We start from the raw sequence: 144179 nt of genomic DNA on the forward strand, positions 1-144179 counted from the left end.
CTCTCCACAGGCACCCCTCCTCTCCACAGGCACCCCTTCTTTCCTCACCATGGCATGCAAGCCACCTCTAGGGACGCAAGTGCTTTCTACTGGAAAAGTTACAGCCTGGTCTAGAAACTTTATGGTGTTCATATTTTTTAATCCAAATAAAAAATCCGTTAATGGACTATTTCAGTTTAATATACAGTAATACACTGTAGACGTAGTTAGCATCTCCCTCCACTAACTTTAATAGGGATTCATATCAATGTTGTGATAACTGGAGACAAAAAACTATTAGGGACTCTTAATATCCACGAGCAAGTATCAATTAAATACTCAAGTACAATGTCTTGGCCATATGAAGTCAAAGTATATTTGAAAAAGAGGTAATGAAAACAATAACTGTGGATCTCAGTATTAGAGACAATCTTTTTCCTGGCTTAGGGCTTCCCTGTACAAACTTGGTATAGAAATTTTGGTTTCTGGTAACAATGTGGCAAAGCACTACATAGAGTGCCCCTTGTATCTATTTTGCTTATGTTATGTTAGCTTTAATTATAGTAAGTAAAAGAGCCATTCCAACAGTTTACTCTAGTTTTAATTACACACTGTACCATTGTATCTTAATTACAACTAAGACCAGTATTTCTTCACAGTAGGACACTGATTACTAGGAGGTTGAGTTTTTCATACTAAACAGCAATCGCACAGCAGGTGAGCATTGCGCAAGAGGACAAATAGCAGCACCTGCTATCTAGGCAAACCAACTGAGCACTTACTTAGTTGTCATAGTTCCTGTAAACGCAAGGCCATGGGTGGTTTCATGGAGGTCTTCGCAATTCATAGCATAGTTACTTCAGAAAAGACATTGAAATTTGAATTACTGACTTACTTAACTGGCAACTATCCATTTAGGTTAGGCAAAGGCACGGTAACATGTTGCGTAGGATGTTGTATTGATTTTTTAAATAACTGTGGGATTTACTGTAACTCATGAAAACTCCAGTTTTTCTATGTTATAAAACACCATTAAAAGTAATTGCACCCATTAGTAATTAGAATGCACTGTAAGATTGTGAAAACAAAGAACTATGATTGCACTTCCAATAAAGTGTCTCTTAAATACAGCACCGCTGTTGCTAATCAACTGTATTTTAATATTAAAATAAACTGTTTTAACAGCAGCATTAGCTTTAGTTTACTTAAGCTACAGGCTACATTTATTTAAATGCAGTCTCCATGGCAACAAAGGCCCATTTAATTCTGTAATGTCATTGCTACCGAGTGGCACCTTTTACTCCCGAGAACGCTGACACTGCCCTGGAGCACACTAGGATGCTGCACACCTAAATGCCTTGTTAGTCAGCGCAAGAGTCAGAGTTTGGCACAATTGGACTGTGAATAGACGTGAGAAGGAATCTTTGATTCATGTGAAAAAGAAAACACTCACACTGGCAGATGCAGCACTAAAAGCAGCACGGACACCTCAGCTCACACTGGACAACAAGGGGAAGGAGGCTCCTGGAGAGGACACGGACACCGAGGACACACGTTATCAGAACTGTCCGGCCCAACTGCTACAATGAAGAGAACTTTTCACTTTTTTAAGAAAGAGGAAAGCCATCTAGAGATTAAGGAGTAAGCTTTTGATTTGAACGGTCAACGTAGTCCTGCCAACTCCAGCATGAGGCTGTCAACCCATTCATTCCATTGTGTTTTCTCCTGCTCTTTGTCACTACAAAAGGGATAAACACAAAAGAAATTCCCTGTAAGGTTAAAATCGACACTGCAGCTACCGTCTGTGGGAACTCCTTTGCAGTCAATCCTAGCATCAGTGGTTTATAACTGAGTTCAGATTAAGTGCGTCAAAGTCTCTATAAAGCGTATGCCGCCTAGGAGAGCCCCGTACTGTGATTCACCCGGAGAGCAAATGTGTGCATTTCATACTAAATGTACTTGCCCGAGCCAGTCACTTGAGGTCTGAGGGGTTTGACTGGCAGCATCTGACCCGTCCCCTCTGCTGACTGCCTCATCATGACTGTCACCAGCTTGAGACAACTCTTCCCTGGCCAGAATAGTCTCTTCCAGAGGATTTCCTTCCATCTGGGTCGTCCCACCTTCACGGGCACCAGCGTCTCTGGACACTGAGTCTTCCGGTGGCAGCAGTCCCGCGTCCCTCACACCTTCTGACCCATCCCTGACCCTGGGAAGCTGAGGCTCAGCATTAGCTTCTGTGGCTGCTGCCGGAGGGATCAGGGCAATACTCTGAGGGTTCATGTCATGAAACCAAGCCATAATATTGCCAAGAAGATTGTCACTGGCACTGGGGTCCTGGCCCGCTGAGTCAAGGTCACTGGAAGAGGGACAGAAATCACTTCGTGTCTCACTGAGGGGGTGAGAACTCAAACTGTCAGTTGAAAACGGGTCACTGTCTGCTCCTAGTCTCATGAGGCTGTCCCCAAGCTCCAGTAGCTCAGAGCTGCTCAGCGTACCGCGAGGACTGTCTGTGCTCCTGGGTACAGAGTCCAGCCGCGAAGGTAAAGAAGTGCCTATGGCTCCCAGGGATGCTTCATTACTAAGGAAGTCTCTGGTTTCTTCGTCGATGGCCAGCCCGGACTCTTGCAGTGACAGCTGTATGGCAAGAAGTATATTGGGGTCATCTTCATCCAAGGAGCTCAGAGCCTGAGGCAACAGAGAGTAAGGCCACTTGAAAATATGACTAAAGGACACATTTACCAGCCTTCCTTTAGCAGATAATACTATTTCTACTTCTACAAGTTACCTGACATATTTAAATCTTACCATTTTCTCCTTGCTTTTACTAGGGAAAATATACCTAACATAAACCTGAAATTCAAAACCCTTTTTGTACCCATCGTTGAAATAAAACCTCTACTACAGAAGGAAGAACAGGAAACCAGTAAGAGGAAGCCCAGGAATCCACTGAACAGAGGAGTAGCAAAGGCAGGCACCAGGCTGCCAGCAGGCCTACCTGAAGAGAGTCCTGGTTTGCAGAGCGACTGGCAGGGCTGTAGTCACGCAGGGAAGAGCTGTGCAACACACTCATAGACGCAGAGCTTACCACGGACGCGCCAGGCCTGCGGCTGCTGCCACCCTCCGGTGTATCTGTGTGAAAGCAAGTGGCACCACACAATTCCGTTTGTTGTCGCCATACACCTACAAACTAGTAGGCTTTCCTTCAGTTCTTGTGAAAACTCAGCCTCACGGTCACACCCGCCTCCTCGCCTGCATTTTCAGCAGGTCTGTGTGGTGGCAAGCAATAACAACACCTAGTGTCACCATCATCTCCATCTGCTTGCAGGCTCTACAGCTTCATTAATGCAGGCTCTACTGTCCATTCCTTTTTCCTAGGTCACTATAAATTTCAGTGTTTCTGTCTTCAGATATCATAAAATTAAAGAGTCTGGAACTACATTAGCCTCAAGAATCAATCTATAGTCCAAATAATATTATAGTCTAGGTGTGTTTAATGAAAAATTTAACATTTACAAGTCAAAGAATTAAAATAATTCTGTTTTTAAGAATGCTTCAGGGAGAGCTGGGTGGTGGTGGCACACACCTTTAAACCCAGCACTTAGGAGGTAGAGGCTGGAAGACCTCTGTGAGCTCAAGGTCAGCCTGGTCTACAGAGCTTTGTCCCAGGAAAGAAAGGAAGGAAGGAAGGAAGAAAGAAAGAAAGAAAGAAAGAAAGAAAGAAAGAAAGGAAGGAAGGAGAAAGCAAGCTTTAGGTCCTAATCCCTCGAGGCACTAGAATCTTTTATTCATTGCTTTCTCCCCTGAAGGACGCAGAGGAAAGAGCTCCAGCCTGACCTCACAGTCTGAGTGCACAGAGAGCTTTACGGGCACCGTCTACCTTGACACTCACTTTAATCTAAGGGAACTGAAGACCGAGCTGCTCAGTGCCTTGACTGAGTTAGACAGCAGAGATGGCTGCAGTAAACATAGGGCATTCCTACTTCAGCTATTCACGCCCTAGTTTTCTTTATCCTGTGACAGTAGAGACATCTCCACGGCTATGGTGAACCCAAATTACAAACACTGACAACAGCCAGTTTAAAACATAATTTAAGAGACTAAGAGACCAGATGATACCCACAGCCCCAGGAGCTCACCAAAGGTGCTTTCACTTGGTTCTTCCGGGTCTGTAGGGTTACTGAGCAGGCTGTGCACGTCTCCTCGACGGCGCTGCTGTCTGTGCCTCCTCCGATACTGAAATTCAGCATATTCCTGCATAAACCAAAGGTTATAAAATACAGGAGAGCATGCAAATCGTAAAAAAAATGCAAATAAAACAAAAACCACACTTTTCTCAGGAGAAAAAAATGTGTGATTTTATGCTCATATATAAAATCATTTGCTTTAGAAAAGGAAACTTCAAATTTAGCCAAGCCAAGGAAATAAAAAAAAGGCGGAAAGCAAAATGCAAAATTTCTAGTTGCCATAGGTATTTCTACTAGGAATACTTGCAAGCTCCAGAGCTAGATGTAGCTGCTATTTCAAGGGCTGTATTATCTAAAATTACAATTGATGGTGTTAGGCTTGGTGGGTGTGGGTTAGTTTTTAAAGAAGTATGGGTAGGGAGAAAGAGAAGGGGGGAACAGTGGCAGAAACAATGGCAGAAAACCCAGATGACGGAGACACCGTTCAGTGCCTGCCAGACAACTGAGCTGTCGTTGTGACTACTACCTCTGCATCAACTCAGAAGTCACAAGACTAGCTGAAAAGAAGTATGCTACATGCTGGCTTTCAAATGCATTGCTGAGTTCCCCTTTCTCATTAGCCACGTCCAGCCTTAAGGCAACAAAGGGAGTATTTACTACTTAGCATTTGGAAGAAGACAGACTAAAACGTGTGCCCACATATCTGCAGTAACAGTTTATAGTAGATTTGTTACTACCAAAGGCTATAGTCTGAGAATGTCTGCTAGAGATTTCAGCAGGGAAGTGAGAGTCAAAGGGCCCAGGTGTGTGGCAGCAGCCTTCTGAGATCACTGTTGAGTCTCCAGGGCCAACCGTGAAGATCCTCAGGCTTAGGGTTATCCTGGTTACTTTAGGGTATTCGATGTGCTTACGCTGAAAGTACTAGGAGCCTAAGAAATACATATTATAAAACTCTTATACTTTATTCATCTCACTAAATCTATCTATCTTATCTATCTTTATCAATCCAATCTTGTCTGTCTGTCTATCCATCCTAACCTATCTGTGTGGCTGGAAACTGAACCCAGCGACTTGGGCCTGCTAAGCAAACACTCTACCACTGAGCTATATTCCTCGCCCATTCTTAAATGTATCTAAACTCCATCCGTGTATGTTAGACAGCTGATGTGTGAAGTGGCCTCACGGATCATTCAGGCTCTCTAACATTTTCCCTGAGCTGGGGCACCATTTCCTTTTTTCTGGAGATCTATGCACACACACTTGCAATTTGAGAAAGGTAACTTGTTCTATTTCTAACTATTTTCACAGAAAACCTTGAGTGGGCAGGGGTAGGAGGGTGGTGGTGGTGGTGCGCGCCTTTAATCCCAGCACTTAGGAAGTAGAAGCAGGCAGATGTCTGTGAGTTCAAGGCCAGCCTGGTCTGCAGAGTGATTCCAGGATGGCCAACACTACATAGAGCACCGCTGTCTCAAAAAACAAAACAAAAACCCAAAACAACAACAACAACAACAACAACAACAACAAAAACCCTGAGTGGCATTCTGACATGATGCAACAATTTCAGAATAATTTTTTTTTTATAAAAAAAAGTCTGGAAATTGCCAAGGAATTCTCAGATTTTTCAAATGAGCATATGAAAAGACAGGGTGCTTCAAATGGCGTGAGAATATTAAGGTCAAGGAAAGATGAAGAAAACAACACAAAACCAAACCTGTGAGGTTCACAGGGGAATGCTGAGAGGCATTTTCTGTTCTAAGATTATGTTCTTTGCATTAGGTCTATTGTTTTCAAAGCAACATGAAACAAATTTTATGGCTGTCACAGATTCAGCCAATCAATTTAAGGAGATTATGACAAAATTAACTTCAGTGAAAAAAATGTAAACTCAACCTTAAAATTTACGGAGTTTGGTAACATGTAACATCATGTCATTTCCTATACTCTATACTAAGGCAAGGAGCTAATTTAAAAATATTTAATGTTGGTGTTACTTGATACGGTAAATCATACAGATTTGAAAAGCTTCAATTTATACTAATTTGCCCAACACTTTAAAAAGCAAATTATTTTTGTCAAATATCTGTTTTGAAGCAAGAGCCTTACTAGGTCACCCTAACTGGCCCTAACTTTGCTGTGTAGCCCAGGCTGACCCATATGATGAGCCCTTGGCTGTGCTTTCCTAGTGCTGTAGCACTGGTGTGTGTTACTCGGCACACAACTATACAAGTAACAAGCCCAAAGACTTAAGGGCTCCTAAGGTCCCCGTCAAAATCAGAAATTCCAAGATCTCTGTGCAGGCACTGTGGCGCATGCCTTTAATTCCAGCACTTGGGAGGTAGAGGCAGGCAGATCTCTGTAAGCTGGAGCCCAACCTGGTCTACAGAGTGAGTTCCAGGACAGCCAGGGCTGCACAGAGAAACCCTGTCTAGAAACCCCCAGTCCCCCACACAAAATAAAGCTTATCAATAAAAACCAAGCAGAGTCTGGGAGCCTCAAAGGTAGAAGAAGGCAAGAAAACATTTCTGCAGACACCATTCCTGCAATGCTTTCCATGTTGGCAAATGATGACAAGTAATTCACCTCAGATTGTGACAGTAACCTCAAGAAACTGTTCGTTTAGATTTTTAGTATGTTTAGACTAAAAAAAATTAAAACTATACATTTCTAATAAGTTGAACTTATATCTCTATTAACAAACTAGAAGACATGTTCTACAGATTTATGCTGTAAATTTGACTAGATTCTATTTAGTAGTCAATAGCAGTGAAAGGGGAACGAATCCGCTGTTAGACTCAAATATAATAGAGAGCTGAACATGGCATCTCTGCTACAGAGGAAAGAGAAGGGTTTAGGAAAGACGTGGGTGCAAAGGCAAGCAAGGGCTGCATGAAGAAAAAAACACAAACATAACCCAAACCAGGAAAATGATTACCTCAGGTGACGCAAATCCTAAATATTCCCAATCCCAGGTTCCACCGGCAAAGCTGCAAAGAAAGTACACATACTGTTTGATTCACTGTCAGTATTCCAAGTGTACACTCAGACCCTTACCCTGTGACTGTTACTTTTAATGCTTTTCTGCTTATAACCTGCCAAACCAATGCAGATTCAGCTATTAAAATATAATTACTTCCATTATCTTTTCAAATTCTAAGTTACTTTATATTTGTGAAAAATGATGGAGAAATTAAAAATAGCCATGTTGTATAAAAGTATTCTGACTGCTTTCATTTTAATTTCATAAGTATAAGAAATACCCATAAGTATTTATATGAAAAAAAGGACAAATGACTTTCTAGTGTTAAAATTGTAAGAAAAATGTTTCAATTTATTGTGGCAGAAGCAGTAGAAGTATGATGTGAAATAAAATAACCAAACCAACTTCTCTTTGAGGGATGAATTCAGATCACTTAAGTAGCCTTACAAATAGCAGATTACTCAGTCAAGTGGTGGTGGTACATCCCTTTAATCCAAGCACTTGGCAGGCAGAGGCAGGCAGATCTCTGTGAGTTCTAAGACAGCCTGGTGAACAAAGTGAGCCCAGGACAGCCAGGATTATACAGAGAAACCCTATCTTGAAAAACCAAACCAACCAAACAAACAACCCCCCCCCAAAATGAACAAAACAAAACCAAATAGCAGATTTCTCATTTCCTTATAATTTCCTAACACAGAAATACAAATATGAATATGGCAACCTGGCAATGTCTCCAAATTCTATTCCTTAACATGTTTACTATCCTTCCCAAGTCACTATATACATTAAATTTGAAATGACACATCAGAATACTCTGGATTATGAATTTTGGTACGTGAAATTAGCTTAGTCTAATTTAGTCTGGAAAGCTGCACACTGACAGACAAGCAAAATAATTCTGAAAAAAATGTACTAGGAGAAAATATCATCAAAAAGAATTTAACATATTTTTATCAGCTATATATATTGTAACTGTAAGTAACTTCCAAGAATATAAATGATAGATGGATAAAAACAAAAACCAAAAACTAAAAAAAAAAAAAAAAACAAAAAAAAAACAAACAAACCCCAAAAACCAAAAACATTCTGGCATTGGGGTTTCTGTAGCGCACAGATTTTACCTGCGCCTGGGAGCATCTGGAGAGTCTGCAGGAGCCACACCACGAGCTACAGATGCCAGGAACTCTTGCCTTTTCTGCTGTACAAGGCACGCTGCCCTAATGATCTTGTGGCGAGGTGTACGAAGATAAGGCCTATTGACTTTTTGGGCAAGGTCTTCAGTGACCATTTCTAGGTCTGTCTAGAGAGAAAGAGAAGCAAGAGGTACAAGCTGAATGGGATAGTAAATAGATACAAAGCACATCTGGTGTCTCAGGCAAGTTCTTTTGAAGTAATTTTCTACTTAACATGTTTCTTATTTTGTATGTTTTTTTAGGTTATGAAAGGATACTTTAAGTCATCATAAATGCAAGATAGCACTCGTTTGACAGACACTTAAAACAACGTAGTGGGTACAAATCAAGAAGTGGAGTAAGTCACATTTGGAAGGAATTTGTTTTTGTCTGTTTTGAAACCAAACCAAACCAAACCACCAACCAAAACCTAGTACAGTACACTCAGGGCATTACACAAGCTAGTGCACAGCTGCTGTAGTGGATAAATGCTGAAGGAATCTAACACAAAGCAAGACTATCATGGCCTTGAAAGAAATGCAGAATACAAATCACTAGAGGGCAGATTAAAAGTATAAAATGAAAGTCACCAGAGGAGAAAATTGTGGTGGCTTCTAACTAGAGGGCGACCCAGTGAGGCTAGGGAGGTTAATTACTGGCTTTGCAGTTTGTGTTTTAAATCTGTAACTTTAAAATAAAACAGCAAAAATTAACTTTCTACTCAAGTATGCAATGTAGTTTTTTCCATTTCTAAAGATAAAAATCTCCATTTTTATATGACAAGAAATAGGGCACCTTCTACCTTGACAAGTTTGAAATACACTAATGCTATAGAAATGTTGCACAGCTTGGAATGCATTTAAAGTCACACTGACACATTTACACACAGATATTTTAGTTCATTAAAGGTAATATTTCCTTTATTTAAAGCCATTTTAAAATAAAAACAAAACTGTTTTACAACTCACACTTAAAAAAAGTAAATCAAAACAATTTTAAATGGCATCTTACTTGCATTAGTTCAAAAATTTCTTTCTTTGTGCTTTTAGGTTCTAAGAAAAATCCATACGGATAAGAACACTTGAGGATGCGTCGAGTCTTTAGGAGAACGCGCACAGCATCTTCGATGAAAGTGGTGTCTGGACAGCCTCCTTCAGCTACAAAGCAATTCAGTACAGTAAATGTTCTGTGAATACACATTCAGACTAAGCTAAAAATCTAGATAAACACTCATCCATGAAAGGCCCAGGCCTGCAGCCCAGGAGCCATGGATATACATATTTTCCTGGAGCCTGTTCTTATAACATGACCAGACACGGTACAGCTCTAGGTCACCCAAAGGTACATGCTGTGTAAAAGTGGTCAGATTATACCTAACAGAAACTTTGCTGATGAAGTTGTTTACTTAAAAAAAATCTGATTATAATTACTCCTCTGCCAAAGCAATTTTGTAAGGAAAAGATACTAACTGCTGAGGAACAACTGGCTAACTAAAGCTAAAAGCTGTCAGGGAGAAAAAGAATGGGGAAGAGTAAGTGGGAGACTTAGTAACACTAAGATAGCATAACATTCTATTTTAAACTATAAATAAAAGGAAATTATATAAATACAAGGAAATAAAAGCTGTAGAATCTCAATGGAAGTATTGATGAACATCAAATTCAGCATACCGTTAGGAACATCCTACATACATATGCAAGTACAAACTGACATGGAATACCCTAATATATTTGCATGTAGTAAGTATGTCTCTGGGTAGTGACTGTACTAGGATATAAAAAGCAAAGGGAGATGAACACTCCTTGCCTTTCACTATAACTCACGTGAGACATGTAAAAAGCAGCTTGCTTCACATTAATTTTTAGCTTTGCTATGCTGCTTGGAACATCTAATAGCAAAAGCAATAATTTTGCACTTACTGGATGTTTACTGTGTCAGACACAGTTCTAAACATGGGAAACACACATTTGTGAGACTTTTCTTCCAGTCTCACTGTGGATGTTTCCAGAGTTTGTATTAGTACAGTAGAGCCATATAACTCTAAAGGCCACAGACTAAAAATTAACATGAACACCAGGCCAGCCGTGGCACTTGCCTCTACCTTAATTTGTGTAACTATTTTTACTGTCTTATTACAAAACTATTTTCACAAAAAGAAGTTTGAATGAAAATTATTTTATGAACTGAGACAAGTGAAACAGATCACAGTTTTATGTTTGAAATGTGCCTTTAATATATAAATTATGGGTTTTTCAAAAACAAGCCTATCAGAACTCAAGCCCTGTAGCAGATGTGGATACTGGGTCCTAATGATGACCATTTGCAGTTAGGAATTATTTAACCTCTAACTTTCAATTTGGAACTCACAACTAGGCCCGCTGAAGGCTTTGCTTTTTGAGCTCAATTCTTGCCAAGCTGTATCTGATGTCTGAAGCAGCTCTGGATATGCCTTGCTCCTCTTGGAAGCCTTTAGGACCCATTTGCTTTGCCAACACTAGAGCACCAATGGTGGCACAGAAGCAGCGAAACTCCAGTGTGGTTTTGTCAGGTAACAGCACAGGCTGCATGAGCAGAACCTGGCAGGTGCTCATCACATGCTCGAATGCACTCAGGGCTTGAGAGAGTTCAGGCAGTGCCAGAAGCTGCTCATGGATCTACTGTCCTTTAGGGGCCTGACCATCTACCACGGATTTGGCTTAGCAAATGCATGCACGCGTGTGTGCACACATACTATATATATGAAAGAGTGGGGGGGGGGGGAGAGAGACAGAGAGAGAGAGACAGAGACAGAGAGAGAGAGAGAGAGAGAGAGAGAGAGAGAGAGAGAGAGAGAGACAGAGACAAAGACAGACAGAGACAGAGAGACAGAAAGAGAGAGAACTTACTTTCTTTGAGAGCTCTACTCAATTGTTCCATCTTTTCTTTGGCTGTTTTAAGAAGGCGTTGTTCTAACTAAAGGAACAGAAAGAAATAATTTAAATAATCTTTATTTATTCCTTTTTTTGAATGGTGTCACTGTGTAGTACTGGCTGTCCTGGAACTCACTATGCAGACCAGGCTGGCCTTGAACACAGAGATCCACCTGCACCCAGGCTCTTTATTTATTCTTAAGAGTATTTTAGCTCATTTGTAATGATTTGGGACATACCTGATAACTATGCTCATGGTTTTTATATCTTGTATAATAGTGCATAAATCTGTCAAGTTCCTGAAACCGTTTATGTTTCTTCTCAGCCTAGGAAACAAAAGTACATAAATGACATTATTAAGTTTGGTTTCAGAGGGATTAATATTTTATTAATAATGGGTAGCAATGCATGCAGATGTTTTTTATTGTTTTGTTCCTAGAATATTACGAGCAATATATTTTAAGGCATCTGTTTGTATTCTCTATGATAAAACAATAGATACTTGGCTGCACATCTTCAATGTTTGATTGTATAGCTTACTGCTTTATGCTTTAGATAGATTTGTATCCCTTCAAAATTTACATCAAAACCCTAACCCAAAATACAACTTGTATTTGGAGACAGGACCTATGAAGAGGTGATGGGTTAGGTGAGGCCATTATTATAGATCTATCTTTATGGAAACAGACACCACAGATCTCTTACTCTGTTTTCCAGCCATCATGATGACAGAGACCAGGAAGTGGGGCCCTGTTGAAGGCCAATGAGTACTCTCACCAAGAAACAGTCAGTGTAACTTTTCTCAGACTTCATAGTCACCACAATGGAGAAAGACAACTTTCTGTTGTTTAAGCTATCTAGGCTAGGAGACTGGAGAGATGGCTCAGAGGTTAGGACACTGGCTGCTCTTCCAGAAGACTCACAACCAGCTTTAACTCTAACTCCAGTTCCAGGAGCCAATGCCCTGATCACAGACATGATGCATGTACATGCTGCATAGACATACATGCAGGCAAAACACCCATCTAAGTTAGGGTAGATCAGCAAGAAAAGACGCTCAGCGGTTAAGAGCACTGCCTGTTTTTTCAGGCCCCAGGTCCAGGTTCAGTTTCCAGTACCCTAATGACAGCTCCCACCTGTCTATAACTCCAGTTCTAAGCGATCTAACAGGATCTTCTGGTCTCTGTGAACACCAGGCAGGCATGTGCATGGTGCTAGACATATATCCAGGCAGAAAACTCACACACACAAAATTTAAAAAAAAAAAAAAGAAAGAAAGAAAGAAAGAAAAAAAAAGAAACATTCGTTCCTTGAGCCTGACTGGGGGAAAAAAAAAAGATACACGTACACTATAATATAATACTGTTTTGCTGATATTATGTTTAAAAAAAGGTTTCACATCTTCACAAAGGCAGGCTGGAATTGGATTTTTCATATCTTCAGCAAAATAAAAAAGGAAATAGTTAAAAGAAAAAAAAGCTCCTCATGTACAGATTTATTTGTTTAAAGGACACTCTAACGTGTATTCAGTGTAAGGCCTTATCACGATGAAGACAGGAGAGGAGGCATGCAAACCCCCACATGAGCTAGACAAGGACACGCTTAGGCAGGGCTACCTCCACAGTCATCTCCTTGGACTGCTCCTCTACGTGCTGAATGACTTCATAGCGGGTACATCTGTAGTAACCTCCAGTAGAAGAACTATGCTTTTTCCATTCTTCCAGGCAAATCCAGCAGAAGTCATACTTGCACTTTAAAAAGGAAACACATATGCAGTTATCTCCATCTATTAATTAAAATGCATGCATTTAAGTAGATCATAATTAGAAGATGACAAAAGCACAATATGAAAATTCATGTTTTGATGCTTCCAGGTTCAGTGTCAGAAAGATCTTCCCATTCCAAAGTCTACAGTTGTCTGGGTCATTTATTTATTTTTAACACTTATATCTTGGGTATATATTCTCTTGTATGAACTCAATCATAATACCACATACTGAATACATCATGTTTCTCCACTGGTTATGTCCTGCCATTACCACACAGTAAATCCCTACGCATGCACCTGCTTCCAAGGCTTGCCTTCTATTCTGTTTCATACTCTGTATTCTCACGCCAGTACCATAGTATTTCAACTACTGATGCTTCTCAGTGTATTATTTTACAAGGCTATTCCCCCGTACTGTTCTTTTTCAAAGTTTTCTTTTTTCTTTTTTTTTTTTTATTAATTTATTCTTGTTACATCTCAATGTTTCAAAGTTTTCTTAATTAAGCTTGCTTTGATTGGCGTGGCGTTGGTGGTGTAGTGGTGAACATAGAAGCTTGCTTTGATTTACCATATGAACATCTGAATTAAATGTACACAGATGTAGAAAGACGACCTGCTGGCATTTTTGTTTGCATTTTTAAAGAAGTTACATTTCTACTTGTTTGTCATCTTTATTTTGCCTTAGAGATTTAAAAACATTTCCAGCAAAAACCTTGCATATTTCTAAAGTTTATTTCTAGATTCAGAAGGTCTGTGTATTCCATCTAGATGTTGCAGGAGATATGAAGATTCTTATTTTCTGCAAGTTAATTTTGCATTTTGCTACTGAGCTGAATTTACATCACTAGTAGTAGGTTTTCAGTTGATCTGTATAGATTTTCTAGGTATGTAATCATGCCATCTATAAAAGTGATAGTTCTGTTTTCTTTTTGAGACAGGGTCTTGCTACATAGCTTAGGCTAGCCTTGCATTAATAACCCTTCTGCCTTAGCATGCGGCATGCTGGGATTACAGCATGTGCCACTACATGAAGCTTTAAAGTACAGTCCTTTTATTATCATCTTTTTAGGTTTTACGTGTCTCATTTCTTGTTCCTGATCACATCTAGTTTCTATATGAACTATTCTGATTCTCTAATTATCTCCTCTTTTATTATATATTTGAAATCCTGCTTTATTATGTTAACTTAGTGGTTTATCTTCAAAAAACCTAAAATTTCTTGCTACATTGGTCATTACTATTTAAAAATTATTTTGTCTTAAAAACGTTTTTCTGGTGTTCTTTATTTATTTTTAATTTGAGCCACATTCTTAATTTATTGTTTATTTTATACTTTTTAAATGAATTAGACCCTACATATTTCTGCATGGTTCTAGGTGTAGCACTCAGGCTCTGAGAAAGTAGTATTTTCATTTCCCATAAATTCTTAGATTTCTTTCCTGAGGTATTTGAAAGACTAAACTTGTCTATGGCTTTTTAATAACTTCATAACTAATTTCTAATTTATTCTCTATGACCTAGAATATTATTTGTACTAATTTTTATTTTCTTTGATTATAACAATCATATTTAAAATTATTGATTATAACAGCCAACACTTAAAGATCATTACTGTTTTTCTCTTATGATCAATGGTCTACAGGAGAGGGTCACTGTTGCATGGACACTTAAAAGATGACACAGTTAACATTTTCAGGAAATAAAATCACATCTGCCATAGTAATTACGATACTTCTATATAATTTCTATTTACCATTTTTTTTGGTCTCCTTGTAGTCATGGAGTTAACTGAATTAAATTCTTTGCATTTATTTATCACTTAACATGCACTTATTCAATAAGCAGTGAATTTGTTTCAAAGCTCTATGCAACTTTTTTTTTCCTGGTTGATAAAAGTAAACGTTGTGCCTGCTTTGATACAAATACTCTGTGATATGCTTTATTGATTTCTCAGATTAATGGCAAAATTTGAGAAATCAACTAGACATTAGCAATGATGGTAGAAAAATATAATATAGAACCTTAATACTTTACGTGTTAATAATCTTTATTTTTGGTTTTAACACTAGTTTTCCATAGTATCAGACAAAGGACAATTTTGTAAGTAAATTAAAATATTTAAGAATGAAAGATTTATGTCCCAAGTGAGGTAATGCAGACACAGAAAGACAAGCATGGTATGTACTCATTTATAAGAGGACATTAGCGGCTAAGTAAAGGATTACCACACTATAACCACAGACCCAGAAAGGCTAAATAACAAAGAGCACTTGGGGTGGGGCACATGGGTCTCCCTGGGAAGGGAAAATAGATTTGTGGATGAACTGGGGACAGGCAGGAATGGGAACAGGAGAACGGAGAATGGAGGAGAGTATGGGTGAGAAAACAGGAATGGGGGCGGGCAATGAGGAAACCTAGTGCAGTGGAAGCTCCCTGCAACTGAGGGTCACCATAGTAAGGACACCTAGTAATGAAGGATACTGAACTAGAGCTAGTCACCTTCTACAGCCAGGCAAAGCTTCCAGTAGTGGAACTGGGACACCAACCTAGTCACAAAACCCTTTCCTACAATCTGTCATAGCTGTAGAATGTGCTAGGGCAATGGTGGCACAGAACCTGTGGGAGTGGACAACCAATGGATAGTCTAACTTGAGGGAGGCAGCCCATGCCTGACACTACCTGGATAGACAGGACCCGGAAGCTGGATAGCTCAGAGACCTGGGGTAGAGCCAAACAGGGCCGCCCCCGCCCCACAAATCAATGAAGTTGTTCCTAGTGATATTTGGCTATACTCATAGATCAGTGGCTAGCCCAATGGTCATCAGTGAGACTTTCTTTGGCAGCTGATGAGTGCTAAGACCCACAGCCAAACATTAGGTAGAGAGAGAGAGCTCAAATGGGAGATTTCCACTGGGCCCTTCCCTTCAGAGCTTGGAAGAGGAGAAGGAAGGACTGGAGGAACTGTAGGGGTTGAGGAAACCAGAAGAACATGGCCCACTGAACCAACTCAGCAAGGTTCACAGGGGCTCACAGAGACTGAGGTGGGTCTGCGCCAGGTCCTCTGCATGCATTCTGTAGTTATTTAGCTAGGGGTGTTTGTGGGATTTCTAACAGTGGGCTGGGGGTGTCTCTGAGTCTTTTGCCTGCTCTTGGGACCCTTTCCCTCCTACTGGGTTGCTTCATCCAGCACTGATGAGGGTTTGTGCCACTCTCATTGAATCTTGTTATGCCATGTTTGGTTGCTATCCCTGGGAGGCCTGCTCTTTTCTGAACTGACACAGAGGAGCAGTGGATATGGGGGGAGGGAAGGTATGGGATGGTGACTGGAAGGAGTGGAGGGAGGGAGGCTGTGGTTGGGATGTACTGTATGAGAGAATAATACATTTACAAAAGATTTACTTTATTTATTTAAGTGTGTGTATGTGTCTGTGTTAGTATATGCACATATATGTGTGCTTGGGTACACATCCCTGAATAAGTGCAAGGTTCTGTGCAGGTGAAGAAGCCAGAAGATGTTGGATTCCTTGGAGCTGGAATTACAGGCATTTGCAGGATGCCTGGCTTGTTCCATGGGTGCTGGGCTCTGAAGTCCAGTCCTCATTACTGCACAGCAAACACTTAATTTCTGATCCATCTTTCTGTTCCCCTAAGACTGAATACTAGACCTCAAGAAGCATTGGATGGTGGCAGGTGACTAACAGCAGCTGGCCAGCAGCCCCCTTGGCCACTAGACATGTCAGGGTGTTGCTGGGGTCTCAGGAGAGGGAGCTGGTGACCCTCCAGCTGAAAGCCTTCAGCTCTTTCTTCTCCCATCAGAGGCCAAAGCTCTCAGGGACTCAGAAGTCCAAGCAGGGACAACAGGAGGCGCCTGGAGTCAAACAAGGATGCTCAGTGCCTCTAGAGAAGAAGATGCCGTAGCTGCCTGGGCCTCCTGAGTGCCCCTGTCAAACCACGGAGGAACGAGAGGACAGCTGCCCGGGCCTCCTGAGTGCCCCTGCAAACCATGGAGGAACGAGAGGACAGCTGCCCGGGCCTCCTGAGTGCCCCTTCAAACCACGGAGGAACGAGAGGACAAAAGGGATGGGGAGGATGGGTGGGGTGTGATACAGCACTCTAGTTGAAAATTAAACATTTTCTAAAGGGAAATGAAAAAAGTGTTGTTTTTTTTTTTTTTTAAATAAATTAGTTATCAGAAGAACAAACATGTCATTCTTTTAAAATGTTTAACACTGGATTTCTGACAATGCAAACTGTCTATTAAATCATAATCTACATTGAAGGATCAGCAGCCTAGGCAGGTTATGAAGTTGTTTGTGCTACAGCATGGATTCAACTTTTCATGATATGTTGTTTTATTTAATAAAACATAACTGAAAAACACTCTACTGTGTGCACTGAGGTTATTGTCTAGGTAAGTTTTCTATGTCAAAATAAGAATACTACCTTTTAGATGGGCATAGTGGTACACACCTGTAATCCCAGCACTTGGGGAGGCAGAGGCAAGTGGATCACTGTGAGTTTGAGGCCAGCCTGGTCTACAAATCGAGTTCAGCCAAGGGTACAGAGATAAACCCTGGCTCAAAAAACCATAAAAAACAAACAAACAAACAAACAACAACAAAAACCAAACTACTATCTTTCCATTTTTCTTTCTTTTTGGAGGCAGGGTCTCGTTGTGCAGCTCTAACTAGTCAGTCTAGAGCTAGTGTAGACCTGTCTCAGCCTCAGAGTGCTGGGATTACAGCCATGCACTACCACAGCCAACTTAGTTTATATTATCAATTTGAACAACCCAAATAGTATACTGAATAAGGTTCTTACATTTACAGATCTTGTAAATAAACATTTGTCTTAAATCCCAGAGAATTGCAAGCAAAACCTGTTTAAGTTAGTACCCTTTTACTATCAGTCTGACTGATTGATGAAAATGTTTTCCAGTGATCCATATTTATCAAGTAGTCACTACTATGCCATGAAGGACGGAAAGGCGATACTGATGGCTACCTCAACAGCCAGTTGCTACTGTGTACGTTTAGGAGTCTACACCACCGTTTCTAAGAACAAAACAAATAGGCACTTGGAGAGGAGACCATAATTAGAAAAAAAATTGTCCAGTTCTTAGCTGAACTAATAAGCACTTTGAGTAACTTTCTCAAAAAACAATAGTAGGTTTTTTCCTTCTCCTACTTAGGGAATCACTGCGCTTCAAGAAACCTGTATCTTTAATTTTACTGTAACATACACGTGTAAGATAATTCTGTAACTTCCATTCTTTTGCAAGTTATAATATACTGATCACTGGCATTGCCTTAAGGTGAAAAAAAAAATCAAGTAAATCTTAGAGCAAAGTTAACATTTTATTAGTCTTAGCTATTTCAATTTCTTTCACATTCTAAATGAGAAAAATTACATTATCCTAATATTTTAAAATATCACTTAAAATACACGGTCCTTTTGATAAAGAGAAAAATGAGAGCATTTCTATAGTATTAAAGCAAAACACTGAAACAGAGGCATGAATGAATAAAATGTTAACTTAAATCTAAGATTTTTTGAAAAATATGATAGCTTCTTTTTCTACAATGAAATTGGGAGAGCACAGACTTCCTTTCAGTCCCATAAAGGTTTCAGCCAAGTGGATCTCTGTAGGCATTTTAAGTTCTCAATGTAGTAATGATCCAAATTACTTATTAGTTGATATTAGCAGAATACGATCTTGTTCTGTAGTATAAAATAAACCGAGGTGCTAACTACGAAGCACGCACACACGCCTGCATCTTACCTTGGCACACTGCATGTGATTGCAGCCCTCATTCTTCTGTATTGGAGACTTACAGTTCGCACAAGGCTTGGAGTTGGTTAACAGCCACAGACAATTGGCAGCATCCTCATAGGCTTCGCTGACTCCAACAACTTTGAGGTATTGAACACAGACATCAGAACACATGATTTGAGACACAATTCCAGGTGAGAGAGAACTAGACTTTTCTTTTCAGGCTGTTTCTCCATTGTAATCATGTATTTATATTTCCTATTAGCGTCTATTGAAAACTGCTTCATCTTCAATAGTATACAAGGAGTTCTGTTCCAAAATTTTTAGAAAACCCACTTGAAAAGAAATGTCTCTGTAAATCTATACAAATAAGCTGGGGAAGAACCAAAGTGATTCGTTTTGTTTTTAAAAGAGTATGCACTTTGTTTAAAGTGACTACTACAATTCAAAAAAATCATGGAAAGAATGATTACCTTACAATAGTGGTTTTCAACTTGGCGGTCAAATGACCCTTTCATGGGGGTCGCCTAAGACCATCAGAAAAACGTATTTTGAATGGCCTTAGGAACTGGGACACTCACTGCTGCTCTACCTGTCTCCAGGTGGGTCTGCCCACAGGTAGGCATGCCACATACAAGTGCCCAGAACTGTATTAAAAGGTCACAGCATTAGGAAGGTTAAAGACCACTGTATTAGACTATAAATTTCTTTCTACTGTAATTTTTTTTAGGCCTTTATATTTATGTTTTGCCAGCATGTATGTACCTCCCTGGAGCCTGCAGATGTCAGAAAAGAGGGTTGCAACCCTTGGAACTGGAGTTGCAGGTGTTGTGAGTTACCTTGTGAGTTTGAGAACCAAATCCAGAACCTCTGCAGAAGCAAAAAGTGTTCCTAACCACTGACCCATCTCTCCAGCCCCTAAACTATAATTTCTTAAAACAGATTAGTTGCAAACAAAGTTAAAAGGAATTCTCAGTAGAAAGCATTAACACCACTATCTGTTCTGAGACAGCATACGATGCACAGTCCAGACACTCAGCCTCCAGTGCTGCAATTCATCTTCTTCTTTTAAAATCTATGGTTATTTCAGATAAACAGATGCAGTGGAATATGCCTACAACTACGCATCACCTCTCCAGATCTGTTCCTCTTTATTTACCCTTGCTGTGAGCCATCTAGAGAGTTCAGTCTCAGTCTCTGAGGAGGACTGGCTTCAGTTCCCTCTGGCTAGCTCACTCTAGCACATCACTAATTCCACGCTTGCTCTTTGTTTCCTCTCTATCCCCACGTTTTTGTTGTTTTAGTGAAGGCCCTCCATATGTCTTGCCTAGATGACCCTTCTTCCCTGTTCCTTCTCCCTTCTACTCTCAATAATACTGCCTACACAGTGGTCTTTTGAAAAAATTATGCTTAAGATCTTTCATTTGCTTCCCTCTGACAGAGAGCTACAAGATAAAACCAAATCACTTTAGTAAGCAGTGTGAAGGCCTTCATGACCTGACTCATTCCTTAACTTGGCAAGCTTCTCCTAGGTTAGGGATGTGTGGCTCAGTACTTGTCCCATAACAACTTTATAAGTTTCTTCTTAAATTCAATTTACTGTTATAATTTGAGATCTGTAATCTTAAGAAATGCCATAGTTTTTAAAGAGTCTAATTTTAACTGCCCCCTAGCAATTTGAAAAGTAAAATTTTAATTTTGTTTTTCCTGTAAAAACGACAGGAATCTTTAGGTTTTGTTTTCTTTTCTTCCTCTAACTGCACTGGGAAGTCTTACTTCTTCTGCAGTGAAAATGAGGTCAGGAAAGTCACTTAAGAATTATTCTAAGTGGCCCACCCAAGTCAAGGCTCTGATTGCATGCGCTTTCTAAAAGAAGGTATAGTAAGGTTTCAGCTGTACTGTCCAAAGCAAGGGAGAAACCAGACTGTTTTTTAAAAGGAACATTTACCCAATCCTCAGGTATAATAAAGAAAGGAGGACAGAGGTTGGAGGTGACTGGCCTGTAGGAAGTGGCTCTGTATGTGAACCAGAGGGGTGGGGTATTAGGAGTAGCTTCCATGGAACCTAACAGCAGACAGGGGCTAGCTGTCTTGCTGTCCTGACCCTGAAAGCTATCTATATATGTTTGTATCCACAACACTGCAGCCCCTGTTTTTGGCTGTAAAAATACTGGCTTTTAATTCTCATAGCAAAAAGAAGCAACAGCAGTAGTGAGGTGACTGGGCCATGTCAGTTTCTACATAGGAAAAAATGGCTGGTGGGGAGAAGACATCTGAGAATGTGAGCAGGAACTCAGTATAGCAGTGTGGTCGAGCTGTGGATGCAATGCTGTAAAGCCTAAACATATTTAAAACACCTCATTCTTGTTGAAAAGAAGGGGCCTTTCTTCTCTTTTCAACATCAACATTATTTTTAGTTTAGAGGCTCTAGCATATTCTTATGATCCGTATTGTTCATTGTTATAATAAAGAAAGCACAAAGCCACTGAAACAAAGCTGCTGTGTGATGCACAACATAACGCTGTTCTTCTGCTCTTGGAGAGAAGGCTCGCTTCTAACTGCATTCTAGGAGGTTATACAATGGCAATGACACTTAGGAATGGACCAACTGCTACCACGATGAAACCTCTGGGGAAATGCATTCACACTCAGGGCTCTGAATCTGCTCTCTGCACATCCACGTCTTTGAACTCATCCTTCTGAACACTTGTGATGCATTCCTGTTCAGGGAGTCTTCTTACCCATGCTGACTTTCAAACGCTTCCACTCAGCGCAGTTACATGTCTAATACAGCTTGATCTTGTTTTCTTAAGAATTTGATGTGTGCACATCTCATGGTAAGAAATATAAGCTTCATTTAATAGTGTCAGAGCATAGCAGAACCTAAGCTGGTTTAGTTAACCCAAAATGTATACAGCTGGTGCACACATACATGCACATCTCTCCATATGCACTTGCATACAGACTAAGGCACATACACATACTTGAAAGCTGATCCCTCCCAACTCCCTGGAAACAGGGCTTCTCTGTGCAGCCTTGGCTTTCTTGGACTGGCTTTGTAGACCAGGGCAGTCTCAAACTGACCACACTCCCCCTGCCTCTGCCTCCCTGAGTGCTGGGATTATAGGCATGCACTACCATGCCTGGCTTGGAAGCTGCTTTTAAAGACTGGCTTTTAATTAATCGTTTGAATTCTGTTCTATCATCAGTCATTTAGAGAATATATAAGTGGTCTGCTAAATTTTAAATTTACCATTTTATTATAGACAATATATACCCACTTCTTGCTCTGATTAAATTCAACAGAATCAATTTAGTACTTTAAAAGACTAATTGGGAGCCGGGCGTGGTGGCGCATGCCTTTAATCCCAGCACTTGGGAGGCAGAGGCAGGCGGATCGCTGTGAGAGGCCAGCCTGGTCTACAAATTGAGTCCAGGACAGACAAGGCTACACAGAGAAACCCTGTCTCAAACAAACAAACAAACAAACAAACAAACAAACAAAAGTCTAATTGGGGCTGGAGAGATGGCTCAGTGGGTAAGAGCACTGCCTACTCTTCCAAAGGACCTGGGTTCAATTCCCAGCACTCACATAGCAGCTCACAACTGTCTGTAACTCTATGATTTGACACTCTCACACCAATGCACATAAATTAAAGTTAAATTAAATGTAAAAAAAAAAAAAAAAAAGACCAATCAATTGTTTATATAGAATCCTCTGAACTGATTTTTAGTATATTTCTAACACTTTCTCCTCACTCATTTGATTGTTTCACTTCTTTTGAATTTCACCACTAAAGGACTAGAAAATTGGGTCCAAGGTGGCGGGAGAGGGGGAACCTCATGAACTTATAAATTTGGTAAAAAAAAATGCTTATGAGAGCTGAGTGTGGTGATGTGCCTGAACCTCAGCTACTTAGGCTGAGGCAGGAAGAGCATCAGCGTCAAGTCAGCCGGGATAAGTTGGCAAAAAATTGTCTTTAAAATGCTTATGTGGGGGCTGGAGGGATGGCTGCACTTCCAGAGGTCCTGAGTTCAATTCCCAGCAACCACATGGTGGCTCACAACCATCTATAATGGGGTTTGGTGCCCTCTTCTGTCATACATATAAATAGAACACTCATATAAATAAATACATATTTTAAAAAATGCTTATGTGAATGTTCTTATGTTTCTTGGTTTGCGATGAAAAGTACTTGCTATACAAAGCCCTATGTAAACTTATAATGACATTTCCTTACTTTTCTTCTTCAGGATATCATTTTTACACATTTAGTGACTGAGTTCTCCTTTAGTATTAGAATTGCTCGCTATCGTACACTTTAAGCCTCAACTTCATAGGTTTGTGTAGAGTGGTCTGCAAGTGACCCTTGAATGTGGCACAAGTGTAGTGAGCCAACTCCTGGGCTTCTCTTGGAACCTGGGACTTTCAGTGCCACCTTGGCGTTGGTTCTTCTCTGTTAGGTAATCCCAGGTGAAAAATTTTTCCATCTTTCTGAATCAGAATCTTGTTGGACAACTCAAAGGTAAAATTTATCATGTACCCCACTTGCAAATCTCACATTTTCTTGTTCCTCTTACCACAGGACCCTGATCATGTGTCAGGGTATTCATATTTTCCAAGCTCACCAGTGCCCTCTTCTCAAGCCAGGGATCTTACCTCTCCTTCCACAGTAGAAACTTATCTGCGGGCCTGGAGTAATTGACCCAGCTTTAATATGGTAAGGGGCCGTGTTGTGCTGTCCTAACTGAAACACAGACTCTGGAGGAAGGCAATTCAGGAGGAAGATGAAATGTACAAGGTTCTAGGAACTCCTGAACGTTACAAGATTCCCAAGGCCCTGTCCTCGAGGTTATATTAGAGTAAAAACTATTGGGGAGAAGACTCTCCAGGCAGCTGAGCTGTCTCCAAGCTACTCAGGAACTCCAGGAACATAGCTTTTAAGTCATCATAAGCTGGAGCAAACTTTCTCATATATACCCACATATATATGTATGTATGTATGTGTATGTGTGTGTGTGTGTATATATTATTTGCCTTTAGCCCTCCATGCTCCTGTAAGTAACCCCCTCCCCAAACCAAACCAAACCAAAACTAAAACACTGGTTCACTAAGCTAGACTGGGTGGAAATGTTTCTTTGGTCTGTCACAGATGCCCTCTCTGGGCTGAATAGACATCTGTTTATATCTTCCCAGGAAACATTATACAACAAGTAATACCAATTACAAATCCCCAAATAGTAACTAATCAAGAAAGCAGAAGAGTTGTATGACAAAAACTTGAAGACATTGAAGAAAGACATAGAAGATATCAGAAGAAGATCTCCCATGCTCCTGTATCAGTAGGATTAATACAGTAAAAATGGCCATTCTACCAAAAGCATCGACAGAGTCAATGCAACCTCCCATTAAAATTCCAATGCAATTCTTCACAGATCTTGAAAGGACAATTTTCAGCTTCATATGAAGTACATATACACACAAAACCCAGGACAGCTAAAACAATCCTGAATAACAAGAGAACTCCTGGAGGTATCCCCATTTCTAATCTCAAGTTGCACCACAGAGCTATAATAATAGTAATAATAATAACAATAACAATAATAATAGCACAGTATTGGCCCCCAAACAGATATGTTGATCAATGGAATTGAATTTAAAGACCCAGACATAAAACCACATACCTATGGACACCTGATTTTGACAAAGAAGGTAAAAATACATTCTGGGAAAAGGATAGCACATCACCAAACAATACTGGTTAAACTATGTGAGTGAAGGTCAGAAAGCTAAATGAGCTGGTTACACAATGGATTACATGGCATTTCCTGGGACGGAGCCTATTTGCATTTAATAAAGAAGACAAAGTAACAATAGTATCCACCCAGGTACAGTGTGATGAACCCACGCACTTACGGGGCAATCACTTACAGGAGCATAGGTGACAAAGCATAGGTGCAAAGGCAGCTGTGTCACCTGAAAGGCCCGGCAGGCATGGGTGATGACTCAAGAAAGCTGCATCCCAACTTCCATTGCACAAGGAACATGCAACATTCCCTCCAAGTTTGCTGTGGTGGTCTCAATCAGCAATGTTTCCTTCATGGCACTGTTTTGGGAGGCTTAGCTAGTGGGGCCTTGCTAGAGGAAGTTGTCACTGGGGCAGGCTTTGAGACCTTAAGGCCTTGTCCTATTCCCAGTTCATTCTCTTTGCTTCATGCGTTGACAGGATGCAAACTGAGCTTGGTGCTCCAGCTGCCATGTCTGGTGGTGCTAGCTGACATGATATGCCATTATGCACATTTAGCTCTCTGGAACCCTAAGCACAAATAAACTTTTCATTCTCTTGCTTGCTCAAGGTGCTTTATCACAGCAATAGAAAGCAACTAAAATATTTAAAAATACTTTCCCAATACTTTCTTTACATATCAAACCACATATTTAGTCCATCTGCTCTTTTAGAATAAATACTATGCTAGACTAATTACATCTTGTAGCATAGCAATCTGCTAGGCAACTAGGAAGCATGCTAGATTTAAAACAACGACACTGAATTTTCTTTAAACTCTCTTGTCCACTTAAGCCTACTTGAATCACTCATCTTGGTAAGCCTTCACAGCCTCTCCTGAGGATGCAGTAGTCTCAGATAGGATGCTCTCAACTCCTACCATGTCACCTACACCACGGCTTGAGCAGCCTAAGTAAGCATCTCACAGTCATCAGTCTACTAACCCTCCTTTCAGTATGGTTGCTGGGAACTGAACTCAGGACTTTTGGAAGAGCAAGCAGTGCCCTTAACCTGAGCCATCTCTCCAGCTCTAAATTTTATATTCTAACACAAACAGTACTTAAATAAGGAAGACCTCACTTAAAATAAACAACCCACTAACTTTTCTACCAAGCTTGAGGCAAATAATTCTAGAATTCCACTGGACATCTCCAACCATTTATCCTCCAACTACCACACATTATCAAGGGACATTCTTTTTCTTTTATCTGAACTTGCTAATTCTGACTAATGGTATAATGATCTATCTTATGACATAAATTTAAAACCTCAACTTGTCACCCACTGGTTTATCTGCCCTTCAGGATACTCTTTTACAGTTATTAGCTCTTCTGATAAAAATATTAATAAATATATGTCTCCACTTAAACAATGCTTATTCTATTAAGAAGTAAGTGACATTCCAACTTAACAAGCAACACGAACTTCAGGAATCTACAATATCAATGGCATTGGGAAATTCTCCCCCATACACAAGTCCAAAGGTCTCAGGGCTGCCAGTCTATTTCTGCAAGTGACACTTCTGATGCAAGCATACATGCCTACACCTTTGCCTCTGCAGAGAAGCCCACACTCAATTCATAGTTCATTACCTTCAGGAAGACCCTGTGATGCTCTTTCTCCCTTCAATCCCAGTTAGTTGTTCTCATGTTTACTTACCTGTATGTTATCATATGCTACGTAATAATATGATAGCTTCTCCTAGACTCTGCCCTCCCTACAGGCTGATGTCATATTTACTAAATACTTTGCTCTGTGAAGTATAGGTTCACCAAGTGAATTCTTGATCCTGATTTGCAACACCTCAAACTAACTCCGTTTTCTGAAACATGTAAGAAGACCCTCACTATATCTTGGCTTACATAATTTTCAAAGAAAATATATTTATTTGTTAAATATGGGAATTGCTATTGGAAAGAATATAAAAAAGGAATCCTTCAGAAATTCAAATCTATTCTATCACTTGACATATGCCCTATGTCACACTCAATCCAAGTGTCATGTTATCTGTAAAATGGGATTGCTAACATCACTTCATATCCTTTTATGACAGAGCAGAGATAATGTATTTATACAAGTCTCAGTATCTGAATCAACTAAGCAGAGCTCACAGAGATGGAAGTGGCAAGCATGGGGCTTGCATGGGTCTGCGCCAGGTGCCCTGCATGCACACTGTGGTTGTGTAGCTTAGGTGTTTTGAGAGTGGGTGTCTCTGACTCTTTTCCTCCTACTGGTTTGCCCTCTCCTGCCTTGACACAAAGGCTTTTGTCCTGTCTTACTGTACTTGTGTGTTGTGTCAGGCTTTCTCTTGGAGGCCTGCTCGTTTCTGACAGGAAATGGGGGGAAGAAGGAAGGTGAGGCGGGGAGGCTGCGCGGAGAGGACGAGGGGAAACTGTGGTCGGCATGTACTGTATGACAGAATCTATTTTCATAAAAAAGAAAAAAAATGGAAAAAAAGGAAACCTCAATGTTTAAATAGATAAAACTGCATAGTAGCAAGAAATTAATTTCTTCTATTCATCATTGCAAGTCTTAGGGAAATAAGCTTTTTCTTACTACAGACCATAAATTTTGTCCTGTAAAGTAGGGTTCCTCATGGGAGGGTTAAACACGACCCTTAGTTGCACCGGAGGCAATTTGTTACAAGAGAAGAGATCCCTGGGATTTTGCTCTGTCTTTTGTCACCTCCAAAGGGATCTAAGTGAGAGGCCATGCTAAACATGAGGTCTGGCATTAGTAAAATTAAAAATTCCTCTTAAATGAAGATATGAGGAATATGCCTATCTTTTGAATGTCTATAGGAAATATGCAGCCCAGCTATATAAAATTTCCACTTACGTTCTTCTGGCTTCATTTCAGTTATTTTTTGTAGCCAATTTTTCCATGTTTGGCAGTCACAAGGCTCGTGGGCTTCACCAAGGCACTCCCTAAGAAAAGAACCCAGAAAAGCCATTGAAAATTATTCCTCGTCTCTATCTGGATGAAAAACATGGATGGTAAATATGCATCCAGTTTTAAAATTGAAAAAACTAAGGTACAAATGAGATATGAAGCATTTCAAAAGAGAATTTGAAAATGAGAGTCCAAAGCTAGACAACTTCAGTCCAATTTTTAAAAACCAGAATGGTTATACATTTTTAAAGTTCCATTTAAATTATCTAGCATAACTTAAGTTTGCAGATTTGGGAGCTACAAAACCCCTTTATTAACTGGTTTTTGGCCTTATTCAGACTCCTACTTCTTGCTACTTGAGGTATGTTCTTTGTTAGCAGCACTGCCATTGTCTTAGAGGCTTGTCGGAGCTGGAGAACAGGTCTGACAAGATGTGCAGACTGCCATGTGACCCTCCTTTATTTTATAGTCTGAGAAGCACTCTTGTAAATAACTGTTCTGGTTTGATCTACCTGTGTCCACTCACTGCAGCCTGCAATGCTGAGGTTACAGACCCAGCAAGCACTTTTTTATATTTATTTCCAAATTCTCTGGTAACTGCCAGTTCAGTCAACCAAAAGTTACTTTTACAGAATTTCAGAAATTAGATATAAGTAACTGAAAACATCAACTTACCATTTGTAACTCAATTAGGTATATTTTCTTTCTATGACTATATTAGAATCCTAAACCATTTATAAAATTACACATTTTGATTCACCATGGTGCTATACTGTGTACTAGAAAGTGTCATAAGGGAGAGAAACTACAAATTTGGACATATTAGAGCCACCGCTACCATCTTCTTAGATAAAGATCTTATTTGTAATGGTTAAGTTTGTTTTGTTGATAAATAAGAGATAATATTTCACTATATTAAAAATGTGCTGGCACTGATTTTACTTCATACTTCATAATTAATAACAAAAACTGAAATAACAAGTATTGGTGAGAACTTAAAAAACTGGAACCTTTAGGCACTACTGAGATGTAGAAATGCTAATGCTGATGTCTGGAGAACCACATGGTGGTTCTCTATAAAGTGAAGCAGAGTTATCATCGGACTCAGTACTATTTCAGTCAGGAACTGTGTTATTATTTGCTTCTCCACTGTGACAAAGCACCACCATGACAGAAGTACCTTAGGGATGGTTAGGCCTAACTCCAGCTCATGGTTTAAGCAGGGAATGCATCCTCTTGGAAGGGAAGGCATGGTGGCTGGATCTTGCCTGTTACACAGCAGCAGCTCACTCCCCAAGCTAGGGCTCACTTCTCAGAGGCTCTACAATACTCCTAAGCTAGGGCTCAGGCTCTCACTAAGGCTCACTTCTCAGAGGCTCTACAACACTCCCAAGCTAGGACCTACTTCTCAGAGGCTCTACAACACTCCCAAGCTAGGACCCACTTCTCAGAGGTTCTACAGTGCGTCAGCTTAGGACCAAGCGCTCTGACAAATGACTTCCATGCTGTTAAGGGAAATAAGCCAGATTTAAGAAGAAAGATAAAAACTGCAGGACTTCACTGCTACTAAATGTAGAGTAGGTTAATTCACAGAGAACGAAACACAGCAACAATTATCAGTGGTTGCTGGGGAGAGGAAGAGGAAGAACAGCTGTTTCAAGGTCACAGAGTCTCTGGAGATCTTGAAAAAGTTTTGAAAAAGGTAAGAGGTGAGGCTGGGCATGGTAGTGACACCTTTAATGCCAACATTCAGGAGGCAGAGGGAGAGGCAGGAGGATCTCTGAGACTTTAAGGCCAGCCTGCTCTACAGAATGAGTTCCAACACAGCCAGGGCTACAGAGAAACCCTGTCTCATAAACCACCCAACCACCCACCCACCAATCAGGTGAGATGTGGTAGTGGTACTTAGTAGCAATTTGATACCCAAAAACCTTTGGTTGCATAAAAACAGAAGTGCATGTGTTATATGGTCTTGAGGTGCAGACATAGATCTGTGATCAGTGCAAACTTTTACAGACTTTCACCTCTGTTAGCACAAAGAAGTACATGCTATAGCCATGGATAAAAGCAGTGTTCCTAATTGGTGTTTGAGAATTCATGTGGGAATGCAGAATCTACACTTCACACCATTCATTAAAAAAAAAAAAAAGCCTTGTTAATTATATCTCAAAGAAGCAAGAAAAAAAAAAAATCCTAGGATGCAGAAAAAAAAAAAAAAAAGGTTATACATTTGTAGCAACAGAAAGAAATGAGTGGAATCCATAAATATGTTAGTTTCTTTAAGTTTTCTTCCCCACTCCTGGAGATTAAACAGCATATTCACTGTCATATCTTAGAAGAATTAATAATAGTATTTTGGTCCTGTTGTCAGAATATGTCCTGAGAGGAAAAAGAAAGCCATGGAGGAAAAACTCAATGCTTTCAAATAGAATCTAGAAAAATAAAACATTTCTTCCAAAGGCTATAACTGTTTATCAATGTGCAGGGCTCTAAGGCTGTAGCATTAGACAGTGACAGAAGCTCTTTCTTTCCAGACTCTCACAGGACACAGGCTTGCGGCTGCTTCAGGCACCAGCCCAGCCAGCAGGACTGTGATAACAGCTTGGAGGTTTCCTGTGAGTACTGAGAGTGGGTGTAAGCGGAGTCACTTGTAGAAAGCTACAACAAGGGCTGCAACACAAAGTAAAAAGTGAGCCACAGTTGCTATTTAATGCTGTCATGCGCACAGAGCATCAGAGAAGAGGTTTGGACTTCAAAGGATTATAAAAATGGCTTCTAGATGGAGTAGCTGGGTGGTAATCTAGGTTGCCTAAGTAGTGCTGCTGGTATTATAAATTACGTGCTTTACGACTTTTTTCTTCTTCTGAGATGTAGTTTTGTTGTATAACTGGCTGGCTTCAAACCTGTGATCCCTATGTCTCAGTCTCCTAAGTTTACAAGGAGGCACTACCCCATCTTGCTCCCCCGAAAAGTTTTAATTGGTGACTGCTGTCTGCTATCTATTGAAACTGTATCTCAAGATGTCCACAGAATACGGTGCAGATGAGAATCTTGGCTAGAGATGTCAATGGGATTGATCTACCCATGGAAGTGTACAGGTAAGAGGCTATAAAGAAAAATGTGCTTGTTTATCAAGCCTTCACTCTTGGATGCTAACATAAGATCAGCAAAACAACAAGCGGCCCTTTCTCGAAGATGTGACAATATGTACAACTCTTGGTAGGAAAAAGGCTCTGAAAAAGGAAAAACCAAAAACTCTCTCAAGAAGTTAGAAGTTTCAGTTATGTTATTACAGAACCCTACTAATCACCTATGCTGACTGAATTTAGGAAGAATCATCATTTTTATAATTATTTGCTTTTGCTAGAGTTATTTAGGCAATGTCCTAAATAACTGCACGCAGGCCAGAGCTTGCCACTGGGTACCTTCTGCTATCAGTGTCCACTTTATTCCTCTGAGGCAGGCTCTCTTACTAAAGCATGAGCAGTGCTAGGTCACAGGCACACAGCACCACCGTTGGCTTCCATTTGGTGTTGGGTACCTGACACAGGTCCTCATGCTTGTGAAGCAAACGCTTTGCCCAGGGAGCCATCTCTCCAGTCCGGACTTATTTTCATATCAACTGTTTGATATTGGTGTTACCTACCCCATCTTACATTCAGAGTGGTTCAGCATTCTGTCAAAAGTCATAAAACTGGCAAGTGCTTAAAGTTTGGCTCTGGAACTCTTGCTGGTGAGAAGGCTTCTGTTTCCCTGTTGCACTCTAATGCCCAGTAAGCCATCTGTTCCAGGAGTCCATTTTTAACCCAAGCTTCCCGCTGCTGCCATTAGGAAGACTGAAAAGGTATAAATTACTTAAGTCAGTGAGTCTCAACCTCTGGGCTGAAAACCCTTTCACAGGGGTCACTTACGACCATCGGAAAACATACTTCTGAGGGTCTTAGGGACTGAGACACTGCTCCTCTATCTGTCTCTAAGCGGGTCTGCGCACATGCAGACACACCCACATACGAGTGCCCTGAAGTGTGTGTGTGAAAAGGCCACAGCACTAGGAAGGCTGAGAACTGCTGTAATCGACGATGCTTATTTATCACTGAAGCACATCATGAGGTGCTGGCAGTGGTAAGGCTTGCTTGCATGCAGGCTCTGTGACTCCTAGAATACTAATATGTACTTTACTGAAATGCAATAAGTTGAACTGAAAAGAGTAATTAAATATTTTAGCAATGATTGAGATTCACTAAATTAAAAAAAAAATCTGTTTTTCTGGGTTGTAAAGACCTGGGAAATGTTGCTAGTCACCATGACTCTGACACAGTCGGAGATTGTGAATTGGGAAAACCCATTCTTTCCATAGGTGGAGCTGCTAACGTACAAGAGAATTATATGTCATTATTTTATCCCTCCAAAAGGATGGCTTTAGTTTATTCAGAGGACTTTTAAAGATTCTTCTTGACTATGATGTCTCTAGAGAAAGATGACTCATAAACTATTCCTTACTGTAATTAAGGTTCATGATCCTAAGGATGATAGCACATGTGTGCAATCTCAGTAAATAAATATCCATTGCCACACAATTAGGTTAAAAATCCTACCACATTATTATTTAGAATATCTTCCCAGTAATATTTAATCTTTGTTTTGTTGGGACTGTGCATTGAGCCTAGGATCGCCTGCATAGTAGGTAAATGATCTACCGCTCAGCTACATGCCCCAGCCCTTCCCAGGAAACTTGAGCAAATTACTCTAAGGTGCATTTAACTGTATATTGACTTACAGGATAACTTTCCAAGTTAAGTGTCCAGATTTCAGTGCAAAACCTGTGATGTGGAGCAAGACAAGAGAATTGCATGCACACGATGTAAAAGTTCTGGTCTTGATAGATGTGGATGGTGGTGGTCAAGAAATACCTCTGGCAATGAATCTTTCAATGTCTCATCTAAGATAAGACAGACGCTGTGCTAGTTCAGAGGGCAGAGAAGCTACAGAGTGTCACATTCCATCTAATACAACAAAACAGAGGGGGCCAGTCACTGGTTAAATCAAAGTCCTTCCAATTTTGGATGCCACCTGGAGGCAATTTCACTCAGGTCACAAAAACTCTAACTATAGGGGTTAAGGGGAGAAAGCATTCTAGGTTCAACCATCCTGTGGATTTGATTTGTTTTTGTAATCATTGTAGGGTTCAATAGGTAAAGTGCTTGCTGGCGGGCCTGAGGACCTGAGTTCAGATCCCTAGCACTCTTGTGAAAGGCAGGCGAGAGGCACAACTGTGATGCCAGTGCTGGGAGGCAGAGTCAGGATATGGATTTGCTGGCCACTCTAAACAAAGGAGAGCGCCTGGCTCAGTGGGCGATCCTGTCTCAAAAATCAAGGTAGAGGACGGAGAGCTGGTGACGAAGAGTGCTCTCACTGTTCTTCACAGAATCGTTCTCTCTCACACAGCTTCCTTTCACAAGAGATTTTTGTTTCTTGGTGAAATAAGATTAGAGCATCAGATCTGTGATCCTTTCTACACATAATTTCTGATTTAGTCAAAACATTTATCCCAGATGACTAAGAAGCAAAAGAGTTGTATATTAATACCTATAGTGCCAGGGTAGACTAATAAAGAAATTCAGAAAACTATGTAGCAATCATATAGTTGAGTGGATATCAATGAAAGACAACTAGATTAAATAACCTAAAATTTGAATTTGTCCTTCATAAAATCTAATTTCATTTCATTCACGCCACTGAGTTTTCTTCCCCTTAGGCCTATGTTTAGAAAATGATAATTAAATTGGTGAAGTTCTCTGCTGTCCTCCTGCATAAAAGAAAGAGCAACTGATTGCCAAATACGACTTAAGTCCATGTGGTGTTTCACAGATTACAGACTGGGATGCAATTCAAAACAGAGCCTAAGATCTTGGCCTATTAGCTCCTGGGGATCTTGGTCATTACCAGCCTGATATTTTTGGGCAACAGGATGAGTAAACTGGTACATTTATCCAAATGTTGACATATTTACCTTTAGAGCTGCACTTGTGCGTATGTGCGTGTGCATGGCTTTAGAGTATGGCCTCCCCTCAAACAAGCATACTGCATGGAGCATAGAAAGAGAATGTGAAAAAATACAAGGAAGTAAAGTTCAACCTGCATGGGGAAACCTAGTAAAACCGACCACAGAAATTACAGGGCGTTGGGTAATACTAATCAGAGGCTCTTTTTTTCCTTCAAAACTATCTTTCTGATCTCAGAATATGTAAGTTTTTCTAGGCATTTAAATACTTTGTTTTCCTTCTTTGTAGTGTTTCCAACTAATCCTTTAAAGTCCTATATCTTCCAACCAGGCTTCCTCAACTGAAATAGAAGACTCAGACACTGATTTATTTGACATGTTTTCTGAATTTCCCAGGAATGGTATAAGACTGGCACTGTTCTAGAAGCACAGGAGAGATATGATAGGTGACTTTGTGGACCAGAGATTTTTCTCAAGAAACTGCATAGTGACTTAGAAGAGAAAAAAATCTTTCACTACTTAATATTCATACTTTTCAGCGAATTAGTTGATATCCATCCAAATCCCATTTATCCATGAAAAATAATGCTCATGTGCATTTATGAGCTCATTTTTAATGCTGAAGTTCCATTCTCATCTTTTGTATTAGTGAGGCAGTCAGTAGCATGGTGAATAATAAAAAATGTGAAAGTGTGAAGTTAGAAATTTTTCTTTTAAATGGTTTTGAAATTTACCTTTAAGGGATATGACTAGAACTTCTTGCTGAGATTTTTTTTTTTTTTTTTTTTTTTTTGTATTTTATTTTTTCAGTTGGATTTAGCCAGAAAAGTTGTAATATGGTATTGTTTTCTTAATTACTATATCCAAACTCTGGAAAGCAAACTTTTCTATAGAGGGTGAAACAGTCAATATTTTAACTAAGTGTGTATCAATGGTCTTTATGGTAACACCTCAATTTTGTGCTCATAATTCTGAAACATATACAAATAATACAAATAAACTTGCATGGAAGGGCACAACTGTGTCCCAATAAAATTTCATTCTTAAAACTAGGTCTACATAGTAATTTGCTGACCTCTGATCTCCAACATAGTGTTTTCTGTAGTAACAGCAGGAAATAGACATGGGGTAGAGATGGTTTAACTGTGCCTTTTTACTATTAGTAGCCTATGATTAGATCAACGTAGAAGAAGAGAGTCTTAATCTTAAAATTTTAAGCATATTTAAGGCCATTGGTGAAGGCGCATGATGCCAATCTGACAACCTGTATTTGATCCCTGGAACTCAGAAAGTGCAGGGAAAGAACTGCCTCCTGCGAGCCGCCCTTTCACCTCACATGTGCACCATATATACACTATGTGTATGTCCACACACATACACAATACACACATACAAATAAATTAACCTTAAAAAACTAATTAAATAAAACTACTAATTAAATCTACTCTGAGTAAATGAGAATGCTGATTACTGATAAACATAAGACCAAGTGAGCACTTCCCAATGCTAATCGATCACCAGTTCAACCTTATTTAGCACTTGGGAGGCACTAGAAACTAAGTAAAGCACAGCTATATAAAGCCAGCAGTCACAAGTTCTTAACAAGGACCACGCTTTGTGCTCACCTGAGAACTCGTTTGGGGAGAACCTAAAACCCATACACGTTCAAGTCCAGGATGAAAGTCTGGAAAAGACTGTTTAGTAACCCTAAGCCCCGCTGGCTGAGAATGGCTGCCAAAGGCTGTTTATGAAGACATGTGAAACCACGAACACTTCCTAATCCACAGGAAGCAATCCTGTTACAGAACAAGAAAACAGGCTCTGGAATCAACAGAGGGCTTCCAGTTCCATTTCTGCCATTTCCTAGCTGTACAATACTAAGAAATGTCTCTGAGAATGAGTTTCCTTATGGATAATATGGATACAACAACATGCAATTCAGAGCATTGGGAGAATAATTCAATTACAAAATGTAATCACATTAAAAAGACTCAGCATGATGGAAACATAATTCCCACAACACTCACAAGCTGTTTATTACACATTCCTAAATTACTAAAAATAATATCAAGTACACTGCAACGTAGACACCTGACTTAAAGTTCAAAGTCTTTTTAAAAACTGCCAGCAAGTATTGACCCTGAGCCCAGCCTGCCTTATACTAACCAGCAGAAGAGGTGTCCTTTGCCGCAGTCCACAGCAGGGGCTCTTAGCAAGGGGAAGCTGAGTGTGTCAGAACCAGATGGATTTGACCCCTGTTTTGTTAGTCTGACCGCTCTTTCACAGCCTGCAGTAGGACACCATTTAATGGCAGGATTATTTTCAACAAAGGCCTGTTTAAAAATCATAGTAAGAAAGAAAACAAACAAACAAGACAATTTTAGATGCAAATTCTAAAACAGAGTGTATATCCACAGTTACTAAAAGCACGTAAAAGAATGAAATCAAACACAAGATTTCAGCTTTAAAAAAATACTAAAAATAGGACTGGAAAGTACTGTAAATATTTCAGAAGTGAAAATGTGGCAATTATCTTAGTAATAGAATGATTTTCAAAACTCTTTTTCTTTAATCTAAAAAGAAGGTAAGTGATAACAAAGTAAAAATGAAATCATCTGCATAAAAAATGTCAAACTTAAAAATGGTTTGTTACCTTTATGATTAAATGTAATTTCTAAATGTCATCTTGATAATATAAAAAAATCAGTATTGTAATACTTTCTACATTAGAGAAGGAGGACCTATTTTTTTAAGATTATACAATAGTAGAAAAAAATTTATGCAAAGCAATTGAAATAAAAGTTCTGAGTTATAGACACCAAAGTTTTTTTTTGCATGTTTATTAACTTGTAAATGACAACAGAGGATAGAATAAGTAAAAAATAATTTATTGTATTAAACTATTATTTGGAATAAAAACCATTAATTTCTAAGTTAAAATTTTATTTCTAAATATTCCTCTCAGGAATATAAAATATGGTTGGGGAAAGAGTAGGTACTATATACTTTGAAAGTTATTTTCATCCATCAGTTATAAAAAGGTACAAGCAAATTAATAGAGAGTATCAATAGGGCTTTTAGGAAGTGGCTAGCTTTCATTTTTCCTTTTATATTTATAGAATGCTATTTTGGTTCAAAGTTTTAACTAACACCACCTTTTCTATAGGCAAAAGAGAACATTATTTTGTTTATTAAAATTACACATAGGCTTAATAAACTAATGCCATACCTTAATATCAAACTGCAGGTATCGTTTGTCCATCTCCTTAGAAACGACACTTTCTATGACATCTACAGGCACAAGTTGGAAGCATTCATATGCAGGGCAGAAAATGTTATGGGCTTCACCTTCTTGAATTTTCAGATTTAAAAACCTATTAAAATATCAATTGATAGAAAAAAGGGGAGGATGTAAGTTATTTGTACATTGTAAGCATTTGTTTTTCTTCTTGGAGAATTTTCTAACACCAAGAGCTACATAGTGAGATGGTACATGCTTAGCATGCATGCACCAGTACCTGGGTTATTCTGCAGCTCTCACACTCCCCTAGAAGCTGCACATGGTGTTATAACTGATATTTAAATATCATCTATGTACAAGCAAGAAACAAACTGTTAAAGTCTGGATTTTAATGGATGTTTTTTAAAGACAAGGTGTTACATATCCTAGGAAGGCCTTGAACTTGCTATATAAGTGAGAATGTCCTTAAACTTCTGGTTCTCTTGCCTCATTTGGAAGGAACAAACTGCTTTTCAAAAAGCCAGAATAAAGCATAAATGTATAAATAAAGTATATGTGTTACTGGGATTGCAGGCATGTGCCAGTAGGCCAGGTTTATATGATGCTAAGGTTGAAATTCATGCCAGCTAGCCAAGCATTCTACTGAGATACATTCTTAGCTGTGGGTTATATTTAGCCGTTCTAGAGAGGGGGGGGAAAAAAAAAAAGGAAAGCAGGCAACTACATTACGATTGCCTGGTATCATGATCAACAACTTTGATTTTTCTATTATTTTCTTCCTTTAGTACTACCTATTAATTTCACAGAGCTTAGGAAGAGGGAAATAAAAAAACAAGGGAGACTTATAAAGACTGCATTAGACATAAGCTTAAGCCTTACTATTAGGAAAAATGTCTTTGTGTAGGTGGGAAGAATAACTTCCTTTTCTTTAAGTTGTTGACACAGATGCCTTAAAGCATCTGGCGACAACGATAATGCAGAGGAGACGGGAACAGTGAAATAGATGGAGGGTTTTCAAACTTTATACGGCCTTGTAAAAACTATTCTTTATTAAAATTCAAGTTTTATTTTTCTATACGCTGCTAAATGAGTGTTTTGAAAAGCTTTTTAGGTTTACTTACTGTGTGTGGCGTGGAGCACGCACACCACAGTGTGTATGTAAGGACCAGAGGACAAATTATGGTAGTTATTCCTCTCCTGCTATAATGTGGGTTTGGGGATCAAACTGAGGTCACTAGACTTAGAGGACAAATGCCACTGTTGCTAAGCCATCGACCCCCTAGCCAGACTACTATTAATTTTGGAAGATTAAAAAAAAAAAATCAATATATCAACTACCCAGCTTGTTTTACTGGTGTCTGGTTTGGAGAACTGTCACGGGGCAGGTGAAGAATGCTAAGTAGCTGGGACAATATCAAGGAAAACAGTAAGAATAGAATTTAAATCTTACCAAGACCCTTTTCTGGGTAGTCTCTGCTGAGAATGTGAACAGGTCCTGTGATCCTAGTTCTGTGTGGAAGCTCATTAAAGGCCAGAAAATTCCAGTAATTCCTAGGCAGGGTCAGTTTTCATATAGGAACCAAGTCCAACAACCACAAATGGTGTAGCCTATGTAATTCTTCCTTAAACAATATAGTCAACACTTTGAAAATAAATATCTGAAGAAGATTTTCTGCTCTAGATTTAAGTCAAAGATCGTTTTAGTGTGTGAGTTTGGCCTTTGTGAACTAGTTTACTTGTATTAGTTACACCGACTTGATCCTATTAGACTTAAAAGTATAGTCTATGTGTAAAATATAAAAGAAAACTAGGTATACTTATTTATTCTGACTTTCTGAAAAGCAGTTTGTTCCTTCCAAATGAAATCTTGTTTCACACTGTAGCAGGAAACAAAAGTACAACAAATTAAACTAGTATATAGATCAGTAGGTCTTACATATATTTAGGGGTAAGGAAAGGCTGAGGAGGATGACAGAGAGGCAGAAAGAGACATGCAGGAGAGAGTCAAGGAGAAAGAATAATTTTTAATGCATTTGTGCATATTTGTGTTTGTGTGTGCAGGTACACATAAGTGTGTGTGTGTGTGTGTGTGTGTGTAGGCCAGACAACCTCAGGTGTTATCCTAGAAACACTATCATTCACTCCTTTGAGATAGAGTCTCTTACTGTATTGAACTAGAGTGCTAGTTCTTAGAAAAGAGGCTGGACTGGCTGGCCAAGGAGCACCACGGTTCAGCCTTTTTTGCCTCTAACACTGGGACTGTAAGTGCATGCTGTTATGCCTGATACTTCTCTGTGGGTTCCAGGGAGTGAGCTTGATGCTTGGGCAAGCATTTTCCCACTAAGCTATCTCTCGACCCCAGTGAGTAAATCTGGGAAGCTAGCAGAGATACACATTGCTTTGATTGTAGTGGTAGTTTTAAGGAGTAAATATATGTCTCAGTTTGTGACCTAGTTATTTTAAGTATACAAACTGACACATGCCAATTTTACCACAGCAAAACAGTAAAGCAAAGCAAAACAAACGGCAAGTGCAGAAACTGCCAGGTCTTTACTCTCTCACTCATGTAATGCTCCCCAGATCCTACACTTGGTACCCAAGTATTCCATGGAAAAATAGTATCAAAAATTTTCTTAAACACTGATGACATATTTTGCTTAAATCGTCAAACAAAAGTCTTGTAAGTCCCCAGAGACAGTAAGACAGAGACAGTACTGCTCAGCTATACTGATCTGCATTTGTTTCAAAAACTCTCTCAAAAAGTACAGATAAAAGGTTAACATATAATGAGAATGTATAAATCTAAGAAATATAATAAAAGAGGAAACTAGAAAAAAAACCTAAATAAAATGTCCACTGTTACATACACCCAATCTCTAGGACAGACATGTAACTTCAGATTAACAGAAAAATATTTCAAATATTTTCATTCTTACAGATTTTTCAAGGCTATTTGCTTACTTTAAAAAATACAGAGAGCCGGGCGTGGTGGCGCACGCCTTTAATCCCAGCACTCGGGAGGCAGAGGCAGGCGGATCGCTGTGAGTTCGAGGCCAGCCTGGTCTACAAAGTGAGTCCAGGATGGCCAAGGCTACACAGAGAAACCCTGTCTCGAAAAACCAAAAAAAAAAAAAAAAAAAAAAAAGAAAAGAAAAAGAAATACAGAGACCACAAATACTGAAACTTCTTGAGATATAAGATAGAAATAGATTCTTGGTAGTTATGTGCACACCTAAAATTTATATTATATGTAATATAAATGAACATACTAATGTAATTGTTTAGCTCTATTTTCCTGGATGGCCAAGAGGAAAAACAAAAATATACTTGGTTTGTGTGTGTGTGTGTGTGTGTGTGTGTGTGTGTGTGTGTGTGTGTGTGTGTGTTAAAACAGTTACATTTTAGTGTAACTCAGAAACCATTATTTTAAATAACCCATAGTATTTAACACTGAAAGCAAACAGTTTCATTTCCAAATCAAAAGTGCTCCATGTAGTAAGAGATGAATAAGCTGCTCATGTACTCACGACTCCCAGCAGCCTCTACAGAAGTCATGTCCACAGGGCGTGTCCACTGGGTCTTCAAATACAGAAATACTGCACATACAGATGTCACACTGGAGATGCACAAGAAAAGTGACTTAACAGGGCCATCTTTGAAGAGAAGCAACACACTCATTTTATTCAACAGTTTAATGGCAAAAGTACTGCAGTAATTATAAGTCTTTAAAAAATGTTTCAAAGCTACAAGGTCTGTGAAGAGCGCCTAGCTTGGGCTGAGTAATAAATATGACTGCCTTTTTCTATCTGCCATCTCACTAAGCTTACTTATCAATAAGCACTGTGCATGAGGAAAGGGAAATTTTGGGCTGGGGATGTGGCTCAGTGGCACAGTGCTTTCCTAGCAGGATTCAGCACCTGAGTTCAAGTGCTAGTACTCCCAATCTCACCTCCTCCACCCACCCCCAAAAGTAGCAAAGGAAAGTTTTTCAAGCAAGAAAATCAGATACAAAACTATGGTATCTTCTAACATAATTTAAAGAAGCAAATTTTGTTACAAATGTAAATTACAGAAATAAAATTTTGCTTTCCTAAATGGTTCCTACATAAGACAAAGGGAAATTTTCTTGTTTTTTTCTTTTTCAATACAGAGTTTCTCTGTGCAGTCTTGGCTACCCTAGACTCACTTTGTAGACCAGGCTGGCCTTGAACTCACAGTGATCCACCCTGCCTCTGCCTCCCAAGTGCTGGGATTAAAGGCGTGCACCACCACACCCGGCCCATAGGGAAGTTTTCTTATTCATTACACATTCTGAGAGGCTAAACCATTCAAGCTGCATCATAATCTCCTACAGAGCATACCAGTGGTGTGCTATTTAATCTCACACAAGGGCAGTACTGCTGCTCCCTGTTAAAGGAGAAGCATTTATTAAGGAGATGCACTGAATAAACTCAGAAGCTTCGCTAGAACAAACACATGATCTTTTAAATAAACTGTAAATGCTTTAAAATATTAAAATTCAGCAAATTATTTTAAAATTGTATTTTAGGTTAAGCATGTATACTATATACTAAGTTTAAGTAGCTCAGTATGCTGTATTTAAATACACTGAATACTTTTAGGTGAAAGTACATGGCTTTTCCAAACTGTTTTGAACTGAGAAAATATTTTGCTCTTCAACCTTTAATTCAGAGATCACAAAAGCATTCTAGAGTAGTAAGAATTTACCAAAGCCTGAAAATAATTGACTCTTCAAAGCAAGGTACAAGACTTAGTTACAGTTTTATAGCCAGCCACTCCATGGGACAGTGACACATAGTTTAGAGGTTGAAAGACTAAAGTCATAGCTACGGGAAGTACATTTCAGTCATACCAAAGTGGTCTCTAAATCCCCAGGAGACAGACTGATTTCATCTGGAGAGGTAACAGAAGAGCGCGTGGTCCTTGGAGTCCTTGGGGAAGGAAGCGTGTCCCAGGCATTGTACCCACTTGGTGGTGGAGTTGGCATCTGTATACCTGACCGCTGGCAGCAGCTCTCAGGGTTGGACATCCAAGCTTCAAGTAATTTCTCCCGGTCCCAATCTTTAGGAAAAACAGAACAGATATCTATCAAAACCCAGAAACTATGTTTTGAAATCTACTAAAAATAGAAACAGGATAACGAAAAAGATACATGTTGCCCAAGTTAAAAATCATAGAATTTATATATAATAGTAAACTACAAAGGCATGTCTAGGTGGACTGAAGTTAGTAATATTTTAAAAAGAAATTTAAATTCCTGTTATAAATATCAATGTCTAAAAATGTTTTCAGAATTCCCAGTAATTTCTATTAATATTTTAAGTAGATGTCTCACATCATTTAGAATGTATTAATTTGTGGGTGGGGCGAGTAGAGGTTTAATTAAGCTACTTTTCTCATTTATTTATTAGACTTATTTATTTATTATTTATAGTGTATTCTGTCAGCATGCGTGCCTGTATGCCAGATAAGGGCACTAGATCTCATTATAGATGGTTGTGAATCACCATGTGGTTGCTGGGAATTGAACTCAGGACCTTTAGAAGAAGAGACAATGCTCTTAACCTCTAAGCCATCTCTACAACCTCACTTTTCTCTCTTTTTTGTTTTGTTTTTTGAGACAGGGGTTCTCTGTGTAGCCTTGGCTGCCCTGGACTCACTTTGTAGTCCAGGCTGGTCTCAAACTCACAGCGATCTGCCTGCCTCTGTCTCCCTGAGTACTGGGATTATGGGTAAGCGCCACTGAGCAAGGCCCATTTTTCTCTTTTAACACACACCAAACACCTCCACACACCACACCATACACACACACACACACATAATTTTTTAAAGTTCTACTAGAAACCCTGTAGAAAGTATTGAACGTTGTACTGTAAGGCCACGGCCTTTTCTCTACCATTCTGCTTCTGATTCCCATTTCTTAAGTCCACCGTATCAGAAAACATTGTGTATAATTTCTGTCATTTTCTTAGTGTATCCAGAATCTTACATACAATTATCTCCCTTTTCTTCTTTGTTTTATAAAATTTAAAAAGTTACCTCCTTTTTTAAATGCTTTCCAAGCACTCTGATTTACATTTCAGAAAAAGAGAAAATGTTCCGACACGCTGTATCAGTAGTGGTTCATTACATCCTATAATCACAGATAATAGTGCTGGTGCACATTCAGCGCAAGTTAAATGCACTACAACATTGATCAGGAACATCCAGTCTCCTTGGCAAAGAGAACACTCTAAGCCAAGCTAAACTGACACTCGTGAAACTACTGATTGTATCCTAACGGCAAAGTCAATGAAGTATTAGAAAACACACAGGATGACATAGACCTCAGGACCAACCACTCATCTTACTGTTGCAATAGGAAAGCAGTTCAGCATTATACAAGGTGACTTAGTATTAGAAAACACACAGGATGACATAGACCTCAAGACCAACCACTCATCTTACTGTTGCAATGGGAAAGCAGTCCAGCGTTATACAAGGTGACTTAGTATTAGAAAACACACAGGATGACATAGACCTCAGGACCAACCCCTCATCTTACTGTTGCAATGGGAAAGCAGTCCAGCGTTATACAAGGTGACTTATGACACAACTTTCAAAGAGTACAACGAGTATTGGTATTTCTTTTTAAGACTGAAAAAGTACAGCACATTGAAAAGTGATTCTTGACTTTTTAAAGAGAGGTTAAAAGCAGACTGTTAGCAGAGTGAACAAACAGCTTGAGAACAAGAGAAAATCTTTAGTAGAAATACACTGCTAAAATCAAGCATCACTCTATTCACCAACTGCCAGTCAATAAATAACACTTATGAGGTAAACACAGTTTTCAAAACTAACAAAAGCTCCACAATATTGTGTTCAACATTTTTTTGCGTGTTCAACATCTTTAGTCACTGGGATTTCGTCTATTCAGAGTGATGAGAGACTCTGGTAACAAGGATTGGAAAGTCAGAAGCCCTTATTCATTGATTGTTGGGTCATTAACTGGTATAGCCACTATGCAAATGAGTATGTAGATTTCTCCAAAACTGGAAATAAAATTACCACATACAACACAGTTGTACCACTTCTGAGCATATACCCAAAGGATTCTATACCATATCATAGAGATACTTGCACATTTATGCTTATTGCTACTCTAGTCACAAAAGCAAGGAGATGGAATCAGAAAACATACAAATGAACAAATGGAAAAATAATAAAAATATAGCACATTCACATATCAAAATTTTATTCATTAATAAAGAAAAATGAAATTATAAAATTTTCAGGAAAATAGATGTCTAGAAATTATCATATTGAAGTAACCCAGACTTAGAAAGACAAATGCTGCATGTTCTCTCATATGTGGGTCCTAACCTTTAACTTATATATATGGGTGTAGATATGGACATGCATGAAATAGAAAGGGGGTGGGATGGGGAAAGGCTTTAAGGGAGCATGGGAGGGCATTAGAAAACAGTGACATGAAAGAGAAATGGGGCCTATTGGGGCTAGAAGGGTTATGGGTGGCAGGAGAGTGAGTGAGGAGAGTGAAGGAGGAGGATCAACAAAATGGAATTATGAATGAAAATGTCATCATAAAACTTCTTACTCTGTATGCCAACAACAACAACAAAACAACAACAAAAACAACACCAACACCAACATAAGAAATCCACATATGTGTGCTCAACTGAAGCAGTTGAAAAGGCAATGAAGCAGAGAGGGATAAAGTTTTCAGTAAAGGACAAAATCTCCATGCAAAAATTATGATTTTAACCCATATCTTGTAAAAATGAACTAAAATTTTATCATAAAACTAGACCTGGGGATGTAGCTTAGTGGTAATGTAGCATACACAGGGCCCAAGGATTACCACCAGTAGCACCAAAAAAGTTGAAAACACAAAGAAGCACAGTATAACTCAGGCATGGTGGTACACAACTGTGATCCCAGGACTGGGGTGGCTGAGGCAGGAAGATTGCTGCAAGTTCCAGACCGGCCTAGATAACACAGCAAGGTCTTATCACAAACCAACCAACCAACAAGCCAGTCCACCAATCAAATTCCTCAAAATTCAGGATAAAATCTTTATAACTTTAGGTTAAACAACGACTTTACTAGGTATAACTGCCAACAGCATGATTTATAACATAAATAAAACGGTATTTACTTTTATAAAAAGTTTGGGGTCTGGAGAGTGGTTAAAAGCACTGGCAGCTCTTCCAGAGGACCTGGGGTCAATTCCCAGCACCCACATGGCAGTTCACAACTGTCTGCAGCGCCAGTTTTAAGGAATCCAATATCCTCACATAGATATATGTGCATGCAAAACACCAATGCATATAAAGTAAAAATAAATAAAATTTTAAAGTTTTGTTATCAAGAGAAAGATACTTCTTTTAGTCTAGAAAGCAAATCTGGTTCAAACCAACAGTTGGCAAATCTAAAATAGGAGAGGCATTCCCAGGACTACAGTTTCCATCTACTCATTGATATATTGCTTTTAAAAATAATTTCCTCTCTAAATTAAGCCCTATACAGTTTTCCCATTTGGTTTTCTCCAAGACCACCGTTTGCAACTCAAAAAAGCACAAACTGATGTCTGTTTTTTTTTGTTTTTTGTTTTTTTGTTTTTTAACTTAATCCAAGAAAACGGTAAGCATCACTAACAATGAGTGTCACACAATATAATTAAACCAGATCAAGGGTGTGTGTGTGTGTGTGTGTGTGTGTGTGTGTGTGTGTGTGTGTGTGTGTGTGTGTGTGTGTGTGTGTGTGTGTGTGTGTGTGTGTGTGTCGCGCGCGCGCGTGCTTTACTATGATACAAATGGTATGACCACCTTCCTTGTAAATCACAAGGTATCCAAAACACATGCTTGAATAGCATAAGCTGAGTTTAGCGCCTGGTAAAAGGGGAGCAGCTTCCACCAGACGAGGTGTACAAACGGCAGCCATAGATGTTGGATCAAACATAAATCTTAACTCTCTGAAGACACTAAAGAGTACAACAAAGAGCAGGCAGAAAGTGGAAAGCACTGATACTTCCCAACTGAAAACACACCTCCCGTCTGTCTGTACAGCATTTCAAGGCATTACTTTAAAAGGCAAAAAGGGACACATAATTCACAGCAGAGTAATATTTATATAATTGGGAAATTACATATACTAGTATTCAGTGATAATGAAAGGTTTATATAACATATTAATTAACAACACTATTAAAAATAGTTGCATATTAATTTACTATTTTTGAGAACAATGGTGTTTTCCTGTGTTGGGTTTCTTTTTTTCCTTTTTTTTATTATTAATTTCTTCATGTTACATCTCAGTTGTTAGCCCAGTTGTTAGCCCACTCCTCCCTCGCTCCCGCTTCCCCCCCATTCCCCTCCCCAATGGCTGTGACTGAGGGGGACCTCCTTCCCCTGTATATGCTCATAGGGTATCGAGTCTCTTCTTGGTGACCTATTATCCTTCCTCTGAGTGCCACCAGGCATCTCCATCCAAGGGACATGGTCAAATATGGGGCACCAGAGTTTGTGTGAAAGTCAGCTCTCCTTCTCCACTTAACGGTGGAGAATGTCCTGTCCATCAGCTAGTCTGGGTAGGGGTTCGAAGTTTACTGCCTATATTTTCCTTGACTGGTGTCATAGTTTGAGGAGGACCCTAGGGCCCAGTGTTGGGTTTCTTTTTCACAGAAATAACATTACTTTTAGAATCACATAAAACATTACTACAAAGGAAAAGAGAATAAGCCATCAAATTTGTTTTATTCTGAAATAACAACTGTAAAAAAGTTAATATATTTCTATATTATTTTTCCTTCTATGAGTTTATTTAACTTGCTATTTAAAAAGTATATTGCCAAAGACCACTTTTGTGTTAGTTAAGTGTCTACAATTATAGTCTGTCAGGGCACGGTATCTGGAATATGTTTCCTGTTCAGTTCCTCAAAATTATTTCATTGCTGCCCTCCAAAGTGTTAGCAATGGTGCACAGTGTGAAGTTCACCTTAGAAACCAGGCCATGTGAAGATCAAATTCCAGATGCATTACTTATTTAACTGCATGAAGCTCAACAAAAATCTAGAAAAATTATAAGCACTTCAACTCAGTCCTTTCAACTCTGTTTGCTGAGCACTTAGTAGAAGCCTATGAAATCAAGAGAAGGCAGCAATGGAACTACTGACTACCACCAACTCTTAAAACGTTCTCTTTAGACTAAAGTAGCCATACATTATACATTGTATAAAGGTAAATACCATCTTCCACATTTATAGTACAACCACATAATTTCTTGGATGTAGACATTAAAAGTGGTAAACTGCAACAACTTAAAAAATATTTAGGATATAGCAGGGAAATTGTAACAAAAATGATCCTCATTTAAAAATACATTAAATATTATCAAACTGTGAAGCATGTAAAATAATTTTCTTGAACACTGTGACTTCTTTAAATAGTTCCATTATGCCTTTTTTCTGTTGTTTTGTTTTGTTTTTGGAGGCAGGGTTTCTCTGTGTGCCTCTGGCTGTCTTGGAATTCACCCTGTAGACTAGGCTGGCCTCCAACTCTCAGAGATCCCCCTGCCTCTGCCTCCCAAGTGCTGGGATTAAAGGCAAGAGACACCACTGTCCAGAAATTTTATTTTATTCCTTTCTTCGAGTTTTTCAAGACAGGGTTTCTCTGTGTAGCCTTGGCTGTCCTGGACTCGCTTTGTAGACCAGGCTGGCCTTGAACTCACAGCTATCCACTTGCCTCTGCCTCCCAAATGCTGGGATTAAAGGTGTGTGCCACCACTGCCCAGCCTATTTTTGTTTTTTTCAAGACAGGGTTTCTGTGTGTAGCCTTGGCTGTCCTGGAACTCACTCTATACACCAGGCTGGCCTTGAACTCACAGAGATCCACCTGCCTCTGCCTCCTGAGTGCTGGGGTTAAGGGTGTGTGCCACCACTGGCCAGCTCCATTATGTCATTTTAAAATAAAGGAAACTATTATGGCATAGTCACAGGTTAAATATGCCAAGTTTAGTCTTACCTACTACAAATATTTCTCAGTACTACTATCTGCTTTGATTTTATCTTATTAGTCATTTAGCAAACATTTACTGAATGTCTTTTAAGTCAGGTAGTGAAGTTATACAATGGTAGGAAAGACCACCAACCATCCTTCTCTGTGTAGAACTTACAGTACAGATCAACAAGCATACATACAAAAATATCACCACTGTTAAGAGCATCATGAAGAAGAGGCCGACACTCCTTGTCATAGATGAAGACAAGACGGCCCCTGGGAAACAGCAAGGAGTGCATGTCTAAAGGATGAATGGGAGCTGACCAGGTGAAAGGGGAGAAAAGGGCACTGTGGGTAGAGGGAACACAATGTTCAGAGGTCTAGTAGGAGGAGGAAAGGTGACACTGTCATGATATTAGAAAGTCAACACAGCTGGAGCACAGAGACCAGGGAGAAGCACTGTAAGATAAGAGTAAAGACCTGGCCAGGGCTTGGCCACACAGGACATTTCAAAAACATTTTTATCTTCAGTTTAGCAATGATAGAAAATCAAAGTAGAGCTGGCTGGGTGGAGTCGGAAGGACAAAAATTTGGACAGGTTGTGAGTGAAGGAAGAAGTAGACTGGAAGAAGGGCTACCACGTGTTGTAAATGGAGGCAGTGGTGGCCCAGGCAGCGTGGGACTAGCATGACAGGAGGGAATTTACAGCTGGGTAAGAAGAAGGGCCGAGGGAGAAGAAACATAGCTTATGTCCTGCGTTTGTGCCCTGACCACCCAGTTGTTGTCTGCTGCTTTCATCTATAGAAAATAGGGCATACCAGGGAACAAAGTACACTTGGAAGAGTAGAATTTTAACGTTAACATGAAGAACTTAAGGTGGTTTTAATATGTTTTGGAAGGACTTTCACAAAGGTATTATAGGTAAAATGCAGAGCTGAGATTAAAGGTGTGTTACAGACGGAAATGCTACACAGGTGAAAGCCTTGGGTGAAGAAAGCCTATGCTGTACCGAGAAGATAATGAACTGCCAAAGCATTTATTCTAAGAAGAAGCAAGTTGGTACTATATTCTTTTAGAAGTTTTATTTTTCAATAGGCTCCACTGAATCTCATAATTTCGGGAATTTAGAACACTTGTTGCTCTTGCAGAGGACACTGGTTTGATTCCCAGCACCTACATGGTGGCTCACAACTACCAGTAACGACAGTTCTAGGAGACCCAGCCCCCTTTTCTGACCTGCACAGCACCAGCCAGCATGTAGTACACATACACACATGCAAGTAAAACATTCATACACATAAAAATCAATGTAAATGTTTTTAACCACAGAAGTTGCTTTTATTACTACAAAAAGTCCAAAAGGACGTCTTTAAGATTTAAACACTATTCAGTAAACATCACAGAACATTTATTACTTCCGCTTCCTTCAGGCTAACTTTATTACCTTAGGTCTAATCTGACAACAGACAGCATAACCTATATTCCTATGAAAAGCTGAGTGTCAGCACTAGTGTGATCTTCCAGAGCATGAGGTTACAGTTCTGAAGCAGAGCTTTAGTTACCGTGACAGAGTAGCGGGTAGCTCTGTGCAATGTCCTACACTCTCATACAACTCTCTCGGTAAGCCCTAGTTCACTTTCGAATGTCAGGAACATTACCTAAACAATACAAGAGAGATGCCCATCAGAAACCCTGTATCCTGCACTTAATTCTTTAATAGGATAAATACGAAACAGGTGCTTCAGCAAGTTATCAGAACCATGCATGGTGCAATGTGCCAGGACTGGACTTGGGAAGATACAGCAAGACTGTGATCTGGAGGCCAGCCTGGCTATGCTGCTTTTCTTTTTTTTAAAGCCTGTGTATAGTACTATATCATACATATGTAATTCTAAGTGCATGCACACCAAGAACTGAAAAAAAAAATCCTATACATACATAGTGGTGATAAAGTTCAGTTTAAAAATTACCAACTACTAGTATTCTTACAAAACATCCAACATCAGTATGCTATCGTGAAGTAAAGCAACATTACTTGTACACTAGTTTTGTCGCAGTGTAAAGGCTGGTCTGCTATGGATATGGGTGCTAACTGATGAGGGCCGAGTGTAGCATACAGCTCCAACAGACTGGACAAGAGACTGATCCATATCCTGGGCCTGGGAATGATAGCACAAAAAAGATGAGTGGAGGCCGAGATATTTAGGAGAAATGACGGGAACTGGCCAGGCATAGCACTGATGAGGAGTGAAGGATGACACTCAAGTTTCTGCCAGGGTAACTAGATGAGGCTGATGCCCACCTTCAGTGAGGAGGTCAAATGAGGGCACTGATACGTTACACAGAAACTGAAAACTAAATATTTAGAAATACAGTTTAGAAAACTTGGGTACAGTCAGACTACAGGTATGAGGCTATTATGACTCAGGTCATTTAAACCAGTGGCTTCATAGTAGTCCACTTAGTAGACTTGTTTTAATGTACTTCTAAGCTAGACCCACATCTTAGGACTTGACTCTCTCAGCTAGCCCCGGGCTCTGTGTTGGACTTCCTAGGCCACTCATTCTATGGCAAATTTAGGAGTCGATACCTATCTGACTACTGTGGTTCAGAAGGGAAACCAGCCAGCAGCAGAACCATGCAAACACTAGCACTGAGGACGTGATTCTGCAGGTTTACCCAACAAGTGTGCAATAGTGCTCCTTAATCCATGGTGAAATACAGAGTTCTGAATTTCATTATGACCAAAAGGTGACACAAACATTTTGGAAAGTAATGTTCTATGCTGGTGTTCAAAATAAAGACTTCTTGTTAAAAACAGACTAGAGTTTCGAAATAACTGGAACAGAACAGATATTTCCCATATGTTTTAAAATGTATTTTTGTTAACATTCAGTACTTAGCTTTCTTTTTAAAAATTATTTTAAAGTCAGGAAGTGGCAGTTCTTTACAGGCAGACAAAATAGCAATATCAACTATGCAATGACAGTGAAACCTGGCATGTAACAAATTCTAAAGTAACAGTCTATGCGAAGAATCCCAGGAATTAAGAACACATTTGGGGAAATTTTTTCAGTTGGTTGTATGTTTCAGAAGGAAAAGTAGAGCCAGGTATAGTGGTGCATGCCTTTAATCCAAGTACTCTGGGAGGCAGAGCGAGGCGGATCTCTGTAAGTTCGAGGCCAGCCTGTTGTACAAATCAAGTTCAGGACAGCTAAGGTTACACAGAGAAACCTTGTTTAAAAAAAAAACAAAAACAAAAAATGAGACACACACACACACACACACACACACACACATACAGTGAATAAACAGAAAACAAACAAAAAATGAGACATACACACACACACACACACACACAGTGAATAAACAGAAAACAAACAAAAAATGAGACATACACACACACACACAGTGAATAAACAGAAAACAAACAAAAAACTCTTGTAAGAGACAGCATATTCTCGAACTTTAACTTCCTCTTGTACATTTCATGGTGAGAAACAACTCTTGGATAAATATAATTGGTAATAACACAATTTAATTGAGTCACTATAATTTGATACTTGAATAACTTCAGCAAAAATTACTCAGTAGCTCAACCTAAAAAAAAAGAAAGACATTTCTACTTTCTTCTTTACTTTACGGCCACTTCATGCATGAAATGTAAGGAGTTAGAGGGTGATGTGGCATCACACAGTTCTCCTTACCGTGAGCTCGAAGCAGCGCTTCAGCAGTAAACAGAGGGGCCTGCAGCATGTCTGCTGTCTCCACAATCAGCATGTCTTTTAACCTACGAAGATCCTGGGGCCTGAGTCCTTCATATGGCTTTGGAAAGAAGAAAAACAAAGGTAAATTGGCTACTATATTTCTAAGGAAATAAGTATGGCTACCACTTATCATTCCAGCTTGATCAGGTGTGGAGGGACCTCCTGGCCCCACTACCGTGGTGAAAGGCTCCCCTCGCCCTCGCCCTCGCCCTCGGCCACTTTAAACCAGAAAGCGGCTGCAGGGGTGCATTTGCTCTACCATTCTCAAAACCAGAGTGCTGGGACGGCAAGACCACTGTACTCTACAGCACTACAATTCTGGACAATATATAACAAGCTACGGAAATAAGGCATAACCACTACACAATAGTCACTATTACAACTCTCGTGTACTTTTAGCTAGTCTGCTCTCGATGTGAGTCAGATGGTGTGAGCGCATGTATGCTCACTTAGGCACAGTTTCAGTAACCGAAGAACTGAGTGGTGACCAACTTCTAATACTAGACATGGAACTAAAGATCACATTTAAAAAGAACCAGAACCTCCCAAGTAATGTAGTAGGGAAACCACCCTGAACTCTGAAAGCACTGTGTGTGTCCTGTGCGGCGCCTCTCAGCTATCAGAGAGCTCTGGGGATATAACGAAGCTCAACCAATGTAGCTGCTTTACAAGCATTTTACAATTTGAAACTGTTTCTAGTTCTTGACTTTTAAAAAATATTGTGACAACCATTTCATCAATTTTTATAGAATGCATGAGTAGGACTGTTCACAAAGGTGAGGTCTGAGTTGACAGAATTCACTGCCTGACCTCCTACAAGTTTTCTGGCAGTCACTTAAAAGATAATGAATATGCTAATGACAGACAGACAGAACTCAACCACATAAAAATCCACCAGAATTTAATAAAAAGTCTTATTTTAAGCATATGGAAAAATCTGACAATCCGTAAATGCAAAGTTATAAAACACGAACATTCAAATAGAAACAAAGTTTTAATCTATTAACGTACACACTGTTAGAAAAACAAGATAACACTTAATGTTGTAAGATTTTAGAAAGTGAGTCTTCAAATTCACTAGGTGAAAATAAAAATCTACATATAATGTAACAATTTGGCACAGGCTTCCCTTCGGAACATTCACCTTATAACCCACTGTAAGAATCTACTCCAACATAAACAGAACCAGTCATCTGTAGTGTTGCTTGGAAAAGGGAGCAAATGCAAATAGCCCAAAATGTTATATTATACTTACATGTCACAACACTCATCATTTATTTAAAATTGTTTTCCTGAGCTTGTAAAAATTCAGAAGTCTTAATAAAAACTTCTGTTGAAAATAAAATATGTAATATCATTACAACTTAAGAATATACAAAGGGCAAAATAAGGTGATCCTGTAAAATGCTGAGGATTATTTAAAGGCAGTATAACTTTAAAAATAAAAATCATGCTTGGAGTGGTGTTGTGGCTCTCAGGAGGCAGAAGCAGGTGGATCTCTGTGAGTTTGAGGTCAGCCTGGTCAACAAAGTGAGTCCAGAATATCCAGGGCTATTACACAGAGAAGTCCTGTCTTGAAAAAACAAAAACAAATAAACAAATACTAAAATTAGAAAATAAAAATCACTAGGATGTTAAGGAGAGACTAACAGTGGCAGTGTGCATGGATCTGGACCCAGGGGGGCTTGCACAAACTGATACACCAACCAAGGAAACTGCAAGCGGAGGACCTAGACTCCCTGCTCAGATGTAGCTGATAGACAGCTCATTTTCCACATTCACATGGGGGAGGAGAACGGGGGTGGGGTGGGGTGGGAACCTGCCTCTGACCGTAACTCTGGTGACCTTGATTTGATCACTGCCCGCTGGTGGCGGCCTTTCAGGCATACAGAGGACAGGGAAGCAGGCTATCCTGATGAGACAGGATAGGCAAAGGTCAGATGGTGGGGGGAAGAGCCCCCCCATCAGAGGTCTAAGGGAGGGAAATAGGGCAGAAGAGCGAGGGAGGGTGGGAATGAGTGAGGGGGATAACAATTGAGATGTAATGTGAATAAATTATAATAAAAAATTATGAAAAAAACCCTGAGGAGCAACCTATACTAAACACATTTTCTAACGCATGCCATAAGCATCCTGCTTCATCTGTGTATATTCCTGCCATAGCTGGCCACATACTGTGATCACATGAAATTAACTACAAAGAAATGGAAAATTAACCCAGGGTTCCAAATAGAGATTTCACTAAAGAACAGTGTAATTTAATCCTAATTATCATTACAGAAATGTCCGAAGCTTATTATTAAGCAAATTATAAAACACACTTTTCCCCTGCAAAGCACAATGAATCCCTTCATAGTGAAATCTGCAGCATTTGTAACAGAAGCTACATACAATCTGTCACACAGCTTCTTCATGCTCAAACTCAGTCACGCCTTTCTAGGGAGGGCCCCCTGCCGCAGCAAAGGACTACCTCTCGGTATCCCCAACGGTGGCAACTGTGTATTTCCTGCAACTATTTCCTAAAAGCTCCTTTTCAAATTATTCTACCTCCTTCATGTTAAACCACCTAAGTAGAGAGGAAGCCCTGAATTTAATCACAGCAGTGCAAATAAATGATTAATAAAAATATACTTTCTTCCAATCCTGACAACAATCAAAGAGTGGATTTCAGATATTTAAGGGCCAATACAAAGTGGCCTATATACATTAAGCTTTTAAATGCCTGCAGTTTTACACTGAACGTGGGTGACAATGGAAAAGTTCTTGAAGGACAGCGGCACATAGCCCTCATGAGCACATAACACATTTCTGTGAAATTCTGCCACAAGGCCGTAATTAGGTCGTGTACAACATTTCAACATATTGCTCCATCTCACATGCATATAAACTCTCGCTACTGTGGCAGAAACTAAAAGGAAGGTGCCTGTCTCTTTCCTGTGGCAAACATAAACTGTTACTATTTCCAGATTACAAGACAGCAATAACCTTCAAAAAAAGAGTCAAAATTGATACAAAAAAAGGAAACTAAATTAAAAAGAAGCTGTTGATAAAAGCACCTCTTTTGTAATCCATGCATATTACTGCTATGAAAGAATGAACGACAGAAGAAATGAGCAACAGCCTAATAGGGAAACTACTATTTTTATAACAGGTAAAACAAATGATAGTTATCTTCAAAAACTATTTCAGAAAGACTATATAAAGGAATAATGAAAAGTCTTTTTCTATCATTTATTCCGGGACTGAAACTAGCCAACCACCCTAGCTACAGTTGAACATGTTCACTGTAGAAGAGATTTCTCAGCCAGGTGAAGCATGTGTGGATAGGCCTTATGACCTGTTTGATAACACCGATCCAAGGAGAGAATATGTCTTCTGAACTACACGCACACACACACGCACACACACACACGCACACACACACACGCACGCACGCACGCACACGCACTCAAGACAAATTCAAGACATGAAAGAAAAAAGGAGAGAAAGGATGGATCCTATTCCCTTTTAATTCCAACTTATTAGCTGACCCCTTGGGTTAGCTTGGGAAAGAAAAGAGAAAAACTTACCACAGAAAAAGTTACCAGCTTCTTTTCTCACTTAGTTGTTCTTGCGTAGGTATCAACACCTAGGGTATGTTATACTTTTACCTGCTCTTACTAGGCACATCCTTTAATTCTGCTAGTCAGATTACATGGCTAAAATAATGTCCAGCATGTGGGTTGTTAGCCAGGTGAAGGACCTCTGACCTTTCCCAGTATACTGGCATTTTCTCTTCACTTACTCAGAAGTAGGAAGTCATACAACCTTTTATAATGCATATTTTACAGAGGCTTAGTCACCACCAATTTTTTTTAAGTTAAAAAAAAAAATCAGTGAGCAGGACATGGTAGTGTATGCCTGTAATCCCAGGCAGATCTGAGTTCAAGGACAGTCTGGTCTACAAAGGGAGTTTACAACAGCCAAGGCTACACAGAGATACTCTGTCTCAAAGTCTGTCCTTTACACACACACACACACACACACACACACATGTACTATTACAAATATATATTTATATATGTAATTGTTTATGTACTTATTTATGATAAGTATTCTATGGTAATTATGTACTCATTTAATTTTTACATTTTTATATTTTTCCTCTGTTAGAATATAACCATCAGGAGAGCAGGCAGCCTATCTTTATTCCTCACTGACACCTCAACCCATCTAAAATACTGCCTGCCAAAGCTATTAAAAACAAGGAAATCCCGAAAACTGTGGACAAGTGGGTGGAACTAGAAATGATCATACTGAGTGAGTTAACCCAGAAGCAGAAAGACTCACATGGTATATACTCACTTATAACTGATCACTAGCCCAAAAGGCATGTCCCATGAAAGTCTTCACTTACCAGGAGATTGGGATAGATGTCAGGACATCCTACTGGGACTCTAGGTAAGAGGAATATGGGGGAATGGGGAAATAGAAGGATCCCGAGGGTCCATGACACCTACAAGAAGAACATTGTGACGGGTGGATCAGGGCCCAGGGGGTTCTACTCAAACTACTGCACTATCCAAGGACAATACAAGTAGTAAACATCAAACCCCTACTCTGATCTACCCAATGGACAGGACATTCTCCACAGTTATGTGGAGAGCGGGGACCGACTCTGACATGAATTCTGGTACCCCATATTTGACCACCTCCCCTTGGTGGGAAGCCATGGTGGCACTCAAAGAAAGAATAAGCAGGCTACCAAGATGAGACTTGATAGCCTATGACCATATAGTGGGGGAGGAGATCCCCCTCAGTCATAGACCTAGGGGAGGGGAACAGGGTGAAAGCGGGAGGGAGGGAGGAACAGGAAGATACAAGTGATGGGATAACAGTTGAGATGTATTCTGAATAAATTAATAAAAAAAAAAACCCAAAGTAGACATTTTGTTGGATGATGAGATTAAGAAGTAATTAAAAAACAGTAAAAATTATGACTCTCAAATTATCCAATCCATTTAAAATTTTGTTCTTATAATAGCACTAATGCAACTTGTACTAAATTAAGATGTGTCAAAATTTACAGAACATGTCATATATTATCTGTACCATAAAATGAAGAGGAACCTTAGCTCAAATATAAAGGTTAAAAGTATCTAAATCAGTTATGTTCACCAACAAGAAAACAGTCCAAATACATAAATTATATGTCCCAACTTTGGAAAATACTCACAATAAATTGTTAGTTGAAAAAAAAAATTACAGCCAGGTGCAGTGGCACACACCTTTAATCCCAGCACCTAGGGGGCAGTGGCATGCAGGTCTCTGTATCCTCTGTAAAAATATTATTTTATTCATCTTAAAGGTGAACCTTATTCTTCTACTATTTCAAATCCAAGGACCTTCTGTCTCCTGTTTGCCTATCTTAATTTAATTCCCAAAGGATGCTCAAATATGTTCATACCAGTTTTATTCATAATAGCCAGAAACTGGAAACCTAGATGCCCCTCAAGCAAAGAATGGATGAAGAAAATATACACAATGGAGTTTTGCTCTGTTGTTGAAAAAAACATGGTATCATTAAATTTACTTGTAAACAGATGTAACTAGAAAAAAAAAAAAAATCATCCTGAGTGAGGTAACCCAGTAACCCAGACCCAGAAAGACAAACATAGTATGCACTCACTATAAGTGGATATTAGCTGTTAGGTAAAGGATAAGCACACTACAGTCCAGGCTCAGAGATGCTAAGTAAGAAGGAGGGCCCTAGGGAGAACATATGGGTCTCCGTGGGAAGGGGAAATAGACTAGTTTTGTGGACCGACTTGGGGTGGTTGGGGAGGGGGGTTGAAGGGAGAGAGTAGAGGTTGAGAAGATTGATATTAAGGGTCATTTAGGAGTAATGTGGAAATCTCCCTGAAGTCTTTTATTGAGGGTGACCTTAGTGAGGATTACTAGTAATAGAGGATACAGAGCCAGCCAGTCATCTTCTGAACTTCCTGGCAAGGCTTCCAGCAGTGGGACTAGGACACCAACCTGGCCCAAAACTGTGACCTACAACCTTCCTGCCTGCAAATATGCTAGGGCAATGGTGGCTTAGAGGTTGTGAGGGTGGCCAACTAGTGACTGGTCTAAGTTGAGACCCATGCCATAAGAGGGAATCCATGCCTGACACTGCCTAGATGGCCACGAACTAAAAGCTAGATAGCTCAGAGGCCTAGGGTAGAACCAAAACTATCTGGCAGAAAAAGTCAATGAAGTGTTTCCTTCCTAGTGATAATCTGCTACTCGCATAGCTTGGTGCCTAGTCCAGTTGCTATTAGAGAGACTTTATCCAGCCAATGATGGGAGCAGATGCAGAGACCACAGCCAAACATTAGCTCAGTAGAGCTCAGGGAATTCTGCAAAGGGGGGAGGAGGAAGGATCGTAGGAGCTGTGGGAGCCAGAGGTGTTGAGGACACCAGGAAAACAAGGCCCACAGAAGCAACTAAGCAAGCTTCACAAGGGCTCAGAGACTGAAGTGGTAATCAGAGCCTGCATGGGTCTGTGCTAGGTCATCTGCATATATGTTAGGGCTGTTTAGTTTTTTTGTGGGACTCCTAATAGTAAGACTGGGGGTGTCTCTGACTCTTTTGCTTGCTCTGGGGACCCTTTTCTTCTTCCTGGGCTGCCTCCTCCAGCCTTAGTAAGAGATGATGTACCTGGTCTTAGTGTAAAGTACGATGCTGAGTTCAGTCAATATCCTGGGAGGCTTGTTCTTTTCTGAAGGGAAAAGAGGAGCAGTGCATTATGGGGGAAGGGGATGAGTGGAGGATATACGGCAAGGAATGGAGGGAGTGGAAATGAAGGTTGGTATATACTATATCAAAGCAGAATGCATAAAAAAGACAAAATAAGCCGGGCGTGGTGGTGCACACCTTTAATCCCAGCACTCGGGAGGCAGAGGCAAGCGGATTGCTTTGAGTTCAAGGCCAGCCTGGTCTATAAAGTGAGTCTAGGACAGCCAAGGCTACACAGAGAAACCCTGTCTCGAAAAACAATACAAAACAAACAAAAGAAAATAATTTCAGAATTTCATAAAAATAGAAAATAATGATGGTAAAGAAAATTACCTGTAACCACATGTATCATTTTGGTAATTTTTTTATCTTTATCATTTATGAAACCTTTCTCTAAAAAATTAGTATCTAATGTTCTGTGACTTTTTTTCACCTCAACATAATAGCTCACTATAGTTACACTAATTCACTTATATATCAACCTGCTAATAATTTCTATTAATTCCTTTATCTTATAATATATTATGGTCCCTCCACTAAGTTCTATTACTTTTTAGGAATTAAATTAAGATGGTACCATGAGAGAAAAAAACCTAAATCTGTTTCTTTTGGAAAAGAATAAGCCTCCCAGAGTTATCACTTTCCATTACACCACACTAACTTTACTTATGGAATACTACTGAAATGTCTTCTCACAAATGATTGTATTATTAAAATACTGGTTACTGTTTGACTCAAAATCATGGACTGTCAAAAGAAGGTAACAGGAGACAGAAGGTCCTTGGGTTTGAAATAGTAGAAGAATAAGGTTCACCTCTCTTCATCGTGACAACTTATTCAAATAATTTCTGATTCCTGTGTGGATTCAAAACCATGTGAAAGGGTGAGCAAATGTTTTAGGACGTAAGCAAGAAAAGCCATCTATGAAATAATCTAACTAAACAAAGAAAGATAGTTAAAAAATGAAAATATTAATTTGAAGAACTCAGTTCTTTTGGCCATTGTGGGAAGTACAAAAGTTCAGAAAATTTTGCGAATTCAGGAGAAAAATAAAATAAGTACATGATATGCATACAAGCCAATAGTTAAAGATATTCCTGTTAGAATGAAGTTAACACTAGACATCGTAGAACCAGGTTTATTTAGAGAGGAAAATATTTATGGCATAATTTATTTAAGAGTTTATCAATGGCTTCCTACTTCCTGCAAGCAGTGTTAGGCACAGTAATACTTTGTTGAAAACAGCAGATATAGTTATAGCCTTAATCTAACAGAGAAACATAATAAAAGAAAAAACAAAACAATTATAGCATGTGGTAAGTCTTATGTGAAACAAATGATGGGAATGAAGTTTCAGAAGAATGGGAAGAATGGGAAGAATGGGCTTGAAATCTACAACACAGCAGATTAAATATACTCAGCATTGTGGAGCAAGTATTGGGCAACTTCAAGTTTATTAACATAAACATGATAGGGGGTTGGGGCTGTAGCACAAAGGTAGCATACATGCCTAGCATGCAAGGAGGCCCTGGGATCAACTGCCAGCACCAAAATGAATGTGTTTGATGAGGCCGATAGCTGTGTTAACTGACTTGATTCAATCATTCCACAATGTGTATGGGTTAAAACATCATATTGTGTGTCATTAATGCATATAGTTTTGGTGTGGAACATTAACTGTTAGGGCTAAGTAGCAGGCACTTAAGGCAACAATGGGAAGAGATGTGGAACTCTATAGTCTCCCTCTGGTCTCTTGATTTCTGTTAAAACTGTGATCTTTGATTTTGTGCATTCTTTACTATTTGTCATGGGGTCCTTGCCAGAACTTGTTTGGATTTTCACCCTCTGATACTATGAGCTAAGTAAGTAAATAAAAAAAAAAAAAAAAAAAATATATATATATATATATATATATGAACAGATTCAGCCTGCCTGAAGTGTTTTTCTATAGTAAAACAAAAGGGCTAAGAGAGTTGCTAAATGGCTGAAATAATATATAATTTGAGATTTTAAAAAGACACTTTGTCTCCTGTGTACAAAGCAGATTCTGAAGTAACTGGAATGGAGGGAAGGAGACCAGTGAAGAGCTATGACCACGGCTGGTTGTGGTTTAGAGGGTAGGAGTACAAACTGGGATGAGCAGATTCAGGTACTGTTTTTGAAGGTTTGCATGTCATGTACAATGATTAAGGAGATTTGAAGAATCAAGAATGCTGCCAGGTTTACGCTTGAGTCACTTGTAGATCAAAGGAATGTTTACTGAAGCAAGAAAAGCAAGAAAATGTCTGAAGCCAACGGAGGTGTTTTTTCAGGAAGGCAGTAGGCAAGGGTTGAAAGTATTGTGAGGCCTTCAAGAAAGGAAAACGGGAAATTGAGTAATACGTGGTTCTATCCTATGAGAGGTTGGCCTAACACGGGGAAGGAAGGGGGAACACAAAAGTACAGACTATTCTGCTTTTTTCCTGTAAAGATCAGAGACATGACATTACAGCAAAAGGGCACAGGGACGGTGAGCAGTCAGGGTAGGGCTTTCTAGCTGTCACATTTTCCTTTTGTTCTGTGTTTTAGGTGGGAGTTATCAAGGCTTTTGTGTTGTCAAGGACAACCTATGATAGAGAATCGAGCCATGACAGGGTTAAACGTCAACATGTTTATTCACATGTTAGTAACATATAAAGATGCTAGAGGAAAGACTCAACATTCAGATTTTCTAGATGGATTTTTATGCTCACTGCTATAGATTAAGTATTGCTGAGGCTATTTAGCCTACTGTCAAGATGACCACGCACATCGAGTTTAAAGAAAAACAACTTAAGCAAACAAATCAACCTTACCTCTCGTTTGTCTAATGCAGCATACTCTGCTTCTATTTCTGCAGCATCTGGGTCCTGAGAGAACACCATCTGAGACTCCAGACTGAGGGCTAGGTCTTTGTGGTGTTGCTTTTCCGCACAATCGCAAGGAGTATCTTTATTTTCATTTTCAGCAAACAAGTCTCCTCCATGTTTTACTAAAAGCTAAAAAAAAATTTTTTTTAAACAGCTACAGATTTGATAAGTTATTTCATGCTATAAGAAATTAAATGTATAGCTTGTATAACAAAAATGTAACAGCAGAAATGTATTTTAATGTAAAAGTAAAGAGTAATTTAAAATTTTAATTAAAACGTAGATGTATTTAAATGATAGGAGGCATTAGGTAGCAATGACTTTATTTTTAGAGTTTGGAATTCTTGTTTTACTAATAATGAGTTTCTTTGGCTAAAGAAAGTAAATCTTTAACTTTAAAAACAAATTCTTAAGTATTTTGTCAATTCCCCATACCCCAAGTTGTTTTGCTTTGGCATGACAGAAAGTTTAGTTTAGAAAAGGTAGTTTTAAAACTTAAGCCAGCACCTGGGAGGCAGAGGCAGGCATATATCAGAGTTCGAGGCCAGCCTCTACAAAGTAAGTCCAGGATAGCCACGGCTCTGTTACATACACAGAGAAACAGTCTCAAAACAAAACAAAAAACAAAAACAAAACACAAACACACAAAAACAAAAATCAAACTTCTCATCCAAAGCACTGCAAATATTGTTCTGTTTACTCTCATTAGCTAAGCAAGAAGAACCAGGACTGGCTATTTTATTCGTGTGGTTTTAGTGTCTCTCACACACCTGTTGACACATAAAATGATCTCAACACATCTATTCTCCTACTCTGCATTTTTCAGTTCACAATGTCAGAAGAAAAGGAGTAACCCGAAATATTCAAGACAGAGTCCATCCTTCCCTTTGGATTCACTGGCACATCATTTAACTAATCTAAAGACTCGGTTTACAATGGTCTATCCGTAAATAAGATAGTTTTGTTAATTTTGGTTAAAGATGTGATAAGTCAAGAAGGTGGTATACAACTACCCTCCCAGGATTAAGGAGGCGCAAACAGGAGGATCAAGTTCAAGCTCAGCCTGAACAACATGGGACCTTCAAAAGACCAAAGGCCACACCAAACTGTCCTGGCTGGTTATATATCAACTTGACACGAGCTAGAGTCATCAGAGAGGAAGGAGTCTCAGCTGAGAAAATGTCTCCATAAGATCCAGCTGTAAGCAAGTTGGTAGGGCATTTACTTAATTAGTGGGTTGTGACAGCTCTGGACTAGTGGCTCTGGGTTCTATAAGAAAGTAGGCAGAGCAAGCCAGTAAGCTGGTCCATGGCCTCTGCATCAGCTCCTGCCTCCTGGCTCTTGCCCTGCTTGAGTTCCTGCCCTGACTTCTCTCAGGGATGGACTGTTGCCTACAAGTTTGAGCTGAAATAAATGCTTTCTTCCAAGTTGCTTTTGGTCATGGTCTTTCTCACTCTTTCTTCCACCACTACCACTGACAGTCATGTTGTTTAATTATAGCCATAGTGACCCTAAAAAGGACACAAACCAAACCAAAAAGATGTAATATAAAATACTTTCTAAAGCCTCTTCTAGTTCTGTGATTACCATTTTGCCATCTTTGACCTATATGACCATGCTCTCTCCAATTTCATTCTGATTTTCTATTGAATCCTAGCACTGGGAATTCCTGTTCTCCTTCTAGTTACTTTCTTAATGGCATACCTATTATCTCACAAATAATTTTAGATAATTATTATTTATGAAATTCCAAACTTTCCTGTTTAAGGAAGTTTTGAAAAACACAAAGGCAAAGAGTTACAGCATTTGGTATAAGAGAGCAACCAAAATGATTTTTAAAAATGACCAAGCCTGGGGCACCCCAAATTTAGGAGGTAGAAATAGGCAAACCAAGTAGAAGTTCATCCTTAGCAACATAGAATCAAGCCTGCGCTGCGTGAACGCATGTCTCAAACAACAGCAGCAACAATAACAACAGCAACAGCAACAACAAAGGAAGGAGATGAAGAGCCCTATGCTGCTAGTGAGTGGAGTTACTGTGGTGCAGTGAGGGGGAAAGGGAGAGGAAGAGAAGTGAGAAATGAGAAAGAGCACATGTGACTAACCCAAGGTAAGCAGGCTTTGCAGAGAATGGCAGCATCAACAGAAGACACCAGATACTTGTGCTGGTAGAGAAGTGGCTGAGCCCAGCTTCAGAAACACTGAATTTGAGACTGCCACAGTACTAGCCAGGAAGCCAACACAGAAGCAGCAGAGCATGAGAACCTCCAAAGGAGTCCGGCAAGGCATCAGAGTCAAAGACACAAATGCAATTCTGTAAAAAGCTTTTAATACCTTGTTCTAAAAACAACTTTATAAGTAAGAGGTTTTAATTTTCTTGCTAAGCATAGTGTTGAGAGAGAGAGAGAGAGAGAGAGAGAGAGAGAGAGAGAGAGAGAGTGAGAGAGAGTGTGTGTGTGTGTGTGTGTGTGTGTGTGTGTGTAAGCAGTTACGGAACACAGATTAGGAAGGAGTACTGATATAAACATTTCCTTCCTTCCTTCCTTTCTTTCTTTCTTTCTTTTCTGTGCTTCAAATGAGAAGCCATAGCTGGGTATGGTGATGCTCACCTTTAACCCCAGCACTCAGGCGACAGGTGGATCTCTGCGATTTCAAAGTCAGCTTGGTCTACAAACTGAGTTCCAGGACAGTCAGAATTATATAATAGAGAGACTTTTGTCTCAAAAGCAAGCAAGCAAAAAACAAAACAAAACAAAAACCAAACAAACAAAAACCCAGAAACTACAAGGGAACATCAAATTATTAAGTACACAGAAGAAACTGACAAATAATAACTTTCTAAATTCTATCCTTTTTAAGATTTATTTTACTTATGATTATTTTGCCTGCACACATGCATATGCACCATGTGAGTGCCACGCCTGAAGTTCAGAAGACGGCATTGGATACCAATAGTTGTGAGCCACCATGTGGGTGCTGGGTCCTTGGCAAGAGCAACAGGTGCTCATAAGCAATGAGCCAGCAGCAGACAACTCACTAAATTCCACTCTTAAATAAGCATACTGTTGTTGTCCTTTAAATGTGAAATATGCTCCCCAAAGACTCATGTGTTTGAACTGTTGGTTTCCAACTAACAGTAGTGTTCTGGAAGGCTGTGGAACCTTTAGGGAGTAGCCTTTCACTGCAGGAAATGGGTCCCTGGAATAGGCTGTAAGGCTTCCTAATTTTATGTGTGTATTGTTTTGTTTTAAAGAAAAAAAGAAGAAGATTAAGAAAGAACTGGCAAAAATCAGGGGAACAGGCTATTGAGCTTTGAAATTTTAAAGCCTGGTCCTACTGTCTGCTTTCTGCCTCCTAGTCTTCCCAGGGTTCAGGAGTCCCAGCGGTACCCTGTCCTCCTTAGTTAGGGCCACTCATCCTCTGATGCCTTTCTGGCTATGATTAACTACAACCATTAACTATGAGTCAAAAAATTTCCTTCCTAAGTTGCTTTTGTGAGTGGAGTACCTGTTTGTCAAAGCAAAGAAAACTAATACATATAAAGAAAAGAACTAAAACTAACAACTGGAGAAGAAATGCTCCCATAAATATGAATCCCTAAAAGTTAAAAGAAAAAAAAAAGCTGGATTTACTGGGGGCGCAGGCCGGAAGAAAGAATGATCTCAAGTTTAAAGATTCCGCAGAGAAAATGGGATGTATTTTACAACAAGCATTAGTTAATAGAACATTAGTGGCTAAGGGCTCCTTTGAGATAACTTTTAGATTTATCCCAAGCACCTAGAAAACTATCACGAAATGTCTCATAGGCAGCAGCAGGAGCAGCATGAGACATCTCTGCTCCTTCCATCATTAAATGGTCTCATAGTTTTGTGAAAAATAATAAATCTGGTGGTATTTATCCACTCAACTTGTACCATTTTAAGATACCTAGTACCACTGAGCACTAAGAATATTTAAAAATTATAAAAATATTTATCCCTATTATTCCTATAATAAAAAACTTAAGCAATAATGTGGAGAAGTTTAAATTACCCAAGAGAGTAAATTTTACAAGATACATAATATTCTCGGAGCTTCAGTTACATGGTGGGCTACATATTGCAACATACTTGTTTTAAGCACTTTAGTAGGAAAAGACAACAGGCCCCTGTTGAGAAGTTAATATATGCTTCCCTGGGAAACATTTCTAGCTTAATAATAAGCATGACAAAAATCACAAAGGGCCTAAAGCTGAGCAAGAGTACACCTAAGACACTGGTCATAAACTTCAAGTGGTAAAATGCTATATTGAAATTTGTCAATAAATGATGAAATAAATGTGAGGTGTTCATAAGGCTCCATTTTTACAATTACAGTTAATCAATGAGCTCTTGTCAATACAGAAAATGAGAGCAGTCACCAACTAGAGTGGCTCATGCAGTGTGGTATGTTGATAGATTAAGCAGTGTAAACAGGAACACACACACACTCTCCCCCCCCCAATACTATATAATATACACGTCTGTGAACAACAACAGAAAGACACTGGTTAAATTAGCACCCCAGTTTTTGAACAGTTTAATATACACAGCATTGTAAGGACACTTAATGATTGGCCACCAAAAAGCATTGCTTACTGAATTTAAACTGCAGAAATTAAAATATTATTGGTACTATCAAGAGCAAGCTATTTCTAGCCTAACACACTTAAAAACCATATAGTTCTACACATGTGAGTCACCACAGCAGATTCTTCCCTAGATGGTGAGCACAGAACAATACTCAGAAAAGCTTGTATAAAAAGTATCAGGGATTCTGTTGACATGCCTCCCCTCCAAATCCTGGGGCATCTTTTTACCACGTTGAGTTAATGTTAGGAAGCACTGCTTGGAAAACAGATCCAAGTTAACCATGGCAATTCACTAATAGTGGGCAAGGAAACAAAAGGACAAAGTTTCTAAAAGACTGATTAACAAGTAACAAACAGCAGTAAATAGAAAACAAGATCACAGAGTTCAAGAAGTAACAAAAATTGATCTGTAGCTAATGAAATTATATGACTACAATCTTTAAAAATATGTTCACAAATTTGATGTTAGCTTAAAAGTATGACTAAAGAAACATTAAATATTGAATCTCTGATATATATTTGCAATTTTATTATCATTGTTACTTATAAAATAAAGTACAAAAATTTAAGAATAAAGACTGATCCAATCTATAATAAATACATCTGCTCATACTTAAATACACCTATACAAATGAAATTCTAAGACATGAATGCTGGTAGCTGAGAAAATACGTACTGTTGTAAGAACAGTAGTGATGATACAATAAATACCCTATATGATACTATAAGTAACTATAAGTTACTATAAGGTGAGTGTCCAGGCCCCGCCTCCAGACTGTTCTCACTGCCACGCCCAGCCCCTTGAGGCAAGTGAGTAGCTAGGTCCTGTCCCCCAGAAAATCCTCTCAAAAAAAAAAAAAAAAAAAAAAAAAAAAAAAAAGTCACAGAATACCACCAATCCCTGAGCTTGCCCCAAGATCAGGCTACAAAACCCCACCAATCCCAGACCACCCTAGAAAGCTCCACCCCACAGGAAACTTTATATAAAGCCTGCCTCCTGCTCAGTTCTTTGCTGCTTCTCTCCTGAGCAGAGGCAGCCACCATCTGTGTCTTTCCCAATAAATCTTGTGTGAGATTTGTTGTGTGGTGTGACTTTGTGGTATTCCTTGGCTTCCAACTGCCAGGATATCTTTCTTCTCACAGCTGTAACACTTATAGTTACATCTTTTAAGAAATCAAAGGTTAAGTGAGTAGTTTTTACCTAAGCTTGTAAGATATTTATAAATTAAAAAAAAAAAAAAAAAAAAAAAACCTAAAATGTAGGTAACACAGATTCAACAGGAAAAAAAAAAAAAAAGACATTTTAAAGACAAGTTTTTGGAGGGATTTTGTTTGTTTTTCTGCTTTATCAAGATAGGGTTGCTCTGTGTACCTTAGCTGTCCTGGACTTGTTTCTAGACCAGGCTGGCCTCAAACTCACAAAGATCCTCCTCCTGTCTCTGCCTCCCAGAATCTGGGATTACAGGGGTGCGCCACCAAGCCCCGCTACAGTATGATGTCTTGATATATGTGTTTAGCATAGAATGATTACATCAAGCTAGTTTATATACCCACCGACTCACATATACGCCTTTTGTGTGTGTGTTTGGTGAGAATACTTAAAACCTTAGTCTGAAAGGTAACACAGGTTTTAAGAAGGAGTATTAACAAATGTAACGATTAACAGTTTCCTATTTAGTAAACAAATCAAGTGAAAATACTGTATCAATAGACTGGACTTGTCATTTTTCCCCACATCCAAGATATGTAAGTTTTATAAGTTGGCTATTAAAATTTTCAGGTCTGGGTGGTGGTGGCGCATGCCTTTAATTCCAGCACTCGGGAGGCAGAGGCCGGCGGATCTCTGTGAGTTTGAAGCCAGCCTGGTCTACAGAGTGAATTCCAGGACAGCCAAGGCTACGCAGAGAAACCCTGTCTCAACCCCCCTACCTCCCCACGCCCCTGCTAACAAAAATTTTTTTCAGGAAAAAAAAACCCCTATTATTCTCAGTATGACAGTACTTAGCTGACTGTTATCTTAAGAGAGGTTAACAATTACTCTTATTGATCTTGATTACATTATATTCCAAAAGGTTGGAAACCCGAACTTTAGTAACTTTACTTACAAAGGGATTTGGTTCTTTAGAAAGAATAAGAGGTAAGAATTGCTAAATATAGAGCAAACACTGATTACCACATATCATCAACACAAACATTTTCCAGCACAGAATATTGAGAAGAGGGCAAGTTTTACCTCCACACAGGCTTTCATCCCTGAGGCTGCAGCATAGTGAAGCGGTGTGTTCTTTTTGTTATCAACAGCATCAATAGCTGCTCTCTCGTATTCACCCTGGTCAAGTTTTGCTCCTTTCCATCGTAAGATCATCTGCAGACAATCTGCCCTTCTGAAATCATCTTCCACAGGGCGTGCTAAGCGAGGATGAAGGGTTCCTTCAGCTATCATGATTTGAGGTCCCATACACAACAAATGCATAGATGTTTCATTGTGCACATTCCGTTTATTTGGGTTTCCATCTCTACCAAAAAGAAAAGTCCTAAAATGGAAAGGAAGGATAAAAACAACGTTTTCCTACCCAAAAATACAGAGAAAATAACATTTTTAAGGGTAAGAGCTATTTCAAAGCTAAAAGTCCAATTTCTATTGAAGTTTTTGAATAACTAATTCATTCAATTAAGAAAACCGAGAGCCAGCAAAATGGTTTAGAAGGTAAAGCGCTTGCCTCACAAGCCTGACAATCTGAGTCTCACTCATTGAATGCCTGTGGAAGGACAGACTGACTCTTCTATGTTGTCCTCTGACCTCCACCATGGGCTGTGACACTCGTATGAATGCACTCATGTGCATGAACCACACATACACAAGAAAAATGAACCTTAGTGTCTATAAAATATAAAATATTTGAGAATATAGAAAGAAAAAGAAAACAAAAAAGAAGGGAGAAAAAAGGAGGGAGTAGAGGCTGTTACAATGCAAAAGAGTACTTAAAAATTAATAGAAATAAAAAAATTAATAATGGAAAAGCCATGCATGACATGACATTATGAGACAAAAAGCCTCCAAAGACACTGCTGAGTTTATTTTCTGTTGGCCATATATTGCTGGACATGCAGCCTGCTCTTGAGAGTAGTTTGTTGGGCTGGAGAGATGACTCAGCAGTTAAGAGCACTAGCTGCTCTTCCAGAGGTCCTGAGTTCAGTTCCCAGCAACTACATGGTAGCTCACACCATATATAATGAGATCTGATGCCCTCTTCTGGCCTGTAGGTGTACATGCAGATAAAGCACTCATACATAAAATAAATAAATGCAAATTAAAAAAAGAAATAAGTCCACAAAAGAAAGGAAAAGGAAAAAGAAAAAAGAAAAAAAAAAAAAAAGAGTAGTTTGTTTCCCCAATAAGATTCTCTTGAGGGAAACATTTAGTTATCAATTGAAGGTTGCTTTTGGGTGAGGAATGGGGGCCTGTGTCCACTCCTTTAGCTCGAGAACCTCCAGGTTAATTTTCAAAGGATTCGAGGATTCGATCTGTCTTAACATATTTTGGTTTGAGTGTAGTATATGAACAAAATCTAGACTGTATATAGATTAGGAAAGTAAGAAATATTTTAAATTGTGCTTTTCTTGTCTCTCTTTTCTTTTTTTTTTTTTTGTTTTTTTTTTTTTTGTTTTGTTTTTTTGAGACATGGTTTCTCTGTGTAGCCTTCACTGTCCTGGCCTCGCTTTGTAGATCAGGCTGGCCTTGAACTCACAGCAATCCACCTGCCTCTGCCTCCCATAGTGCTGGGATTAAAGGTGTGGGCTAGCCTGCCCGGCTTAAATTACCTTTTCAAATAGTGATAGAACATCAAAAAAAATCTAGCAAGTGGTAGGTTATTAAAGATTACTTTAAAACTGTATAAATAAACTTTTTGAAGTGTTAATTAAAAATCTAATAGTTTAAGTAACATTTAGAAATTTTTAATCAGTGCAGAATTTGAAAGGATCATATACCAAAATGAAATATATTGATTCACAAAGTTACAGAGACCCTCTAAATGTTGTCATCTTTTATTATATAATAAGTTACATTGCTTTTTATCACTACCAATTTTATTAGAAAGTAAGAACTGGGAAGTTGTCAAGTTGAATATAAAGAAGGAGTCTTTCAAAATTTTAGCATTCATTTGAAAGATCAAATTTTATCATTAGCATCAAAAACTAGGAGTTGTTTTGCTTGAAAGATTTAATTAATTTTTGAAAATAGCCGAGGGCCTCAGCTCTCACTCACCATTTGAAAATAGAGCTGTATTGCAGTGGGTATCCCTTAATGAAGAAATTGCAGCTGACAAAAGCGCTGAAAATAAGTGCCAACACAGTGCTCATCCTTAACTGGGATATGGGAAATTGCAGAAGAGGGGTGGAACGAATGCAAGACCAGAGGACAAGGAGACATGCAGCAAAAAGGTGTTTTCTGACAGGACATAGCAACTGCTGCACTCACTCACTCCTTAACTCATTAAAGCTGTGGTGATCTGCACTTGATTTGGACAAGACTGGGTCAGTCAGTATTTTATCATGAACGGGAGAAGAGCCATGAGGCCCCTTTCCTCCCAGAGGGTCTGTTGGCAGTTAATGGTTCAAAGGAGGCATTGTAGACAGTGTAGGATACACTTAAGGGGTGAGCAGGAACAATGACCACAAGGGGCACTGTGTCTATTCTTTAGTTTAGGCATCTTCTGTATTATTTCTCAAGACTCTGTAACAAATGGCTTTTCTTGAGCAGGTTTTTCTTGACCACTTGATTAATTAATGCATTTGGACTCTTAGGTGGAGGGACACTGATGTGTCACTTTATTTTTCCTTTTTAAACAGAAAGCCTCCAGCTAGCTGATCATTTTATGTTTAGATAGTTATCTATTAATGACATTCTAGGAAGTTCAAAATGTCATACCAGAGCCAAGATATGACTCACATCTCAATTCCAGTAATCAGAGTCCTGAAGTTTCAGTTTAAGTTTTATAAGTTTCTGGTAATGAGGAAGGGATCATCCCTAGGGTATTACTGATAGTCTTTACTTTCACTTCTAATGCTATATATCTTTGAATCACTCTTAATCTCCTTAACCACACTGCTCTGCAATGGTCACGTTGGCTACTGTTCACTCTGACCCTGTAATCTTTCCTCTGTAATCTAATCTATATTCTACATTACATTCTGCATAGAAATATAGTCAAAGCAACAAGTATGCATGTACTATCTTCACTATTAGAACTCAGAATAGGTCATATAACACAGACATGTGTCAGTATTAGGTATTTTCAAAGATCACAAGTATTTTATTTTCACTGCTTACTTACGATGGGTTTAAAGTAGCACTTACCCTAATATTCTATTCATTCCATGTCTAGCAGCATAGTGTAATGGAGTGTTGTGCTGATAGGGCTCTCCATAGGATATATTTGGATCAAGGGATTCTTTTAGCTGGGGATTATTTTCATATATTTGGCAAGCCAGGTTTTCATCACCATTGATGAGTGCTTTGCGGAATTTGGTGGTTGTATTTCCCATGTTTTGTTTCAGTTTCTGATAGGCAGTGGCACTTTCTTCCTTCCTTCAGCCACTTCTTGAACACTTCTACCACATGCTCACATTCTAATGAAAGAGAAGTTATCAAATTAGACTGTAACACAGTAAGTACAAAACAGCATCCTAAAGAGTCAATTATAAATGTCAATAATGTCTGGGAAACAGATGAAGGTAGTAAACAATATTACATGCTGCCAAACTTACTGTATTTTTAATGTTGCTCAAATTAACTTCTTCTCAAAATTTAACATTCTCCCAAAGACTATAAGGTTGTACAGCTGAGCTTTGCCTAGAAAAGTAGTCTATATATATAAGCTTTTTTCTTCACATGAGCAGGAATCACTACACTGAGTTTTATGGCTGAATACAATTACAGTCCACCATGGCTAACCTTGGCTGTCAACCTGATGACATCAAGAATCAAGTAACACTCCAAGTAGCTGAGCACACCTGTGGGGAACGTTTTTGAGTGGATCATTGAAAGTGAGCAGACCTAGACCTAGACTACACCTTCTGGCAGCAGCCTACATAACAGCACATGGAAGAAGGAAGCTCATGCTTTTTGCCTGTTCATCTTCACTCTTGCTGGCAAGTCCATCTGTCCTGTTACTGAGGCATTCTTCTGCCGTTATTAAAATCTACTTCTTCAGAATTTAGATGGGAGACCAGCAGCTCTCTACGAATACACCAGAGCCTCTAGCATCAGACTGGAACTACTGAGACACCCACAGGATCACTGGCTGAACAATTAATAGATTCTTGACCTTCTAGAAGGCCAAAAGACAAACCATTGTTGGGCTACTAGGACTACAGCCTATAAGCCACTCTAATGAATCCTCCCTTCTCTCATTCTGTTCCTTTTGAAAATTTCAACTAAAACCCAGCCCAATTAATTATAAGTAGGTATTACTAAGTCAATTTGTGGGTCAAACACACACCCACACACTCAGAGACCAACAAAAAAAGGCGGGGGGAATTTGTCAATTAAGAATTGCAAGTTGGGCTGGAGAGATGGCTCAGTGGTTAAGAGCACTGTCTGCTCTTCCAGATGGTCCTGAGTTCAATTACCAGCAACCACATGGTGGCTCACAACTATCTGTAATGAAATCTGATGCATTACATCTTCTGGCCTGCAGGTATACAAGCAGATAGGACACTGATACACTAAATAAATAAATCTTTTTAAAAAATGAATTGCAGGTCTCCAGTTACAGTTTAGGACAAGTGAAATAGTCCAGGAAATATACTTATAAAAAAGGACTAAAAATATAAATGCATATATAACTGTACTGCTTACTGATACTCAGATAATTACAACAAACTAATACAGCTGGTCAGACAGAAGAAATGGAAATAATGATTACCCTACCTTTTAAAGTCATTAAATTTTTTTCCTATAAAGGATTCAAAGCAAGACTGAAAACATGCTTATGCACACTACGTGTGGGAAGAAGTAATGATAACCATCGAATGGGCAATGTAAAGTGGGAAGAAAAAAGCAAAGAAATAAAAAATAGATCTGAAATGTGAAATGTTATTTTTGCTAATACTACTTTTTAAACATGTTTTTTACCCCTGAAAATGTCAAGTTCCCATCTGTATGGTAAGGAAAATGACTATTTCTCAGACACAGGAATAGAGATTATAAGAGACAGTTTATGTAAAATATCTACAACAGACCTTGTTTAAAGTGTTCAATGCTAGAATGCTCTACTCTACAAAGTAATCTTTCTGCATCTATTGTTAAATTACTGTTGCTGTGATGTGATGGTCCCTCAAAAGACCCATTTGGGTCCTCAGTGAATTACAACATTGGGGAACATGAGTCTAAAGAGAAGACTGAAACAACCCTAGTCCCTCCTTTCTTCACTCTTTTTGCTTCCCTGCGATCTTGAGGTAAAGAAAATTTCTCTACTACAAGCTCTCACCACACTACTGTGTGCTACCATAATGCCTTGATACTTTGGGGCCTGAAACTCTGAAACTGAGAAAAAAGTAACCCCTTCCTCCTTTTTTTCTCATGTATCTCATCACAGCAGGAGAACTACAATGATGAACATTAGCAACAAAGCAAACAGCATAAACGTGAGCAGAGAAGAAACCAAAGAGCCCTGTGAGTATGCTGTGCACGGCTTTTAGACGCTAGCACTGAAGAACAGGTGGTAAAACTGAGAACAGGTTGGGACAGATAAGGAATTCACAGTTTAATCTAAGTGGACAGATAACTGAAAGCTTTTGTACAGGGCAGGGATATAACTATTTTATTTCTTAGGGAATGTATAAGAGTATAGAAGGTAGAAATGTAAATACAAAGGATATGTATATTACCCCTTTCATTCAATGACAGGTTGGCTACCTAAGCATAACTTTAAACATTACTTGAAATAATATTCATGCTGTACAATAATTTTTTTCAGGACAGTAACTACTTTAAAACGAATACAACTTGAAGGATTTAAAAATATCCTTAAAGTTTCTTACAGAATAGTGGTTCTCAAATGTGGCTATATATCCTAGTATCCTGGAGAACTTAAAAGAATCCTACTGGATAAATTAAACCACAGAAGGAGTGTCCAGGAACTGTACTTTTGGTATACCTAGGTTGTACCTAAACACTGATATCTAAAGTTCCTAGGGTGATTTCAATATGCAGACATCACTGTTTTAAAAGCTCCTTCCAACTAACTATCAGGGTAAAACATCGGCCAAAGGAAGTATGTGCTTACTATAGAAGTACATTTTCTGGTTCACCATTATGCTCAATGAGGCCACAAATTAGGTGCTCACTGATGCTCCTGTTTCTGGTTTTTAAAGTTTTAAATATACAAATATGTATATAGTGATTGTAAAAACATTAGCAAAATGTTCTGAAGAAATAATTTACATCAAAGATATAAAGAAAAAACTAACAAGGCACTGGAATCTTGGGGGCATTTTAAATAGTTACAAGATAACTTTTAAAAAAAAAAATCAATAATACTTTTAATGTGCATTAAATATTACTGTTACTCATGATGAAAGGCATAATGGCATCAAAAAGCTTTTTTGTGGCTTTGTTATTTTCAGGACTGCTTCATTTTTAAAATCTGATCAATAAGCCTGCAAGTGTGCACGTCACTTAAAAGCTTTAGTTCATGCCACTCAGATTATCTTTAGAAGTCTTGATGAGAACCTTGCAAGCCATGTCCTTGTGCTTTTTCACAGGCACAGCTGCTATTTTCTGAAGCAACCTGTTCATTCTTTGTTTGAATCAAAACCTTTAAGTAATATTTTCTATATACCATGTAATATTACATAAATGTGTAAATAGGATTTATAGTCATTTCATGATGCTATTATAAACGGTACTTTATACAATCAGGGGCTGGGAATGGCTCCGTTGGTAACACAACTGTTGAGCAAGGATCTCTAGCACTCATGTAAAAGTTGGACATGGACATGGCCTATATGCAACCCTAGCATTCAGGGAGGCAGAGGCAAAATCTTGGGGCACACTGGCTAGCAAGCCAAGTTGAATTTACGATCTCCAGTGCAGTGAGATTGTATCTCAAAAACCAAAGAGGAGAGCATTCAAGAAAGACACCCAATATCAAAGAGTGGCTTCTGCAAATATCTGCAACATGTGCACCAGAGTGCTATGCACACAAACTTAGATGAACAGCCCCCTATGCTCATTTTTAGCATATAAAGATATGATTCAATTTGCACATTGGCCTTGTAGTCTGTGAACCTGCTAAATTCATTTCATAGTTCTAGGAGTTTGAAAAACCCTAGATTTTGGAGGGTTGTCTATATTATTTATAGCTTTATTCCTTCTACTTCTTACTGTGCCAAAAACATGTATTTTTTTCTTTTTTAATTAGTGGGCAGAAGATAGAGGAGAAAGATGTTAGCACGTATTCAAATAATGTCCCTAATATATCTAATAATACTAACAGAATAAAGTAAACTTACACCAGAGACACATGGGAGATATGAGCTTAACCGTGTGACCTAGGCTAATACCACCTGTAACATACTAACAAGATCTAATCTGACTAGATAGACTAAAGGATGCCTATGTTCTATAAATGTTCATGAAAAGATACTTAATATCCATCTAAATGAAAAAACTTGAGAAATTAAAATTGAGGCATTTTACAAAATAACTGGTGAAAAATCCTTCAAATATGTTCAGAACTGTTAACTCTTCAAAAGTGTTAAGATCAATGAAGTGAGCAAACAATGTACAACCACTTACAGATTAGTGAGACTAAAGGTCCATGGCAAGTAAGTGCCAGGCCCTCGATTATAAAATGGAAAAGTAAGCCAAAAAAACTGGTAAATATAAATAAAACATATAGAGATGTTGGTCCATATTCTTGGGGGATTGCTTTCAGAACACCAGATGTTGAAGTCCTTTATGTAAAATGGCAGTTATTTGCATACACCTTCTCAATTCTTCCTTTAACTCAGGTTTACTTTAATTAAGTCATAATATATATATACATACACATAAATATATCAGATTAATGGATGCTATATGGTATAGTACGTTAAAAGAATATTATGACAGAACTAGTTTATAATTGACAAGACTTTAAATATCAACCTTGGTTTTCTAGTCTAAAAAATATTAACCACAGAAAGTCACCTTAAAGATTAAACCTGACAAAGTATGTGAAATTCCACACTTTATAAAAATAATCAGTACATCATAATCTCTCTTCATGTAAGACTTAAAAAGCTCACCAATGACGTGGGACTTTCAGTGGAGGGAGGGGGACACCAACTCAACCATAAAACCTTCAGCCCAAAATTTGTCTTGCCTACAAGAAGTGTAGGGATAAAGATGGAGCAGACATTGAGGGGATGGCAAAGCAAGGACTAGCCCAACTTGAGACCCACCCCATGGGAGAGAGACAACCTCTTTCCCTATTGATGCTATTCTGCTATGCTTGCAGACAGGAGTCTAGCATAACTGTCTTCTGAGAGGCTTCTTAAAATCTAAGAATCAGAATGTTGTATTTAATTATAAACCTTTTAACATTCCCGGCTTACGACTGTTTACTTTCTATAGTAGACATCTAAAGTGTATGCTGAGATCCTTCATTGAAAGGGCTTGGACTGGAGAGTTGGCTCAGTAGTCAACAGAACTTGCTGCTCATTCAGAAGATCTAAATTACAGCTATTTGTAGTTATAGCAATGAGGGATCCCTCTTCTAGCCTTCTTGAGCACCCATACATGTATAGTATATACTAATACAGAAACACAGAAACACTAATACAACCAATTAAAAATAAATTTTTGGTACTGAAGAGAGGGCTCAGCAGTTAAGAGCACTCACTGCTTTTGCAGAAGACCTTAGAGTGGCCCCAGGCATCTACATCACGTGGCTCACAACCATCTGTAACTATAGCTCCAAGGCCTCTAATGCCCTCTTCTGGCCTCTGTAGGTACCTACACTCACATGCACATACACAAAGACATGTATGTATACATATAAGTATAAAAATAGTAAATATTAATCTTTTCCAAAAAGTACTTATTACCCTCACGTTTCATATTGATGTCAGGCAATGCTGGTCATTTAATGAGGTTCTAGTTATTCCCAAAAAGACCATTAATTTTTAAGCTAAAATAAATTTTAGTCACCAAAAGTTCTTGATATTTTCCCCTTCTCTTTTTGTTCTTTTAAGAACCAACTTTCTGGGATAAGTATATCTACCAACTCTCTGCAAAGAAGACTTCCTCTTCAAGAAAATGGAGACTATCACAAAAGATGCAACTTGACAGAATATAGGAACAACAGATACGAGGGATCCCACCCCCAACCTACATTTGTGTCTCAGAGAATATCTTAAAGGAGGAGGTTGAAAGATTATAGGAGCCAGAATACCAGGAAGTCTGCTGTGAAAGAGTCTCTCCTAGAAATGGCTGCATATACAAGGCTGGAACAATGACAGTATCAGTGGGTATGTATACATGAAAGGGTAAACTTTTATTAGTGTTCCACCTCTAAACAAAGAACTATAGGCAACTACTAGCTACTAGGAAAAGGAGAATTGAGCCCCTTTATTAGTTGCACAATATAGAATGATCATCCAAAAAATATATACACATAACTTTTTTTAAAAAAATGGACTCAGCAGGTTGTGTGTGTGGACGGACATATTTGTGCATACAGATACATATACACATGTGTGTGTAACAATAACAATCAAAGAAAAAGAGGGTATCAACCTGAGGGGGGAACTTGAAGGAAGGATAGCTGGGAAGGGATGGAGGGAGGCAAAGGAGGGGCTAGTGATACAATTGTATTTAAATTAAAAACATCCTTAAGATGTAGTGGCACACACCTGTAATCCCAGCACTCTGGAAGGCAGAGACAAGCAGATCTGAGTTCGAGGCCAGCCTGGTCTACAAAGTGAGGAGGACAGCCAAAGCTACACAGAGAAACTTTGTCTGGAAAAACCAAAACCAAAACCCATTTTTAAAAAGAGCTGAGATTTTGAATTGGATGTAGAAGCAGAGGCAGGTAGATCTCTGTAAGTTTGAAGACAACTTGGACTAGACAGTGAGTTCCAGGACAGGCAGAGCTACATAGTCCCTATCTCAAAAAAGACAACAACAATAAACAAACAAAAATATCAATAAAGCAACAACAAAAACAAACAAAAATCCTGAGATGCCAAATATTGAAGAAATGATATTTGGGAAAGTATATGAGGATTTTAGGGATAAGCTAGAGAGATAGCTCAGCAGTTAAGAACACTTGCTGCTCTTGCAAAAGACTGGGTTTGGTTCCCAGCACCCACTGGCAGCTAACAACCATTCAGTTCCACAGGAATGCAACAGCCTCTTCTGGTCTCTATTGACACTGCACGTGCATGGCACACAGACATATGTGCAGGTAGGCCACACATACATAAAAATAAATACCTTTTAAAAAAGATTTTAAGAACAACAATGCAAAGTTAATGATACTCTGCTATGTTTGCAGACAGGAGCCTAGCATAACTGTCTTTTGAGAGGCTTTACCAGCAGCTGATGGAAACAGATGCAGAGACCCACAGCCAAACAATAGGCAGAGCGTAGAAGAGCAGGAGGAAGTACTGAGGGAGCTGGAGAGGTCAAGGACACCACAAAAAGACCTACAGAGTAAACTGACCTGGGCCCATGGTGGTTCACAGAGACCAAACCACCAACCAAAGAGCATGCAAGGGCTTGACCTAGGCCCCCTACACATATGTAGCAGATGTGCAGCTTGATCTTCATGTGGGTCCCCTAATGATTAGAGGGAGGGCTATCTCTGATTCTGATGCCTGCCTTTGGATCCCTTTCCCCTAGCTGGGCTGCTTTGTCTGGCCTCAGTGGGAGAGGATGCGCCTAGTCCAGCTGTGACTTGATATGCTAGGGTGGGCTGATACCCATGGGGTGGAGGAGATCCCCTTCTCTGAGGATAAAAGGAAGGGGGAATGGAGTTGGGGAGTGAGGTTGGGAGGAGTGGAGGGAGGGGGGGCTACAATTGGGCTGTAAAGTGAATAAAAATAAATAAAAATATTTTAGTAACAACAACACAAAGCGCTATTTCAAAATATCGAAACAACATGAAAATGACTTAAAAAAAAAAAAAAAAAAAAAAAACTAAGTTGAATCTGACTAGTAAGAAACCCTTTCAGGGCCACTGAGAGGGCTCAGTATAAAGATGCCTGCTGCCATGCCTAACAATCTGAGTTTAATCTACAGACCCCACTAGGTGAAAGGAGAGAACTGACTGATTCTCAAAAGTTATCTTTTAACCTCTACACACATGCCATGGCATACTTACACCCACATACATAAGTAAACGGTAATACTGTTTTTTAAAGAAAGCCTTTCAGACATATGAGCACAAGCTGGCGAGAGTCTCCTGAGTGGTTTTGTATCTGATCCCCATAGAGGTACTCCCTGAAACAGCTGGTCCCTATACATCTCTGACTCTTCAACACGCAATTTTAAAAAATTACTTTACATGTATTGTTCTTCTGCCTTTATATGTGTGTGCACCATGTGCATGTAGCACCAGTGGAGGCCAGAAGAGGGCATCAGATCTCCTGGAACTGGTTGTGAGCTGCCATGTGGGTGCTGGGACTTGAACCCAGATCTTCTTTAAGAGCAGCCAGTGCTCGTAACTGTGGAGCCATCTCTCCAGCCCAAACAAGCAACTAAGCTGAAACATTAACAGATTTCAAAATTTTAAGCTGTCCTACATCTTTTTACAAAGAACTGTTGGAATGCAAATATCAGTTAGCCCAAAAGAAGGTATAGTTTAAGTGTCACATCTACACTACTGAAATGTTGACCTGTACTCATCATAACTCAAAGAACAAGATATTTGCACATATCTTTAAAAGAGAACTAAGAGGACTGGAGAGATGGCTCAGTGGTTAAGAGCACTCCCTGTTCTTCCAAAGGACCTGAGTTCAATTCCCAGCACCCACATGGCAGCTCACAACTGTCTGTAACGCCAAGATCTGACACCCTAACACAAATGCACATAAGTTAAAATTAAATAAAATATTTAAAAAAAAAGAGAGAGAACTGAGATACTTACCCACATTGCTTTTAAGGAATGAACTCCAATGAACTATGGGCATACAACTGCTAGCCTTTAAATTTAAATCCTCTCATTTGTTTTTTTTTTTTTTTTTTCTAAACTGAACACCACTAGCTTTCAAGCATTCATGACTCACTGCTGTTTAATATTTTAGTTTGTTAGATTATAGAGAATCTACTTTCTATGGTTTTAATTTGGGAGTCAGCACCTTTTTATTTTTATTTTCCCTGCAAAGGGGAATAAATATGGGTTTTTGAACTATATATCTCTGTTACAACTTTTGGCTGTTGTGCTATAAGACCTAAAAAAATAAAAAATAAAAAAATAAAAAGATGTGGTTGTGTTCTAACAAAATTTTATTATAGAACAGGCTGAACACAGTGGCACATACCTATAATTCTAGCCCTGAAAGGTTAAGGCAAGAGGATCAGGAGTTCAAGACCAGCCTCAGCTACATAGTAAGTTGATGCCAGTGGAAATTCATGAGACTTCATGTGCTGGCTAGTTTTATATCAAGTTGGCACAAGCTATAGACATCTGAGGGGATGGAGAAAACACCTCCATAAGATCAGGCGTAGGCAAGCCTGTAGTCACGTTCTTAGTGATCGATGTGGGAAGGCCAGCCCATTGTGGGGAGTACTGGGCTGGTGGTTCTGGCTTCAATAAGAAAGCAGGCTGGGTAAGCCAGAAGGAGCAAGCCAGTAGGCAGCACCCCTCCATGGGCTCTGCACCAGCTCCTGCCTCCAGGTTCCTGCTCAGTTTTGAGTTTCTGTCTTGGTTTCCCTCAATGGACTGTGATTCAAGATATGTAAACCTTCTTCCGCAAGTTGCTTTTGGTCATGGGGTCAAAAACACAAAAACAGGCTAACAGAATTTGGACAGTGGACACAGTTTACTGACACCTGGTTTGGTGGAAAGGGTTAAAGAAAAAAAAAAAAAAGGAACATTTTCTAATTCTATTATAAGCTACTTCCCTCTGTACATCAGTTCCCTTACCAGTAGGGGAGGAAGAACATCATAGCTACAGAGGTAGTGTTTACTTGCCTGCATGTCTGTCTGTGCACCACACACATGCCTGGTGCCACAGAGCCAGCAAGGGGTGCTGGAGCCCTTAGAGTTGGAGGTACAGATGATTATGAGCTGCCATGTGGATGCCAAGAACTGAGCTCAGGTTCTCTAAGAGTACCACGTCCTCCTAACCCTGAGGCCTTCTCTCCATTTCTGAGAACGTTTACTGTGTGACACACAGGAGACACTTGTGATTCTTCTCTTATCAGGACTTTCAAGCAATTGGTAGCTAGTTGCTGCTTTCGAAGAAGTTATCACTTATTCTTTTTTAAAAAGAAAATGAAACCTAAAAAAAATCATCTCTGTGTTCTATATCAAAATGATGTACGATAGGGAGCCTAGACTTTGTCACTGACTGGGTGTCTGGCTGTTAAAGGGAACTTCTTTTTTAACTTTTTTTCTAAACAAAGGTTTCCTTCATTTATGCTGTATTTCTACATAATTAACACAGGCCTCTCCTATGTACCTGGAGTAACAAGCACTGGCTGAAAGGGACACAGAGTTGCTAAGCACAAAGGCAGGAGCAGTTGGTAAGAAAGTCTGATGCCGGAAATGCTGCTAAAAGGAGAGGCTGGAGTTTAGCTTGCCAAACTGCGTATTAGGTTGGAACCAAATGAAGTTTCATTCTTCCTAACTTCCTAGAAGTTCATGCATTCCCAAAGTCTACAGTAAAATTTCTCAGTATTTAGAAAGTAGTATGAAGATGCATGGAATTAAGAAAAGTCTTTTAAAGAAGAATGTAACTTTCCTATAACATATGCTGTAAAATTCAAATTAACTTGGTTGTTTGGTATCATATTATGGTAGCATTCAAAATAAAATGACTGCATAAACACAACAGTATTATCAGAGTAGTAATTTAAAAGTCATGCTAATTCCCTAAATCTTTTCAGTAGTTAGAAAAAGGATATAATGTAACATACCCTAGGTCCTCTGGGGTATTGTTAGACCAACATGGCTCTCATAGTATGTAAAGAATGTTGTAGTTAGAAAAGAAAGAAATTAAAACAGCTGTAAAAGGCAGCAGCTGACTGATGCTTTTTGCCAAATTGGTAAATGAATACATAAAATAGCATGATGTCTACAAGGGGAAACTGCAAGCTTGGGACACAAGTACTGTATGAAATGTCCCCTCTTTCCAGTCCTTATTAATGCATAACTGTTTCAAAGGTTCAGTCTTGGTCATAAGCAAATTCAGAAAACTGAATTTTTTTCCTAAGTAATACTTAACTTTTTAAGTTGACTTTTCAGATATTCAAAATATTCTTAGCCACCAAAGCAAACTAAAATGTTAGCTTTCCATTTACTCCGCCCCCCATCAAGGGAGGAGGTGCTCAGGACCTCATACTTGTTAAGTAAGTATTGCACCATGGAGCTACACGCAGAGCCCCTTTCCCTAACCCTAACTCCATCATACAGTCAATTGAGGAAAGAGGTAAAAATAAACACAACATACTGAAGTTCAGGAATTTGTGGTCAAATATGTTTTAATTTAAAAATATTAATTTTACTATTTTGAAGTAGTATAAAATACTTAAATTCTTTAAAAGTACATTATAACTTGGAATTTATATTTTAGAGAACTTAATTACTCCACAACTTATCTTTAATAATAATATACATATAAAGTCAGTTCAAGTTTACAAAATAACTTTAAAAAATAATTTCCCTTCTAATGCTAACCATATAGAATAAATACAACTGCTTCAATACAAAATTATTTATATTATCTTTTGAGGGAAAATATTTTATTCCACCATCCAATGTTTTATTTATTTTTATTTATGTGTTTGGGTGTTTTAGCTGCCTAAGTATGCCTATGAACCATATACATGCAGTGTCCACAGAGCCCAGAAGAGGGTGTCACAATCTCTAGAACTGGAGTTATAGATGGTTCTGAGCTGCCACTGGATGCAGGGATCCACCCTGGGGGGGAGAGAGGGTGTCCTCTGAAAGAGCAGCCAGTGCTCTTAACTGCTGAGCCATTTCTCCAGCACCTATATCCAATCTTTCAAAGTCAATAAATCTTACTAGCTCTGTGGTGTCCTCCATTGTAACATATTCTTAAAATTATTACTGTTAGAAGAAAAGTCTAGTCTGCAGTACTGCAGTAAACTGGGAAGAAGGTTCAGCAAGCACCGGTACTTGACACCAGGCCTGACTCTGAACTACACACACACACACACACACACACACACACACACACACGTTCCTGTGCAAAGACAAATTATTTTTTAATGTAACACATAAAAATAAGTGTTTTTCTTCTGGACATGACCTTTAGTAAACGCCTGAATCCTGAGTCTCTGGTGAGCTTCCCTGGTAGGTTACATTTCACATGTGTCGTCATAATTCAGTGCTAGAGGAACTAAACACATGCAGTGCCATTCCAAAGGTGGAACATTCCAAAAACCTTGTGCTGATGTGTTCTTCCGGAATTCATTCCAGGGTTTCCTTTTCTCGTTCTGCTTGAATTTTTCTGATGTGATAAATTTTAGCTTTGAATAACAAGCTGTGAGTCCGAATGGCCAAAGGTGAGGGAATTGACTTGTTTTATCCCACAGGAGTAGGATATAAGGTCCACTTGTTCCCAAATATGGTCAAAATGTTAAAAGAGAAAAACTCCCAGAGCCAAAGTAAAGCTTTGCATAAGCTTAGAGGAAGGGCTCTGCAATCTAGATGCTGCTGCAAAAGCCTCCTTCCACCTGCTCTGTGAGCCGGCCAGCACATACACTTAAGCCAGCACTCATCCCTGCAGCTTGATTGCCAACCCGTAAGTGCACATTTTACAGCTAGGGACTCAATAAATTCGCAATGAGAAAAGGAAAACTCCACAAAGTTGCTTTGTATTTTGTGATTATCTGCTTCTGCATGTGAGATAAAACAGATGTAAGCTGTTAAATAGTTTCAGGTTCCTAAATGCTAAGGGATCCTCCTGATCAGGAGAGGCTGAACAGAAGAGGAAAACAAAAATTTTTTTTTGGTTGCTGATAAGCAGATACAACTCAAACACTTTCATTGGAAAGAGTTAAGCCCAGTAATTTTTGCCCACTAGGATCTGCAAGAAGTGAAGACAACATAAAATGAGAGACAATCTCTAGGTGTCAATACACTTACTTTTAAAGTTGGGTTGGGGATTTGGTTGTATATATGTGTGTGTATTCATTTATTTATTTGGGTACGTCTGTATGAGTGAATAAGTGTGCATGGACATGGAGGTCTGAGGGAAACCCTTCGGGGGGATCTAGTCTCTCCTTATACCATGTTGGTCATAAAGACTCAAGTTATCAGGCTTGGAGGCAAGCACATTTACCTGCTGAGTCATCTTTCTGGCTCTACTTTTAAAGTTTTAAAACCCATATTGCTAATAAGCTCTTATGAAGTCAAATGCATGACGCTTAGAAGCAGATGGGTTTTCACAATCCGATGTACATACTTTTGCAATATGGACTCTAGGTTGGTAGGATTAAAAGTTAAGATGGGCAGATAGGATGGCTCAACAGGTAAGAACACTGACTGCTAAGTCAAACAAACTGAACTCAATCCCTGAGACTCATATAGTGGAAGAATAGTAGACACTTGCAAGTTGTCCTCCTACCTCCACATATATGCTGTGGTGCACATGCACACACATAAGTAGATAAATGTCATTAATTTTTTAAAATGAGCTTAAAAAGCTTGCTGTCGTTTGAATTTGGAACACAGGCACCTAGCTGTGAAATCTTGGCTTGCTGTTACAAACAGCTAGTTGCTAACATCTCTAGAACTATGAATATGCAGGTCATAAGACTCCAGTCCTGACTCCAAGCTAAAACCTGTCACTGTCTGACACAGGGCTGTTTCAGCCGCAGCATGCATGCTGCTAAACTGAAGATAGGCACAGACTCAATGACTAGAACACAGAGTCTTGAGGCTTCTGCAGATTTAGGACACTCCTCTGTGGGCCTTAAACTATGAAAAAACACCAATGGATGGCAGCTGGATTGCCACAGGAAAGAGCTGATGCCCTGATGAGCTGCTAATCACTTTTGTTTTGCTAATACACACTAACTGCATTCCTAGCAGCATTCTTGCCAGGTGCGGAGGGCACATAACAAGAAGTCATCAGCTATCCTAATGGAAAGGACAATTTCTTCTTTTATACAATAACATAATTTAAGGTAAAGGAAGTTTTAATCTGAAAAAAAAAAAAAACCCTCACAATCTATAGAAAGTATGTTGCAGAAACAGTTAATGAATTTAACAGGGACACAATCTAAAAGAATATACAATATGATTATATTTGTACTGTAATTTCAATTTTTAATTCACTGATTTTACAAGATGACAATCATATTCCCTTATAAAACAAGGAACTACAAATATCTTCCTCCATTGTATTCCAATACATTTTTAAGTATCTAGCAATTGTTGAATCCTTTCTCTTGCAAGAGCAACTCAACTGTTCTGAAGAAATTCCCTAGTCAATCATAATTATGGCATGGTTTATAGGACATTTATTATAGGAGTAGAACAACTCACTGGAGAAACAATAGTCTTCCAAAGTGACACCGAAACAATTAGGTGTTCACATGCAAAAAAAAACCAAAAAAACCAAACAACAAACTAGGAAAAATATTAGGGTAGGAGCACAGCTCAGCGGCAGAGGTGCACACCTTGCATGGAAAGATCACATTCTCCACTAGGCCTACCTTCTCATGGCCTGTCCTTATCTGAAGAACAAAACAGAAGTGCACAAGGGAACTCCTTCATCTTCTCATAGCCAAGCTTAGAAATTACCTTGCACTTGAGCTTGTTTCCCTCCTCTTGCTGTTTCAATTAAAGTGCATCCTCTGCAGGGCAAGACACAGTCCTGCTAACCTATGTGCTGCCTTCCCTTTTCAACAATTACTCCTTCATTTGCCTTATCCTCTTCCTACAGGACCAACTCCTTAGAATCCAAAGAATGATGCTGATCTGAACATGTTCTATTACTATCTAAAACAACAAAACAGAGCTGGGAGGTGGTGGCACACCCTTTTAATCACAGTACTTGGAAGGCAGAGGCAGGTGGATCTCTGTGAGTTCAAAGCCAGCCTGATCTACAGAGCAAGTTCCAGGACAGCCAGGGCTACACAGAGAAATCTTGTGTCAAAAAACACAGAGAAATCTTGTGTCAAAATATATATTGGATGGATGATGGTGGCATACACCTTTAAGCCCAGGCAGAGACAGGCAAATCTCCAAGTTAAAGACCAGCCTGATCTACAAGAATTCTAGGGCAGCTAGAAAAAAAAACATTTTATAGATTATATATATATATATATATTATATATTATATGTGTGTGTATTTATATATATTATGTGTGTATGTATTATATTTGTATATGTACATATATATATGTATATACATATGTAATGAAACTTAAGAGATATGTTCAGAGTACCACTTTAATATTCATGTTTTATTTCAAAGAAGATTAAAACACTTGGACCAGACCACTACTGATAATTTATGTATACTGACGAAACAAACAAGCAAAGGGCTAGAGAGATGACTTAGGCGATAAAACTGTTTGCTTCCCCAAACATGACACCCTGATGACCTGAGTTCAATCCTTGGAACCAATTTAAATGAGGAAGGAGAGAATCTACTCCACAAAGGCGTCCTCTGAACTTTATACATACTCCAGAGCATGAGTGTCAGCCCCCAAAACATCCACACAGCATATGCATACACAAACAACAATAATACAATAGAATTATTTTTGAGGCAGGGTCTCACTATGTAGTTCTGGTTGGTCTTGAACTCACAAGGATCCAACTACCTTTGCTGAAATTAAATGCATGTGTCACTATATGCAGCTAATAAATATTTTTAAAGAAGAAAACTTGTAAAAGACTGCAAATTTCATTACATAAACATAAAAACTGAAAAGAAAAAATTTCAAATCAAGAGCTGAGCTTTGTTTACCTTTGAAGAAATCAAAGTTACAGCCAGAAGTAGTGGCACAGGGCTATAACCCTGACATTCAGTAGGTTGAGGCCTAGGACTTCAGGGGTTTGAAACCAGCAGTAAGTTAAACAGTGAGTCCCATGAAAAAAGAATGGAGCTAGGGGAGGGAAGAGAAGAATGGGGAAAGAAGAGGAAGGGGGGGAGGGGAAGTGGGAGGGGAGGTGGAAAGGAAAATAGAAAGGAAGAAACAGATGTGAATTGTACATTTAATATTATGGAGTTAAATTTCTGATACTAATGAAAATACTGAACAGTACAGTTAAATACATGTGCAGAAGTAAACTGCTACAGAGACCAAACCCCTGGGTTCATAACAAGGATCTCATGGGAAAACCTATCTCTGTGGTATATGTACCTTCTTTCATTTAACTCATACACAATTCTACCGGCATTTTACATAAACTAATACATACTAAACAGGCTATAGAAACTTAGTTCTTTTGGAACGGTTGAATGGTAACCTGAGGAAACTCTACAGAAAAGCCTCAGTTTGAATCCTGGCTTTTCTATTCACTACATTGGAATCTACTGTATGTACAGACATTTGAATTTTTGTTGGCACCTCCAAGAATTCATTTATATTTCCATACATCTTTGTTAATCCTAAACCTAAGTGTTAAGTACATTTCACTGCTATAGGAACCAAATCTAATAGAAGTTTTTCTCAGGTCAACTGTCTGTTACCAAGGCCACAGGCCTAAACTACCTCAAAGTAGAGACTCTCTAGTATCAGAAAACAAAACGTGAATCCCATGTGTACTTAGTTTTGGACTTATTCCTCTTATATCTCATCCATCTTAATGAATAATAAGGAGCACACAGGAATATAATAGCCTGTATGACTAACGAAATTAGCAAGAGTTGAGTCTTAACCCAGCAGTGCTACCCTATATCCAGAAGAGATGAAGCAAAGTGACCTTAAGTGCTACAGTGACTCTTTTCTAATCGAAAAGTTAGGATATAATTCAAAGTACAACAGGGCAGATTATGTGAAACATCTAAGGCATTGTGATGTTTATAGCAAGTATACAAATTTCAAGACATATTGCTCTCACTGTCTTAAACCTACAGTCGCCTTGCACTGCAGAAACAGTGAAGCCTTACAGACAGATCTCTCGGGATGGAAACCTAAGCTGCTTCTCCACAGCCATAGGAAACACCTGCTCAGATGATGAGGACTTCTCCAGAATCCCTTACAGGACCGAGACAGAGCTGTATAAGCCATAGAGCAGTCTGACCAAGAACAGAACTCTGCTCTTTTACAGGGGCCTGCATCCAGTGCCAGCACTCACACTGGGTAGCTCACAGCCACACGTAACGTCAGCGACAGGGGAGTTGATCCTCTCTTCCTACCTCAACACATGCATACATTTAAGAAAACATTTACAAAATAGAATAAATTTGTACTCATCAGAGTTTCTCAACTAACGCGCAAAACCAAGAGAAATAATTGAGAACTTTCTTAAATCCTCCAATTATTCATAACCAATAACATTCTAGAGGCATAGGAAAAATAATTTAACTTCACACTCTAGATAACAGAAATCCTAGCAGGACCCAGGTACTTGATAGGAAAGAACTCTGCGGCCCCACCCAGATATCCAGGATCAGAAACTTTGGCAATGAGGCCCAGTGGTTTGTGTATTGATAAGCTGTCTAGATGACTCTGCTATGTGGCCAACTTGGAGAATTCCAGCTTAGAATGCTAAGACTCAGTTTTCTCAAGGAGTCAGATCGAAAATATTATTGGACTATATAATCCCTGAACACTGCAATCTTATTTTCCACAGAGTTTTTGAGAAGTTAAAAATCAGATGTTCTCACTTCCTGAGTTGCTTCTCATCATTAATATGATATCGAATGATCAGTCTTACCTTTACCATACACACACACACACACACACACACACACACACACACACTTTTCAGAAGTAGAGAGAACCTGAGCCTAAACAGTGATTCTATTTAAATGATTTGGTATATTTAAGTTAGGAGGAGGAACTTGTCCTTAGTTTTACAATTGCTTTGGGGATTAAATATATCATCAAACCCACCAATGCCTCACTTACTTACTCCCTTTTCTTATTCCTTATTCTGAACACTGAATATGGTGGGAGGAAAAAGTCTTGATGTTAGTAAGTGCTCCCTAACTGTCCAATGGCACTGTCTTTTCATTCAATTACTAAGTGTCTCAGGAACTAAACTCAGCTTGCTCACAAAGACTGTGATTCTGGCCAGCACTTATGTTCCTGATTATACCGCACCCCACGCAGAGAGGGACTGTGAAATATCAAGAGCAGAGTTGGGTGATACTTCCTGCCCCCAACTGAAAACTGTTTTAATTGTATTCTAATCTTATTTTATAAGATGTCTGATGGAGAAGCAACATACAGACAGTAGGTCAAGGGGAAGGCAGTGTAGAATTCATGAAAAGAATATGGGACTTAACGGGTTCAAGTCTTTTTAAAAGTTTTGAAAATTACATTTATTTACATATATGTGCAAATGCATTTTGAGGTTCTATGCCCTGTCAAAGGGCACCTCTCAGGAGTTGGTCCTCTCCTTCCACCATGTTAATTCCTGAGAAATGATCTCACGCTGGGAGGCCTAGAGGCTTCAGCCTTAATTCAAGCTCTTGTTGCTCTCACTTTATAAGACAGGAGCCACTGTACTATTATACTATCTTACACTGTTGATATCTAGACTATATTTTAAAACACAAAGTTCTTGAGAACAGGCATATGTTTATACAAGCATTCAATATTTAATTAATACAGGAACATATTTTAATATATCAGATGAATTTGCATTCTTCCTAGATTCATACCTAATTATGTTATAACCAGTTAATTTCACCCAACAACACGATCTTGCCCTGTTCTTTTTTAGTATAAAGGCCCTCGCCCTAAGAAAATTCCCAGCACTTTTTTCACTATGAGGCATCCGGATGACAGCTCCTCACACAATGTCTAACTTGATCATATGCCGAAATCACCATCTGAAACTGTAGTTCAGCACGTATCTGCTTTCCTGGGTATATGGTAAATTCCCTGAGAACAGGAACCACATCACAATCAAGGCCGGTTTGTTTGTCTTTGTGGTGCTCAAGGTTAAACCCAGGGTTCTGTCCTTGTCGTCAGCTTTATAGGCACTGTATATTATATTGACATACAATATTTTTAATTATCACTACTTATAGTATACAATGAGAAATTTCTGTGTTCCTCAAAATATCAGCTTCCAATTTGATAATACAATCAATCATGTTCATCTCTGTTTGAAAATAACTTGGTGGAGATGGGCATGAAAACCTTTTAAGTGTGGCAGCTCAAGAGATTACAGAGACAGGGCCAGGCATGGTGGCGCTCCCCTTTAATCCCACACTCAGGGAAGCAGAGGCAGGCAGATCTCTGTGAGTCTGAGGCCAGCCTGGCCTACAAAGGAAATCCAGGACAGCTAGTGCTGTCTCCACAAGCTAAGTGGGGATAGGGGGAGTTCTGAGTTCTTAATCTAAATATAAATCCATGTTACATGAAATCAAATCTACATTATTTCCTAAAAGGAGAGGGAAAAATAATTCAAAGCCAAGTTATTCTGGGGTATAAAGAGGGCAGGGCTCCCTTCTTGAGATTACTAGATACAAGACTGTTAAAACAAGCAGGGGCATGGATGATGAGAGAAGAAGTAGAAAGAAGCAGCCTCTCGGCCTGGAATGTCCTCCTAAGACCACAAAGTGATAAGGAGGATGACTAAACAGAAAGACAAATGAGTGTATACTACTGACAGCCCCATGGAGCCACCACACTGCCCCAGACAGTCTACATCTGATTTCTCACTATTTAGGAAACATTCTCTCATTTGTTGTTTGTTTGTGAAATTGGGACTATAACTCAGCCTTGACTGTAAATGTAAGGCTAGTGTGGGAAATTACTAAAAAAAAAAAAAAACAAAACATAAGAGAATTCTGAGTGTATTACATACGTATGCATACGCAAACCATCTATCCTAAGCATGCACAACAAAAGGACTTGAAGCACTCACACTCCAGTGGCAATGCGCATAAGCTCCCAAGTCTTTGTATAAGTATCTATCATCTTTACAAACCAAACAGCAAAAGCAAGCCTGCTTGTAGACATGGCTGACTTCAGTGTAAAGCAAGCAAAGTACAGGATGAATCAGGAACAATTCATTCTGCCAGGAAGGAAATGCACAGTGAACCAGATAGGAGCATGATAAATGGGAGTAGCAGCCAGTTTAAAGATGCTTCCCCTAGCTAGCCTGGGCAACACTGAAATGGCACCATACGTGAAAAACTAACAATTCACAACACCTCACATAAAGTCAAAGTCAAAGCCATTTAATCTCTACTTCTAATTGACAAAAAGGGAGAAAGGAGAAGTGCATGCACAGGGACAATGGAAATAAATAATAATTGCTAGTCAACATAAAAGTGGCTAGTTTGCATGGAATCATCAATGGCACTAAGCCAGGAAGTGAAGGTTTCATAAGAAATAAGATAATGGTACAATTTTGGAATTTATTCCATAATTATATATTGTTCTAGTCACTGCTAGTGACATAGTTCGGCACTGTATGCTTCTGGATAAAATTCACTGAGCAGGGCATGGCATCTTTTCTATGATATTCCTCTCAGGAAAGCATCACTTAGCTGGGGGCATGAGGAACTATTTCATAGTTCTAGGATGAGGGTTATGCCAGAAAATGAGGGCTTATGCTTGAAAAAACTGCTAAAGACATGGAAGACAGGGAAACTGAGGCCAAAGATGTCTGAAAAAAAGTAAACACCATATGTGCTCCTGAAGAGTGGTGTGTTGGTGTGTAGCAGTATTCGTGTTTTAGAAAGCAGACACTACCATTTCAGGGCAAAGGCACACGTGTCTGAAACTTCCTCAGAATGTTAGGGAAAACTGATACAACTGTATGTGTTGAACACATGCATTTATGCATGGAGACAGAAATGGTAAGAATCAAAGAAATGCAGCAGCATAGTAACAGGGGATGAAAGCTAAGTAACGTATACAATGGCTCTTCTTTGCACTGGTAGCATCTTCTGATTTTGAAATTACTTCTACAAGTAACCTGAAGTCATTTCAAAATTATTGTTAAAATTCTGAGATGTAATGTAGAATGCCTGCTGGTAGGAAAATTGAGAACTAGCTATCAGGCAGGGTCTGAGACCAGAAACAATGAAATCTTTGGCTTAAAGCGTTTATACAAAACCTTCCTTTACCATACTGAATGGACGCACTAACAAAGAAGGCAATACTGTTACACCTTCAATGTACTAAAGGCATCTGAGCAGGCCTTTTCTTCATGGATTTTAAGTGGGCATTTACAGCCCAATGAATGATAGAAGAAAATCTTGACTTGTTCATCTTTACAGGTCAAACATCAAACACATTTATAGTTTTGCTCTGTTACATTGCGGAGTAGGAATTCTAATTCTAGCATCATTCCAATCAGAAAAACACAGTAGCTTGAGTAATATCAAAGTTTTTTTTACTACAAATCAAACAGAAAGACTATGAGTGTCAAGTTAAATGTGTGTGTGTGTGTGTGTGTGTGTGTACACACACACATGCATGTACTTATGACAGAACAGAGAAAACAGTGTTGTTTTCTTTAAAATCGAGACGTATTAATGATCTGCTCTAAAATCTCAAAAACAGAAAAACATGAAATTGGTAGTAAAGGGCACTGGCCAAAAAAAGAACAAGCTGTTAACAGGTTTTGATTTTGAAAAACCAACAAAATGTTTATAATACAAATAAAGCACTGGAAGAAAAATATTAATACTAGAAAACCTTCTAAAAAAGTTAGGGGGCCCAAGAAACCAGTAGACTGAACTATATCAAAATGCTACTGAAAATCCTACAATCCTACAGTTATTTTCAGGTCTGACAGTATTTTCATTGCAGAACCAATTCTCCAAGGCATTTAGATAGAATCACAGTCAAACACGTAGACTGGGAAACTCAGTGAGAAAAGGAACCTTGGCATAGTTATTTTTGTAGAGGCAGAGCATAGACTCTAATCTTCACACACAGCTCAGTAAAGACTTGATGAAATGAAGCTATAAAATAAGCCAGGAAGTAAAGTATCTAGGGTACGGAGGAAAGAGGCAGTTTGAAGAAAATATACTGAAAAGTCCAAAAACCACTGTTCCTCGAGCTAGGCCATTTTGGAAAGGTTAATAAGGTATCGAAGACTTTTAGGGTCATGAAGAAACTCTTCCAGGCTGAGACAATTCTGAGCTGACTGTCAACTTAACATTTGAAAGAAATACTTCAAAATTTAACCTAGACGAATGACACATGCACCTCAAAATTATTCAAAGCACGGAAGCAAGTTTTTCACTTCCATTCATGGAGAATCAGAGAAACTTCACACATACTTCTTTCATCAACTGTATTTACTCATATACAAAAATAACCTTGATCTTTTACCTACCGCTTTCACAAGTGAGCACACCCAGGAAAGAAAGAGGAAAGACAATCACCTCTCTCAAAAGTCAAGGTGCCATAGGGGTATAAAAGAGAGGCTAACACAACTTTATCTCCATGGCTCAGCATGCACCTGTTTATAGCCCTTTGTTTATAAGACTGCATGCATGATTCCCAGACACTCTCACAGCGTAAACCCACGATTCTCAGAGTTGTGAGTGAGGGAACAAATACATACAACAGGAAAACATGATTCTATCTGTCCTCTTTGTCTCAAAGACAACAGTAATCAGTGGACTTTTTAAAACAGATTGCCCATGTAACTGCCCATTCTCTCATGAAAACACCCAGCTTCTTAAGGAGAAGCCACAACTTCAACGACGCGCTCCAGTCTGCGTGGCTTGGGCTTCTGTGCCAAGTAAAGTACATTTCCAGAGACACAGTTGGAGCTACATCTTCTGAGCCTACTTCAAAGTAAAGACTGTGAAGTGTAAAGTTACAAATCAAAACAGCCCAAGATCAACTGCTAAAAAGATTCTTGGAGGGGGTGGGGGGGGAGGTGACTAAACATTATTTATTGTTCTTAAAGAAATAATAGTTTTCAAGGAAAAAAAATCACCAATGCTACTAGGCTACCTGAGAGTAGTTTACAGTAACAACCTGCTACGTACACAGTAAGAATATATTTAGATTATCATTTACTTTCTATAATGCCTTGAAAAGTAGTAAATGCATGAAAATACACAACAGCTATTGTCCAACCACTGAACGTTTTAAAATTATATTTTAATCTAATTTGTGGAAAGTTTTGCAGAAGCAACGTAAAGAAAAAAAAAAAAAAAAAGAGAAAGAGAGAGAAAAAAAAAGTCTAGTCAAACAGTAACCAAAACAGTAAGAAATTAACAGTAGCCAAAGTACAGTAACTAAATTCAGACGTTTTTTACATTAGTTCTTCAGATTTACCAGTAAAGCTTTCTGGGAATGGGTCATCTCAATACAAGATTGTTTTTTCAACATGCCATTCCATAGGAATGAAGCTTGTGGGAATAAAACCTCTTCAGGAGATGCTTCATTTTCTCCGACTCAAACGTCAGTGTATCAACAGTTCACACATACAGGGAGAGGAATGAGGGTACAGAGGAGCGTCCATTCTTTTGTTTGGGTAGCAAAAGCAACAAACATAAAGGTTCAGTGATGCCATCTGCACCTATCCCCACCCATGACAGTCCTGCAGAACACTTTTAACCTATTCGCTCCTCAGTACTTCAGGTCCTCGGAGTCGGTGGAATCCAAGGCTTTCCACGTCTCGACACGGGTTGCGGAGTCTGTGAGCTCCGGGGTTCTACAGAAAATGAAGGAGGGCACGAATCTTTTGAGGACAGAGGGACAAGGCGATGTAGACATGTGTGGAGGATGGGACGCGCCGCGGAAACCGGGAGGCTTGCAAATTCGTGAGCGCGAGAAACCCCGTAGGGGGGGAAGACAGGATGCTTGCTCTGCCTGGTCGGGGAAGGGGACAGAAGCGGAGACGGGCACCCTCGCAAGAGACGCGGAAGGGCGTGAACTAGGCAGCTCGAGACTGCCTCGGCCACAGCCGAGCCGCGAAGCAGAGACTTACGGTTACTTCTCCCGGTGGGGACCGGGGTCGCGTGGAGCCCCCAGATCTGCAGCTCTTCCCTCCGCCGCGGCCACCTGCCTCTCGCGCCGAGCGGGCGACCTCGGGTCCACTCCGCGCCCCACCCACCCGCCGCCAGAGGCTGCGGGAGCCGGAGGAGGATGCGCGCTGGAGGCCCCGCGGGAAGCGCTGCGCGAGCCCGACGCGCCCGGGCGAGCTCACACTGGGCGGGCGCCCCCCATCTTCTCCCGCTGCGCGCCGCCGCTCGTCAGGGTAGGGAGGAGGGGGCGGTGGCGCCGGCCTCCGGCCGCCCGGTCAAGTCCAGCGCATGTTCGTGCCGTGTGCGCGCGCGCGCAGCCAAGGAGGCCGACCTCCCGCCCCCGCCCCCTCCCCTCCCTGGTGTCTTCCTCAGCCGCCGCGGACAGCGCGAGCTCACAGCTGCCCGGCTCCCCGCTCCCCGCCCCAGACAGCTGTGGCTGCCGCACGAAGTGGCACGAACCGGCACGAACGGCGGCACCCCGCAGACCGACCCGGAAGCTTTTTCCGCCGCAAACCTCAAGCAGGCTTGAGGGGGGGGCTGGGGGTGGGGTTGTGGGAGGGGGGGCGTGACCCCGGAAGTTATTTCCCGGAGCCGGTAGCGGCGGAAAAGCGAGCTGAGGCCTTGGCAGCCCCGAGTTTGTTGGGGAGGCTGAAGGGTGCCTGGAGCTGCGGAAAGGGAAGGACAGTGGGGGACAGGTGCCCAGAGAACCGAACTCTTGGAGGCAGGCGGCTTCTGGTGAGGACCGAGGGGCTTCCTGTTACAGGAAGTTGGGTTGGGTCCCTGGGCCTCGCGGAAAGGCAGAAGGGATGAGAAAACGGTGACTGCTCCCCGGTCCACCGGTTGCTGCCCCACCCCGTGTCTTGGATGTAGCGGCCGGAAAGAAGATCGGCCTCCCGCCCGGGTGAGTCTTCTCGATTTCCTTCGCGGAAACAAGGAGAGGCAAGATCCAGACTCCGGCTAGAGAAAACGGGTGGGGCGCCGAGCCTCTCCGTCCAGGCTCTGCGGGCACGAGTGTTAATTTTCTTACAAGCCGTTGCTGAGAGGTCACGCTGTCTTTTCGGTGGGAACCCTTGGAGCAGAGCAGCGTGCATTTTTTTTTTTCTCCCCAGATAGTGGGACATTGGTGGGTGGTGGCAGGGGAAAACTTTTCAGGCAGGAGTGTTGTCGTTGTCCGGACATTACATTGACAGCTTATCGATCGTAGCTCCTTCCTCCCTTCTTTCCGAGTTGTGACTTTACGGGTTTGGGCTTGCTTTCTTTGCTGTCCTCGCCCCTCGCTGTTTGCGTAGCTGGCCTACCCTCGACATTTCGGCTCCATTCCTGCCTCCACTCTCTTAGAGAACTTAATGTGTCTTTACCGTTCGTTTGCAAGCAGATCAGCTGCTATCCATAAAGGAATGTGACCCCTGTTGTGGACACTGAACGACAATTGTATGCTTCTCCTTTCGCAATCGTAATAATAATCAAGGGTCCCACTATTTCTAAAAAGAGCCCAGGTATGAACCATCTCCACTTACGTACGTCCTCGTTATTTAAGCAGCACAGCACTCGTGCCTGCGCGTTCTCTCCAGTGCAGCGAGCCACACAACAAACATATTAGCAATGCCTTTATTTCTTTTGACTTAGCTAGTTCTCTCTTCCTATCCGTTTGTTGTTTCTGCTGCACCAGCCTTACTTTCATGGCTGGTAGCTTTTGTTCTTTTCCTGGCTTCAGCCTTTGTTTCCTTTTATGTCACTGGGAGGTTATTTTAAATGCTCCAGTGCAAGTACTTGAAAATCAATTTTGAGACTATGTGTGCTGGGCGTGGTGGCGCACGCCTTTAATCCCAGCACTTGGGAGGCCGAGGCAGGCAGATCACTGTGAGTTCGAGGCCAGCCTGGTCTACAAAGTGAGTCCAGGACAGCCAAGGCTACACAGAGAAACCGTGTCTTGAAAAACAAACAAACAAAAAACCCAAGACTATTTAGGAGATAAGTTAATAGTGAATGATTTAAAATCTATGATGAGTATTAACAAATGAAATTTTGTTAATAGATGTTTTCTTGTCATGAATTGATTGAGACAAGAATTAGTTTACTTTAAATTCTGTCTAGAAAGCTAACTACTTAACTTCTCCTATAGGTGCTTTATAGAAAGCATTGTTTTCTATAATTGCCATGTATTTTGTAGTGTCTGCAATACATATCTTTTTAAGAGGTTTGTAGGCTTTAAGGCCTCTCTAAGACCTCTTTCTTCCTTCTCTCTCTCTCTCTCTCTCTCTGTGTGTGTGTGTGTGTGTGTGTGTGTTTATAGCTTATTATATTTTAGCCAATGTTAATCTGAGATGAAAAGTAATTGCTAAACGGAAATTTTTGAGAAAAGCTCTTTCACATTCTGTAAGGAGCTCTTTTGCGTGTAGTGGGGTTTTAGGATGATCTTATTAAAATTGATGAACTGAAAACTTTTTCATGAACGATGGAATGAATCTGCTCTCAAAACTTTAAAGAAAATGAAATGTCTTTATCCTAATGTTTCACTCAAGTTTCTTAAATGAAGTGCCTTTCATTTTGGGCCGTCTCCGACTCTGTTGCCTGCGTTTGGATCCTTTTTCCCTAGCTGGGCTGCCTTGTCTCCCCTCAGTAAGAGAAGATGTTCTTAGTCTTACTGCAGCTTGATGTATCAAGGCTGGTTGATATCCATGGAGGTCTTCCCTTTTCTGAGGGGAAAGAAATGATGGGAGGATGCTGGAGGGAGGTGAGAGGGAAGGAGAAGGGGAAAGCTGAAATCCCAATGTAAAGCTAATTAATTAATTAAAAGAAATGCTTTTAGTGATTAAAAACTTCTGTAATTAAAAAAATTTAATTAAGACTAATGTTTGTTAAATAAGATCTGTTAACCTTTTAGACTAAATTTTATTGAACCTGGATTTTTAAAGAATTTTATTTTAATGAAGTTCTAAAAAATAAGACATCCATAAATTTTAGGAAAATGACTTATGGTGCATCTGAGAAAGCAGAATGAATGTGTATCCTCTCAAGTAACATTTTGAACTCTATCCTGAAAGTGTTCTTTTTTTTCTCCTGGGAGTTGAAAAGACCTATTTAATGCCTAATGGGCCTTTTTAAAAATTGAAGAAAGTCCATGTCAATGTGACTAGAAAAGAAACTCTTTGCTTGATGTTCTTTTAGAAATTTATTGGCATATAACCAAGGGAACTTTTCAAAGCCAAAAAGGATAGATATTCAATCCAAGAGAAGCTTTTTAGTATAGCTGTGAAGAAGTAATAGCACGAATCAAAGAGAGCATTCAGCAGTCAGTTACACAGCTGAAACCCAATTACTTTTTCCAAAACTGCCCAGTGGAGACTTAAGCATAGTTTTAGGGGATAGGGGAGGACTACATACAGTGAATATATTTAGAAGAAAAACTTTGTTTTGTCTAGGGAACTGATAACAGAAATGAAAAGATTTCTTTTGTCAACTGACCAAGTGGTTCAGATCTATGGTGGGCATCTCCAGAGAAGCTATAAGACCTAGGTTAGGTCATCCAAATGTCTAAATCAGATACTTTGTGCTGAAAGTTATAGATGTCAGTAAGTCTAAAGCAGCCAGCTACTTCTAGCCTCCAAATGTTTATTTGTATGCTTTGTGAAAAATAACAGTACATAATTCTGAACCACTTTTTCAAGTCATTATTTACTTTATAATATATTTTATAATTATATATTTTTAAGCCCCAAAGACGGATACTTGATTCTTCAGATAAAATTAAAGTCACCTCTGGTGTGACTTACAGGTATTATATATTGTAAGATATATAAATCAACATTTTATAATTGTTTTCAAAGTGAATATTAGAAAATAAATGTTACTGGAGCAGAATGTAATGCCTTTTTTTTTTTTTTTAACCTTGCTACCAGTTATGTCATTTACTCTTCCAAGGAACTTTTCGTTTATTTTATAAAGCAATGGGAAATCCAGAGAACATTGAAGATGCATATGTTGCAGTTATCCGCCCAAAGAACACTGCCAGTCTCAACTCTCGGGAATATAGAGCCAAGTCCTATGAAGTGAGAAAATTTCATAACACGTGATTAACACCATTGAATGTCATTCTGTGCTACCATTTACATGTAAAGCATTACGAGCATATGCTGTGATTATTATTAGTGAGCTAGTTAGTCTAGATCTCTACCCAAGTGCATGTTTCTACTGTGTGCCTTTGCGTAATTTGGTATTCATTTACATGTGTAGGTTATGGGATTAGAAAGTTGTTGGGGGCTGAGATGTGAACTGGTTGATAGTGCGCTTAGCTGGCATAGATGTGTGCGTTTGACTCCCAGCACTGCATAAAGCCATGCAGGGTGGACTTGGCCAGCAAGAGGCAAGTTTGTTTACTTAGGTCTTTGTATAACTTATGGAATAACTCAAAGTTTAAAAACTTAATGAAAAAAATTAATTTACTCAGCCTAATTTCTACATGTTGCTTAAATTGCTATTGTAACATTGTCTGAAGCCGTTTCCCAGTCTTGTTTGCACTGTATGTTGACTTGGGAAACTACTAGTACTAAAAGCCCATCCCCACCCCATGCATTCTGACCTAATGGATCCAGAGAGGAGCCTAGTATTGGTATTAATTTAAAGCTTCATAGATTGCACCTAAGATTGAGAAACACTTTCAGATTATAGTAATAGACTAGGGCAAGTGGATTTTAAACTCTGCATTAATGTCATTTTTCTCATCTAAGATTTTATTACATGAAGTTCCCATTGAAGGACAGAAAAAAAAGAGAAAGAAAGTTTTGCTGGAAACTAAACTTCAAGGCAACAGTGAAGTAGCACAAGGCATATTGGATTATGTTGTAGAAACTACCAAACCAATTTCTCCTGCAAACCAAGGGATCAAAGGTAGGAAACTTTCTTTCTCCCTATACCTAACAGTTTGTTTTCAATACTTAAAATGAAAAAAAATTTTTTTGGAGTTAACAAATTCTTTTGCTTTATTTTGTTTTGAGACCGAGTCTCACTGTGTAATCCTAGCTGGCCTAGAATTTGTTATGTAAACCAGGGTGGCCTTGAACTTGCAGAGATATGTCTCCTAAGTACTGGGATTAAAGATGCTGCTGTGCCTGGCCCAGAAAAAAAAAGTTATTTTTAAAAATACTTTAAAATTAATTTCTTTCTATCTTCATTTCTACTTGAAAAAGTAGGAAAACCTCAGGAATTTGTTAAACCCAGATCCTTCAAGAAGATGCTTTAGTATAATTTTGTTAGCAAGTGTTAACTGTACAAAAGAGATTCAATTATAGAATTTTCCAGTATATATTATGTACATTGTCATGTTCACCATTCCACCCCATGATAACTAATTTTTATAGAACAAGAACATTTCAGGAGATGCAATGTCAGGAATTTATATAATGGAAAGACTACAAATTACTTTTGCTAGCAATATAGTTTCTAGATAATTATCCTTGAGCTACTATTTTTATTTCTGTCAAACAAAAAAAACCAACCATAAGCCTCTCTCTATGGCTAAAGGGAAACAATATTCACAGATTAATTATCTAAAAAGTCTTTAAGTTATCAAGGTAGTAGTTCTTCTCATTTTGGTCTTAGGAAGAAGATCCGTTTTTAAAAAACCAAACTGAAAGTACTATAAACATGTTTACTTTGGCTGGGCACTGGTGGAGCACACTTATAATTCCAGCACTCGGGAGGCAGGAGCAGGAGAATCTCTGTGAGTTTGAGGACAACTTAGTCTATGGAGTGAGTTCCAGGATGGCCAGGGCAACACAGAGAAACCCTATGTTATACATACGCTCATTTGTATTGCGAGTGCAGGTCAGGCTTGTACCATGTATAGCTTATGTGTGGAGGTGAGAGGCCCACCTGAGCGCCTGTCCTTGCCGTCTACTTGCCTTTATTGCTAGCACCTGCATACACACGACTAGTTGGCCCTCAAGCTTCTGAGTTCTCCTGCCTATATCTCCCATATTGCTGTCTGGCACCAGGATTATCGGCACACATCCTTGTGCCCAGATTTACATGGCTTCTGAGGATTTGAACTCAGTTTCTCACATTTGTGCCACAAATACTTTACCCACCAAGCCATCTGCCCGACCATCAGAATTACTAGTTTTTATTAGTACATATAATATAGCTGGCTTTTTATATATTTAAATTCCTTTAGTAAAATCTTTATTTTCTTTGATCTTTTTTGTGTGTATTTTTCATCATTAATTTTTAAATTTTATGTATTTTTGTGATGCTAAAGCTCAAACTCAGCCCCTTGTTCCTATTAGACAAATGTTATAAGAATGAGGGATATTTCCATCCCCTAAAAACTTGTTTTCTAATCCTGAAGGTAATTTATAAGCTTTAAATGTCTATTATCTTTAGCCAAGGATGATGGTTTGCATCTGTAATCTCGACACTTGGGAGGCAAAGGCAGTAGGATCATGAGTTAAAGGCTAGCCTGGGCTACATGGGGAATTGAGGCCAGGACTACAATGACAGACCCTATCTCAACAAAACAAAAAGCAAGCAAAACATTCTCTTATTTTCATTTTTGCTCTTTTTCTTTTAATTATTAGGAAAACGAGTGGTACTAATGAAGAAGTTCCCTCTGGATGGAGAGAAGACAGGCAGGGAAGCAGCACTGTTCATTGTTCCATCAGTTGTCAAAGGTAATCTAAATTTATCTTACAGATTTTGAGGTATTTTGAATATAAATTGGAAGTTTGCTAAAGCACTTAGAACTTTACATTTATAGTTACTACTGTAATACTTGTTATACATGTTTTTAAGTTAACAGAAGAAAAATGTTAGAAGTATTTTAGTTTCAAGGTAATATACAAGCTCCTTGGCTAATTCATAATGTTTTCATTTCTACTTTTAAGATGGAGTTCTGATGAGAGAAGGAATAATTAAATTAAAAGATTTCAGGTTAGGAAGCAAGAGAGATGAATGGTTTTTAGCAGTTAAGAACTCTGACTGTGCTTCCAAAGGACCCAGGTTCAATTCCCATCACCCAAACAGGAGGCCACAGCCATCTGTAACTCCAAATTCAAGGGATCCAATAGTCTTCTGGCCTCTGAAGGTACCACACATGCGCATGGTGGATAGACAGACTTGTAGGCAAAACACTCATACGCATAAAGTGGTCATAAAGCAGTTTTTCAAAGGATAGCGCATTAATAGGCTAGAAATAGATAGAACTTAGAATGAGGCCAAGAAAATGTTGATTGCAGTTCTAAAATATTCTGCCCAGTAATATTATTGATAACATTTACAGAACATGGATCTAATATAAAATTTTAAATTGAGCTTTTGAAATCCCGGAATAATAGAAAGCAATTTGAGTTTTAGTACAGATCCTCCAGCTAATTAGTTTTGAGACTTGGGGTGAATCTTTAATATTTCACTGTATGTAAATAGAGAAAGTGCCGATCCAAGAATTCATTGATGTATTTGATATGAAGTTACAAACTATAGCGTTATCCTCAGGTAAGATCCGTCAGCCTGCTGCTTCATATATTTGCATTGTTTTGTTAGCCATCTCTAGCTTACAAGAGTCATCTTTCTAAGTGTTCTTAAGTTTTCAGAGTCTAGCATTTTAGATGATATTGGAAACCGTAATAGATTTTACACCAGTATTGGGAAAGAGATTGTAAAGATTATAAACACTGGGACCAGAGGACTGGCTTAGTGATTAAGAGTGCTTTCCATACAACCCTTATGACCTCAGTTCAGTTCCTGGAACCTGCATAAAACAGCCAAAAAGCCTGGGATCCCAGCACTTCTCCTGTGAGTTGGGAGATGGAGACAGTAGAATAAATGAACCAAAAACCGTGGACCAGCTGTTCCAGATGCACAAAGCAGAAGACAAGACACATGTTGTATCAACAAGGTAGAAGATAGGAACCACCTCCCCAAAGTTGTTCCCTCACCTAATCACACTAAATCAAATTTAAGATTAAAATTGCTGTATTTATCTAAGTAGACAAGTCACCGAGCTGGTTGTCACTTTAATACAAAACAATTAGTAACATCTCACAATTTTTAGAGCATACTCTATATGAAGAAAGCATATTTCTTAACTTTTATGTAACAGAATAATTTCTTCATTTTGTTTTTCAGATAATTCTAAATATGCATATACTCCCGGATGCCCAATTTTTTACTGCTTACAAGATATCATGAGAGTTTGTAGTGAATCCAGTACTCACTTTGCAACACTTACAGCAAGAATGTTAATAGCCTTGGATAAGTAAGAAATGCATTGAGAATATTTTTAATCAATTATAGTTGAAATTAGGATGAGGTATATACCTGGAAAAAATTAATGAAAACCTATTACATTAAAAACTGGTCAGTTTTTCAGTTATAAGGATGAAAAATTCCCCAACTAAGACTGCCTTGTCTACATATAGCACAATAATTTATCTTTCAAAAATAATAAGTACTTCCTAGTTTTCAGGATCAAGATTTTTGTGTTATAAAAGTGGGCATAGTAGTTACTCTTGTCAGTGAACAAGCCGTCGTCTGCCTTCTTTTGTGTAATACCACATCCCAGGAAGTCCAATTATAGAAGTCCTTCTTTCTTTTTAAGAACCTTTTATGATCATGATGGCATAGACATTTTAGAATAATTGCTATGTCTATTGACAAAGCTTTTGTTAAGTACTTAATACTAAAAATATTTTAAAGCTGAGTATAATATGGGAGGGTGTCACATGCTAGAGTTGTGTAGTAGCCTGTCTTTTCCATCTTCCCTGTTAAGCATGCGCTTCTGCCTCTTTCCTACTTTTGCAGGTGGCTAGATGAACGTCATGCACAGTCTCACTTTATTCCAGCTTTATTCCGGCCTTCACCCCTGGAGCGGATAAAGACAAATGTGATAAACCCTGCATATGCTGCTGACTCTGGTCAGATAGAAAACTCACTGCACATGGGCTATAGTGCACTGGAAATAAAGAGTAAGATGTTAGCCCTAGAGAAAGCAGACACCTGCATTTACAACCCTTTGTTTGGATCAGATCTTCAGTATACAAATCGGGTAAGAGAAGAATTTTTGACTCTGATTTCAGAAGACATTTTAAATATAATGTTTGTCCTAACAAAGAAGCATTGTTGTTATTTTAAACATTAAAATAATACCAATACTTTTATTATATATATGAAAGTGAAGTGCTGAGGTGTTTAAGGAATTTTTATTTTATTATTTTTTTCTTTTTTAGGTAGATAAAGTGGTAATAAATCCATACTTTGGTCTAGGAGCACCAGACTACTCAAAAATCCAAATTCCCAAACAGGAAAAATGGCAGCGAAGCATGAGCAGTGTCATGGAAGACAAGTACTGTTTTGCTTTTACTCTAATTGTCTTTCATAACTTGATGTTAAAATGTGTACAGGCAGCAGTAAGCAGTCTGATCACCAGCCTGTAGCTGCACAGTGATAGGTGGTTCTCATCTTTGCTTTGAAGTAATATAAATTCCAACAGTGTTAATGCTTTCTTAATTTCTTTTTATGATTAGAGAACGACAATGGGTTGATGATTTTCCTTTGCATCGGAATGCCTGTGAAGGAGATTCAGAGTTACTAAGCCATCTTCTCAGTAAAGGATTTTCAGTCAACCAACTAGATAATGACCACTGGGCACCCATTCATTACGCTTGCTGGTAAATAGATTATTCTTTTTAGGAAAATTGAATTCATAATTATACTGTTACTGTTTCTTATCAGAAAACCGTCCTCATTCCAGACAGCATCTATGCCATGTTTGTCTTCTGAGCGTTCTGCTCTGGTCTTATTACTGTGCATAATTGCCGCATCTACCATGAGTAAAAGCATTGCCAGTCTCCTTAGCCACTGCTAGCCATACAGTAAGATGGCCAATGATTAGTAAATGTCAGTGCAAACCGTGAGGTTCCATATTGCCCTTGCTGATACTGTTGTTTTGTATTACACTAGTTTAGTCTTACTATAAAACTGGCATTTGTTAAGCACATGGGATTTGACCTTGTATCGTGTTGGAAAGTTTTCACTTAGAGCTTTCAGAATCTGTGGTATCAGGAAGCCTGCTGCATCCTTCTTCAAAGATCTTAGAATCACTACCTTCTGTTTTTATCAGATGTAAGGGTTGGAAGAGAACAGGGGTTAGTGCTTTCTGTTCATTGTCCAGTATACCTCTTGCCACTCATACTCTTCTCACGTCGTCATCATCATCATCATCATCATCATCATCATCATCATCGCCATCACCATCATCATCATCACCATCATCGCCATCACCATCATCATCACCATCATCATCATCGCCATCATCATAATTCTACTTAGCTGAACTGAGTTCTTATTTTTTAGCAGTAATGAACTAGTATAGATTATTGTCCCAAAAAGACATTCTATTTTTATGAGACGATTGATTGCTTTTAATGTATTGTTTTAAGTGATCTTAACTTTTTTCAATATACTACGTTATTTACTACTGAATGTCTGCAGTATCTTAGTAATGTCACACTGAGCAAAGAACTTCACCTCTGTGTCAGTTTACTTAATTTATAAGTAAATTATGGTAATTAGGGTTGAGCAATAGCTTGGTAGAAGACTAGCCAAGTATGTCCAAAGTCCTGGGTTCAATCTCCATAGGGCAAAAGGTAGTAAATACTAAGTAATCAGACCATTCTAGCGTTCTTTCCAATTCAATTTTTTAATTCTCTGATTCTAATATTTGTATCAAGTAGTTTAATGGTTATGTTTAATATATATGCTTTTTCTGTTTCTCTACATTCTTTTTCTTTTTTAATCTAGAAATGTGTTCATGATGGGGACTATAGTTGAGTGGCAGCACACTGGTCAATGGGCATGACATCTGAGGCTTTGTCCCCAGCAGCAGGGGAAAAACCAACAAGCTTAAATGTGTTCTTACACTTTCCATTATGGGGAATGTTATATTTATATTCAGAACAAGCTACCCTAAGTCATCTTTAACTGGTCTAGTAGAGTTTCTCTCACATAACTAATAATTACTGGTAGTAGAACCCATACTTAGAGCTAAAATAAGGTGTAGAATACACGTCAATCCTCAAAATACACTACAGAATTGGAAATAACATTAGTGACCTTTAATTTAGGAATCCCAAATTTATATATTTGACTGGTCTTTCGATTTTACAGCAGGGGCTATTTTCTTCTTTATTAAAAGAGAAGTAAAACTTTGAGCTACCTATTATATAAAAACGAAAGTACAGTGTGACATTTAATGTGTTCTTAGATGTACCAAGGTTTCAGTAGCAGTGGTTGGTTCCTTAAGTATGATCCTTGTTAATGTCCTAATAGCCTGATTATGTATTTACCAGACGGAGTTTAAAGTGATATTTTTTCTAAGATAAAAATAGAAAATGCCAATGAAGTAATTGAGAGCATATTGTTGGCTCTGTTTTTTAACAATTAAACTTTATTATAGAACCCAACTAGCTTACACAAGAAGGAAAAAAGGTTAAAGGGACAAAAGAGTGAACCTTTCGGTATCTGTTCCACGGGACGGGTCCTTAGGTGTCTCTCTGGCTCACGTGCTGGTCCAGCCTGTCTGCTCACCTGGCACCCAAGCCCGGGCTGAACCTGTTGTTCTCTCCTCCTCACCTGCCTGAGTCACATGGGAAGGGCAGTCTCCTTCTCTCCTTGAGGGTCAATTAAAAAAACAATAGCCCAGTTGGGGTTCCCAGGTCTGCTTTCTGAATTCCAGGCCCTGGATGGCTCCACTCAGTCTGTCACAAGGTATTCATGGGGTGCCCCAAGGGTAAAGCCCGCCAAGACTGCTTCCACCTGTGAAAAAGCTTAATCTTTCCCACAGCATATAGTAAGTACTGAGTAAATATTGGCTTTGATTAGTAAAATATACCTGGAGTGGGAAGATAGCTCAGTGGCCAATTCAGAGTATGATAAAACCATAGAGTGTATGAGGGGGAAGAAAGGAAAAGTTGGAGGCAAATTGAATCACTTTTAATATGCTCTTTTCCTCCAAATGTACTACAGCAAAACCCAAATGTCTCTCCCCTCCTCCCTTACTACCCCTTATTTCCAAACCGCAGACCCCTCCCCTCTTCTCTTCAGACCAGCTTTAAGCATGGCTCCCTGTACCTGGCATGCGCTTCATACTCCCCGAGGCCTTGTATTGCTTACTCCTTTTCCCCAAACCGAAAAGTTTTATTTTCTTCACCTTTTCAATTCTGTCCTACTTAAATTCCAATTCAAATTGGTTTTTTTTTTTCAAAATAGTTTTAAAAACTGTCTTAGACTAGAGTTGTATCTTCTCTCTTTTCTAATAACTTTTAAAGAGTATACTATTTTGAACTGCCAGGGAGCCAGAGAGTGATAAAGAGCACTGGCTGGGTTCCAGTCACCGTCCTCACATGGTAACTGACAACCATCTGTAATTACAGCTTTAGGAGGTCCAAGGGCACTGCATGCAAGTGATGCACAGACATATATGCAGGCATAGCACCCATACATGTGAAATAAAATAGTTTTTAAAAAAATACTGAAGTGTCCGTTCACTTCTACTGATTGTTATCGTAAGCTGTTTACTTAAAACATGTAACTTATTCAGTGTAAGCCTTTTTTAAAATGACTTCATATCTGGTTTTAAGTTGCTTTTGTGTTGTTATTTGTTTCGTTGTTTTCCCTGGTGCTGGGAACTGGATCCTGGGTTCTTGATACATATATTTACCAGTGAGTTAGCTACACCTTCTGACCCAATTATGAACTAAAAATTACGTCTCCTAATTGCCTACTTTTGTGCTGTTGTATGAGGTGATTATGCCATCTGTTTTCTCTTCTTTTAAGACTATATTTCCCTAGAGAGAGACAGAGACTATATTTCTCTTAGTTGATCAGAAATTGAAACAGTTGAATTGAGCTATGGTAACACAAGCATTGAGCCATGGTGACACACGCCTATAATCCCAGCATTCAGGAGGATCTGTGTGTGCCCAAGGCCAGCCTGGTCTACATAGTAAGTTCCAGGACAGTCAGGGCTACACAGACAGAACCTATCTCAAAAAACAAAGCAAACAAATTCCTAAGTGTTCCAGACCCTTAGGTCAGTATCTTCATACTTTAATCTCTTGTTCTCTAGATTTCCTTCAGATATCTTATAAAATTTGAGTTTTTAAACAGTTCAAAGGCTGGGTGTGGTGGCACATGCCTGTAATCCCAGCACTCAGGAGGCAGGGCAGGTGAATCACTGTGAGTTCAAGGCCAGCCTGGTCTACAAAGCAAGTCCAGGACAGCTAAAGCTACACAGAAAAACCCTGTCTCAAAAAAAAAAAAAAAAGAAGAAAGAAAGAGGAAAAAAGAAAAACAATAATAAACAGTTCAGATGGGACTTTTAAAAGTAAATTTTATTTTTTTATAGGTATGGAAAAGTTGAAGCCACCCGCATATTATTGGAGAAAGGAAAGTGCAATCCAAACCTTTTAAATGGCCAGCTTAGCTCACCTCTTCATTTTGCTGCTGGAGGTGGACATGCTGAAATAGTACAGATCCTCCTAACTCACCCAGACATTGACAGAGTAAGTTATTTTTGTTTTTATATTCAGCAACTAATAAGTAGTGATGTAAAATGTTTAATTGTATACGTAACAGATTAACTAAAAAATAAATTTTAATAAAATAAATTTACTATAGAGTAATATATGTCTATTAACTATGCTTTTTATCATAAATTTTGAATTGTTCTTAGTATGATAAAGTACGGTTCACATAATATGTATTATTTTAACCACTTAAACATGCAGTTCATAGCATTTAGTATATTTGTATTGTTCTATATAGTCATTGTATACATCCATCTTCAGAATATATATAAAACTCATTCTACATTTTATTTCCCCCAAATGTCTTGAAGAAAGAAAACCATTTGTCCATTTTCTAGAATTTGTAATAACAAGTATTTGGTAAAAAGAAAAAGAAAACTGTGGAAACCTTTCTTTTAAAAGATATAAATTAATTGGTGCCTGAGTCTTTTAACTTTTCTAGTTTTGCTAAATATAGTATATTTAAGTATGGTTAATATTTCCTTAATCCTTGACCAGAGTATTTTTATAAAATTTTAATTGAATAACATCCTTTCAGAACACCATGCATTTGTAATGTCTTTTTGTTCATCCCTTCCTCCATTGTAGCACATAACAGACCAACAAGGAAGATCTCCATTAAATATTTGCGAGGAAAACAAACAAAATAACTGGGAAGAAGCTGCAAGGTTGTTGAAAGAAGCCATTAACAAACCAGTAAGAGTTATGCAAGCAGTTAGAGCAAGATGTCATATTTAAATCACTCGTTTGCAGCAGACCCTAAGTTCATCCTTTTTACTAAAAAAAATTAACTTCTAGTATAATCTCATATGGCAGATGTAATTAAAAATACATCATTAGATGTTTTTGGCATTGTGCAAGCATGAAGTGTATTTGTATAACACTCATAGTATTTACGCCTAAACATCCAGGCTATGTGGCATATGTGTGATTTATGTGATGCTGTTATTTGGTTCTGTCTTTAACCAACCATAGCATTAAGTTGTGTAAGATTGTACTGAATGTGTTTGTCATAAATAGTTCTGCTTGTTGATGTGTATTTTCTCCCTGAGCAATATTTGTATTTGTAAACAGCAGCGTTGTGCACCATTCACTAATAATTTTCAACAAGTTAGTGTATAAGAAACTCATTTTCCTCCTCAGAAAAGTGAAGTAGATGATTTCCTAGCTTTGTGAAAGAGGTAGTTGGTGTGTGCATGTGCGTGTCTGTCTGTCTGTGCATGCATGCATGCATGTGTGAAGTTGTTCATGCATGTGTGGAGACCAGATGATGTTAGAAGTCCTTTTTTATCACTTGTCCCCTTATTTTTTGAGCCAGAGTCTCTCACTGAGCCTAAAGCTCACCATTTTGTCTAGCTTCTGGGATCCTCTCTTCGCTGCTCTGTGTAACCCACACTGAGATTACTGACACCACAGCCGTTCCCTACTTTCATGTGGGCGGTGGGCATTTAAATTAGGCCTTGCTTTCACAGCAGGTGCTCTTTTCACTGAACCATATTCCTAGCCCTTTCCTGCTTTTGTATTTAGCTAATTCAATATCCTTCACCACCACTCAGTTTCTGTGATACAGGTAGATAACACTTTCTGTCCTAACTTTTATATTGTGAATGTAATGAAATATATTGAGTACCTTAAATCCAAAATGAGCTGGCTTACAAGTTATTTGGGAGATCAGCTGCCCCCTTTAGCACTACACATCTATTAATAATCCTATTGCTATTGGGGTTTTGTGAACTTGAGGAAGAAGACTAGCTCAAAATCCAGTTTCATGACTTGCACTTTTAAAGTTTTCCATTATTAATGTCTTAGCATAAGTTATTGCAAGTACATATTTCTTCAGTATGATTTGTGACTCATGAGGTTTTTTAATTCCAAGTTTCTATTTCCTGTTATATATACATTGCATATTACCTGAGTGCTGGGATTATGGGTGTGTGCCACCACACCCCGCTATAAGAATTTGATAGTCAATATTTAACAAACAATAAAAATATTTTCCTAATTTGGCCATGGAATATTCAGGGAAAAAAAAACTTCAGAAAGTGCAAATAATAGAAGTAATGGTTTTTAAAATATTGTCAACATGTTTTTATTTGAAGCAAGTTTTTCATAGTTCCCACATTAAAAAATCTATACCAAGCCCGCATGGTACCAGCAGTCAGGGAGGACAGGCTGGTAGATCTCTGAGTTCAGGCCAGCCTTGTCTACAAAGGGAGTCCAGGACAGCCAGGTCTACACAGAGAAACCCTCCTGAACCCTTGCAACCCCCCCCCCCAAAAGAAATCTAAACCATAAAGAGTATGAGGTTGGACATAAAGTGTCTTTTTGCATTGTGGTATGTAATTATTTTTAGTGATTCCCCCAAACCTGGAATTGCAAGTGGTTGTGAACCTCGCAAAGTATGTGTAGGGGGAACTAAACTCCAGTTCTCTGCAAGAATAGCAAGTGCTCTTGACTGTTGAACCATCTCTTCAGCCTCATGATCTATAATCTTTTAAACAGCTAATATGACTTTCCATAATTTTTCCTAGTATGAAAAAGTCCGCATATACAGGATGGACGGGTCGTATCGCTCGGTTGAGCTGAAGCACGGTAATAACACCACAGCGCAGCAGATCATGGAGGGGATGCGCCTCTCTCAAGAAGCTCAGCAGTACTTCACCATTTGGATCTGCTCAGAAAACCTTAGTAAGGAAACTTGGGAGAGGGAAATGTTTCATAATTTAAACTTCATTGCTCCTTTTTGAAAGTGTATTAGCAAACTTGAGTAGAGCATTATTGTTGACTTTTAATTACATTTTATATTAGTGTTCAAACTGCTTAAATGGGCAGGGCTTCCTCCTCTGCTTCATTCAACACATTTTGAAAGTAGTAAACACTGGGCATTTTCTCTCTGGCAACCAAGTTAGTTTAAATGCTATTAAGTGTAGACTTCATACAACATGCCTTTATTTTCAGCGTTTCTCTCAAAGAGAACTATTTCTTTATATTTTCTGTCAAACCTTTTTATTTAAAATCAACTTAATGTCAATGTATATTTATCCTTCCAAATTTACTGTAAATACTTAAGGAACTTAATTAATTGGGTGGTGCTTATCTTTGAATGTATGTTTAGTACCAAATCATACTAGTTATTCATAGTTAAGTAAACTATAGTATAATTAAGAGTTTAATGTACAGTAATACATTTGCTGTTAAGAATTATCTGCAAAATTATCCATATTTTTTTTCTAGCCCTATGTCTCCAACAAGGTACTAACAAGCATGTGCTATACTGCTGATTCACATCCCAAGTCCAAGAAAGATTTTGTATTAAAAAAAAAAAAAAATTATTTTATTATGTTAGGTGTATTCTGCCTGCATGTATTTCTGTGCACAATGGATGTGCCTGGTCCCTGCAGAGGCCTGAGAGTTTGTTGAATCCCCTAGAACTGAAATTATAGATGGTTTTGAGCTACCATGTGTTTGCTGGGAATTGAACCTGGGCCCTCTAGGAGAGCATCCAGTGCTCTTAACCACTGAGACATCTCTCCAGTTCTTTATTTTTGTTTTGTTTTTTGAGAAAGGATTTTATGTAACTCAGGTTGGCCTCACACTTGCTATTTGTCTGAGGATAATCATGAACTTGCAGTCTTCCCATGTTCACCTCCCAAGTGCTGCAGGTTCCTGGATCCCAAGAAATAGTCTTTTAAATACGTTCTTAAAAACAGGCACTTATCCACAACTTGGGTAATAATAACTGCTAAACATTGATTTAAATTTAGCTCTATAAACAGTCTATTTAATACTTGAGTGCATATAATTTAATGTAAGTTTTCTATGCATTGATGTAATGGATTTGTTTTTACAGTATCATTTATAATAGTAAAGCTCTTTTTCAGGCCTTCAGTTCAAGCCGTATCATAAACCCTTGCAACAAGTTCGTGACTGGCCTGAAATACTTGCTGAATTGACTAATTTGGATCCACAAAGAGAAACACCACAGCTTTTTCTAAGAAGAGATGTGGGACTTCCTTTAGAAGTTGAGAAAAAGGTTTGCTTAGAAGTCTTATTTAGTTATAGAATGCACAGAATCTATAGGATCCCATTGTAGGTGGCAGAGCTAGGAATTCTGTTGTTCCTGTACTAGAAGTATTTACTTTCTGTTCCAGTTGAATCTGTGTCATGTCCTAGGGGCGAATTGCAGTTGGGCTACATACAAACTTCTGGTTCCTGTGTTTTTCCTTTTACTTCCATTACCTAAACAAATACATTTTTCCTTTTGAAAAAAGAAATGAGTAAGCCATACTAAAGAGAGATGGTTTATACAGAAATATAACATTTTTAGTCTGTTATATTAACTTTATGTTATAAACCAAAGGTAATTTTGACCTGCTCAGATAAATATACTGTGAATTAGATAAAAAAAAAAATATTTATGAAATACAACAAACACTATAAACTCTTGATTACTGAACATGTGTTAGAATTCCATTAGTTGGTGGTTAGGATGGTTATCTCAGTTGATGCAGAAAATACATTGGAGGAAGTTCAGCAGCACCCTTTTTGTGAGACTGGAGTATCCCTCCTATGATCAGGAACAAGGTAGGATACCCACTTTCAACACTGCAAATTAGGAGTACTGGGGAAATTCTACACAGAGCAGTTAGACAAGAAAAAACCAGACTTCTACCTTAGAAAGGCAAAAGAAACTGTGAGTGATATGATCTTATATATAGGAAATTCTTTTTAAAAAACCATGGGAAAACCACTCAAACTAGTTAGTAAATTACTTTGGAAAAGTTATAGGGTACAAACTCAACACACAAAAATTATTTATGTTCTCTATGCCAACAAAAATTAAAAATACCCAGAGGGTCTGAGAAGGTAGTTCTGTAGGTTGAGCTTGCATCTGAGTTCAGTCCCTAGTGCTTACAAAGCAAGCTAGACATGGTAGAACATGCTTATAATCCCAACTCTGGGGAGGAGAAACATGTGCATCCCTAGGACTAACTGGCCAGCTAGCCTAGCTTAACCAGGAATCCCCAGGGCCTAGTGAAAGACCCTGTCTCAAAACACAAGGTAGACACTTCCTGAGGAATGACACCTGAGGTTGAACTCTGGCCTCCATTGGCAGGCGCACACACACACACACACACACACACACACACACACACACACACACACACATAAGAAGAAGAAAATTAAGAGATTAATTACTGAATGTCTAAAAGAATGAAATATCCAGAAATAAATTTAACATAAGTTCAAGATTTATACATTGAAAGTACATGCTGGCAAGATGGCACAGTGAGTGTCAGTGCTTGCTGCCAAGCCTGATATCTTGAGTTCAATATCCAGGACCTATACAGTATAAAGAGAGACTTGACTCTTAAATATGGTCCTCTGATTTTCAAATACACGCATAATAAACAAATATGATGAAAAATTTAAAGAAAATATAAAACAATGCTGACAAGTTAGTAAGACCTAAAAAACTGCTTTGGAAAAGTGCCCATCCCATGTTCAACAGCAAAGATATTCGATGTGGAACTGACGACTGCAGCAGAGGGATCTACAATTTGGGTGATGTAAATGGAAATATGTATATGCAAATAGCACAGTCATGAAGAAAGAATAAAGTGGGAGTATTCCTATTTCACGACTTCAAACCCTAGTGCACAGCTGCAGTAATGAAAACATGATGGTATAAGCATAAATATGAACATATATAGACCAAAAGATTAGAAATAGAAGTCCAGAAACAAACCAATACATCTGTGTCTCTTTGATTTATTGACAAGGGTGCTAAATCTATCTGATAAAGAAAGAGTAGCTTCTATAGGTGACACTGAGATAGCTGTGTACACTTATTCAAGAATATAAAACGTTCTAACTACATAGGAAAGCTGTTCAGTTTTTAAAATCCCATGAAAAAGACAGGCACAGTAGTGCATATCTGCGATCCCAGCCCTCCTGTGACATGATGGGAGACAAAGACACACATACCTGTATGTTCGCAGGCCAGCTAGCCTGATGTATGCACTGACCACAACTAGAGACCATATCGCAAACAAGGGAGAAGACAAAGATCAACACTTGAGGTTGCTTTCTGACCTCACACTCATGTCCACACTCACGAACATACACACATAGACTGAGTGGGTGTGTATCAATTTTCCATAGGAGAAGTAATTTTACTTGTTGGTATATGCTTGAAAGAATTGAAAACAAGAACTCAGACAATGTCATTGTTCAGTGCATATTACTCAATTTAAAGTTGGAAACAACTTAAATGTTGAGTGAATGAGGGAACAAGAAAATACAGTGGATATATACATGCTATAAAGGCCTCTTAACTGGAAATTAAGTTTCCATAATAATATCTGATGTCCAAATTTACATTTTTCCCCCAGTTGTTTCAGAAATTGTTTGTAACTTCTCACCTACAGGGTCTATTCAATGCTCATGCTTTGTATTTGGCTCCTGCTGGTGTCTTTTACATTTGAATGACCTTGCTGTGATCATTCTTCCACAGAGAACTCTGTTTACATAAGTAGAGTATTATAACCTAAGAAAATGGGTTTTTTGTTTACCAGAATAATTCTACCATAAAGACTTGGTGTTGTGACTTGTATTTACAAATACTCAGAGGATATAATCGTTAATTATTTCTGAGTAGAAATATATAGACTAGCATTGTCAATATTTATTAATCCTACTAGATAAGTTGTTTAAAGGAAAAAAATTATACCCTTCCTTTAATATGTTCGAAAGTGTAAAGTTAAAAAGTGTTTGCCTTAAAAAAAGCTTATTTCAATTTCATTTGTCCTTCTAGGAGTTGACATATTTTCTCTTGGAGGTTCACTACTATATTTTATGAAGCATAAATAATGGAAAAATGTTTTATGAATTTAAAGACTTAGATAAGCTTGTACTATAAACAGCAAATTACATACTACCTATGGCCACACCCTGCCTGCTGCCTGTTCTCACGCAGCCTGCAGGCTGAGGAGTTTTTGTAGAACATCAGTAGTTTAAAAACATTTCATATTGTGAAAAGGTATGGAATTCACATTTCCATATCTATATAAAAGTATTTACAATAGAAATTATGTGGCTCATAAATTATATGATTTAAAATATTATTGTATGATCATTAGAAACCAAGCTTGCTAACCCCTGCTCTAGAGTAGTAACAGTGTATGTATGTATATACATATATACATAGTTATATAGCTATAGTTTATTATGTTGGATAAGAAAAGGTTTTATAGTTTTTAAGGTAAATTGTAGCATAATAACCAAATTATATTTTTTGCTTTTAAGATTGAAGACCCACTAGCTATTCTTATTCTCTTTGATGAAGCCAGATACAATTTACTGAAGGGCTTTTATACAGCTCCTGATGCCAAACTGATAACACTGGCAAGTCTGCTGTTGCAAATAGTTTATGGGAATTATGAGAGTAAGAAACATAAACAAGGTTTCTTAAAGTAAGTATTTGATACGGTGCATGGTTTATGATATGCTCAAGATTCTCTTTAACCAACACGGTTTTAATATTACTGCCAAGTATTTATGCATTGCTAGCAGGCACAGTGGTGTCCTCTCATAACCAAAGAGACTAAGACCAGAAAAAGGATCATGAATCCGACTGGTCTGAGCTGCATAGTAAGACCCTGTCTCAAAACAGACAAGACTATTTACACATGGGTTTAGAATTAAATAATACAAAACATTGAATAAAAAAAAAATACCTACTACAAAGCATAACTTGTTTTTTGGCTAGTAAAGCATTTTTAAGTTTTACTTATATTTGTTGTACTTGCTATAATTTACCTTTATAGTTTTTCTTTATGTTTCTTTACTTTTTGTGTTTAAATAAGTTTGCTAAAACTTTGACTTAATAAAAAAATTTGTGAGTCAGATATTGAAGAATCTCACCATAAAAAGTTTTTTATATTTAATCCTTGAAAGAAATCATAAATTTTAGCACATCTAAAGTGTTTTGTTTTGTTGTTTTTACTGTTATGTTTCAGTTTTTGAAAATATTTCTGCTTATTGAAGGAAACATTCCCTAAACTGGTAATACTAAGATTGCGGGGCACTTTGTGTTAAAACATCATGTTCAGATTAAAATTTCCATTACTTAATGCCATTTGTGACAAAGGACTACTGTAGTTTAGCTACTAAAGATGACTTATTTAAGCATGTTGGTATGTGTACTTCCAGTGAAGAAAATCTGAAATCCATCGTACCTATCACTAAACTGAAGAGTAAGGCGCCTCACTGGGTAAACCGAATCCTCCATGAGTACAAGGTGAGCTGCTCCACAGAAGTGGGAAACACTGTAGGCTGTTTGTGTTAATGTCATCATGTCTTAAACATTGCATTCTCAATTCTAGAATTAAAATGAATTTTCTAGTTCATAATACCTAGTAAGCACTGAAAATAGCAAGATGTATTTATTTCTAGAAATAGAATCTTTTATTTAGTACTTTCTACATGCTGCATACTGTGATAAGTCCAGTTAAAACTGAAATAATGTATTGTTCTTGCCCAGAAAGCACTTAAATTCTATTAGAATAGACAACACTTGTGGATCTCAGCTTTTTTTTTTTTTTTTAGTATAAAGGCCACAAGAGAAAAAAGTACACTTGGGATAATATACCATAATTTTATTTTTATTTGGAGACATTGATTTTAGAAATTGCTAGTTTACCTATTTTCATTATAAAAGGACACATCTGTTTTTACTCTACTTTTGTTTTCAGAATCTTAGTATGAGTGAGGGTGTCAGTAAGGAAATGCATCACCTGCAGCGCATGTTTCTACAGAACTGCTGGGAAATTCCTACATATGGAGCAGCCTTTTTCACAGGACAGATATTTACAAAGGCAAGCCCAAGCAATCATAAAGTCATCCCTGTATATGTGGCAGTGAATATAAAAGGACTTCATCTCCTCAACCTGGAAACTAAGGTACCTCTGACGCTGTTTTTAAGTAGTCATATCGCATTATCTAGAGTAGCAATGCCATCCTTCACGAGGACTGTAGAAATGGCGTGCATACGCAGCATATACATTCATTGGAATACATTTCTGCATTTGTAATGCTTTTTGTCCATACAATAGAATAAAGAGTATTTTGGGTAGAATCATGTATTTGTGTGTTATATTTTTGTGATAAGGGTGTTGACCTTTATATAATGTTGGTATAAGCTATCTACATAAATACAGATCGCATATATATTTCTAAATGCAAATTTTGTTTTTGATTTTTGAGACAGGTTCTCACTGTGTAGCTCTGGCTGTCCTGGAACTTAACTATGCATACTAGGCCAGCCTTTAACTCACAGAGAGTTGACTGCTTCAGACTCCCAAGTACTGGGATTGAAGGCATGCGCCACCACATCTGCCTTATATATTTGTTTTTTTTTTTAAATCCATTGATGTCTTTAGAGATAGGAGCCAGATCATTGCAAAGTCAAATTAAGAGAGACTTTTTATTATGTATCTGTCTTAGCTCAGGTTGGTACAACAAACTGCCATAGACTAGGTGACTCACAATACCAGGCACTTGTTTCTGACAATTCTAAAAACCAGAGATTGTGATACCGGCATGGCCAGGTTCTGGTGAGGGCCCTCTTCTGAGTTAGAAACTGCCGCCAGCTTTCATTTTTCTTACACAGAGGGAAAGTAATACTTCCCCAAACACGATGGCACATATCTATAATCCTAGCACTGTAGGGTTATGGTAGACAGGTCATGACTCTGAGGCTAACCCGTCCTAGAATCCACAGTAAGACCCTATTTAGAAGGAGATGGAGTAGGAGGACTCCAGACTTAAGAAAGAAAAGTGAATGTATGACAAAAGGGCTTTATTTTGAAAATTAAGATTAGTTATAAGAAGCTGTTGGGAGAACAAGATTTAGTGTGGAAGGGAATAGGACCATTTATCAGAGTAAGTGTTTTTATAGGCAGATTTTTGTTACTGTTTTTGTTCTTATATTTACTTTTTATTTTTATTTACGTCCATAAGCATAATCATATGTTGTGCAGTATGGCTGTGAGTGCTGTTACCCTCAGAGGCTACAGGTGTCTCATCACCCTGGAGCTGGAGTTACAGGCAGTTGTGAGCTGCCCAGTGTGAATGCTAGCAATCAAACTCAGGTCCTCTGTGAGAAGTGTTAGTGCTCCTCACTGATGAGGCATCTCTCCAGGTCCTCTGTCAGAAGGGTTAGTGCTCCTCACTGATGAGGCATCTCTCCAGGTCCTCTGTCAGAAGGGTTAGTGCTCCTCACTGATGAGGCATCTCTCCAGGTCCAGTTCAGAAATTATACTATGTTGTTCCTTATTCTAATCAAAGTGATTACACTATAAAAGGTAAGCTTGACAGTTGTCTTTAACATATTCAACACATCTAGGCAGGATGGACATCTTTCTAATTTATGATAGTAATCTGGTAAAAATCTTGCCTCACTTAAGATTTGATATGGTTAGATCATGTTTGCAAAGGACATTTTGGTTTATTCATTTTATAAATTATATTCTTCTCATTTTGTGTCTTATTATGGAGTATCTTCTTTTAAGTTTCATAGTATGTGTATACATAGAGGTGTTTTACTTGTGTGTAAGTCTGTGCACCTTATGCATGCCTGTTGCTCAAGGAGGTCAGCAGGGAGTGCTAGATCTGCTGACCTAGGGTTACAGACCATTGTGATGTGAACTGCCATGGGGATGCTGGGTATAGAACCTGGGTCCTTCGGAAGAGCAACGAGTACTCTTAACCACTGAGCTATCTCTCCAGCTCTGGAGTCTCTTCTTAAAGTAACTTAGTTATAAATAATCGTCCATGTGAACTTGCGGTCGGCCTTATAGGCAACAGTTGTTTTATTGTGCCACTTCCCTGTGGGAGGATCTAGAGAGTAAGTACAAACATAGGGCAGAATAACATAGATGTTCATACTTGACATGGAGTTTGATTTCTTGACATTGCTTACAGCTTCTTGCTTTTGTGTCATTGCTTAATTGTATTAAAATCTGTAACCCCAGTGCCAAGTGGGTGAAAGTAAGCGGATCCTTGGGGCTCATTGGCTATCCAGTTTAATTAGAGAGCTTTCAGGTTCAGTGAGAGTAGACCCTATTTTAAAAGATAAGGTGAAAAGGGACTGAGGAAGCCGCTCAGCAATGACTTCTGGGCTCCTTGTGCATTCACAAGTAAGCACTTACACACAGAAAGAAAAGAAAAGGAGAGAAATGAAGGGGAAATAATTTTTACCATTTCAAGATGTCTTTCCCATGCTAATTATGTGCCTGTTTACATCCCCCCTAGTAGAACTGGAAGCTAATGCTGGGAATGAGACACTGTTTCTCTGAGCTGTAGTGTTTGGCTTTTGGTAGTCTTTCAAGTTTGAATAACAATAAAATGTTGTATAAAGCATTCCAGTGATGGAACGATGAATTAGCAATATAACATAACATCCTATATTTTGAATAATATTCTGATGCAGGAGTTGAATAATTGAGAAAACAGGCAAAAGGGTTATAGCACTGTTATCAGTTGACATACTTCTTTCAGAATTAGATATTCAGCTTCTGAGTAGAGGGCTAGAGAGGTGGCTCAGTTGTTAAGAGCACTTGCTGCTCTTGCAAAGGACTAGAGCTGGGTTTCCAGAATGCTACTAGTTCACAACTGCCTGTACCTCCAAGTCCTAGGCTCTGTGGGAAACTGTACACACACACACACACACACACACACACACACACACACACACACACACACACACACACAAATAAAACAAATCTTAAATATAACTGAAAAGATAAAAATACAAGTGGAAGTGTTATCCTTAGGTATATAAAAAGGTGATTGAGCCAGAGAGGAAACATGTTTTGCTCCTAAGCTACTGATATGTTTATGGCCCCTTTGAAAAGCTCTAAGATAATTGTATTTTTTTAATCATCAAATAGGTTGTCCTTCAGAGATTGATTCTCTGGAAAAACTAGGATGCAGATTTTTTTTATGTCCTTATCTACTTTCTGTGTCTTCTTTCTCTTTGGAGTAGTGAAAGCAGTCCATGAGAAAATACAGCTCAGCAGTTTCCAGTGTTGACCGTGATTGGTCTGTTCTACTCATATACAGCCTACTGTGTTGTGACTCAGGGTTTCAGTTGGTGAACTATATTTGTCACTGTTTTCAGTTTTAGTAAACAGCACTGTTATAGCCAGGCTGAACTGACTTTGCATACTCATACCATGCCTCACAACACACGGTTTTCATCACTGCTGCCCATGTGTGCTCGCAGCTGTGCGGTCTTCCTCACACTGTGCCTTTCCTTTGCTGTTCCCAGTAACCTTCTCATCTATGACTACTGTGGCTGGGTGTAGTTTCCTTACTGAGTTTCTTGCCAATTGTACATTTTACCTCCTAATGAGGGCAGCCTTTTCCTTCTGGAGAAGTCTGATCACAGGAAAAGACCATGTGGACCCTGGCTGGTCATATTGTTTGAGGTCTTTAAGAATTCCTTCCTCATTGCATGTTATCCTCTAGCAGCAGGTTTTTATTTCAATGTATGGGGTCAGTTGGACTTTTATTAGAAATCTTATTTTAGTTTTTAAAAAATTTGAGCCGCCGGCGTGGTGGTGTACATCTTTAATTCCAGCACTCAGGAGGCAGAGGCAGGCGGATTGCTGTGAGTTCGAGGCCAGCCTGGTCTACAAAGCAAGTCCAGGACAGCAAAGGCTCCACAGAGACCCTCTCTCGAAAAAAACAAGCAAACAAACAAACAAAAAACCCCAACCTTTTTTTTTTGAAGTGATTAAGGATCTTAAGTTATTACTGTACTTCCACTGGTTCCAGTCTATGCCTTACTAAAAAGCTATATTAGCATATGTTATAAAGTTATATGTTACAACAGTAATGTAAATAGCTGGTGGTTAAACAAATGTCATTCTTTTATATATAACACACACTCATGTAAATTAACTCTACTTTGTTTCCTTTACAGAATCACACTTTAAAAATACCCTAAACTGCCAAGTGTGGTGGCACATGCCTCTAATCCCAGGAGGCAGAGGCAGGTGGATCTCTCCTGTTTGAGGTTTTTGTAGTCTCCATAGCGAACTCCAGGCTAGGCAAAGCCACATAGTAAGACCCTGGCTCAAAACAAAACCCTCAGCTGTTATCTTTTGGCATATGTTTAGCTTATTAACATCCTAAGAATTACCATTCATAAGAAGCTGGTATGTCTAAGTATATCTGTTTTGAAGGCTAGTAGAAGCACTTTTTTGAATATGTATATCCTTCATATATTTGTATGTTTAAGGCAATAACATGCAAGTTATTACTAAGAAGGAATAATTAAAAATTAATTATATCCCAAAATGGAAGGGAATTTCAGTCTACTTACCAGAGAAAAACACTAAGTTTAACATGTTAGCGATGTATGTGTGTGTGATGTATGTGTGATGTATGTGTGTGTGATGTATGTGTGATGTATGTGTGTGTGATGTGATGTATGTGTGTGTGATGGATGTGTGATGAGTGAAACATTATATCATACTTCATAAATCCAAGCCCTACATGTCAACAAAATTGAAATTTAGAAAAATGTCATTTAGAAATAGGAAAAAAATATATCAAATGCCTACTTAGATATAGCATTTTTAGGAAAGCATAAGAGAGTTTACTCTAACATTAGTTCTGTTCTATTGAATTTATGGAGAATATATTCCTAATGGTTTTTTTCTTATTTCTACAATAATTATTAACACATCACTGTACTTATTTTAGTGGGATGAAACTGCTGATATCATCCTGCAATCCCACTGTATAAATTTCAAATTTAAAAGTACCATGTATATATTTAGAAAAAGGTTTTGAATACACTAATTACTTTTAACCTGCATAAAGTACAAACTTGTCTTACCATGCTCAAAGTCACTGAGAATGGGCATCATTTAAAATATTTGTTAGTCTGATACAAACACTATTATTGTTCATTATTGTCCCTTGAGTCTGCCTTCTGGGTTCTCCTTCAGGCTATGTTAAGGTTAGTGTGGGTGCTATAAAGGGACTTTTAAAAATGATATTCAAAACAATTACATTTAATGATAATTAAAAACACTAAGTGAAGATAAGTGTTACATTTCTTGTTCAGGGTGTTTGTTAGGCATTTTGAGACAGGGTCTCACATAGCAGGCCTCTAACTGTTAACCAAGGAGAGCCCTGAGTTTTTGATCTTCATCTTTCACCTCCCCAGTACTAGGATTTATAGGCATGTACCACCATGACTGACCAAATGTTACTTTTACCTCTATTTTAGCATAATAGTTTCTAATTCTGTTGCAGGCTTTACTCATCAGTCTTAAGTATTGTTGCTTTACGTGGCAGCTGGGAGATGCTGGTACTTGTTTTCAAATCCATAGCATGGAAAATAAAATGAGCTTTATAGTACACACAAAACAGGCAAGTACTGATAATTAGTTTGGACTTATAATAATAAACTATAGTTTTTCATTTTTCAATTACTAAATGTATTAACTTCCCCAGAAACCTTTAGTGTTAAATAAATTTAATGTTTAAGACCAAGAAAAAAATGGAATTCCCTTCCTAATTAAAGGAGCTAGAAACTTGGCTGACTAATATATTTCTGTTTTAAAGCAGTTACGTTCTTCCATTTCCCTGAGTTCAGACTAGTTATTCCCTCTCACTTTTTTTTAAAATTTATTTATTACATATATAATGTTCTGTCTGCACGTATGCCTGCCCACCAGAAGAGGCCACCAGATCTCAGTATAGATGGCTAAGAGCCACTATGTGGTTCCTGGGAATTGAACTCAGGACCTTTGGAAAAGCAGCCAGTGCTCTTAAACTCTGAGCCACCTCTCCAGCCCCCCTCTCACTTCTTAGGTTCTTCCTTTTCTTAAACAGTATACTGTCTAAACCATTTACTGTGCTCTGTGAGGCATTGCCTAACTATCTTCAGAATCCCAAGTAAATTCTTCCTCTGTACCCAGTTTCTTTTTTTAAATATATTTTTCATTGAAATAAAATTACATCACTTTCCCTTTTCCCTTTCCCTCCTACAACCTCTCCCAGATACCCTCCCTCCAGGTCCTCCCACCACTCTACCAAGTTAATCGCCTCTTTTTCTTTGATTATTATTGTTACATGCATGTGTATATGTGCATGCACACATGTGCACATGTGTACACAAATATATAAATACAACCTGCCAAGGCCATTTTTGTTGTTGTGTTTATTGTTTCTGGGTTAACCACCCTACATTGAACAACCAGAAAAGAAGCTTAGTCCTGGCAAAGGCTAATTCTTCTCTGAGCAGTCATTGGTTGCTGTAGTTCTTGGTCTAAGAGTGGGACCCTCTAAAATTTCTCTCTTCCATAGTGACATGTCCACTGAGAATGCTTGCCATTGTTCAGGTCTTACTTTTGCAGCTATTTCTAGGAGAGATTATTTCACAGTGGGTTTTAAGAGTCTGGTGTTCTGGCTCTTACAGTCTTTCCAGCCTCTGCTGCAGTGTTCCCTGAGCCATAGATTCAGGAGCCATGGTATAGATGTATCCTTTAGCACTGGGTTCCCCATGACCCATTGCTCTCTGCATTCTGTCCAGTTGTGGCTTTCTGTGATGTCTCCGTGTGCTGTGAAGAGAGGCTTCTTTGACGAGGGTTAGTAGTTTCACTATCTGTGGTATAAGGACAAGATGCAGAATGTAGGAAGGTATCATGCTGGTCTAGCAAAGTGGTGCTAGATTGTTCTCTAAAGTCCAGGATTTCACCAGTTGATTTCCCTCTTGGGCTTTAAGTCCTATTAGACAGTTGATGATTGCCACTTACTGCTCCATTATGCATATCTTCCACGATGGTAATTGTCATGGCTCATGGGGGTTGGCTCTGCATAGGACTGCTTAATTGCTTCCTTCCCTTGGCAGCTTGCATAGTATTTTCTGAAACCAAGAAAGCTGGACCACAGTAAAGATGCTTTCCAGTCAGATCCAGCGCAAATTCTCCAATTCCTGTGTCCTGAGTGTGTGGTGTCTTCATCAGTAGGGCATACCTTCAGCCTCAACCCAGAGAGACAACCAGGGGCTACATCAATAATCGATGTTGGTTTTGAGAGTCACCCAGACGTCCTGTTAAACCATTCGAAGGAGTTTTCTCATTAGTCTATGGTTCTTATGAGGAGGGCTGTGCGCGCGCGTGTGCGTGTGTGTGCACGCGCGCATACACTATAAGCATTGTATATAGTTATTTTGAAGTTTATTTTGTCGGATATTAGGATAGCAACACCTGCTTGCTTTTTTTTTTTTTTTTTTTAATCTCATTTGCTTGGAATACTTTTTCTGTTCTTTTACTCTAACATTGTATTTCTTCCAAACAACATGTAGATGGATTTTGTTTCTTAATCCGTTCAGCTCATCTGTTTCTTTTGATTGGTAAGTTGAGGCCATTTTAGAGGTATTATTGAAAGGTGTGTGTAGATTGCAGTCATTGATCTTGTTTCCTGGTTTGTGTTCATAGTTGTCTTTTATTCCCCCCACCCCCAACCCCCAGGGTATTTCGGCTATGCTCATTCCCCTCTTTAGATTGAAGCATTCTGCCTAGGATTCTGTTTAGTTTTTTTGTTTGTTTGTTTGGTTGGTTTTTTTTTTTTTTTTTTCTGGATATGAATATTTTAAGCTGTTTGGATCATGGAAAGTTTTTGTCCTTCAACAGACAGTTTTGCTGGTTGGTAGTCTAGTTTTGCTATTGTGGTCTTTACAACTTGGAGTGCATTGCTGTAGGCTCTTATGGCTTTCAGAGTTTCCATTGAGAAATCAGCTGTTATTCTGATGAGTTTTTCTATATATGTGACTTGTTAGGGGGTGCAGTATTTTCTCTTACATCTTTCAATATTTTTTATTTGTTATGTATACTCAGTGTTTTATCTATGATAGCTTTTGGGTGTTTCTTTTCTGGTCTTCTCTATTTGGTGTTCTGTGTACTTCTTTTGTCTCTATAGAAATACTCTCAGTTTGGACAAGTTTTCTTCTATCACCTTGTTAAAGGTCTGGTCTATGCTGTGAGTGCCCGAGTATCCTCCCTCTGCTATGCTGTAATTCTTGCTAGTGCCCCGCATTTCCCATGTGCTCCTTTCCTGTGCTTATTAAGATTTTTCATCTTTGTTTATTTAGTCTGGATCCTTTGTGTTCTAGCCCAGGTGTCTATCATCTGCTTGACAGATTCTACTTGTCAGATTTTCTGTGTGTTTTCTAATTGGCATATTGAGTTTTTCAATTACATCTTCATTTCAGCTTGTGTTTTCATCAGTGTTTCTGTCTCTTTATTCAGTGTCAGTTTTCAAATCCTGAATTTGTTGTTTCTTTCAGCTGTGTGTGTTTTTTTGGCCACCACTCAGCATTTATTGTTACCCTCTTAGAATTTAAGTGTTTGCTGGTGTCTTCTTTACATTCCTTGAACTCTTAGTAAAGGTTATCATTGTTCTCTAGAGTCTTCCGTGCTGAGGCTCATCTAGGGAGTTGTCGTTACAGAGCACTTGGGTTTGACGGGAGACGTGTTGTTCTGACAGTTGACCTAGGTATGTGGACTCCCTGCGCTGGTCTGATGTGATGATCTGGCTCTCCTTAGATGGGCCATGTGGCAAAGGTGAGACCTGAACTAGGCCAAGTGAAGCTGCTGGGTGAGCTACTTAACTGGACCAGGGAAAGGTTCTCCAAACCCATGGAGCTGGAGCTAGACAAAGGGACTTCTTAAATGAAAATGTTTTACACCCACAGGTCTAGAACTGAGTTTGTGGGTTTGCAGATGTGTCAGATATGCCCAATTTCTTGACATACGCTTTCTTCCTGATAAAGTTACCTTTCAAATAGGTATAAAAATGCCCAGTACTCTGTATGTCTTTTAAACATTTCATGTGCTTTGTATTTAGTGTTAACATATGTTTTATGTTGTAGGCTGCTCTTGTGGTAAAGCTGCTGATGAAGCTAAATGGACAACTAACGCCCTCTGAACGAAATCCATGACAAGGGCACAGCTGGTACTCAGGCCAGCAAGCTTTGTAATGCAGAGTTTTTTCCATGAAAGATTTCTTAAAATATGACTTAACAAGGCGTGTAGTCTCATGTAGTATGTATATGCTGTTACATACACTGTACAGAATCTGTACTCATGTTTGGTGTGTAATATACCACTTAGTTTTGTACGATATGCTTATAAGCTCTTCTAATTTTTGAAACACATAAAAATAGAGATTGGCAATCTGCACTATATTAGACAGTATAGTAAGCTTTATAAAAAGTTATTTTTGGAAAATAGTAAAGAATTTAGTGTGGAATGTGATGAAATTAAAATACAGCTTTGATACAATTTTGTGTGTACTTCAAAATATACTGAAAATCAACATGATTTGAATAAATAAAATGTATTTTGTACTTGGATCAATTACTTAAACCATTTCTTCTGTAATGTATAAACATGTGTCAAGTTGTTTTTTAAAGTCTTCATTAAGGCTGGATCTAGCACAAGTCAGCTGCCCTCCAAGTGCTGTTGCTGAGCTCCTTGCATCAGTCCTGGTGTCTCAGCACTGCTGATGACTCCACACGCTCGCTCTCTGCACATCATTCATTCTCTGGGACTACTAGGGATGGACTATGAATAGTTTCTGAGTCTTAAGTCTCAGATCTAGTTAGTACTTTATACTGATAAATTAGACCACTGGCTGCCATGCAAGCACACATACACTCAATGTAACAAGTTCTAGATGTCAGTGGTTGAACTTGTTAAATGTATGCTATATTTATGTCTGGTCCTAATGCCTTATTTATATTGTCTTTGGTTTTATAGAAAGCAATAATACCACATGTCTGATTAGGGGAGTTTTAATGTCACAAATGAGCAGCAAACTTGATTAGTGTGTTCTATAGCATTGCTTGATTCTGTAGTTGTCCTAACCCAGTAGGCCAGTGTGTTCTATTTTCAGAGGTGGATTAGCCATAAAATTGTACTACAGGTTGCAGATAATTTTTATATGTCATTTTCCTCTCTTCAGTTAACTTTTTAGTCTGAATGATACTGTGTGTAAGCCTGTGGGCTCACCAGTGAGTTCACATCTGAAGATAATGACCCCCGTCCCCTAGAACCCTTCAGTATTCAGTAAGTAGCTCAGCAGGGAAGGCTTGGACCCCTGCCTTCTTCCCCAGTCCATGCCTGGCTGCTGAAAGATTTCACCGTGTACAGGCCTTGTGCGTGCAGTGCTGTGCCATCCATGCCCAGATCGTACTTTGCTACCGTTGTCCCAGCTTTTACATTCTTTCTGCCTTTATTGTGCTGCTCCCTGAGACTTAAAGGTGGTGGTATAAAAGTCCAATTTAGGGCTGAGTACTCAGTTGTCTCTTTTTCTCAGCACCTTGGGCAGCCAAGAATCTCCTCGTTTGCTACTGTTTATTGTGAAGAAACACTTCTCTAAGGCTGAGAGGAGTATCTGTCTATGTATACTGTTCTAAGTTGCTTCTCTGTTGTGATAAAACGCTGACCAAAAGCAACCTGGAGAGAAGAAGGTTTACTTCAGCTTGCAGGAACTGAAACATAGACTCTGTAGGAATGTTGCTTACTGGCTTGTTCATCTAACTGTATTATATATAGCCTACCTGCCTAGGGATGGTACTACTCACAGTAAGCTGGGGCCCTCTACATCAGCAGCCAAGAAAATGCCCCACACACCTGCCCACAGATGACTTCGATTGAGGGTAGCAGTTCTTCAACTGAGATTCCTCTTGCTGGGTATGTCAGCTTGGCAACCATGATTAGCTATCACTGATATAAACATAGATGCTTAGAAGGCACTTTGACACCATGTCAACTTAGGTGAACAACAGTAGCAACTTACTCTTCCTGAGAGTCTATGACCTTCCCAGCCATGAATTTTTAACTGGATTTATAGTACTAGGGACAGAGTCCTTCCTGCAGAACAGGCCTTATATTCAACCAGAGTGGTTTGCTGCACCTTTAACAGTCATTGCCACCAGTGGATTGGTATTATAATCATATAGTTCACAGCTGGAAATGTCTATTGATGTTTTTCTACCCCTGCAACCTGCTTAGAATCTGTCAGCATTATGAAAGCAAACCAGCAAGAAGGAAACAACCAGCTTGGTTTCTCTCTATCTTGCAACCAACGTTGTATTGTCATCACTAACAGGATCTTACCATTAGGTTCTGGTGGACAGCCAGGAGGCATGACGAAAGCCTGTATTGTTTGGAGAGCCTTCAGGGCCTCCTTCCCAACAACTCAAAGGGAGATAACACACCTGGCACTAGCATTTATGTTTAATAATCAATAGCTTCTAGGAACAGCAGTATCCAGCCAAGTCATGTATCATACCTTTTTAACATATGTTTTAAATTGGCATACAAAATATGTTTCCATATAACTTTTTCTTCATGCATACTTTATTTTTATTAGCCCTCCCTATGTCCCCCTTCTTCTCACTCTCTTCCCTGCTTAAACCTTTTCATCCCTTTCTACTTGCACATTCATTACCTATGTTGTAAGACCCCTTTCTTATGGCATCCCCTTTCAGTGGTCTGTTTCTAGTTCCTGGCTTCTACAGGTACCCCAAATTAGATACAGTTCAGGCTAGGATCCACAAATGAGAGAGAACATTTGACATTTGTACCTCTGGGTCTGGGTTAGTTCACTCAATACAGTTTTCCAGTTCCATTCATTTACCTTCGATTTTCATAATTCAACTTTTCTTTACAGATAAGTAGAATTCCACTGTGTGTGTGTGTGTGTGTGTGTGTGTGTGTGTGTGTGTGTGTGTGTGTGTGTGTGTAGTTAGGTAACATTTTCATGACCCATTCATCTGTTGATGGCGGATGCCATTTCCTGGCTATCGTCAATACAGCAGCAATGAGCATGTATGGTCACCGATCCCTGTGGAAGGGTGTAGGTCCTGTAGGGCAGATGCTCAAGACGGCTACCGCTGGCAGGTTTGGAAATTTCGCCGTCCAGCTTTCTGAAGAAGCTCCACACTGATCTTTCCGGAGGCTGCAACAGTCGATCCTCTCACCATCGATGAGCAGTTGTTCCTTTTCTCTACACCCTCACTTTCCTTTGCTGTCTTTTGGTTTCTTTTTGACAGCCATTCTGACTGGGGTGAGGTGGAATCTTAGAGTAGCTTTAATTTTAATTTCCCTAATGACTAATTGAACTTTTTTCTTAAATATTTGTTATATATAAAGTTTTTATATACAGTGTGCATTGTAACAGTGGATTTTAAAAGTCAATTACGTCCATCTAAAATGGTAACCTGGGTGCATAGCACATTTGATATTATTGACAGCATGAAAAGGAAAAACAAATTAATTTACAATAACTTTTGGCCATTTTGGATTCTGAAAATGTTCATACATCTACTGATGTTGAACTTTTAAAAATGTTTAACAGCCATTAATATTTATTTTCAGAAGTCTCTTCTCTGTTCAGATCTATGACTTATTTTTTTATTGTGTTACTTGCTTTCTTGATGTTTTGTTTCTTGAGTTATTTGTGCTCTTGATTAATCTTGTTGGATATATAGCGAGCAAAGACTTGCTCCCATCTCATAGCCTGTAGGTTACCTCTTCATTTGATCGGCCATTTCCTTTGCTGTGCAAAAACTTTTGTACTTTCATGAGTTTCCATTAGTCGGTCATTGGCTATATTTCCTTAACAACCAGAGTCCCACTGAGGAAAGTCCTTATCTATGCCTATATCTTGTACATACTACTTACTTTCCTTCTAGTAGTTTCAGATTTTGCATGGAGTTCTTCAGTCAATTTGGAGCTGGGTTTTTTGCGGGGCGAGAACTAAGGGTTTGGTCTTCTGCAAATAGACATCCAGCTTTCCTAGCAGCATTTGTTGAAGATGCTGTCTTTTCTCTAACATGTATTTTTGGCATCTTTGTAAAAAATTAAGTAGCTGTAATACTGTGATGTATGTCTGTGTTTTCTCTTTCATTGATTTACATGCACTTTGATGCCAGTACCATGCTGATTTTTGTTTTGTTTTATTTTTTGTATGGGTTGGTTTTTCAAGACAAAGTTTCTCTGTATAGCCCTGGCTGTCCTAGAACTTCCTCCGTAGACCAGGCTGTCCTAGAACTTCCTCCGTAGATCAGGCTGTCCTAGAACTTCCTTCGTAGATCTAGCTGGTCTTGAATTCAGAGATGCTCTTGCTTCTGCTTCCTGGATGCTGGGATTAAAGGTATGTGCCACTACCACCTGGCACCATGCTGTTGTTACTAATGTGGCTCTGCAATATAACTTGAAACCAGGAAAGGTGGTTTGAATTAGAACAGCTCCCACAGACTCATAAATTGGAATGTTTGGTTCCTAGTTAGTGGAATTGTTTAGGAAGGATTAGGAGGTGTAACCTTGTTGGAGGAGGCACGTCAGCCCCAGTCTCTCTCTGCCTCCTGCTTATGGCTCAGATGTAAGCTCTCAACTAATGCTCCAGTGCCATGCCTGCCTGCCTGTTGCTATGTCACCTGCCACAGTAGTCATGGACTAGCTCTCTGAAACTGTCAGCATGCCCCCAGTTGTAAAGATATTTTAATCCAGCATCCTGGCTACATTGGCTAGAATACAGACATGTCTTTAATCCCAGGAGACAGAGGCAAGCAGATCTCTGAGTTGTGTTTAGGCAGTTTGGTTGAGTCAGTGAGTTGAGAGGCAGTGCAGTGGAGCTGAGTTCATGGCAGTTCAGTGACTAAAAACTACTTATGTTCAGCATACTCTGTGGCCTCGCTACTCCTGGAAATTCCCCAACCATAAGAGCAGCTGGTCCTAATGATAAATTCCACTTAGGACCAATCAAGTTGAATATCAGCTAGAACTGATTTGTCTAATTAACAAAAAGAACTTGAGTCAGAGCTGCCTACCCTGTTCCACTGCCCGCCCCCGCCCCCGCCCCCAACTCGCCCCTTGTGTGAGGTTTTTGCCTTTATAATATAACTCTGAGAAGCAAACAATGTCACAGTTTGACTCCTGGATCCACTCTGTATACCTACCTAATCATGATTAGTTGTGGGATGTGTATTCAATAAACCATCCATATCTACCTGAGATTGGTGTCTGAGTGGTTTGTGAGGCTTCCTCTAGACCCTACCAGAACAGTAACTGAGACACCACATGACTTTGCCAAGGGTTGCTCTGGATCTCTCGTGTCTTTTCTACTTCTATATCAATGGTAAGATAAAGTTTCAGTGTCTGTGAAGAATGTCATGAGCATTTTGATTGGCTTCGCATTGGCTGTGTAGCTTACTCTGAGTAGGATAGTCAGTCCCTTTCACAATATTAATTCTAATCCATTGGCCTTTCCATTTTGCAATGTTTTCTTTGAGCCTATTCTTTAAAAGCTGTTGTCAAATCCCTGATTTCTCTCAGTGTGCCATTGGTTTATAGAATGACTGGGCTTTTATATGTTAATCTTACATACTGCCACTTTGCTGTGAACGTATATATGAACTTTAGGTTTTTTAATTTATTAAATTCATTAAATTTACATATTCACTTTACATCTGTGCATAGCCCCCTCCCTCCTATCCTCTTGGTGCCCCATGCCTACCCACTTCCCCCATCCCTCTCCCAGTCTCCTCCCCCAACCCATCCCAGCATACCAAGTTGCATCAGGAACAGGAATGAAGAGCTCTAGTTTTCTGATGGCATTTGTAGGGTTTCTTTTCTTTTTTTTTTTTTTTAATTTATTCTTGTTACATCTCAATGGTTATCCCATCCCTTGTATCCTCCCATTCTTCCCTCCCTCCCCCTTTCCCCTTATTCCCCTCCCCTATGACTGTTCCTGAGGGGGATTACCTCCCCCTGTATATTCTCATAGGGTATCAAGTCTCTTCTTGATAACCTGCTGTCCTTCCTCTGAGTGCCACTAGGTCTCCCCCTCCAGGGGACATGGTCAAATGTGAGGCACCAGAGTACGTGAGAAGGTCATATCCCACTCTCCACTCAACTGTAGAGAATGTTCTGACCATTGGCTAGATCTGGGTAGGGGTATTTGTAGGGTTTCTTATGTGCAGTGTTGTATCACCAACTGACAGGGACACTTTGCTTCCTACCTGGATCTTTTTTATTTCCTTCTCTTTCCATGGTGCTATGTCTTGAACTTCAGACACTATTTTAAATAGGAGTAGAGAGTGGACAGCCTCACTTTGTCCCTTATTTTATCAAGTGTTTCTCCATTGAGCAGTGTGTTGATTGTGGGTCATATATAGCTTTCATTTGATTAAGGTATACTCAGTCCTCTCCCCCCATTCTTTGTTTGTTTGTTTTTTTTATCAAAGGATACATTTCACTGTGAACTATATTTACTCATAACTGCCCAAATGCCCTTCAGTTAGTGAACGAATGAACTTAGATATATCCACACATACAATGGAATACTACTCAAAAAGGAATAAACAATTGGTGAAAAACATGGACGAAGTTCCAATGCACTAACTGAACCAGCCAGAGTCAAAAGGTTGTACAGGTTAGCATTTCTTTTAGGGAACATTTTGAGAAAGTAAAACTACAGGGCAGAAAGCATATAGCAGTTACGGGACGTTAAGGATGGGTGTGGGTAAATGCGGGAACATAAAGCGGAAGTGTAAAGGATTTGGGAAAAAGGGAAGGCTATTCTGATTATTGAAATAGCCTATGTGTCAAAATTCAGACTGGATCATAGAGAATCTATACATAAATTTAAAGCACATTTTAAAAAGCAGCAGAATTTTTCATACAAGTTGGAAAACTATTGCTTTGTTGTTTGTTTGTTTTGTTTTTTCAAGACAGAGTTTCTATGTGTTACCTTGGCTGTCTCAGACTCGCTTTGTAGACCAGGCTGGCCTCGAACTCAAAGTGATCCTCCTGGCTCTGCCTCCCGAGTGCTGGGATTAAAGGCGTGCGCCACCATGCCCGGCTTGAAAAACATTTAAGTATAAAGATTTATTAGAAATGTGTAAGTACCCATATTCACTTAGTGTTTAGTCAAAGAAAAATATTTGATAAGTTATGTGCTGTCCCGCCGCTCACCTCAGACCACTTAAATCAGGCTCTAGTGGCTGCAAGATCTCCCGAAGAGAGGACAAATCAACCAGCAAACTGCCCGGCAGCAGCCTAAGGCGGTTGCTGGGGAGCTAAATGACAGCAGCAGGACCCACCTAGTACCACTACGGTGCTACCAAAGCCAGCTCACAAACGCCCTGAGGGAGGCGGGAGGCAGCTGAGCCTGAGCCGCCTTCATCGCCACAATCACAGGCATTCGCCGCGTACGCGCGCCCCCTGCCGGCTTCGGTCCGCCGCAGAGAGGCCCCGCGGGGGCTCATCTAGGACCACTAAGCCAAGGCCGGCTTCTTTTCCTTCCTCGCCAACCGGCAGCACCTGCCAACCCGCAGCACCTGCCGCAGTGCACATCCTCTTCGCTTCACGCTCCCAGCCCGCCACTTCTAGTGTTTGCATTCTGTCCCACGCTGCTCTAGCCGCTGCTCAGCGCTCTTCTTCCCCACAATTTGTTGTTACTTTCTGTGAAAAAGATCCATGGCTACCTGAATGTCCACATCTTTCAGATAGGTAACAAATTACCTTGCATTTTTAACTTAACTAATACTTGTTAAAACAGTTTGAATTTGTTTTTGCTTATCTAATTGGCAATGTGTCTTTATTTTTTTAAGGTTTATTTATTTATTATGTATATAGTGCTCTACCTACATGTACATCTGCAGTCCAGAGGGCATCAGATCACATTATAGATGGCTGTGAACCACCATGTGGTTGCTGGGAATTGAACTCAGGACCTCCTGAGGAGCAGTCAGTATGCTTAACTGCTGAGCCATCTCTCCAGCCCAGCAATGTTTTTAAGTAGGACTTAATGCTCATGAGAATGGAGATTTTTCTCAGACACTTAGAGTTATTTAGCTAAATAGTTCAGCCTTTACAGCATTTGTGGGGGAGAGTACATGTACATAGAAGGGGGTGACGGGGGTGGGGGGAGGCTCAGATGTGAAGGTCAAAAGCTGCAGGAATCTTCTTCCTTCTCTTTCGACCATGTGGATCCCAGGCATCGAACTCACGTTGTCAGCCTTGGCAGCAAACACCTTTACCAGCTAAGCCATCTCGCTGCAATTGATGGCAACTCCTTCAAGGGAATACTTTGCAGCCCTTAAAACATGTCAGGTATTGTTTTCAAATCTTCTGGCTCACTTTCATAATGAAAATGTTAACAGTCTACATGGCTCCATAAGATAGTTACTAGCCAAGTGTGGCTACTGAACACCCAAAATGTGTTTGTGACTAAAGAGCTGGCTTGTAGTTTCACTTCCCTCGGAATATCTACATGTTGTGAGTGTTTACCTTTTTGGAAAATACCATGTTAAGCGCATATATTAAGCTCCCTGGTGGGGGAGGGGAGCATGTGAGGTCACCAATTATTACCCCCAAGAAGCTGTAGAGGATCTCTTCTTTGCTCTTCAAGCACGTGGTTTTCCTCTGGGGTGTCCTCTCCCTCTATAACAGAGGTTCTCAACCTGTGTGCTGAATCCCTTTGGGGGTCAAACGGCCTTTTCACAGAGGTCATTATAAGACCATCGGAAAACACCGATATTTACATTACAATTCATAACGGTAGCAAAATTACAGTTATGAAGTAGCCTTGAAATAATTTTATGGTGGGGGGGCGGTCGCCACAAGAACTGTACTAAAAGATCGCGTCATTAGGAAGGTTGAGAACCACGGCTCTCTACTATAGAGTCTATAGTGTTTGTAGTTTAGGAAGGCAGATGCTTTCTCAGGCTTTGGCTGAACGATGCAGCCAGATCTAAAAAGCAGCATTATTCCAGTTCTTGGCCATAGTCATTGGTCCAGGCTTTGACACGTGATCTAATTAGGACAATGGAAGAGGAGCTCTGATCTGGCTTACTTATCCTCACACTGAGAGATGGGGCCCTTGTTTTTTTTTTGTTTGTTTGTTTGTTTTGTTTTGTTTTGTTTAAGCTCTGTATCTTAAGAGCGATCTTGTGTTTCACAAGGTGAATGTACCTAATACCATTAACTGAACACTTTAAAAACAAGATTTATTTATTTATTTTATGTACATGAGTGCTCTATCTGCATGTATACCTACATGCCAAAAGAGGTCATCGGATTCCGGTATAGATGGCTGTGAGCAACCATGTGGTTGCTGGAAATTGAATTCAGGACCTCTAGGAAGAACAGACAGTGTTCTTAACTGCTGAGTCATCTCTCCAGCCCAGCTGAACACTTTTATATGGTTCAAATTAAGGTGAGGTGTGATGATAGATGCTGTAAGCCTAGGCACCCTGCAGTGAAAGTTAAGACAGGAAAGCTCATGAGTTCCCATCAACCTGGGGGACAGAGAAAGCTAGTCTTGAAATAAACCAGTAGTAGATCTTCGTTATATTTACATCACAAAGCAGAGGAGCTTTTCTTTTCTTTTTCCATGAAAATAGGCAAACACCTGGTAATAAAACTGCCCTAAACCTGGCTCCTTGAACTCTAGCCTTCAACCCCACGTGGCCAACTCTAACTGAAATCCAAGCAAGACATTTTGTTCAAACCTGGCACACTGGTTTTAAAATTCATGTGGGAATGTAAAGGATTGAGAGTAGCCACCATCACTTGGAAATAGAAACTAGAGGGAGCACACTGTCCTATCACATATCAAGATTTATTGGAGTGTTATAATAATTAAAATGTGAAAGCAGTAAAAACTTAGAAAGGCTAAAAGGAAATCAAACTCTAAGCCAGGATGCATTTCCACACTCATATTCCAGGCAGCATCAGAAAACACTGGAGAGTGCACCATCCAACAAGCCATTTGTCTAGGCCTATGGGAAGGCCAGTGAGGCCCTTACCTTCCAGCATCCACAGGGCAACATGAATTCAATAACTAATTGAAAAGCAAACATAATCATGTTGGGGATTTGTGGCTTCCCTATTCTCTGCCCCACCTCTATAAATCATCATTCAGTTAAATTTTCCTCAAGTCACCAGGTTTGAGTGGATCCTCTTTATTCTGTGGAAACCTGTGTTGCAAGATATTTGATCCCATTGTAAATAGTAAAAACCTGATTCTTGTTTGGTGTGGCTCAGCCCTAACACACACCTTTAGTCCAGGGACTTTCTGTTATTGTAAACAGGTGGTTATGATGTGGCTCAGTCCTAGCACACACCTTTAATCCAAGAGCTTTCTGTATACAGGATTAAATAAAGTTAACTCTAGGTCAAGAGGTGGAATTGAGGGATGTTGGTGGCGCACGCCTTTAATCCCAACACTCAGAAGGCAGAGGTAGGCTGATATGTGTGAGTTCAAGGCCAGCCTGGTCTACAAATCGAGTCCAGGACAGCCAAGGCTATGCAGAGAAACCCTGTCTCAAAAAACAAAAACAAAACTAAACAAAATAACCCCCCTCAAAAAAAAAAAAAAAAAAAAAAAAGGGTGGCACAAGAAACCAGCTGACAGGGATTAAACAGAACGGAGGGTCATTAAGGAAAGGGTATTTAAGACAGTGTAGAGAAGAAAAAAAGAGGCGTTTAGCTTTTGGCCTCTTCATTCTGGGAAATGAGCTGAGTAGCAAGGTCAGCTGGTGCTTTCTCTGCCTCTCTGAGCTAGTAGGTTTTCACCCCTGAATCTGGCTTCTGAGTCTTCTTTGGTGAATCAAACATTGGGATTTTCTTTGTTTATAGCAACAATCCTGTTAGCAAAACAAACAAACAAAACAAAAACAAAAACAAAACAACAACAAACCAATTTTTTAATTTAAAAACATTTAATTTCCCATATCACCACCTGTGAAATATGCCTAGATTATGAGTTATTAAATTTTCTCTCTCAGGAAAAGAGCACTATTGGGTGACAGTGGCATTCTATGGAGAAGTTCAAACTTCTGAAGGTGACAGCATGTACCTCAGTGGTAGATTGTTTGCCTAACTTGTGTGAGGTCCTGCAAAAACTTTTCCCAATTAAAAAGTGCAAAATAAAGTCAGAGAATGGTGGCACACATCTCTATAAGTTCAAGGACAGCCTGGTCTACAGAGTGAGTTTCGTGACAGGCAACACTACACAGACAAACCTCTTTCTCTCAAAAAGCCAAAACATTAAAAAAAAAAAAAAAAAAAGCAAAATACAGCCAAATGTGTTGGTGTATTGCTATAAATCCAAGCTCTTGATAAGTGCAGACAGGAGGATTATAAATTCAAGGCCAGCCTGGGGCTACATAACAAGACCTTGTTTAAAATATAACAACAATAATAATAATAGAACAAAGTACGTGGAGCTGGGATGTAGCTCTGGGATCAATCCTAGCACCACAGAAATCAGACCTGGTAATTGATGCCTGTGATCCAAGCACTCAGGAGGTGAGGCAGGAGGGTCAGAAGGGCAAGAGTGTTCTCAGCTACATGTTCAAGGGCAGCCTAAGACGCATGAAACTCTATCTCAAAGGACAAACACAGGAAATGCTATAATAAACCCCATAAATGTGTATGCTAGCCTAATGTCTAATTTAAACTCTGCCGCCTACAAAAGCTAGGCTTCATGGCACATGACTTTGATCTTAGTGCTCAAGAGGCAGAAGCAGGCAGATCTCTGGAAGTTTAAGGGCAACCTGGTGTAAACAGTGTGTTCCAGACCAACCAGAGCTGCATAGTGAGCTTCTGTCTCAAAGAAAGAAAAAGCAGAAAGAAAAGAAAATCTCAGTACTACAGACTGATGACATCATTCCCTCTTGATTTTAATCAATCCCAAAGGGAAAATTTCAGTCTCTCAACAGAGGATATGATTATGGTTCTTTCTCTCCCTCCTTCCCTCCCTCCCTCCTCCCTCCTTCTCCCTGCCTCTCTCCCTCTTTCCCTCCCTGCCTCTTTCTCTTTCCCTGCTTCTCTCTCTCCCTGCCCATCTCTCTCTCTCTCTCTCTCTCTCTCTCTCTCTCTCTCTCTCTCTCTCTCTCTCTCACACACACACACACACACACACACACACACACACATACATACATTCAAGACAGGCTCTCACTATTCTTCTGGGATCTGTGGGTTCCAGGTAAAATGTGTTTCTGGATATTGGGAGCTGACACTTAGGAATGAGGATGGGCTGGAGACAGTGCTCCTGGTATCTAGAGGACAGTGGGAGCGGGGAGCAGGGTGTTCCCTGGGAGTGGGGGCAGAGGGTGGGGAAAGGCCACAGCAGGTGTTCTATAGAGCTGGGCATGGGACTTGGAGAAATGGAAGGAGCTAGCCTACCTGTTTGCCTGGTCAGAGGGACCCTGTGGGTTCGCAGTGTGTCTGCTGGAGTTGGGGGTCTGGGATAAAACAGTGAGCAGGAGGAGGGGATTTAGGAGAGGAAAACCTATATGGCCCCTGGAGATGGGGAAGAGGCGGAAGGTGGCTGCCGCTGGTGGTCTGCAGAACAGAGCTAGGGCTGAGACCGGGGGATTGGATTTGGAGAGGTATAGGGGGGCAGGGGTGAGAGGTGAAGATCTGTAGTTAGCCTCACATGTGTAATTTTAACATCTTCATTGCACTTGTTTATTTGTTTTTTTATTCAAGGCGGGGTTTCTCTGTGGAGCTCTGGCTGTCTTGGCTCCCTTTGTAGACCAGGATGGCCTCAAACTCATAGAGATCCACCTGCCTCTGTCTCCCAGAATGCTGGGAAAACAGGTGTGTACGGCCATGCCTGTCTTATTACACTTCTTTTAATATCAACATTTGTCTTGTAGGAAAAAAGAACATGAAAAAGTAGAGTTACCGTCTTGTATTGGTGTAAGAGCTATCAGTAACTAAGATGTCTGAAGATGAGAATACCGCAGAGGCTGAAGGAATCGCTAGTTTTGAGTCACTGGAGGAGGCTGGAGTTATTGAAGCAATGTCAGATCCGTTAAAGGAAGCTGCTCCTTCCTGGGAGAAGGAAGATTCCTACCAGTTTAACGAAACAAATGCTTCAAGTGACATGGAGCAGGGATCAGCTTCCTCCATAGACCAGCTTGACAGAAATGAAGAGAAAGATGAAGATCAGGCTTCTGACACCAATGAGGCAGATGGCACCCCACAGAGCTCCAACAGCTCGTCAGAGACTAAGATCGATGAAGTCTACCAGCGAGCCAGATTCCCAATCGGCAGGAGAGTTAGTCCACGAATCTCAAAAGAAAAGCTGGGTGAATTCGGTTTGCAGTCGAATAACTTCACAGTTAAGCTTGAAGCCAAGGGTTTACAAGAATTCCCTGTGGACATTTTAAAAGTCAAATATGTAAAATATCTATATTTAGATAAAAATCAAATAAAAAGCTTCCAAGGGGCAGACCCAGGAGATCTACTAGGACTTGAGATTCTGTCCTTACAAGAAAATGGATTGCCGTCGATTCCCCTGGAAATTCAATTGTTTCACAATTTAAGGACACTAAATGTCAGTAACAATGAGATATCACAAATACCAAAAGAACTGTTGCAACTTGGGAATATGAGACAACTCTTCCTAGATAGCAATCATGTTGAGAGTTTACCGTCTGGCTTAGAAAGTCTTAGAAATCTGGAAACCTTAAGTTTGGGTAAAAACAAACTGACACATATACCAGATTCTCTGTCTGCTTTGAAAGCTTTGCATACTCTCAATCTGGAATACAACCAACTGACCATATTTTCCAAGTTTCTGTGCTTCCTTCCCAGGTTAATCTCACTCAACCTTAACGGAAATAAGATAGGCAGTTTGCCCAAAGAAGTTAGGGAACTGAAAAACTTAGAAAACCTCTTAATGGACCACAACCAACTTACTTTTTTGGCTGTGGAAATGTTTCAACTGCCCAAAATAAAAGAACTTCACCTTGCCGACAATAAACTAGAAGCTATTTCACCCAAAATTGAGAATTTCAAGGGTCTCAGGTTTCTTAACCTTGATAAAAATTTATTGAAGAACATACCAAAGAAAATTTCCCACTGTGTAATGTTGGAGTGTCTTAGTCTTAGTGACAATAACATAGAAGAACTTCCTAGGAAAATCCATAAGCTTAAAAATCTGAAGCAACTCCACGTAAACAGAAATAAAATGATAAAGATGGCTGATGAGATCTCACATCTTAACAATTTAAAGAGCCTGGAGTGTTCCGGCAATCAAATCACACATGTTCCTATTGAAATAAAAAACTGCAGGAAAATAACCAGGGTCGAACTGAATTATAACAATATAATGTACTTCCCCGTGGGGCTGTGTGCTCTGCCGTCACTTGACTACTTGACTTTCAACGGAAATTATATTTCAGAAATCCCCATGGACATCTCTTTCAGTAAGCAGCTGCTTCATTTAGAACTGAATAGAAACAAACTCCTCATCTTCTCAGAATACTTGTGTTCACTCACTAATCTTGAATACCTGGATCTTGGCAAAAACCAAATAAAGACAATTCCTGCCTGTGTCTCTGCCATGGTGTCGCTCCGTGTGCTCATTCTGTCTGCTAATAAGTTTGAAAAATTCCCAAAGGAACTGTGTGCGTTAAAAGCCTTGCAAGTCCTTGATATTTCCGAAAATCAGTTACAGCAAGTACCTTCAGACATATCCAAACTAAAAGCGATCCAGAAATTAAACTTCTCCAGCAATCAGTTCACGCATTTTCCTGTTGACCTGTGCCATCTTAAAACACTGGAGGACTTGAATATGAGTCAGGGGAATGGGAAAAAGGTAAGCTGCTCTTTTGGGTGTGGAGGAGAGGGAGACTAGGGGAGTCTCAACCTGAGATACAGTGTAGGCATGTGCTGGCTAGTTTTATGTCCGCTTGACACAAGCTAGAGTCTTTAGAGAGGAGAGAGCCTCAATTGAGAAAATGCCTCTGGCCGTAGGGTACTGTCTCAATGAGTGATTGCTGGGAGAGGGCCCAAGCCCACTGTGGGTGGGGCCATCCCTGGGCTGGTGGTCCTGGGTTCTTTAAGAAAGCGGGCTGAGCAAGCCATGATCAAGCCAGGGAACAGCATCCCTCCATGGCCTCTGCATCAGTTCCTGCCTTCCAGGATCCTGTCCTGCTTGAGTTCCTACCTCAGTGCTTTTGAAGATGAGCTGTTACACGGAACTGTAAGTGAAGTAAACCTTTTTCTTTCCAAGTTGATTTTGGTCATGGTGTTTCATCGCAGCAATAGTAATCCTGACTAAGGCTACATGCAAGTGCTTGTAATTTCTTTCTTTTCTTTTTCTTTTTTCTTTTTTTAAAGACAGGATTTCTCTGTTTAGCCCTGGTTGTCCTAGACTTACTTTGTAGAATAGGCTGAACTCAAACTCACAGAGGTCCACCTGCCTCTGCCTCCCTGAGTGCTGGGATTAAAGGCGTGCACCACCTTGCCCAGCTTATATGTGTATTTTAAACAGGTGAAATTCTTTGAAAACATGGCTTAGAGACACATCTCTCTACACAAAAGCTTTACAGGACATTTCATTCAAATGCAACGTGAAACAAGGACAACTTTCTATTTAGTTCATTGGGAGATTTCTCAAATTGTATGTGTGTTGTATATGCGTGCATTCTGTGGTTGTGTGCATGGATACATGTGGGTGCACTTGGGTATGTTTGCATGAAGAAGCTTGAGGTGTCTTCCTCAATGGCACTCCATTTTTGTTGTTTTTGTTTGGTTGAGGTTTCAGTATAAAGCCCGGGTGTCCCTGGAACTTGCTGTGTAGACTTGAACTCACAGAGATTGGTCTGTTTTGCTTCTTGTGTTAGCATGCCCTCCCGGAGCTCACAAACTGGCTAGACCAGTTGCCTAATAAATGTGTCTCTACCTCAGTTTCTTTGCACTGGAGTAATATGCATAGCCCAACTTTCAAGTGGCTGCAAGGGATCCGAACTCAGATCCTCAGGCTTGCAGGCACCCTATTGACTGAGTCATCTACTTAACCCTATTGTAAGAAGTTTTAACCTGCTCAACTCACGAATGGCTCTGGGGTCTGATCCCTATGACCAACAATGCATTGCTGAAAATCTAGAAAATTGAGAAGATAGAAATTATTCCACAGGCTCATCATAATAAAACTATTATATGTTGCTTTAGTGTTATTTTAGACACTTTTTCTTATATAGATTTATAAAGGTATAAAAAGACTATAAATTCAATTAAAAATTTTATTGTATGTATGCATTTCTCCTAGGTAGGATGTAATAATCTTCCTAATAATTTTTATAATAAGTGTATGATTTATGTAACTAATCACTATTAAGCATTTAGAAATGTTCTTTGTGATAATGCTTTAATAAATTTCTATATAAATGTATTTTTCATATTTCAAGCTGTTTTCTTTGGATATCACTCCTGAAAATTGTTTGTTTATTTGTTTGCTTGTTTGTTTATGATTGTGGTGCTAGGGATCGATCCCAAACCTCACACACTGTAGGTGAGTACGCTTCTACTAAGTTAGACATCACGCCTTGGAAACATTTTTACTCTTTAGGAAGTAAAAACAATTACTGCTATATCCTTGGATCTCAATAGCCACAGCTTTCGCTGGTCGTTTTAATGCTGGACTGTTAGCCAAAGCAAAATCCTTCCAAATCTGTTCTTTAAAACCTTCCTTTTTGCTCAAACAGAATCTCTATGATCTATGCCTGGGGTTACAGCTCAGAACCAACTTATCTGGTCTTTAGCCTGTAACGCCTACTATGTAAAGTGTTTTTGGCAAGCCCTGCCACAGTGGAGGTGTGCCGCCTAAGCAACGGAATGAAGAATGAAACAAATTGCAGTAAAGTGGCTCGTGAACTAAAATACCCACTTTGGTTCTGCGACATAATTACCAGCTAATCTGACTACCTTATGGTATGAGCTTTGACTCTCTCCTCTTGTGTCTTGTGACTCCTCTAGACCAAGTCCCTAACTTTCTCCTTTTTATTAACTCTTTCTTTGACCTCATCACACCTACTTGTCACACACACAATCCTTAGCACTCTAGTCCCACAGTCACCACCTATCCCTGGAACCCCTGCCCCAATCCCATGCCATCTGTCTCTAACAATTTCTGTCAAGCTACCTCCCATCCATAATCCAATATACTTGCTAATACTCTTCATCTGGGCCAAATCCTCCATCCACACTGGCCATGCGCTTCTCCTCCACCTAACCCATGATGGCGCAGTCTTCTTCTCCTCTCCTCCAGTCTCTCTTCCTCCCAAGATTCTCTCCCTCCCCTCCAGCCCTGGAACCTTAGCCATGCCTATCCCATTTTCCATGCCCAGGTGTGATGGTCTTTTATTGGTCAAATAGGTTAGGCTCTTAGGCAAGGTACTGGTGGGGCAGAGACAGCAAGCAGTAATTAGCAGCAAAATGCATCAGACAAATCTCCAGCAATAGTCACAGAACTTCCATTGGGCAAAGGGAAGGTCACTCAGCAGGATTCTTCTTTCAACAGCAGCTACATCATCCCAGCAATTTCTTCCTCTGGTTAACACTGAGTGAAAATTTAAAGAATATTTATCCAGGCATGGTGGCCATGTCTTTAATCCCAGCATAAGGGGGACAGGGTGGAGAAACAGG

The 144179-nt window shown here is 39.2% G+C and overlaps 3 protein-coding genes across 5 annotated transcripts in view; 2 read left to right on the forward strand and 1 right to left on the reverse strand.

The window, feature by feature from the left end:
* Window positions 1–1668: 1668 nt before the first annotated feature.
* Ankib1 (ankyrin repeat and IBR domain containing 1) lies at window positions 1669–71380 on the reverse strand. 3 transcript variants are annotated; one of them, XM_051152002.1, is made up of 19 exons: window positions 71085–71380; window positions 67959–68259; window positions 61063–61245; window positions 51407–51524; window positions 41555–41763; window positions 40209–40297; window positions 36670–36814; window positions 35607–35773; window positions 27386–27474; window positions 18772–18902; window positions 12838–12972; window positions 11461–11547; window positions 11198–11264; window positions 9324–9469; window positions 8262–8440; window positions 7096–7147; window positions 4116–4212; window positions 2975–3108; window positions 1669–2664 (listed from the first exon to the last, which is right to left on the reverse strand). In XM_051152002.1, the coding sequence occupies exons 1-19, from the start codon at window positions 71270–71272 to the stop codon at window positions 1924–1926; spliced, it is 3258 nt and encodes a 1085-aa protein (XP_051007959.1). In that variant the 5' UTR covers window positions 71273–71380; the 3' UTR covers window positions 1669–1923. The 3 variants fall into 3 exon arrangements, with proteins under 3 accessions (XP_051007959.1, XP_051007958.1, XP_051007957.1); XM_051152001.1 differs by having other exon boundaries at window positions 4116–4230; XM_051152000.1 differs by lacking the exons at window positions 61063–61245; window positions 67959–68259; window positions 71085–71380 and having other exon boundaries at window positions 51407–51545.
* A 24235-nt stretch (window positions 71381–95615) lies between these two features.
* Window positions 95616–123155, forward strand: Krit1 (KRIT1 ankyrin repeat containing). Its single transcript, XM_051152004.1, has 16 exons — window positions 95616–95951; window positions 98996–99099; window positions 99778–99937; window positions 101626–101718; window positions 103172–103301; window positions 103847–104090; window positions 104272–104387; window positions 104569–104712; window positions 108450–108606; window positions 109219–109326; window positions 111162–111318; window positions 112512–112663; window positions 115939–116105; window positions 116845–116932; window positions 117387–117593; window positions 122965–123155. The coding sequence occupies exons 2-16, from the start codon at window positions 98998–99000 to the stop codon at window positions 123097–123099; spliced, it is 2160 nt and encodes a 719-aa protein (XP_051007961.1). The 5' UTR covers window positions 95616–95951; window positions 98996–98997; the 3' UTR covers window positions 123100–123155.
* A 16055-nt stretch (window positions 123156–139210) lies between these two features.
* Window positions 139211–144179, forward strand: part of Lrrd1 (leucine rich repeats and death domain containing 1) — a 13256-nt gene continuing 8287 nt past the window's right edge. The window contains exon 1 of the mRNA XM_051152005.1: window positions 139211–141348. Within this exon, the coding sequence (XP_051007962.1) occupies window positions 139465–141348 (1884 nt within the window). The 5' untranslated portion in view covers window positions 139211–139464. The remainder of the gene's footprint in view (window positions 141349–144179) is intronic.

The sequence above is a fragment of the Acomys russatus genome, chromosome 10 (assembly GCF_903995435.1).
Source record: "Acomys russatus chromosome 10, mAcoRus1.1, whole genome shotgun sequence".
Taxonomy (NCBI): Eukaryota; Metazoa; Chordata; class Mammalia; order Rodentia; family Muridae; genus Acomys; species Acomys russatus.

Coding starts and splice junctions, on each gene's coding strand:
- Ankib1 (XM_051152001.1), bottom strand. CDS start 71,272: ATGGGAAATACAACCACCAAATTCCGCAAAGCACTCATCAATGGTGAT. Junction 27,475..35,606: donor AAAGGACACCTCTTCTGCTG/GTTAGTATAAGG, acceptor TTCTTTTCTTAG/GGAGTGCCTTGGTGAAGCCC. Junction 3,109..4,115: donor ACCAAGTGAAAGCACCTTTG/GTGAGCTCCTGG, acceptor GCTTTCACACAG/ATACACCGGAGGGTGGCAGC.
- Krit1 (XM_051152004.1), top strand. CDS start 98,998: ATGGGAAATCCAGAGAACATTGAAGATGCATATGTTGCAGTTATCCGC. Junction 101,719..103,171: donor TGTTCCATCAGTTGTCAAAG/GTAATCTAAATT, acceptor TTTGTTTTTCAG/ATAATTCTAAATATGCATAT. Junction 109,327..111,161: donor AAGAAGCCATTAACAAACCA/GTAAGAGTTATG, acceptor AATTTTTCCTAG/TATGAAAAAGTCCGCATATA.